This window comes from Symphalangus syndactylus, chromosome 21 (assembly GCF_028878055.3).
Source record: "Symphalangus syndactylus isolate Jambi chromosome 21, NHGRI_mSymSyn1-v2.1_pri, whole genome shotgun sequence".
Taxonomy (NCBI): Eukaryota; Metazoa; Chordata; class Mammalia; order Primates; family Hylobatidae; genus Symphalangus; species Symphalangus syndactylus.
The window spans coordinates 40,699,755-40,843,933 of NC_072443.2; the positions used below are offsets into that span (position 1 = coordinate 40,699,755).

General features: G+C 37.4%; 1 long non-coding RNA gene and 1 other non-coding gene across 2 annotated transcripts; both read right to left on the reverse strand.

Annotated features, from left to right (window-relative positions):
• Nucleotides 1–46,336: 46,336 nt before the first annotated feature.
• LOC129471043 (uncharacterized) lies at nt 46,337–93,831 on the reverse strand. Its single transcript, XR_008653474.2, has 2 exons — nt 93,670–93,831; nt 46,337–47,263 (listed from the first exon to the last, which is right to left on the reverse strand). It is a non-coding gene; the product is annotated as an uncharacterized lncRNA (long non-coding RNA).
• A 43,470-nt stretch (nt 93,832–137,301) lies between these two features.
• LOC129471791 (U5 spliceosomal RNA) lies at nt 137,302–137,416 on the reverse strand. The gene has a single exon (XR_008653739.1). It is a non-coding gene; the product is annotated as a U5 spliceosomal RNA (small nuclear RNA).
• Nucleotides 137,417–144,179: the final 6,763 nt, after the last annotated feature.

A 144,179-nucleotide genomic window follows, 5' to 3' on the forward strand; every position in this document is an offset into this window, starting at 1 on the left:
TTTCCAATCAACATTGTTACTTTCCTTCTGTTAATTCTGTTAGACCTGTGTCTCAGTAATTCATTAGTTTTCCATTATTGCACTGGGAAAAAAATGAACTTATTTGGCCTGATTTGTTTGCCTAAAACATATTTGGCTTTACTGTGATAGCAGATGGGTATAAAAATGTATGCATGTATATGCTTTGCCTCTCTTCTTGGCAAGTGAATTAGTCCACAACATTTTCTGTAGCCCATCTCACATTTAGTGTCACAGAAGGGATTCATCTCTTGGCAATGAACATTAGTAGCCTGAAGAAAAGGGGTCATAAATCCCATTTTCATTTTTTATTAAAATCATACTATGTCAGGGTGTAATTTTCTTTTCGTGATACAGTGTAATTTATTCACTGACCTTGGACCATGTTCCTTTGCTAATCTGAAAGGTTGAATCAGTGTACTAACGATTTCTGCAACTTGACACAGTTTCTTCTAATATAAAGCCTTCAAAAGCTCAGCTTTTAGCTGAATACTTAACAATGAAAGGAATAATATTGGTGAATTTTAATGAGAAAAGAAAAAGCCAGTGCAAATTTTTTGAAAATGAAACAAAATTTGAGTCACACAGAAAAATGTTTTATTTTCTAAGTCACACAGAAAAATGTTTTATTAAATATAAAATTTTTTTTTATATTTATATAAACCTTTTGTAAACCTACTATTTACAGACTGAAATGTCAATCTAACCAACCTCATTTACTATCTTTAGCCTCTTAGGTTTCAGTCTATCCATTATCGTGCTGTCCGTAATTCCTAAATAAATATGAAAAAAAAGAAAAAACATGAAGGGACTCTATGAATAAATAAAATGGCTAAACCTAAGTTTCCTATAATAATTTCAGTTTTCTTTTTAAATGAAAGTTTAGTCATTACTAATAACTTAAAAAAAAAGCCACATCTATTTATTGGCACTCTGATGTAAAAGTCTGAAAAGGTAAAGAACACGTGGTCATTTTGGTAGCTGAGAGTGATGGTTGCATAATGGCTCCAGACTGTGGCCAATGTAGTCTGTCTTCTGGTACAGGCTTGCTACCTGTAACACTTTCTACCACATGCAGCCCTGCTTCAATTCAAAGTTCAACCATTAGCTGTCAATTTCCTGCCTTGTTTTAGGTCAGTCTCATCTATTTGGCAAAACCCCAAACCCAGATTAATTTTTCAGCCTTCTTTCCCTTCTAATCCAAAGTAACCAATTCCTGGTGAGAATCATAATGCTATACCATATATTCATGGTCTTATTATAAATAATAAGACAACAACTCAGAATTGGATATTTGTGTAGCTATGTATATGTGAATCAAAAGCATGAGCAATATTTTTTAAACTATAGGTCAAACCATTAGTAAAGCAAGTTGTAAAATTAGTTTAGTAGTAGGGACAAGCATTTTTATTTTTTAGCTAAATATGAGAATAGACAATAAAAATAAGATTGCCTTGCTTGTAGTAAATAAAAAATATTGTTTCCTAAAACATATTTTAGTTATGAATGTGCATCATGGGTTATACTGTAAAATGAAATTCTTGCTCTGGTTTATGGTCAAAATAGCTTCCTGGTCTAGAACTATACAGGATATTGATAAGGATGCAGAACAATTGGAATGCTTAGGCACCGCTGGTGGAGATGTAAAATAGATTAATCACTACTTTAGAAAAAAACTACAGTTTCTCATAAAGTTAAAGATATACTTGCCATATGACCCAACAACTCCACTTCTAAGTATTTACACAAGATAAAAAATATATATGACCAAAAATATTTTGTCCATAGGTGCCTTATTCATGAGAGCCAAATAACACTGGAAATAACCCAAATATCCATCAACTGATGAACTGATAAACAATTTTGAGTACATCCATACAATGGATTACTTTTCAGCTATTAAATGTTCTATTTATACAGGCAATGAAAATCAATAAAATATTATGCTATATGCAAGAAGATAGCCAAAAATACAATATGTTATAGTTTTACATTTATATGAGCTTAGAAAAGTCAAAAACCATAGTGACAGAAAGGTCAGTAGTTGCCAGTAAGTAGGAATGAGGGAAGGGTTATGATTACAAAGGGTCATAAGGCAACTCTTGAGTAAATGGAAATGTTCTATATCATCATTGTGGTTGAGAATACACAGCTGTGTACACTGTTCAACATTCATCAAAATATACAGCAAAAATTAGTAAATATTATTGTGTGTAAAGTATCTATTAATAAAGCTGAATTTTAAACCACTAAGGAAAAGACATGTTTTTATAGGTCTTTTCATATGCCGGAAATGATAAATCTATTCTACGGTAACTACAGTATTGCTAGATATCTTTTTTACTTTTTAATAGTAAATGTAAGTAATGCATAGAAACTTTTCACTACACTTTATAATTTTCATCTATTTCAGCTAAATTCATCTTCTGTTCATGTAAATATAAGCATACTGCATTAGATTAAACCCTAACTACATCTGAATGTGGTAGATGGAGAGGATTGTAACTTTTCTCATAAGGTATATGTTACTTTGTGAAACCAAGAGAAGCATTGTTTTCCCTTTTATTGGAGTGAGGCTTGGTGGGCTTCTTTTTTCTTGTGTGAAAAAGTTGGACTAGACAATATGAGCCAATTTAAAAATTAGTCTTCTGGTTATTAAATAGATTTTCTATGACAGTGAGTTCAAAGGTTCATTTCCTAGTTATTGATCTTTTTCAGAAAGAATTTCTTTGTAATTATTCTCCTCTTTGCCCTCTGAAAATTGTTTCAACCTAGTCTTTAAAGAGTTTCTTCGAGTCTGTCCACCTTCCACCCACTCCTCTTCCCTTAACAACTGATCCCACTAAAATCTGAATAGCTGACTAAGCAATAGCTATCTTTTAACAGCAGAGACTCTCTAGGGGAAGATCAGATTGTACTGTGAATTGCACATTCAAATAAGTAGGCAAAACTGAGCAGCGTCACTCCCCTTGAATAAGAAAATTTCTATGAAAAGCAAAAGACTCATAACTACAGATGGCTTGGCAAAAATATGGTCATAATAAAATTAAATATCCTATCTGATGATTTTTATGTTTTCAAATTAAGTATAAAATATATGTGTACATTTTAGCTTTCCTTTATTTGATCTTTAGTGTGGAACCCCTTAGGCACAAACTGTGATGTTGACTGTAATTGTATGAAAGCTCATACACTATGGTGGTTCATCTGTCAGTCATGATAAAGATACCATACAACACTTTAGAGAGTTTGGATTAATATGTAGCTTATTTTCTTAATTGATGCTATTGCATAAAATTTTCAACGAATCTGTAAAAACACATATCTCCACAAAAACAGAAATTTTGTTTCTTCTAATTGTTTACATAAGCCTTAAAACACCAAATGTCCTAAAGTTATTGCGATATGATACTGCTAACAAATGATTCTGTTGGGATATCAATGTTCCCTAATGACAGATAGGTCATACTGGCTTATGGTCGCTGATACACATGCCTGAATCTGTCTAGATCCAAACTCTCTGTATACAATAGGATCACCTCTTTTGTGGGAATTAAGTTCTAAACGAGGCAGCCAAATTCTCTTAAACTTGAAATTAATCCATTCATAAGTACATACATAACTGGAGGAATACAACATGGTATCATCTTTCTTATTAAAGGAGGAAATAAAATTCTAGACATTTATACTACTTATGTCGGTAAGACAGCATCACAGCCCTAGAAATAGACAGTAGAGAGGCGCCTGAAGGTTTTACTGCATATTCTTTAAATATTATCCTTCCTAACTACAATACATTTTAATAAATATGTTTGTTGCTATAAGGAATAAGTGAAACACCAAGTGCCACTTCATAGAAAATTAGATTCTAAAGTCTGGACAAGCTGAAAAAAATGTACACATGGTTCTGCTTCATTGTTTTTCTCATTTTTTCAGCATTATTAAGGTATAATTGGAAAATAACAATTTTATATATTTATGGTGTATAACATGATGTTTTGATACATTGTAAAATGATTAAACCAAGCCAATTAACATATCCATCACCTCACATACTCATTTTTCTGTAGTGAGAACATTTAAGATGCACTCTTTTTGCAATTTTCAAGTATACAATGAATTTCTTTTGAATTATATGGAAGTTAAAGTAGTTTGCATAAGAATAAGAACATCAAAGGACATATATCTTATGCATTGTCAGTCATAAGTGCAGTCTTGATCACTCCGATCGAAAGATTAATAAGTGCAATACACAGGGATTTTTCCTACACCATCAAGACTCTCATATAGAATCAAAATATTTCAAAGACTTACTCAGAAGTACAATCTGGAATTAAGAATGTATCAATAGTTATAGTCAAAATAATCACAAACTACTTCTGGTACGGTATGCTCTATTGTAGGGTAGTAAGTATAAAAAACCTATTTGAATGATGATAGATTTTTTGCAATCTTGTTCAGATTTTATTTTTTAAAAACTCATTTGTGGGATGTGAGAAAGTAGATCCAACACTGCAGAAAAGTGTGCCCGAGTAAAGACAACATATGGCAATAGACAGGGTGATCAAAGCAGGGGGAAGAAATGCCAGAGTGATGGGCATACCACTTACCCGTTTCATCTGCCTGTTGTTGGACTTCATTTGTCCAAGAAGTGCTTACTTTTGCATACATACATAGTCAATCCATTCAATCATGGTGGCTTTAAACCTTAGCCCAGGCACTCAACATTTTAAACTGGCCCCATTTTAGCTTCGTAGGATATGGCTTAGAGAATTTCTTTCTCTGCTCCCAAAGGTGTATCTGAATACGCTGTGAGAGCAGCACTGACAGGCAGACTTAGAGAAGCAAGGTATTCCATCATCCATTTCCCAATTCCTATTATTCTCCTGCTTCCTTCCTGTGTATCTCCTAAAGGCTTTCTAAAATACCTCAATATCAATAATATTTAGAAATATTTTTAAAAGCACATGGCTTACATTCTTAGACATGTTCATATACCCTGAGTATTTTTTTGTATTGCACCAGAAGTTATTGTTTGTATGTGAATACATGAACATAAGTTATCAACACCTCGAACCATGTCTTCAACACATTTTGAACATGGAATGTATTCACCTGGCTAAATTTTTATATATAAAAAGTGATATTCTATAAAGTCACATTCCCACACCTGTCACTCATCCAACCTCTTCTCTGTCCCTATGATAGGTAAGCACCATTGTTAGTTTCTTGGGTATCCTGCCAGAATTTACCTAGGGAGATATGAGCACATTTGAATTTATTTTTAACCCTTCATTTAACACAAATTTAAAAACAGCATTCTCTTCCTTTCTGTTTCCATTGTTCTGTGCATCCCGCTTTTCTTTTTAAACAAGAGATCCTTCTGTATCAGTATATAATGAGCATAATTATTTTTGTCTAGCTGTACAGTATAACATTATATCGTTGTCTATTATTACATATGCTATTACATCATTTCATATGTGTGCACCCAAATTTGTTGAATATATTTTCAAAAATGGAATTGTTGAATTAACAAATATATAAATTTTTAATATTGATAAATATTGCCAAATTCCTTTTATAGAGGTTATGTCAATTTATACTTCCTCCAGCAACAGGTAAGAGAATTGTGCCTTTGCTTAACCACTGCCATCCTATTAAACATGGTATAGTAGAAAGAGTAATAGGTTTAGATTTTAACCAACTCTGCGATTTATAAGCTGTGTATTGGGCAAGTTGTTTTTTTAAATCTTAGTATTTTCATCTGTAAAATAAAGATGTGACCAGTCACTTTACAAAGTTATCATGAGTAGAGTTAGAGTAGTTCTACCAACATTTTTCATCCGTGAGAGTGCAAGTTATGTCTTCCATTCTTCCAATGTTCCTTTAAGATCTCAATATTCTATGAGACTGTTTTTGGTCTTATATACGTTCAAAGAGGTTTTAGTAAAAGTTTTTTTGTGTTTTTTTTGTTTGTTTTTTTTTGACACGGAGTCTCGCTCTGTCGCCCAGGCTGGAGTGCAGTGGCGGGATCTCGGCTCACTGCGAGCTCCGCCTCCCGGGTTCACGCCATTCTCCTGCCTCAGCCTCTCCGAGTAGCTGGGACTACAGGCGCCCGCCACCACGCCTGGCTAATTTTTTTTTGTATTTTTGGTAGAGACGGGGTTTCCCCGTGGTCTCGATCTCCTGACCTCGTGATCCGCCCGCCTCGGCCTCCCAAAGTGCTGGGATTACAAGCGTGAGCCACCGCGCCCGGCCTAGTAAAAATTGAAGAAGGGAAAATCCATGTTAATATTTTTTATGTAATACAGGAAACCTACTAATCACCTTACACAATAAGTGGTCACAAAACTGGACTGAATCAGATGACTAGAAGAACTAAATGGCTCCATAATGTCTACCCTGTTGGAATTTGATGCTATTCATATTTAATTAGCTATTCCATGCATCTGAGAGAAGGTGAGAAGAGAGTGTTGATGACATGGTAATAAATGTATACAGTCTATTCTTTACATTTTGTTCTGATAGGTATCATTGCCAAGTAATATAATCTACTCACTTTGATATTATTGGTTTCATTTTTAAAATTAAATCTTTTGTTTGCTTGCTTATTTTGTTATCGGTGATGAGGTCTGAGGTTTGGAGATTTTCACAGAGAAAGAAATAGTTCCCAGGGGGGGCAGTCTAGTTCAAGTAAAGTAAGAGAGATGAGGTCCATCTGTCCACAGCACAGCCTTCAGAATTAAGCTTACTTCCCCAGCTGTTAACGGCAAATCAGCCACAAGGACAGGCACAGGCAATGCAACAGCAGTTACTATGACTTGCTGTGATTTGCCATGGGACATTAATATGTTGAACAAATATTGATCCCTTGTGGTATACCTCATAGCAGCATCCAAAGATATGCATGATAATCCCCTGTTCATTTCACATATGAGAAAGAGAATACAATATATAATGACCAAGTTTTATAACAACCCAAGAGAAAAGTTGATAAGAGATCTGGAAGAGCTCCTGTTCACAAAATAACATCACATCATATGCACGCACTCAAGTCCTTCATTAGTTACATCTGTTAAAATTGCTTTCGATACACAGTATCTGGCATAAGATGGAAGAGAAAAAAGGCAACCAGCAGGAAATAGAAAGCCTTCCAATTTAATGACATTTTCCTTAAAAATAAAAAAGAGTTACAATAAGCAAACTTGAAAAAAATTATACAAACACAAAAAGCAATTTTCTTAGCTACTTATTTTCAGCCTCATCCCTGTTATTTTAGTACTGAGTTGGAAAACGGCTTCTTTCTTTACTCACTACATTTGTTTTGAGCTGGATACTAAAGTCAAGGTGTACTGATGTAGAGGAGAGGAGAACCTATTTTTATATGAAACAGCATGTGGCCCTAAGTACCTACTTTTTGATCACCAGGTTAAAAACAAGCTGAGAATGGAGTCCTATCTTTAAGACAATCTAGTCCTAGGGCTTCAATTTATAGGTGGTGAAATTGAGGTCTGGAAAAATTATGTGATTTGCTCATTAGTGTGCAGGCTAGATAAATACTGTACATCACATACATATCCCAAGCTATTGGAAATCAAACTAAAGAGTTATTTAAAGCCATATATCTGAAAAGGATGCAGGAACACAAAAATACATCATTTAGCCCTGTTCTGCCTCTGATAGTGGCCCAAAAGATACTTTCTGTAAATCTTGGTAGTCCTAACAGCCACTAACCTCAGAGAGCTATGTACTTTTCTTAAGCAACTACAGATAAATCAGCATATTTGGAACCTAATTAAATTTTTGACTTCTCCAACTATTGTGATAATCAAGTGTTTATAATTGGTTTTCTAAAACTAGAAGTTAAGTAAACAAAAGTGAGTAATTAATCCTCAAGGAGTTCCTCCTGCTATCTGAAAGACAGAGTGTTATAATCCAGTGAACTCTGGGAGTTGAAAAGAAAGCAGTCACATAACCTAAAGAGAGGGAGCAGATTCACAAAGCTGTACAACAGTCTTTTCCTTGTCTTAAATTTACCTTCTATGAACTTCAGGAAACTGGCTCTAGTGTTACACAGTTTGAACCTGCTTATGCTCTCCCTAGATAAAGCCCTCATTATTTACTAACATAAAATCATTTATTTTTATTCAATTTTCCTATTCTTTTTCATCAATTCTCACACATCTGAGGATGCTGATTCTAGGGAGGCAGAGCTTTCTTCTTAGAATGCTTGTCTGTTCTGTGACTGGGTCTTGGAGAGGTAAAGATAGGTTAAATCTCTTCCTATAAGAAAGAGCTGCATCCCTTTACAAGAGGAATGACAGAAATGTCTTTCCCTCACAAGTTTTCAGAGGCCCTTAATCACACCCTTAATAAATTGAAGGATTTTTAAAAAATGATATTGAAGATGAAGCTAAGATGTATATGTAAGACATATAATTATGTAAAAATTTGACTATATTTTAACCAGTCTTTTGAGTACCTGTTTGTCTTCTTTCACTGTACCCTCAGATTAAACCCCACAGTGAGGACAGTGACACAACACAGATTCCAAACATAGGTCCAGTATCTTAGATGTGCTCTACAGAAGAAGGGTAAAGAGCAAATGACAAGTTTCACACATGATTCTTTCAGATATTTAAATACTGAATGCAATATGATTGACATTCTGTCTAGTCTAGACTTTCAGTCTTAAATTCCAGTGCCTTTTACCAAAAAGAATCCATTCACGAGATGTTCAATGAGTTCTCAGAATGCCTGCAACTCTATCACAAAGCCCCATCTGCAGAAAGGTCACTACTATAGGCATCATGCAAAAATCTGCCTTTTGTTACTGGATTCAGTTTGAATTTTTAAAAACATCTTTTATAGAAATAAGTGAAACTCCCTGCTGATTGAGATTTCTTTCAACCAGAATGGCCTAAATGTTGCAGAGTGTTATTCCTCAGAATATTCTTTCATTGGCTTTTCTTTGGGAAAAAAAAATTACTAGCAGGTCAGTTGTGGCCTTTGTGTGTAAATGAATGCATGAGAGTTAAATGTGCAAAGCATTTTATATGCTTTTTCCTCATTTAATCCTCTAAGAAATATTATGAGATGAAGTGTTATTATCTCTACTTTACAGGTGAGGAAACTAGAGCTTAGGGAAGAGTAAGCAACTTGTGCTAGATCAGATATTCAATGATGAAGGAATAAGTTAAAGGAAGCAATCTGATTCCAAAGACTGCCTGTAATTTTTTCTGGCAGTCATGAAAATAAGGTAAAAAGCACTCTCTTTCCTCTAAATATTGTCACAAATGTATGATCATGAGTGATCAAAGGAAACTAGAAATCATTTTAATCAATGTCTTTATTCCACAGTTGACAAAATGTGGAAACTTCTTTTAAATGTCTCTCTTTATTTCTACTGACATAACATAAATTATAAGAATCTATGTGAGCTGGGTGTGGTGGCTCATACCTGTAATCCCAACACTTTGGAAGGCCAAGGCAGGTGGAACATTTGAGCCCAGGAGTTCGAGACCAGCCTGGGCAAAATGGTGAAAACCTATCTCTACAAAAAATATAAAAATTAGCCGGGCATGGTGGCACATGCCAGTAGTCCCAGCTACTTGGGAGGCTGAGGTGAGAGGACCGCTTGAGCCCATGAGGCAGAGGTTGCAGTAAGCTGTGATCAGACCACTGGGTGTGATTAGCCTGAGTGACAGAGTGAGACTCTGTCTCAAAAAATAAAAATAAAATAAAAGAATCTATGTGACTTTGAAGTTTACAGTTTATTTCAATAAATATTGTTTAAATACTCTTGCTTTAAAAACAAATTTAAATATGTAAAAAATATAATAGCTATGAAAACATTCATTTTATATTGCTTTGTGGCCACTTCCAAGCTTTATGTATAACAAATAATGTACACAATAGAGGTGATCATATCATCACAGTGTGTATTATTTTTCTCAAAGTATATAGCTTTCCACGTATCTTGACCGTCTGCGTATTCATCATTTCAATGGCTATGTAATATTCCATCAAACTGATGTACCATAAAACTAATTCACCATTTTAATAAAACATCTGACTTTATTTACTAAATGCAAACTAAGTTTGTGTGAGCATGTATTAAAAATTGCTAGACATATTTTCAATGAAAAAAAATCATTCTAGAAATAGGCAGATTATTATCTATGTTCCACAAACCAGATTTGAGAGCAATGCCTTAATGAAATGCATCTAGCCTTATTTATTCTGATTTGAAATTTTGAGGTCTATAATAGCAATTTTATATCTGTCATCTGTAACACAGATTATTGTTATTATAATTATATGTCAAGCTTTGTGGATGCACTCTGTACTTTATGAATATATCATAAAGTAGGTCTCTGCCCCCCAACATCTATGAACTCAAAGAAAAAAATGGGTAAATATAATTGTGCACATTGAACACAGATGCATTTTAGTAGATGAAGACCTCATAGAAAATGTAAGATTTGGAGAATAATTTTAAGTGGGGGAAGAAAAGATCCTAGATAAAGAATAAATTTATAGTGATAGCATGTCTAGGTTTATTTTTAACTGATGGACTTGATTGAGTGTTTCTCTCAAACACATGACTTAACTTCTGCAATTCTCTATTATCTGAGAGGAGCTTATCTGCCTGCTGTGAGAAATTTAACTCTTAGAAGTGTAGCTTTTCTATTTACTTATCCACAACGGACTTGATTCTACTGTCCCTGAGATATTAGCACCTGTGATACTGAAGTCAACTTTTATTTAATGTATATATAAGGAGTTAGTAATCCTCCACAAAAGAGGTTCTAATTTTCACTTGCTAAGACTCAAAAGGTCAAGGGAATGAGTGGGAAGAGGATGACACTGTCGCCCCTGAGATGGAATAATAAGGAAGAGTTTCATAAAGAAACTAACGCTGGATCTGAGTACTGAAGGATCTAGAAAAGCTATAAGAGAGGATAGAGCACCTCACACAGGCAAGCATGGAGCCAGGAAACATCATGAGTATTATACAAGGATCCATAATTTCTGGAAACATAGATGAATATAAATATAAATGTTTATAAATGGATTATTGATACTACATTAAAATATATGGCATGTTTAAAACATCACATGGTATCTTCAATGTGATACCCCTTATTAATGTTGCGTAGTTCAATGGGCTGTACAAAATTACAATGAATGCAGTGCATTGATAAGCCATTTCCATCAATCCTTGCACAAACATCTGTGATGCATTGCTTTAGAGAAATTGTACTTCTTATTTTCATTGAATGCACCTGGACATTTAACATCCCCATAAGAAATAAGCCAGGGTCTTCAAAATAAACATAAATAATAAAATACCATTATCTCTGTTTCCACACTTTATGGTAATATTACAGGATCCATGGAAGTTCAGTTTGACTAGAGGGAAGAATATACATTGAGGAGGGAAAGAACAAATGAAAAAAGGAAGAAAGGGAGGGAGAGGCAAAGGAGGGAGGATTTAAGGACAATATCACTAACCGTCTAGCCTGCCATCAAGACCTATCTGGGCTTCTTTCTTTTAGTGATGAAGAATTGCTAAAAGATCATAAGCAATATGAGTTACATAATACAATTAACAATATGGAAAGACCATTCCAGTATTAGAGTGGAAGAAGGGTTGGAGTGGTTGTGGGGAAAAGCAAAGGTAGGAGATGAAGAGATTTGAAATAGCATAGGTAAGAGATGATGAGAGGTTAAGTGTGAAGGTTTGGAGTGTGATGGAGTGGAGAAGAAGGAATAGAGTTGAGAATTATTTTGGAGCTCAGAGAAATCTGCTTGTTGATGTGGAGGAGGGGAGAGGGGCTGAGTGAAGACTAGACTATGATTCCTTTGCTTTAAATAGTGATATCGTTCGCTGAGAGTGGAATATTGGGAATGCAGATTTAGATGAGCAGGTGATATGGTAGATTGATTGCAGAATTGCAGAAGTTGCCACAATCCTTTACCCCTTCCTGTAGTCATACATTTTGCAATATGACTTTGACAGACTACCATTTCCCTGCCTCTTGAATCTGGGCTGCCTTTGCGATTTACTTTGGCCAGCAGAATATGGCAGAAGTGACATTGTGCCAGGTCCTAGCCTAGGCTTTGGGAGTCCTTGTGACTTTTTGTATTCTCTATCTTCTCACACCCCAACCTCCCTTGTCTGTCTGTCTGTCTCAGAACCCTTCCACTGTTAGGTGAACAAGCTCGGACTACTTGTATGCTGGAGGGATGTAAAGACAGGTATTTGGAAAGAGACCTCAGTCACTCCAGCCATTCCAGCTGTATTGGTGTCTTTTTGCTACTATAACAAATTACCACAAATATAAGTGGCTTAAAAATTTATTCTCTTACAATTTTGAAGGTCAGAAACCCAAAATCAAATTCACTAAGCTAAAATCAAAGATTCAGCAGGTATGGTTCTTCCTGTACACTCTAAGGGAAGAATTAATTTTCTGTTCTGTTCTTTTCTTTTTTTTTTTTTTTTTGAGTCAGAATTTCACTCTTGTTGCCCAGGCTGGAGTGCAGTGGCATGATCTTGGCTCACTGCAACTTCTGCCTCCTGGGTTCAAGCGATTCTCCTGCATCAGCCTCCCAAGTAGTTGAGGCTACAGGCACACACCACCATGCCCAGCTAATTTTTGTATTTTTAGTAGAGACAGGATATCACCATGTTGGCCAGGCTGGTCTTGAACTCCTGACTTCAGGTGATCCACCTACCTTGGCCTCCCAAAGTGCTGGGATTACAGCCATGAGCCATCACGCCCAGCCGAGAATTCATTTTCTTGCCCTTTTCAGCTTCTAGAGTCTGCCTGTATTCCTTAGCCTGTGGCCACTTACTCCATCTAGAAAGTTCATCACTCCAGTCTTTGCTTCTGTTATCATAATAGCCTTCTCCTCTTCTGTAGTACATTCTTCTCTGCCACTGTCTTGAGAGGACAGCTGTGATTACATTATTGGACCCACCTAGATAATCCAGGATAATCTTTCCATCTCTTCACCTTTGCTTTAATTATATCTGCAAAATCCCTTTTGCAATATAAGATAAGATATTCGCAGGTTCCAGGGACTAGGTTGTTGACATCTTCAGAGGTGGAGAAGGATATTATTCAGTCAAGCACACCAGCCAAGGTCATTCTAAACCAGTTATTTGCCAGGTGACTTCAGTTACATGAGGGAGGTCAGTCGAGCCCAGTTGATTGTTACTGCTCAATTAAACCCAAGCTAAATTACCAACTGGCAAAATATAGAGCTAAAATGATTTCAGTTTTATGCTACTACGTTTTGGAATGGTTTGTTATGCAGCAAAAGCTAACTGCTACAGGTAATAAAAAAATCAATTTTCAGAATTTCTATTTGAGAAAAATGTAGGGTTATCCAGGTGGCCAAATTGGCAGGTAAAATGAGATTTTGGCTTGAGCTAGAAATTTAAGGTGAAATAAATGAACCTTAAATTAATAAGCAAAAAGCTTGAATTTGATTCCTTAAATATGAGTTCACATTAGTAGCCCTACACTTACCACCACAGGAGAGGTCAAGAACATGGGACTTTGAGATTCTCCTATTGCTCAGCATTTAATAATACTTTCTCTATCACAAAAGGGTGAGGCTATACTTTCAGAAGAATGCATTGCTTCAAGATAGAGATTCTAGTTTCAGCCACTCTCTTCCAACTCAGAGCCTTACCTATAGGAGTTGTGATGATACAGTGAGAAACAGCATATGAAGAATTTACAATAGAGCCAGGCACAGAGTAAAACCCTCAGCGAGTGTTAACTGTTGCTGTTATTATTATCTCTTCACAGGGCTTGTACACAGTTGACGGCTCATCATTACCCAAAAATTCACAGGCTACTGCTGCATAAGCCTTTGGAGTATCAGGTGTACATGCCCATGATAGCACTACCTTCTTTGACTTTTTAAAACTAACGGTCTCTTTGTTTCCTATTTGCTGTAGGAGCTTCCCTGTATTGGGCTAATTCTGCAAAGAACAGGAAAGTTGAAAAAGAAATGAACTAGGCTTCAAATCTTAGACGTGCTGAAAATGAGCTTTGTAATGTTAAACAAGTCAACCTCACTGTGTCTCTTTCTATGGATTCTAACGTTTGTGTGTTCTGCTTCACAGAGTAACTGTAAGGATCAAATGAATCAGTTAACCAATCAAGCAGAATAAATTGAGCACTAACGATGGCTTTAGTAGTGTGCTGGTTATTCTCAAAACTTAGATGTAAGTTGTTGCCAGACCCATCTTCAGAAGCTATACCTTTGCTTGTGCACACACTAATGAACTTGTACTAGTCATGATGTTCTTGAGCTAGTAATAATGCTCTAGGAAAAATCAAATGTACTTTCCACATTCTGAGGGCATAACCCAAAGTAGCCTGCCATAAACACAGGCTACTTAAACACTTTTTTAAAGATTTGCTTTTAATATTCAAAATTCATGCTGAAGCATGATAAACAGAACACACATTTATAACTTTTCCTTCTTAAAATTTACAAAAATTAGAGTAAAGAAGTTAAAAGAAAAAAAATTATTCAATGCCTAAAGACAAGGAGAACTATAAACCAAAAATAAAATTCTAAGTCTCCTCAAGCATCTAAATGGACCCCTCCTCTCAGTCAAGGGCATTCCAGAGTTAACCTGAAAAACTAATACAGGCCATGATGGAAGAGGGGGTCAGACAAGCCTCATTATATCCTCCTCCCTTTTGGAATTCAGGAAAAGCCAATCAGCATTAACATCAACACAGACTTCAAGTGTGATAAGAAACGTTTGCATTCTTTTCTCTCTGAAGCCTGCTACTTAGAGGCTTCATCTGCATGATAAAACCTTGGTCTCCACAACCCCTTATTCTAACCCAGGCATTCCTTTCTATTTATAATAGCTCTTTCAACAAATTACCAATCAGAATATCTTTGAATCCAGTTATGATTTGGAATCCCCATCTCCACCTCACCCCCACTTCCAGCTGTCTCGCTCTTCCAGATTGAACCAGTGTAAATCTTACATATATTGCTTGATGTATGATGTCTCCTTAAAACGTATAAAGGCAAGTGTACTTCAACCACCTTGGGCACATGTCAGAACCTCCTGAGGCTGTGTCATGGGCATGTCCTTAACCTTGGCAAAGTAAACTTTCTAAATTGACTGAGACCTGTCTCAGATACTTTTTGGTTCACAGAAAAAACGAGAGAGGAAATAACTGCAGTTAAGATGCATCAAGAAAATTTTGGAAGCTGGAAGCAGACAGACAATTCCTAACTGAGTTTAAAGAGAAAAGAAGAGTAAAATTATTCATTATAGAAGCGAAGAAACCAGTTGATTTCCACCACAGAATTCAGGAAACCTTCTGGACTTATAGACAACAGATATAAAGATTCAACGGTGGTAAAGATGTAAAGATTGATTGAAAGCTGGTATGTGGTTAGAGTCCTGCATCAACTCCTGCATAGTATGATAACTGCACTCCTCTTCTGGTCTCCCTCATCCACAAATAGACACACACCAGAAGAGGACAAGCCTCTTATTCAACATTGGAGAGACTGAATAACAGGGATTACTTTAGAACAGTGGGTCTCAACCATGTTCAATTTTGTTTCCCAAGGGATATTTGGCAATATGCCATGAAGACATTTTTGGTTGTCCCAACTTGTGGTGGGGTGTTTCTGGCATCTAGTGGGTAGAAGTCCAAGAAGGATTCTTCTAACATCCTACAATGCAAACAACAGCCCCCACCACAAACAATTATCTGACCCCAAATATCAGTAATGCAAATGATGAGAAACCATGCTCTAGAACACCAGAAAAAGCTGAGGATGAGAATTAAATACTAAAAGCAGACGAATAAAGTGAATACTATACACTGAACTGTGAGATCTGCATCTTGAATTATGAGATCTTCCCCTTTCCTTTATTCACCTAGTTGTATCTCTGAGAAACCTGATAATTTGCCTTATATATTCCAGGCAATAGATCTGAGGCTTCCTTTTTGGGGGGAAATCACTGTTTAAAAGAAAAGACCTGTGGATGCCAACATCAGGGAGGTCTCTCTCCAGCTGACCACTCTACAGTGAAGCCTGCCATGCTAAGCCATCTCCAGTCAGAATTGTAGAATTGTGATAACTTGTTCCTAAATATAAATGCATAGCAAAGGATTAGCAGATATTGAGGAAGGCTTATAACATGAAAGATATACCCCTGATATGGTTCGAGTTTGTGTATCTGCCCAAATCTCATGTGAAATTGTAATCTCCAGTGTTGGAGGAGGGGGTCTAGTGGGAGGTGATTGGATCATGGGGCAGTTTCTAATGGTTTAGCAACATTTCCCTAGAGGTGTCTTGTGATAGAGTTCTCCTGCTTGTTAAAACATCTGTAGCACCTCCCCGCTATCTTCTTCCTCCTGCTGGCCATGTAAGATGTGCTTGCTACCCCTTTGCCTTCCACCATGATTGTAAGTTTCCTGAGGCCTCCCCAGAAGCAGAAGTCTGTACAGCCTGTAGAGCCATGAGCCAAACCTCTTTTCTTTATAAATTACCCAGTTTCAGGTATGTCTTTATAGAAGTGTGAGAAGAGACTAACACAATACCCAAACAGAGAAACCAAAAAAAAAAAAAAAAAGAGGAGAGAGAAACTCAAAATAACCATAGATAATATAAATGAAGTTTCTTAGGAAGATTAACTAAAAAATCATGAGGTTTTTAATAACTGCCATAAATATTCACCAGGGCTTACTTTTGTAGCTACTTTTTTCTTGTTATTTCCTACATAAATATTGTTTATATTAATTTATATCTCATTCTACAAAGAATTTCATCCAAGTATTTTGGTACAAGTAATTAGAGAAATATGTATGCAATATAGACGGGCACAAAAGGAAAATCAGTACAAAAAGAAAATAAAAATACCATGTTAACAAAGTCAACAGAGAAGTTATAATTTAACTTCAAATTGACTTCAGACATTCTATAATTTCTTCAATAATTTGTTAGAAATGGATGAAAAAGGGAGGTTGTGAATAACTGTAACATGGAATTTCAACTCTATCCATTCTCATTACATTAGCTTTAAAAAAAAACCAGAAATCTGAATTTTTATAGCTTTTTTTGGTGTAGGACTGAGTAACAAACTTTCCCAGGTTCTTTAAAATGTGATTGACTTTACACTATTCCACTTTCATGAAACTTTTCAATACAACTCTGACATACAACAAGCCACCCCTGTACCAAAGCATTTTATTTAAGCTGGTGATAGATATGCTTCTTACAAAGCTCTCATCAAGGGGTTAGGACACATACATATCTTGATTTGTCTGATTCTTTTATTAGATGAAGGCCATTTACTACTAACCTTAGGCATTCTCAAGGAGCCAATCTTTTCGAAGAAGACTGTGCTACGAAGGACTAGTTTTATTAATAATGAACTTGAGCTTTGTACTGTACTTCAATAATACTTTCATCTAAGGGTACTGAAATGCTTTGCAATTTAAATGAATTAAGCCCCATAATACCCTTTGAGCTACAGAATACTTGATTTTGAAATAGAAAATCCAAGGAAGAGAGATACGAAGTATGTTTTACATTTAAAAAGTGAAATTAAAATCCTCCTTTTCTCCACTTTCCCTCCTTTTCTATATTGTGTCCCACTTCACTCTCTACACTACTTATTTCCCTTGCTCTCCTTTCTTCTATTTTCTCTAGGATATTCTTCTTTTCCTATCCATCGATATTCTCTTTTTTCTGGAACTCCACCCATACATGACAGGAGTCTTTCTGTATAAATCAGGATAAATAAATGAATTAATGTGAGATAAAAATTAGGGGAGGGGCTCTCTTTTTCTTACAACTTTTGAGAAGGTTAAATTTTAATTATTTTCTTCTGCTAACCTCCCTCCTTCACCCACAGCCCCATTTGCTGAAGAAGAAAGCCATCTCCCTTATGAGTTCTGGCTTCCTCTTACCCCACACTGTCTCTGGTAAGGGATCACTGAGAATAGGAACTTTACACCCCTTCATATCCCCAGTCTGGGGATAACCAAACCCAATATCAGATCCCTCTAGTCACCCTGTTCTGGTCCTTAAGCCTTAGGTTTTGGTGTAGTAGAACTCAATGACTAGTTAATATTAAGTTAGGATCAGCATACCATTGATTTTGGGAAAAGGGATCTCCACTTACACTTCAGTTTAAGCACAAACAATTCTGCCTGCTGCTCAGGGATGGGCAAACTATAGCAAGTCAAATCTGGTTAAGGCTTTGCAGTGGTCAATTCTATGCGTTAATTTAGAAAGTGTTTTGGAAGAGATTTAAATTTAAATAAGTGGGCTGTCAGTAAAGCAGATTGCTTTCCATATCATGGTTGAGTCTCATGTATTGTTCTGAATAGGACGAAAGGCTAGCCTCTCTCAGGCAAAGGAAAAATTCTGCAGCAGACAACCTTCAGGCTTGAACTGCAGCATCAGCTCCTCCCTGGGTGTCCAGTCTGCTGTTCCCTGCTGCAGATTTCAGACTTTCCAGCCTCTATAATTGCAAGAGCCAAGCCAATTCCTTAAATCTCTCCATCTCTTTCTGTCTCTCTCTCTCTGCCCCGCTACACAAACACAAACACACACACACACACACCCTATTGGTTCTGTTTCTCTGGAGAACTCTGACAGGCCTATTTCTGTAGAGTTTTAGAGGAATATAGCCATGTCCATTTGTATGTGTATTGTCTATAACTGCTTTCTCACTCTGATGGCAGAGTTGAGAAGTTGCAACATAGATGATGTATGACACAAAGCAGAAAATATTTACTATCTGGCCATTTGCAGGAAAAGGTTGACAACTTCTGCTATGGCTTATTCCCTATCTCTCTTCCCACTGAGAAGATATTGTATGATTGGAAGCCTCCTCTGCCACCCTGGGCTGCTAACTTTCCCTTACTCACCTTACCTCAGTAACCTGAGCATGTCTTCCTCTATTTGAGCATTTAGGATGTAAGTATATTCATCTCTGTCTTTTGTTCATGAAAATGAGCTTTTTGAGGACAAGGACTGTCTTACTGTCTTATTTTTGTTGGAATTTTATTCATGTATGGAATTCAAAAAATATCTTTTGATGAAATAAATTACTGAAATAATAGCAGCTGAACTTTATGGAGTGAGCACCTGTGATGTGCCTGCCTCTGTGTTAAGCTATTTACATATATTATCTCATTAAATTCAGACAACAGCTCTGTAATTATCCCCATTTTGCACATGTAGAAACTGAGACTGAGGGAGGGTTGTGATTTACCAACTGTTACACAGCCAGTATAATGAAGAGATGAGATTTCAGCACAGAAATTTTGACTCCTCAGCCCACTCTCTGACTTAACCCCTCCTTCCTAAAACGAAGACATCTGTAGCTGAGAAAGAATGGGTCCACCTTAAACCTTATATCACATTGTTTCTATAATAATCAAAAGCTATTATTTAAGCAAAATCAGCATAAAATATATTTTTATTTGTTTCTCTTTGTTCTTTTTTAGAGACAGGGTCTTGCTCTGTCATCCAGGCTACAGACTAGTGGTACAATCGTGGCTCACTATAGCCTCAACCTCCTCTGCTCAAGTGATCCTCCTGCTTCAGCCCTCAAGTAGCTAGGACTACAGGCATGCACCACCACACCCAGAGATATAGTTTGGATGTTTGTCCCCTCCAAATCTCATGTCAAAATGTGATCCTCAATGTGAGAGGTGGGGTGTAGTGGATAGTGTTTGGGTCATGGCAGCAGATCTCTTATGAATGGGTTGGTGCCCTCCTCGTGATAATGAGTTCTTACCCTATTCATTCATGCAATATCTGTTTGTATAAAAGAGTTCGGCACCTCCTCCCTCTCTCTCTTGCTCCTTTTTGCAATGTGATATGCCAGCTCCCTCTTGGCCTTCAACCATGATTGCAAACTTCCTGAGGTCTCACTAAGAACAGATGCTGGCACCATGCTTCTTGTACAGCCTGCAGAACTGTGAGCCAAAATAAACCTCTTTTCTTTATAAATTGCCCAGCCTCTAATACTTATTGCAATGCAAACAGACTAACAGACCCAGCTAATTTTTCAAACATATTTTGTAGACAGGGTCCCATTACATGGCCCAGGCTGGTTCCAAATTCCAGGCCTCTAGTGATGCTCCCACCTTGGACTCCCAAATTTCTGGGATTACAGGTATGAGCCATCACACTTGGCCATAAAATATGTTTTCAAAAGTTAGGGTACCTGATTAGTCATATTAATATTTTATTGAAAAGAACCAACCTCTTAGCCTTCATTCTTACAAAAACTATAGTAAAAACATTTTTTTAAAGGAAACCAGAAACACATCTGCTTTGGTGTTGTTGCCAGGATCTCCTTATTATTATGCAGTGTAGCTTCTGTGCCCTGTGCTCTGAGGACTGCCTGTGTCTCTCAGGCATAGCTGATGATCACAGGTACCTCATGAATGGAAAAGACCCAGCACAATAAAAATTATCACAAGCCTCATTTCTTTTCTTTCTGCTTTATGACACCACAGTGTTACAAACAAAGCACAGGAAGAATTATTTACTTTTCAATTCAGGTAGTTCCAAGTTGTATTCATTTGATTTCAGCACATCAGAAAAATCTTCTGATCACCTGAGTCATCAAACATAGCAAAAAGCATTTACTGAACCATTTGAGCCTGCTGATAGTCTTGAAATTTCTAGGAATGCTTTTATGATAATAAGGAATTACTGGATCACATAAAAGCACTTATACCCATACATGTAAGGATTATAAAACAGCACGGTTTCTTTTATGTGGTCCTTGTTCTGTTACTGTTATTGTGGCAGGAGAAGGGGTTGTGTGGAGAAACATTGGATGGACCACTGGGAAAAATACACTCAAGCTCCTTAAAGTCTATGTAATGTGACCTCTAATGCCAATTCCCAATCATTTTTAGGGCTGGCTTTTAGAAGACAGCAGCAGCAACAGGATGATTTATACGACCTACTGCAGAAATAGCAGTAGTAACTACATTCTCCTGAGAACTCTAGGAAGTCCATATGACAGTCTCTAAACATATACTACTTCTCATCCCAGAGGATGAGAATCCTTCTTTCTAAAAAATTATATCATCCATTATACAAATGAGAAATTGAGGTGCAATGATTGAAAGATTTTTTTCTAAAGCCACACAGTTAATAAACAAAGGAGAAGAGATATGAATTCATCCTGTCTATTTTCTCAAGCTTGTACTCATTTTACCTATATAATACACCAGAAAGGACAGAATTGTCAAGCTCTGTTTCCCAGAAACATAAGACAGCATAACATTGATAAATGAATATGTTTGATGTCTTAGGATGATCTCTTCTCCATGCTTAGGGGCTTTGAAATAATAAAAAATATGTCTACTCTTCTGTATACTCAGAATATTCCAAGAAGCAAAAGGTTGCTACATGAACAGAGAATCAAGGACTTATCTTCTAACTTTTACTTCTGGTGACAGTCTATAGCTCAGACAAGGAGAAACTGTTCTTTGCCTAGACAGTGTAAAGGAAGAACTGAAGGTGTCCAATTTAGTGGTATAATTGTGAACATCCACAGAGGAAACAAAAAAATTTTGAATTGTCACCAGAAAAGCCCATAGTCCTATTTCCTTTGCTTACCGCGTGCCTCTAGAAACTTTAAACTCTCTGAGCCTTCATATTGTAGAATGAAAATGCAAATAATAATAATACTGGCTCACAAGATAGTTAATAAATGAGATGCAATAGTAAAACTCAATAGCTATAAAGTGCAGTAGAAATGTTAGTTACTGCTATTTTAATTTCAATACCATTTTTACTATATTATTATAACATCCATCTTATGACTAGGCATGAAAGTGTCAAAGAGACCATAGAAAATGGGAGTTGATGGAGAAAACATTGCTAGAAAGGAATATAAAATTTAAACTGATTTTAATAAAAACTTAAATAATACAATTAGTTTGTTTTTCCATCAAACAAATTGACATGGCAAATTTAGCATTTCACCAGGAAAATATCACTAAATTTCTTGGTCTGATACAGTGCCATAATTATTTAGTATTGCTGTGGTCTCTTGAGAAAGTATATTATTTGTGGAATGCTCTTTAAGCAGAGAAGAGTATCATTAATGTTTTTATAGCTAAGTTCCCTGCCCCTTTCAGAAGAGATGTGTATTCTTTAAAGTACATGTCAAGAAAATACCTCCAATGTAACTATAATTTTAGGTTTGTTTCTTTTCAATACCCCTTTCTAGTGTTCTCTCTCAAAAAGTTCTAAAAAGATGAGATGATCCTTTTAAGTTGAAAAAGATATTTCCTGAGAAGCAAAGCTTTGTCTAGTAAAGGCTTTTGTTTTACACTTGTAAAACTGTTGCTTTTCTAGGTAAGTTTTAGAAAGAGCTAAAGGACACATTCATTTGGGGACTGAACATATTTTTCAATATTTGAGGTCTCTGTCTCAGAATGTACTTTTGTATTGGCCTTGATCTACTAATTCTTAGATTCAGAGTGTCTCAGAATTTTAGAGTCTACTGCTCAAGAGATTTGGAGGCCACATTTTTCTTTCTCTCATCTGATATTTAAGTTCTCTTTACAGTATCTGATCTGTGGTTGGCAGATCTCTGCTCCAGCTCATCCACAAATAGAGCATTGGTCCATGCCTGTATGCATTCATTCATGTTAGAATCATCATTTGCTGTGCAACTAACATTAACTCGAGACCACAGGGAGTACAAAAAGAGGACAGGACACAGTCTTTTGACTATCAGTGGATGAAAGGGAACAAGGTCCGGTTTGCTTCTTCCAGTTCCATGCGGATAATTCAAAACGGCTCAATAAAAAAAAAAGCCCTTCAACTTCGTGTGATTTGAAGTTTACACCAACCATGGTCCTATCATTTGCTTTTGATTCAGCATACACTTAAACTTAATTGCCTACTACCGGCCCAAAACTATGCTTTAAGATCTCCTTAGGGGCCGGGCGCGGTGGCTCACGCTTGTAATCCCAGCACTTTGGGAGGCCGAGGCGGGCGGATCACGAGGTCAGGAGATCGAGACCACGGTGAAACCTCGTCTCTACTAAAAATACAAAAAAAAAATTAGCCGGGCGTGGTGGCGGGCGCCTGTAGTCCCAGCTACTCGGAGAGGCTGAGGCAGGAGAATGGCATGAACCCGGGAGGCGGAGCTTGCAGTGAGCCGAGATTGCGCCACTGCACTCCACCCTGGGCGACAGAGCAAGACTCCGTCTCAAAAAAATATTAAAAAAAAAAAAAACAAGATCTCCTTTTGCATTACCTCAATTAAGTGTACCTTTCATGTGGACTCGTTTTATCTGAATAACCACAGAGTCTTCTGTATCTTCTCTACTTTATTTCCAGAAAATTTCAATGCTTATATGGTTGATCATGTTATAATATTATCTCATGGCTTCTCCTGCTTTCACTTATTTCTGCTGGTCTCGCTCATCAAGGCATTAGCACAGCAGTATCATAAACATCTAGGGTCTTCAATCTGCTTCCTTGCTTACCTGCTGCCTCTCTCACTGATTTCTCATTCAGTGTTCTGAGGCCTTCAAATCCTTCCCAGCCAGAAAATGTTCCCTTGTTTCCTTCTACTTCATGGTTTGTGAAGCCTGTTCTCTCCTTTATACCATTCTCAAAGTTCTTGCCTTCCTACACTTATATGAAACTCAGATATCCATTCTCAAACTAGTCTCTCCTCAGTGTGGTCGGTCATCTTCAGTGTTAATGCGGAAGACCAGTTGCATCTCAAGGAATGAATCCCAGGTTGGTTCCAGCGGGAGGACCTTTAGTTATTTTGTCAGTGATATATTTCACATCAATTAAATCAGACTTCAGATATATTATCATTAACATCTTCAATCTCTCCTTTAAGTTGCCTATTTTTCCTTTTTTTAACACATACTACCCTCTTGTTTTCTGAAAAAGTCTTCCCTTGGACTGGCCCAGCCTTTTCTAAGATTTATTCAATTCTCTTTTACATGCTTGATTTTTTGCCATCATGGTGCAGTAGTTCTCCAGTATAACCTTATAGACAAATACAGTGGTTATGTCTCAATGCTTATCCTTGTTTTCTTCTGATATGCATTTTAAAGAGTTAATTACCCTTTCTTCTTAAAGATCTCCATTTGATTTCTAAAAGACATATTTTCTTTGTTTCTCATTTTAATTTCACTTTCATATCTTCTGTCGCTTAAGTAACAAACAGAAATAATAATGTGATTACAATAATAACCATAATGCATTCAGCTCTTTTAATTTGCATTACATTTTACACATATACATTATTTCATTTGATCTACATACAACTTCAACAATATGTAATATTATTTTCATTTATAGGTAACATTAAGTTTCAAAGAACGTAAGTAATTTGCCTAACATCTACTTCAAGGATTGGATGTATATTCTCTCTTCTACCTCTACACTTTCTTCCCTGTAGTTCCCACACATTAAGTACAATTCATATGTTGATGTACAACATATTATTATCTGTAGCTCATACCTCAACATTGAAGACAATGCTTGTATACCATCGGTCCACTTGACATTTCTATTTGATGTCTCAAGGAATCTCAACTATGTAATACTAAATTTTTGGTTTTTCTTTTCTGCCTCATCTCAACTTCTTTCACACACAAGAATACAACTTGTTTTCTTCTTCCATTTTCTCTGTTTTAGCTAATGGTCCCGCTATGTACCCACCTGTCTGCTCAAGCCAACAACACAGAAGTCATCGTGAGTCTTCTTTCTTCATTTCTGTATCCTCAATTATTATCAAGTTCTATTAGTGCTTCTTTCAAACTAAATCTCCAAATTATCTATTTTGCTTCATTTCCCATGCCTTTACCTTTGGCATATGTTCCCTGTATTTATCATTTGACCACGGGGGTGGATTTTTCACTGATCTACTCGTGTCCCCTCTAGTCTTCACCCTTTCATTCTCTGCACAAAAGCCAGAGTGAGGCTTCTCCGTGTATCTCTCCTTTATTTGAAGTCCTTAAATGGATACCAACATGACCTGGCCTCTGTGTACTTTTGCTTGACCTCCTGCCCTTCTTCCCAGAATCACTAAGATAAAAATATTTTGTTTTTATTGTTCCTAGCATACTCGAAGCTGTCATTCTTTTCTGGATTCACATAGGCTATCACTCCCTCGTCAACCTCCCAACCCTAAACTTCTTTGAATGGAAGACTCTTTCAGGTCTCAGCTTATAGGTTGCATCCTGAGAAAAGTCTTTCCTGATCTTATCTAAAGTGATCACTGGTCCTTATCACCAATTTTCTCTTGTAGCATATTCTTTATTTCCTGACACACTAAAATAAATAGTTTTATTTTATGTATTTATTGGTTTATAATCTAATGCTAGATTGTATATACTTGAGAGCAGGCACTATGTCTGCATTGCCCAGATCCCGGGCTCACTGCGACCTCCGCCTTCCAGTTTCAAGCGATTCTCGTGCCTCAGCCTCACAAGTAGCTGGGATTACAGGCGCCCGCCACCATGCCTGGCTAATTTTTGTATTTTTAGTAGAGATGGGGTTTCCCCACATTGGCCAGGCTGGTCTCGAATTCCTGACCTCATGTGATCCACCCGCCTCAGCCTCCCAAAGTCCTGTGATTACAGGCATGAGCCGCCATGCCTGGACTGTATCTTGTTCACTTCGATGTGCCTAGCTTTCAGCATGGTGCACAGCACATGTTTTGGTTTTCCAGGGCTGCTGTAACCTGGGTGGCTTAAACAACAGAAATTTATTTTCTTATAGCTCTGGAAGTTATAAACCAGAGATCAAGGCTTTGGCAGTGTTGGTTGCTTCTGAGAATTATCAAGAAGAACCTGTTCTGTGCCTCACACCCAGCTTCTGGTGTTGTTGTTGTTGTGGTTGTTGTTTTAACCAATCTGGCATTCCTGGGCTTGTTGAAGCATCACCTTGACCCCTGTCTTCATCTTCCCTTGGCACTTCCCATATGTGCATCTCTGTGTCCAAATTTCCTCTTTTCATACGGACTCCAGGCATATTGCATTAAGGCCATCCTAATAACCTCATCTTAATTAGCTAATTACATCTGCAATGACCCTATTTTCAAATAAGATCACCTTCTGAGGTACTGAGAGTTAAGACTTCAACGGATGAATTTATTTTTGAGTGGGGGGATACAATTCAACTCATAAACACCACCTGACAGCCAGGAAATGATGAAAGCAATACTGGGCCCATATCTATCAAACATCAAGGACTGTAGCTATAGAGACCCGGAGCTAGGACCAAGGGAAAATACAAGCTGCTGTTTATCAAGACTTACAAAGGGTCTGAGATTTTCCCCTACTTCTCAGTTAACAAATTAGTCTACCTCCATTTCCTGGATGCTCGCAAAATACACGAGAGTCTTGGGCAAGTGAAAAAGAACTTTATTACTGACAGCAGTAGCACTAACCAGAGTATCTGCATTTGTGCGGTTCCCTAAGCCCTGATTTCCACACGATGACTTGAAGAAAGCCAGGATACACTTGAATACATAGTAGGTTGCATTTTAAAGGGATAACTCAAAGCCTGGGAAATTTAAATATTCTATAATGGACAATAAGCCTGCCTGACCTTTGCCCTGGAAAGAGACATTATCTTTATTATAACATATACTACACAAACCTTCCCTTTGCTCTGGAAGGTGATACTATCACTATGTCTCAAACAAAGGCAGTCAGCACCTCTGTATACCACACTTGCAGAAATGTGATCTATACCCATGAATAATAGTCTTCCAATAGTGCCCCAGCCAGGAAGCAAGGAAAATGTGTTCCTGAAGTAGTGGTTTATGAACTGAGTCGGAAACATCTTCCTATTTTCAGAAATTTGCCTTCTGGAAATGTTATGGCAAAGGAATAAACATGTAAAAAAACATTTTTGTTTTACACCCAGTTTTCTTTGCCTTTCCCTAAGTAATTGTATGTTGGTTAATACATTTTCTGGAGTTTCAATACTTAGTGTGACTATGCGAGGATCTTGCTTAGTTACTGTGTTTTTTCAGCCCAATTTTTCTATTAGTGTATTTAGGTAATCAGAGGTATAGAAATTCTGAGATAAATACTACCTTCATTCTATAGCTCCAGAGATTGTGCCATCTGCATTTAAAAAGTGCTACATATGCATATGTTATAGAGAATAAGGTTGATGTGAAGAATATAACTAAACTGCAGAAAAGAACATAAATATCTATAATTTCATTTGTAACTAAGGATTTAAAGCACCCTCATTCCATTTCATAGATTAGGATAACGAAGCCCCAAAGCATTAAAAGGCTTAAATGAAGAAAGAACCCACTATTAACCCCTGATGTGTAAATTATACATAATTTCATGTTCTATGTATATAGCTGCCCTCTTTAAGAGAGTATAAAAAATAAATAAGAAAAAAAGATACTTTAAAATAAACAGTATCAGTCCTCTTTATTACAATGTTTCAGAATAGACCCTGATGTCTGGTTGAGGTTGGGGGAAAAATTAACTCCTGGTTTTCGTATTATGTACAAAATACTCTTTGAAGCCGTTCTCTGTGAATTCTGTATTGTCTCCAAGTGTTGATCATTCTAAATGGTACATCAGATTCATTTAATATGAAAAGCTCTATGTCTTAGTGTGATTTGCACCACTATCTCTTCCTGTTGATGTCTGTTGTAAATTTTCAACCCCCACCTAGCAATTTCTTTTCATAACGAACACATGCTTCATGAGTCAACTTCAACTATAAACATTTTATTATCTGAGCATTTCATAGGCACTGAAACATATGGTGTTTAGAATTCTAAGAATACTCGGGATGAAGGGTAAGAGAGAGAGAGTTGTGTTTTTCCCCCTGAAATTCAAAATGCTGAATATCTCTTTAAATATCTGGCACTGTAATTTAAGTAAGTGAATTTTCCCCCCAAAAAAGTTTTTAAAATCTGCTTTTGAAATTAATCTATAAATCACCAAATTCAGTCAGTACCAAAAAGAGTCCAGATGATTTAATAAAGGGTTAAATCTGCACAGTGCTATGCAGGAAGCAACTTGCCTTGATGCCAGAATGAAATCCTAGAGTACATGTCTATGAATGAAGTGTAAATTACAAAAGCACAGAATTGCCATGCAAAAAGGTAGAGACCCCTGACACATATCTTAACCTGTGTCATCATGTCAGTACCTTCCTAAATCCTCAGACTTGTGGTTGCCTTGGAAATGTGGCAATTCATAACCTTTCCACCCAGCCTTCCCCCGACTGCCAATGGAAAGAAAGAAGATGAATGATTCTAATTCTTGCTGCTGCCCTGCCCAATGCAGCTCTGCTGCCAGCTGGTTTTGCTGCAGCCCTGGTTATAGGAGGTTGGGTTCATGTGAATTTTTTACATGGAGATTACAGAACTAGAAGGAAGGACAGTGTGGAGAAGCAGTTGCTTCTCATGAGTTACATTAAGGTAGCACAGTAGGACAATAAACATGGGGGCATACAGTTGTACTTCTGAGTGTTCTACCACAAGAGCATGAGTGGGTTTATCCTTCCCCCAAACAGAAGCCTGATTAGATGCTACTTTTGAGTAAGTCAACACAAATACACAGCAGCCCATTAAAAGAAGAAAATAATGTGTGGCAAAGTGTGGAATGGCCTGATGGAAAGGATTATTCTGAACTTGATTTTTTTTTAAGGCTTTCTCGAGCTTTAGGAGGAGCAAGTGCTGAGCTAGCTTGGTGAGAAACTACAAAAACAGTATCCCTGGGGACAGGTGACAGAACCAAGGACAGTCACAGCAGGAGAAGAAGACAGGTCAGTGTAGGGAACAGCAACAGCCAAGTGACTAGAGTTACCTGAATTTTGTTCCTGACTCTGATAATTTGCCAGGTCTGGGAATTTGCCAGAACTTTGGAATGGAACTACTCAATCCTTCATAGTTGCCTGGAACAAACAGACACACACTCACAAATACATACAGTACGAGAAGCACAGATATGGACATTAGGGGATTGGAATATTAATTTGTTTACACTGGAGGAAGTGAAGAAAGGAAGAAAGCAAGACAAGAAAAAAGACAGCAACCCAGGAAAGAAAAGTCAGACAGTGATAAATTGTGAATCTGGTGTACGGTTGTTTCTGGTAAGGAAACACAATAGGAATCAAGACCTGGGCGCTTTCTTTCAGATGTAAACACATTTCCCTAAAGCAAACTGTTAAAGACTTTTAAACATAAAACTGTCACAGCAGAGGGTATCAGGGAGAAATAATGGTGTTCTCACACCTAGCTCAAAGTACTGTATAAAATTTGCTTTTTGACATCTTTGCAAAACACCTAGAGGCACAAGGGGGCATACTTCTGTGATCTTTGTAAAATCCTGAACACACGCACATGCAGCTTAGAATTCAGAACCCCAAAGTTCCTTTAGACAAGTTTAATAATAACTGAACTTAAGTACCTATCTTTGATTCATGTTATTATACAAATGAAAACTAATGAAGCACTAACGAACACTGTGTTCAAACCCAAGAAATGCAAATCAGAAAAAAAAAACAAAAACAGAAAAACACTTAAGCCTTGACCAAGAAATGCTGGTTCTAAGCAGTAAGGCTAGCCAACTTGCGGTGATGCATTCAGCCAAACGAGAGAAGAGAGAAAAGGAAAAAGATATTGAAAAGGTTTTTTTTGCTTTCAGTGACTCACATATTTATATTTTTGTGTCATCTATCTGCCTATACCATTTCCCCTCCTTCCCTTTCCTTCCATGTTTCTCTATGTTGCTAAATCCCTTCTGCCCCCACCACTCCCTCTCTTGCCAACTCTTCCATTCTTTGGTGATTTGCTGCTGACTCCCCTGCAGGTCCAGCTGCGTGGTTTTCATTGTTCTGTAGGTTGCCTCCCTCCTTCCCTTTTTTCCTCTCCATCTCTGAAGTGAAACACACGTGCATGCTCAGAAGACACACAAACACGCTGCTGTCCTAACTTCTCTCTGCCACTTTCCAGTGATGGACACTCCGAATGTTTAGCACAACACGCCGAAATGTTGATGTAACAATGAGAAGCTCTTCACCTGCAACGCTAATTAATCGTAAACACATTCCTTTCAAGGTAGGAGTTCTGGCACTGATGCCTGGAGGAGTAATTGGATTTTCTTTAGAAGGCAAACAAAAATCCCCTTCAGATGCTAGGTGGCAGTGTTAACTCACAAACAGGCACACATCTAAGACTTGCCAAGTCACACATGTAATTTGGTTTATGTGAGACGCACATAAAAGTGGAGAACTCATAGAGATGGGTTGATGCCAAAAAATAAGTTGCCGTGACTGTCCGTGAAGGAGTTCATAAACATGCAAAGTTGAGCGTTACTCTTTAAAAGGATTCCTCGCCAAAGACAGCTGATATTTTAAGAGTCTGCCTTTTTTTAATTTCAGCATCAAGATTTCAAAGCAATATTGTTTTTTAAAAATGACATTGGTACAGAGATACCCCAGATGTTTAATATTTTTCCTACTCCACCTGAATTTCCCATCTGAATAAATGTGATCAGTATTCATAGCAACTAGAAAAGAATCTGAACACCAAGCATTGCTCTTATTATAACAGGATCTCAGGGGCAGGTTGTCTTCCTCTTTTTCCAGGTGATCACTGCCACACAGTTCTTTCATTCCTAAATTTCCCAAAATAGAATCCTCAGGGACACCTTTTACTCTTTCTTCTCTTTTACATGCCAATCAATCACCTTGACTTGTGGATTCACTCATACAAATATTGCTGAAATCCACAGTCACCTTGTAAGGCCCATTGTTCGTGGTTTAGTTCAATTCCTTATTTTCCTTCCTTAGAAGATTGTGGTAGGCTATTAGGTGAACATCCTTCACTTCATGTCTTTCCTCACCATATATTAACCACAAACATGAAGAGTGGTCTTCTTGAACATGCATCTGAGCATATAACTCTTTTCCCTAAAAAACTGGGATGGATATGACTTATATACAGGATAAAGTGCACATGCACATACACATACCTTAATGAAACTTATAAGGCCCCTTTATGACCTGGCCTCATTTATCTCAACTTTTTCTTTTCTCAGGCTTCTTCCTTACACATTGTACAATCCAGCCACATATACTCCTGAGGGATTCTCTCTATAGGTCAAATTATATCACACCTCCAAGCCTTTCACATGCTGTTCTCTCTGCCAGAAATAATCTTCCTTCCTTTTCTCACCAGGTAAACACCTTATTCAATCACATATTTATTGTGCAAAACTCCAGGGCAAATGCCACCTCTCTGAGCTTCCTAAGTGAGGCTAACTGTCCTATGTGCTTATACTTATAGATACACATATAGATATAGCTATAGACACACATCTTTATGTAAAGGGTCTCTCAGTTTATTGTAACTATCTTTTTATATAAGTTCTCTTTCAATAAACTATGAACCCCTAAAAAGCAAAGTTGCTGCTGTAGTCACGTATGTAGCTCCAAAGATTACTTCAGAAGAACTGTACTGTATCAATGTTTCAATAAAGGATTAGAGAATGAATGGAAGATGGACTGTTTTTCAATACGTTTGTGTTCAAAGAAGCATCTTATTATTAGGTTGCCAAAAGAATTTTACTGAGTAAAGTGTAGTGAGTGACACTTCTGAGCATCAGCAGAGTGCATATTGGAGAACCAACTATTTTAATTCCTAAAAAAATTGCAATTTTAAACACTATTTCCCCAGACTACATTTATCCTGGTCCGTCAATATAAAAATCTAGCTATTTTAAATAAATTATTTTTGTATCTTGAAAATCCACTTCTTTACACAATCATACATTTTCTTTTTACATCTTTCAATTATTCCAACAAATCTTTCCTTTGTAAGACACAGAAAGTCATTTCAAACAAAGTTAAGCAAAAAGATAATTTGTTAGCTCATATTAATGGAAAAAATATTGGGATACTTCACAGAATCCATGCTTTCATTCACTTAATGAATATTTTTGAGGATTTATTGTACATTGGTCCTATAATAATCAACAATACAGATAGCCCCTTTTCTTGTTACATTAACTTGGGTTTAGACCAGTGATTCTCAACTGGGCATGGCTTTTCTCCCCAGGGACATTTGTCAACGAGTAGAGACATTTTCTGTTATCACAACTGGTTCTACAGGCATCTAGTGAGTAGAACAAGAGACTCGGCAAACGTCTCATGAGGCACAGGAAGGCCACCGTGACAAAGAATTATCCAGCCCAGGATGTGAATAGGGCACAGATTGAGAACCTTGTAAAGAAGCAGACTGTGTCATATGAAAGGACAGTAGATCCCAAGGCTGTGACAGGAACAGGTTTGGCATGTTTGAGAAAAAGGACATAGTCCTTTATGGTTGGGGCAGAGGAAATGAAGGCAAGAGTACAGGAGATAAAGTCAGATACAGAGCTGGAATAAGATCACAAAGGGCATCCTAAGTTGTATTAAGGGTTTTAACTTCTACTCTGAGCAAGATGGAAAGCTGTCAACAGGTTTTGCTCAGAGATATAATATGATGTGACTTAATTTTTAAAAGATCAATCTGTCTGCTACATGGAGAAAAAAAAAAAAAAAAAAAAAAAAAACAAAAAAAACAAGGAGAACAGCGGAGGAGAAACTAGGAATTTGGTCATTACAATAGTCCAGGAGAGAGAAGATGGTGATTTGTACCAGGATGGTAACAATGGCACAATAGAAAGAGGTTAGAATCTGGATATATTTTGAGGTAGAGAAAATAGGATTCGCTGGTGGTTTGAATGTGGGTGTGAAAGAGGAGCCAAGCTTGTTTCAGAGGTTTTGGTCTAAGCAACTGACACAATACGGTTAGCATGTACTTCAATGGAAAGACTGTGGAAGAATGAGGAGATACAGAGCTCAGAAAGTCCAAGACACAGAATTGTCCACTGGATAAACACACCTTGAATTTAGAGAAGAGTATTTTGAATATGTATTTCGAAGTATCAACTCTATAGATAAGGCCTAGATGAGGTCACTTAGGAAGTGAATTTAGATAAACCAGAAGTGTCCGAGCCCTAGGAATCTCCAACAGTTACAGAGGTTAGAGAAAAAAAAAAGAACGTCCCTCCAAAGGGACTGAGAAGGATCATTGAATAAGGTAGGTAGAAACCCAGATGAGGTTAAGTACAGAGGGGTTCCCCAGAGACCAAGAGAGATGCTCAAAGGAAAAGCAATTAACGAAACATGTCCAGTGCTCTTGATAGGACAAGATAATGATGGCTGAGAATTCGTGATTGGGTTTTGAAATGTGAAGATGGCTGGTGATCAGAACAAGGGCAGTATCAGTGAAAATGGAGAAAGCCCCAGTGGAGTAGCTCAAAGGAGGTAGTATGTTATTTATGGAAAAATATATATGTGGTAAAACTCTTAATAATTAAAAGGAAAGGAAATATATACTTAAAATGTAAGATAGCCATTATCTTATTTTATTTTATTTTATTATTATACTTTAAGTTTTAGGGTACATGTGCACAATGTGCAGGTTTGTTACATATGTATACCTGTGCCATGTTGGTGTGCTGCACCCATTAACTCATCATTTAGCATTAGGTATATCTCTTAATGCTATCCCTCCCCCCTCCCCCCACCAGTCCCCGGTGTGTGATGTTCCCCTTCCTGTGTCCATGTGTTCTCATTGTTCAATTCCCACCTATGAGTGAGAACATGCAGTGTTTGGTTTTTTGTCCTTGCAATAGTTTGCTGAGAATGATGGTTTCCAGTTTCATCCATGTCCCTACAAAGGACATGAACTCATCATTTCTTATGATAGCCGTTATCTTTTGTCTAAGGAAGGCAATGAAATGTATATAGAAAGTATATAGAAATGTATATAGAAAGGAACACAGAGGAAAGTAAAATAGAATTGGCAATATTATAATCCTTAAGTTGTGTTATTATGCTTCACAATGTAAAACATGTTACATATACTTTTCTGTGTGAACAAAAAATAACATAACTGAAACCTACAAAGTGGAAAGGGGATGTGCAGAATTGGAGTCAGTGATTGTAAGACTGACTACTCTTTTGCGAAGTTTGTAGACAAATGAGCTAATGATTAGAGATGCTATAAAATTATTTTTTGCCTTGGTTTTAAGATGAATGATATTAATATTTCTGCTAGTGGGAATGTCTCTATTGTAGTGGGAATGTAGAGGTAGGGAAGTGATGAAGCAGGATCCAGAAAGCTGGTAGAATAAGGGCTTCAGGTACTGGAACCCTGATACTGTGCTGTCAAGACTCACACCGCCTGCCTTTCAACTCTGCTTGTCTTTATTGAGCTTTATGCTGTTGTAGAAGGCTTTCTTTAGAGATGGCAACTATCAGTTACAGGTTCACATCCTCCCAATTTAGTAAACACAGTATATAGAGAGGAAAACTCCTTCTCTCAACATCTGTGTATCAATTCCAGAAGAAATTCTGACTGATCCTGCTTAAATAGTAGTCATTGATTGGTAAAGCCTAAGTTGCACATCTACACCTGGGCCTAGGCAATTGGCATCTATTAACAGAACCTACCATGTGCAGCACAGCCAGATATAATCAATTAACTCAGTCCACTACAATCACGAATGATTTCTAACACCAGAAAAAAAAAAAACCACAATTTACAACAATATTATGTTGGGGCTGGGCACGGTGGCTCATGACTGTAACCCCAGCACACTGGGAGGCCGAGGAGGGCAGATCACTTGAGGTCACGAGTTCAAGTCCAGCCTGGCCAACATGGTGAAACCCTGTCTCTACTAATATACAAAAGTTAGCTGGGCGTGGTGGTAGGTGCCTGTTACCCCAGCTACTCAGGAGCCTGAGGCATGAGAATCGTTTGAACCCAGGAGGCGGAGGTTGCAGTGAGCCAAGATCGTGCCACTGCATTCCAGACTGGGTGACAGAGTGAGACAGTCTAAAAAAATATATATATGTTGGAATAAAAGGTAGAGTTGGAAAAAGTAAGAAACGAATTAGAGTCTGTTCTTGATGATACATGGTATCTTCCACCTTCCAAAATATGTCTTTTGTTTTCTTTTTTTCTCACTAAGAGGAATAAAGGCTTAATGTTGAGATTCTTTTTTGATTAGAAAGTTTGGTTAATTTAAGAATGTGTCATATATTAAATCATGCTTTTCAAAGAACTATAGAGCAATTGGAGAGATATTTTGGAAACTGAATATTGATGAAAATGGCAAAGATGCTTTGAAAGAATCCAGAGCATTATTTTGGGCAAAGGAGAGAGAAGCAAGGTGATTCCAATAGTTATGGGAGGCAATCTCTCAGAAAGATAAGTTAATTGAGAAAGGAAAAGTTGTATATATGTGTGTGTGTGTGTGTGTGTGTGTATAATGAGAAAAGCATTTCATCTAGTATTATTTCTGATTTGAGATTTCTTAATACCATTTAAATTCTGATTCATTATTGGCAGAAGAGCATAAAAGATATTCCTTTTGAAACAGTTCAGATCTAAGCATATCAGAAAGTTCTCAGATTGTAGACCAACATGGTTTAAGATTAACATAGATTTATAAAGTTGGCACATAAAATGTGATTGATTTCCCTTTGTAAGCCTTACCTTCAGGTCTTAGATTCTACTTCCCAAATGCGTATAGAGTCTTGTTTTAATTATTTGGGTAGTCACAGAAACACCCACAATGGTTACTTCCTATCTTTACAATTTGCCAGTTTTGCAACGGCTAGGGACTGCCTGAAGATATCTTCTCCTCTGATACCCACCCTTTACCCCCTCTTTTCCTGCTTTCTCCTACCCCTTTTCCTCCCAACTTTACTTTCTCTGTAAGTTCATTCCCACTAACATGTTACAACTTATTCAAACTTGAGGAAGTTAAAACCTGCAGCAAGGGGCACTAAAATAGTGTGAGTGGAAACAAGCCTGCATCCATGGAAATTAAAATGATTTCGTATTGAAACCATAACCAAGTTTGGCCTCAAGAATGTGATATTCCACACAAATCCGAATTTTGAATTGCAAATAGAAATCACTAGGTTTATTCCAAGATCTATGAATTAGACAAATGACATTAATGATATAAACAGAAAATGGAGACAAGCATAAGATAAAATAGTCAAATGCTTTCTATTCCTGAAACATCTTGAAGCCTGGTACACACGTACTATAGATACTCTCTGAAAGTAAGCTGATGGCCCTGCAGCTTGCTTTGTAAACAATTATTAGAAAGTTGTATTTTAGTTTTCCTCAAGCCTTCATGTGGTTTTCTCTGTGAACACCTTCATTAAATGCCATAGGCTTTAAATTAATATATCTTCTTCCCATCCATTGCAAAATGCTTCTGTTTATTTTTCCAATGGCCTAGCTTTCAAAATAATACAAGACTATGAAATGTTGGGTGAGGGGGAGGAGAAATGAAATAAGAAAGAGAAAGGTCACAAATTTTAAGCCATGTGGGGTTTTATTGTTATTTTTGAAGTGTGTTTAGCACAGAGACAAATTGTACATTTACAGCAAGTCACCAGGACCTAACGAGCTCCTAATGTGTCCCATACTTCAAGGTTTTTCAGAACAGGCCAGTAACTTAGCAACCACAGCTAAACCTTGACAGGAATAATCATTATTTGTGTTGCAGCTTCAGGCTTCCGACTGTATGTTTCTTTTTTTCTTTTTTCCTTCCTGTTGTTTTTTTTAAAAGGACCCAAGAACAAGAAGGAACAGCTAAGTCTGAGAAAGGAGATTTTCCCTCCTGTTGCTTTAGGTCATAAATGGCATGACTGGAGCATAGGCATGGAGTTAAGAGTTACTTTCCCCTGAGACTCTAAGAAAAGTAATGGGGAAAGTCTAGCTGTGGTAATTTCAGGTGAATGCTAGGCAGGACATGTTTGGTACCTGCTCAAAATCAATAAATTCTTGTATTTTTGAATATTTGCAGTTTTGGCAATTCACAAACCAACATGAAATTCTTTGATGTATAAAATGTTTTAATATTGCTGCAATACAAGTTTGTGATGTAAACTGATCAATAGTAGCAAGTTGCATGGTTAGTGAATGAACCTAGCTGACTGCCCAGAATCTCTGTATTGCAGTCTACCTTAGTTTTTTTTTTTTTTTTTTTTTTTGCTTTAAGTTTTGGTATACATGTGCAGAATGTGCAGGTTTGTTACATAGGTATACATGTGCCATGGTGGTTTGCTGCACCCATCAACCCGTCATCTCCATTAGGAATTTCTCCTAATGCTATTCCTCCCCTAGCCCCCCATCCCCCGACAGGCCCCAGTGTGTGATGTTCCCCTCCCTGGATCCATGTGTTCTCATTGTTCAACTCCCACTTATGAGAACAAGCAGTTCATTTTAGTTTTCCACTGAAGTATTAAAAAGTCAATCACTTCATTAGGAAAGAATTGTTTCCCCTTCTCCAGTGCCTCAAAAAGCAAAACCAAGCCAGGCACACTGGTGCATGCTTGTAGTTCTAGCTACTCAAGAGGCTAAGGCAAGAGGATCACTTGAGCACAGGAGATCAAGGCCAGCCTGGGCTCGATAGGAAGACCCTGTCTCTGAAAAAAATTTAAAAAAGCAGCAAACAAACACAAACTTCTCAGGAAGATGATGGATGAAAAGGTAAGAATATTTAAGATAGTATTAACATCCAACCAGAAAGTAAAGTTTTTATTGTATAAACCATAACAAGTATGGAGATTCATAAAATATCCTGCAGGTGTTGCTCATAAACTTCAAGAACCTACCAGCGTTTTCACGGTTTCTGTAGAACTGAAGAAGTTACATCACCAGTAGGAAGCTTTAATAAATCATTATTATCAAAAAGATTATAATAATGGTGAGAAAATTTACTAAGTAGACCTATTCTAATTCCATAGGTTGATTCATGGCCCACACAAGTGCCAGTGAATAAAGCTCTTAAATCAGAAGAGGGAATATGATGTTATCACAAGTCTCCATTTAACTGAATTGGCAGGCCAAGAAACTAAAAGGAATATTTCTTAGTTTGCATCTATTTTGTAAAGGTAAATGATACAATATTGCGGGAATTCAGAATCACTGAACACTAGACCTCACTCTGCTGTGTGACTGTGGGTTATGGTTAACCACCATAGACAAAGGAATTTCCCTTAATTGTTGTAGGCCCAAATATTTCTTTTAGTGTTAATACTCTGTGATCTTCTTGAAAAGGCACAGTGAAGGGCAAGATAATGCAATGCAAAACACTATGAATAGTTCTGAATGAACCACTACAAAGATAAATGCTAGTTACTTTTTTCTCTTTTTTTCTGAAAAGAGAATGAAAAGAGAATAATTGTTTTCAGCACAAGCAGGTGCTCATGGGAACTTACTAGCTAACATATCTTAGTTCTCTATTAATCATTTAAAAAATAGATACTTTGTAAGTTTGATTAATAAAAATTGCTCCTGCAGATTCTTATGAGAAATAAGCTTTGGTGAATGCTAGCATCTGGTTTTCATATGTATATGTATTTGGAGCAATCATTTCAGTATCATGTAATTATTTATATGAGAAATGGTTAATAGCTGATAAGAAATACCTTTATCTCTTTCTAGGCATAATATACATTTGTATGTGTTGACAATAGTGGATGGAAGGTGAGCTCAAACAAGTTAGTAGAAGGCAGTGGACAGTTAGACAACAAGGCGGACTCTAGAAGAAGCTTAGAACTACCTACAAGGGGAAGATATACAACTTGGATGAAGCAGGAGAAAGAAGTCGGATGCAGTCAGAAAATGTAGACATTCTAAGATATCTGGTGAAAGGGATTTGGAACTACGCAAAATCTGGAAATTAGACACTGGTATGCAGACTGACGGATCTCTGCCAGAACTGTCCTGTAACCTCGGCAAAGCTTTAGTGTATCTTCCACACCCCACTTAATTGGCTGATAACATATTTTTTATATCCTTGCAAAAATGTCCTTTTGTACAACTATGCAGAGTGGTCACTGTCACTGTAATCCCTGTAAATGTCTATGCACTGCCTGACTCTGCAAGTGCCATTCACATAGACCATGATTTGGCTTGTGATTCCTGGAATGTGTAATATGAAGGACTAATAGACTCACTTTCTTTAGGCAAATATTACTGTCTCAGTATATAAATGGACTATTGTCACTATTTACTATGAGAAAGAGTTGGAGAGTCGGGTGTGCATATCTGATAGTGGGGAGTGAGTGGGAAAACTCATAGTTTTAAAGCCATGGAAAATAGATTGAGTTACTAGCTATCTGTCAATGACAGCAAGAATGATGTTTTGCTACCACATAGAAAGGAGGAAACTAACTAAGAGGATAGAGGAGAGTCTGATGGAAGGAAAAAGACTGGAAACTTTAAAATGGAGTTGCATAATGAACCTGGCGTGATTGTTTCTATACTCCAAACTACAATTTGGAAACAGAATTAGTAGCACTATATGGTGCCAGTGGTGAAAGAGAGAGAGGTAGTTGAAAGGAAGTCTTAAAAGATTTGAGTTTAATATACCCAGTTTTAGCCCACAGAAATACTGTGTAGAGTTCCACAGCTAAGATAATTAATGTTCTCCAATTTGGAATATTGTGGCCTGGTGGCATAAGAACACACGGAAAAACAGGGTATAGAATAAACTTTCATTTGTCTTCTTTTCTTTTCCTTTATCTGGGGCAAGTTCTAAAAAAATAGAAATATACTTTCTTGCTTTTTGTATTTACTGAGTAATATAACAAAACTGCCCAGAAAAAATGCTATAAATTTCTATGAGATGAAATAAATATATGTATCCTTGGTTCAAGAGGTTTTCTTTGGTTACCACCCTTAAATTATTGGGGGAGAAGGGGATTAATTTTAAATGTGATCCTTTAAGAACAATGTTCAAATTACATTTATTTAAGAACTTAAAAAGACGTAGGAGCCAAGATGGCCGAATAGGAACAGGTCCAGTCTACAGCTCCCAGCATGAGCGATGCAGAAGATGGGTGATTTCTGCATTTCCATCTGAGGTACCGGGTTCATCTCACTAGGGAGTGCCAAACAGTGGGTGCAGGACAGTCGGTGAAGCGCACTATACACGAGCCGAAGCAGGGCAAGGCATTGCCTCACTCGGGAAGCACAAGGGGTCAGGGAGTTCCCTTTCCTAGTCAAAGAAAGTGGTGACAGATGGCACCTGGAAAATCGGGTCACTCCCACTCCAATACTGTGCTTTTCCAACGGGCTTGGAGAACAGCACACCAGGAGATTGTGTCCTGCACCTGGCTCCGAGGGTCCTACGCCCACGGAGTCTGGCTGATTGATAGCACAGCAGTCTGAGATCAAACTGCAAGGTGGCAGCAAGGCTGGGGGAGGGACGCCATTGCCCAGGCTTGCTTAGGTAAACAAAGCAGCCAGGAAGCTCGAACTGGGTGGAGCCCACCACAGCTCAAGGAGGCCTGCCTGCCTCTGTAGGCTACACCTCTGGGGGCAAGGCACAGACAAACAAAAAGTCAGCAGTAACCTCTGCACACTTAAATGTCCCTCTCTGACAGCTTTGAAGAGAGTAGTGGTTCTCCCAGCACACAGCTGGAGATCTGAGAAAGGACAGACTGCCTCCTAAAGTGGGACCCAGACCCCTGAGCAGCCTGAGAAGCACCCCCCAGTAGGGACAGACTGACACCTCACTCGCCAGGTACTCCTCTAAGACAAAACTTCCAGAGGAACGATCAGACAGCTGAATTTGCGGTTCACGAAAATCCACTGTTCTACAGCCACCGCTGCTGACACCTAGCCAAACAGGGTCTGGAGTGGACGTCTAGCAAACTCCAACAGACCTGCAGCTGAGGGTCCTGTCTGGTAGAAGGAAGATTAACAAACAGAAAGGACATCCACACCAAAAACCCATCTGTACATCACCATCATCAAAGACCAAAAGTAGAAAAAACTACAAAGATGGGGAGAAAATAGAGCAGAAAAACTGGAAACTCTAAGAAGCAGAGCATCTCTCCTCCTCCAAAGGAATGCAGTTCCTCACCAGCAACGGAACAAAGCTGGATGGAGAATGACTTTGACGAGTTGAGAGAAGAAGGCTTCAGATGATCAAACTACTACGAGCTACAGGAGGAAATTCAAACCAATGGCAAAGAAGTTAAAAACTTTGAAATAAAATTAGACGAATGTTTAACTAAAATAACCAATGGAGAGAAGTGCTTAAAGGAGCTGACGGAGTTGAAAGCCAAGTTTTGAGAACTATGTGGAGACTGTAGAAGCCTCAGTAGCAGATGCGATCAACTGGAAGAAAGGGTATCAGTGATGGAAGATGAATGAAATGAAGCGAGAAGGGAAGTTTAAAGAAAAAAGAATAAAAAGAAACGAACAAAGCATCCAAGAAATATGGGACTATGTGAAAAGACCAAACCTACGTCTGTTTGGTGTACCTGAAAGTGACGGGGAGAATGGAACCAAGTTGGAAAACACACTGCAGGATATTATCCAGGAGAACTTCCCCAATCTAGCAAGGCAGGCCAACATTCAGATTCAGGAAATACAGAGAATGCCACAGAGATACTCCTCGAGAAGAGCAACTCCAAGACACATAATTGTCAGATTCACCAAAGTTGAAATGAAGGAAAAAATGTTAAGGGTGGCCAGAGAGAAAGGTTGAGTTACCCACAAAGGGAAGGCCATCAGACTAACAGCTGATCTCTCGGCAGAAACTCTACAAGCCAGAAGAGAGTGGGGGCCGATATTCAACATTCTTAAAGAAAAGAATTTTCAACCCAGAATTTCATATCCAGCCAAACTAAGCTTCATAAGTGAAGGAGAAATAAAATACTTTACAGACAAGCAAATGCTGAGTGATTTTGTCACCACCAGGCCTGCCCTAAAAGAGCTCCTGAAGGAAGCACTAAACACGGAAAGGAACAACCGGTACCAGCCGCTGCAAAAACATGCCAAATTGTAAAGAACACTGAGGCTAGGAAGAAACTGCATCAACTAATGAGCAAAATAACCAGCTAACATCATAATAACAGGATCAAATTCACACATAACAATATTAACGTTTAATGTAAATGGGCTAAATGCTCCAATTAAAAGACACAGACTGACAAATTGAATAAGGAGTCAAGACCCATCAGTGTGCTGTATTCAGGAAACCCATCTCACATGCAGAGACACACAGACTCAAAATAAAGGGATGCAGGAAGATCTACCAAGCAAATGGAAAACAAAAAAAGGCAGGAGTTGCAATCCTAGTCTCTGATAAAACAGACTTTAAACCAACAAAGATCACAAGAGACAAAGAAGGACATTACATAATGGTAAAGGGATCAATTCAACAAGAAAAGCTAACTATCCTAAATATATATGCACCCAACAGAGGAGCACCCAGATTCATAGAGCAAGTCCTGAGTGACCTACAAAGAGACTTAGACTCCCACACAATAATAATGGGAGATTTTAACACCCCACTGTCAACATTAGACAGACCAACGAGACAGAAAGTTAACAAGGATACCCAGGAATTGAACTCAGCTCTGCACCAAGTGGACCTAATAGACATCTACAGAACTCTCCACCTCAAATCAACAGAATATACATTTTTTTCAGCACCACACCACACCTATTCCAAAATTGACCACACAGTTGGAAGTAAAGCTCTCCTCAGCAAATGTAAAAGAACAGAAATTATAACACATTGTCTCTCAGACCACAGTGCAATCAAACTAGAACTCAGGATTAAGAAACTCACGGAAAACTGCTCAACTACATGGAAACTGAACAACCTGCTCCTGAATGACTACTGGGTACATAACAAAATGAAGGCAGAAATAAAGATGTTCTTTGAAACCAATGAGAACAAAGACACAACATACTAGAATCTCTGGGACACATTCAAAGCAGTGTGGAGAGGGAAATTTATAGCACTAAATGTCCACAAGAGAAAGCAGGAAAGATCCAAAATTGACACCCTAACATCACAATTAAAAGAACTAGAAAAGCAAGAGCAAACACATTCAAAAGCCAGCAGAAGGCAAGAAATAACTATAATCAGAGCAGAACTGAAGGAAATAGAGACACAAAAAACCCTTCAAAAAATTAATGAATCCAGGAGCTGGTTTTTTGAAAAGATCAACAAAATTCATAGACCGCTAGCAAGACTAATAAAGAAGAAAAGAGGGAAGAATCAAATAGATGCAATAAAAAATGATAAAGGGGATATCACCACCGATCCCACAGAAATACAATCTACCATCAGAGAATACTACAAACACTTCTATGCAAAGAAACTAGAAAATCTAGAAGAAATGGATAAATTTCTCGACACGTACACCCTCCCAAGACTAAACCAGGAAGAAGTTGAATCTCTGAATAGACCAATAACAGGTTCTCAAATTGTGGCAATAATCAATAGCTTACCAACCAAAAAGAGTCCAGGACCTGATGGATTCACAGCCGAATTCTACCAGAGGTACAAGGAGGAACGGGTACCTTTTCTTCTGAAACTATTCCAATCAATAGAAAAAGAGAGAATCCTCCCTAACACATTTTATGAGGCCAGCATCATCCTGATACCAAAGCCTGGCAGAGACACAACCAAAAAAGAGAATTTCAGACCAATATCCTTGATGAACATTGATGCAAAAATCCTCAATAAAATACTGGCAAACCGAATCTAGCAGCACATCAAAAAGCTTGTCCACCATGATCAAGTGGGCTTCATCCCTGGGATCCAAGGCTGGTTCAACATATGCAAATCAATAAATGTAATCCAGCATATAAACAGAACCAAAGACAAAAACCACATGATTATCCCAATAGATGCAGAAAAGGCCTTTGACAAAATTCAATAACCCTTCATGCTAAAAACTCTCAATAAATTAGATACTGATGGGATGTATCTCAAAATAATAAGAGCTATCTATGACAAACCCACAGCCAATATCATACTGAATGGGCAAAAACTGGAAGCATTCCCTTTGAAAACTGGCACAAGACAGGGATGCCCTCTCTCACCACTCCTATTCAACATAGTGCTGGAAGTTCTGGCCAGGGCAATCAGGCAAGAGATGGAAATAAAGGGTATTCAATTAGGAAAAGAGGAAGTCAATCTGTCCCTGTTTGCAGATGACATGATTGTATATCTAGAAAACCCCATCATCTCAGCCCAAAATCTCCTCAAGCTGATAAGCAACTTCAGCAAAGTCTCAGGATACAAAATCAATGTACAAAAATTACAAGCATTCTTGTACACCAATCACAGACAAACAGAGAGCCAAATCATGAGTGAACTCCCATTCGCAATTGCTTCAAAGAGAATAAAATACCTAGGAATCTAAGTTACAAGGGATGTGAAGGACCTCTTCAAGGAGAACTACAAACCACTGTTCAATGAAATAAAAGAGGATACAAACAAATGGAAGAACATTCCATGCTCATGGGTAGGAAGAATCAATATCATGAAAATAGCCATACTGCCCAAGGCAATTTATAGATTCAATGCCATCCCCAACAAGCTACCAATGACTTTCTTCACAGAATTAGAAAAAACTACTCTAAAGTTCATATGGAACCAAAAAAGAGCCCGCATCGCCAAGTCAATCCTAAGCCAAAAGAACAAAGCTGGAGGCATCACGCTATCTGACTTCAAACTATACTACAAGGCTACAGTAACCAAAACAGCATGGTACTAGTACCACAACAGAGACGTAGATCAATGGAACAGAACAGAGCACTCAGAAATAATGCCACATATTTACAACTATCTGATCTTTGACAAACCTGACAAAAACAAGCAATGGGGAAAGTATTCCCTATTTAATAAGTGGTGCTGGGGAAACTGGCTAGCCATATGTAGAAAGCTGAAACTGGATCCCTTCCTTACACCTTATACAAAAATTAATTCAAGATGGATTAAAGACTTACATGTTAGACCTAAAACCATAAAAACCCTAGAAGAAAACCTAGGCAATACCATTCAGGACATAGGCTTGGGCAAGGACTTCATGTCTAAAACATCAAAAGCAATGGCAACAAAAGCCAAAATTGACAAATGGGATCTAATTAAACTAAGGAGCTTCTGCACAGCAAAAGAAACTACCATCAGAATAAACAGGCAACCTACAAAATGGGAGAAAATTTTCACAACCTACTCATCTGACAAAGGACTAATATCCAGAATCTACAATGAACTCAAACAAATTTACAAGAAAAAAACAAACAACCCCATCAAACAGTGGGCGAAGCACATGAACAGACACTTCTCAAAAGAAGACATTTATGCAGCCAAAAAACACATGAAAAAATGCTCATCATCACTGGCCATCAGAGAAATGCAAATCAAAACCACAGTGAGATACGATCTCACACCAGTTAGAATGGCCATCATTCAAAAGTCAGGAAACAACAGGTGCTGGAGAGGATGTGGAGAAATAGGAACACTTTTACACTGTTGGTGGGACTGTAAACTAGTTCAACCATTGTGGAAGTCATTGTGGTGATTCCTCAGGGATCTAGAACTAGAAATACCATTTGACCCAGCCATCCCATTACTGGGTATATACCCAAAGGACTATAAATCATGCTCCTATAAAGGCACATGCACACATATGTTTATTGCGGGACTATTCACAATAGCAAAGACTTGGAACCAACCCAAATGTCCAACAACGATAGACTGGATTAAGAAAATGTGGCACATATACACCATGGAATACTATGCAGCCATAAAAAATGATGAGTTCATGTCCTTTGTAGGGACCTTGATGAAACTGGAAACCATCATTCTCAGTAAACTATCACAAGGACAAAAAACCAAACACCACATGTTCTCACTCATAGGTGGGAATTGAACAATGAGGACATATGGACACAGGAAGGGGAACATCACACTCCGGGGACTGTTGTGGGATGGGGGGAGGGGGGAGGGATAGCATTAGGAGATATACCTAATGCTAAATGACGAGTTAATGGGTGCAGCACACCAACATGGCACATGGATACATATGTGACAAACCTGCACATTGTGCACGTGTAGCCTAAAACTTAAAGTATAATAATAATAAAATAAAAAAGAATAAACGTAACAAAAAACTTTCAAAAAAAAGAATTTAAAAAATCTAAATGTTGTATACATGTGGTTTGTTTATGGATAGACTCTGTTTTATATTAATACATTTGATAGTCATTAGTTTTAGAGTAGGTATGTTTAAGCAAATCAGGTGGTAATTCAAAATAAGGTTAAGATAATTCTGTGTTTCCATTGAGTGCAAAAGAAAATTTAAAATATGTATAATAAATACAAAAAATGAGCAGTAATTCAGGGTAAAGAAGAGTTTAATATGATGACTTCACCAGGGATATTCTTTATGGTACTGTACTTGCAACACATCTCTGGGTCTTTGGAAACCTGTCATTTCTCTTTCACCATAATAACCTCAGTTCAATCAATTTACTTCAATTTTTTAAGTGTGTGTGGAGCACTTCAAGGTGAAATGGGAAGAGTACTGACCTTGGTCTCAAAATTCCTGAATTTGGTCCTGGTTCTGCTCTTTACCTGCTATTTGACTTTTACTAAATAAATTTACCTCTTTGGATCACAGTTTTATGACGTGTAAAATGAAAGTCTAAATGAGTAATGAGGCCATCTCAAGTATAACGACATGAATTCAAGCATCACATTTTACTGGGATTTAAGACAACTTAAAATAGATAATCTGAGAGTTTCTACCACTTAGATGGCAAGATGACACAGTCTGCCCTGGCCATTTACTTATTTACTCTTAGATCTATTAGTCGCTCTTTCTCGGCCCTGTTCCCCACATACTTCCTGAGCCCCTTGCTTTCTGGCTTTCTGGAAGTTTGGCTAATGAGGGGCTGGATGGCAGGAGAAGGAGACAAGCCAGAGTAATTCTTCATATCGCTCTCTGCTTTGGACGGTGTCCATGACGGCAGTTCTAGCTCTTGTTAGACAACCTCTTTGTCATTGGTCCAACTGCCATAGAACAGAGAGGGAGAACTTCCAGCTTCCACCAGGAGTTCCAGTTCTGGGTTCCTGTAATACCATCTCTCATCCAGCTCAAGAGTAGTAGCCACGTCTTCCTGTGTTACTTGCTGGGCAGCTTCATCATCTTCTGTTTGCCTTTTCAGCTCTTCTATTTCCAGCATAATCAGTACTCTGCATTTGAAATACTAGAGTGGTTCCTATTTTCTGATCCTGAATGTTATATGATGAACAGGCCATGGCTTTGTAGAAAGGAAAATAAAAAAGACTAGTTTGAATTCCAAATTTGCCCATTAACTAGCTAAGATTGTGAGAACGAGTTATTTTACCTTTTTAACTAAAATTATTGGAATAATAATATTTACATTGCAAGATGTTTCTAAAGATTAAATGAGAAAACACATGTGAAATGGTGTCTGGCACATGTTAAGTATCCAATAAACATATTTTCTTTTATTTTCATGAACTACTCAGGATGAAAAAACAAGCTATTCTTATAAGAATTATGAAACTATAAACAATATACAAGGAGATACTATGTAGAACGTAATCACCTGCTATAAGTATCTCACAGCTCTAAGTCAAATTGTAGAATCTTTTCTCTGCTATGAAACTTCCCATATTAGTCGGCTAGGGCTGTCAAAACAAATACCACAGACTGGGTGACTTAAACAATTTAAGTTTATTTCTTACAGTTCAGGAAGCTAGAAGTCCCTGATCAAGGTGCTAGCTAATTCAGTTTCTGAGGAGGGTCCTCTTTGTGGCTTGTAGATGGCCACCTTTTTGCTATGTTTTCACATGGTCTTTCTTGGGCATGTGAATGCATAGAGAGATAAAGGGAGAAAGCTCTCTGGTGTCTCTTCTTATAAAGACACTAATCCTACTAGATCTGGGCCCCATCCACATGTACTCATTCAACCTTAATTACTTTCTCTAACACCCCATCTCCAAATATAACCACACTGGGGTTAGGTATTCAAGATATGAATATGGAAGAAACACAACTATTCAGCCTATAATACTTCCTCTGTACACATTTATGGTATAAGGGACAGAGGCATCCTTCCCTATTTAAAACAATAACTAGATCTAGTTTGTAATATTATTTTGCCAATATTCTTTAACCCAAATTTTTCACTATTTCAGATTTTCAAATTTCACAAAACCAATGTGTTCTACCTTATAAATCTTGAAGGTTCAAGTTTATATCTATTACTTTAACTTCTCTCTAGTCTCTGGACTCATTTTGTGTCAGTGCTGCATTTAAGTTTGGAAAAGTAGACATAAAATTTAATTTGGTAATAGTTCAGATAGTTACTGAAATAGAGAAATTCAGGGATAAATGAACAGACCTAAAAATCAGCCACATAAACAAAATGCTGAGGTCTGGCAAAACTTAGTGCGTTTAGAGCAAGTCATTCATTCATGAAAAGCTCAGGTCCATATACCAAGAAATGAAGGGATATAAAACAATCCAATTTTTTAGGTATATCATATTATCGTGATTATTAAATTTGCAAAATACTTTCAAAATCTATTGTCTTTATAATAAAATATAAATATTGGACATTTGTGTTAACCTAACTGCTTATTTAATTTCTGATATATGAAATAGTCGGCATAACTTGGAAAATATCTGTTATTTTCCAAGCTCAAGTTTCCGATGAGGGTCAGAAAGAACATTGGGCAATGTTGACACAAATTATTGTTTATATTTATCCACAGACTGTAAAATTCTTGGTCAAATTTTTAATGGATACCTAAAGAAAAACCATATTTCTTATATATGACTATCTAAGAGATGATGTCAGTGGTTGCCCAGGAATGATAGGTTTCTCAGATGTTTGTTTAAAGTCTCATATTCGATTTCCACAGGTAATCTTGACAAAAACACGAGGAGCCTGGTCATTGAATCTCACTTCAAAAAGTCAGTGGGAAATAACTTTTTTAGGCTGAGTAGCATTGGAAGGCTTCATAGGACTCATTAATCTGGTCTGCTTCTAATGCTGTATTCATTACCACTATTCCATTTTCAGCAGAAAAAAAACAACAAAAAACAGTGCTCATAAAGTGCATCTTACAAAATGTATCAATGCCATAGAAAGTGCTATCAACTTTGATAAAATAAATCCACTTCCACAAATCCAACCAAAGGACCTACAGATTATAATTCATATATAAAGATGCTAATTACTCCATTATCTATAACGATAAAAAATTAGAAGTCCATAAATATCCTACAGAAGGAAAATTGTTTAATTAGGATATATCCATTTGTCTTAGCCCATTTGGGCAGCCAGAACAAAGTACTGTAGACTGGGTGGCTTATAAATAAGAGAAATTATTTCTTACAGTTCTGGATGCTGGGAATCTGAGATCTGGGTACCAGCAATGGTCAGGTTCTGGTAAGGGCCCTCTCCCTTGGTTGCAAACTGCCATCTTCTCTTTCTATCCTCAAATGGCAGAAGAGTTGAAGGCCTCTGTAGGCCCCTTTTAAAGGCATTGATGCATTCATGAGAACTTCACAATTATGACCTAATTTCCTCACAACTGCCCCACCTCCTAATATCATCACATTGGGAGTTGGGATTTCAACATGTAAATTTTGAGGGACATAAACATGCCGTCTATTGCACTATTCAATGGCAATTAAATCTATATTTAAAATAAAAATGGGGTAATTACAATTATATTTTATAAAGACAACAGAGGAGCAGATGTTCTCACTTTTTTATAAGAAGCATCTACTTTTCTTTCATTTTCTCTCATTTTATGACCTTTTCAACTGTGGCTATGAGATTACGCTGATGCAATTTACTGATACCACGAAATAACAACTTCTTATCTATTCCTATTTGCCACATGATGATTGCATGCCTCATAAGGAAATGGATAGAAACATCCTTCCCTGTAGACTGTAAGTATCAACATACTTCCAGTCTGTCCTTCTTCCAATGCTCCTATTTTCCTCACAAATGCTGAGGTGGCACCTACACTTTTAGATTGTGATGTTTTAAAAAAGGTTAAAACTGGCTGGGCGTGGTGGCTCATGCCTGTAATCCCAGCACTTTGGAAGGCCGAGGCAGGTGGATCACCTGAGGTCAGGAGGTCAAGATCAGCCTGGCCAACATGGCAAAACCCCGTCTCTACTAAAAATACAAAAAATTAGCTGGGCGTGGTGGTGGGCATCTGTAATCCCAGCTAGTTGGGAGGCTGAGGCAGGAGAATAGCTTGAATCTGGGAGGCAGAGGTTGCAGTGAGCTGAGATTGCACCATTGCACTCCAGCCTGGGTGGTGGTACAAAACTCTGTCCCCCCCCCAAAAAAAAAAAAAAGGTTAAAAACCTTTGCTTAACTTAGGCTTCTTGTTCTCCCAACTTTGAGATCAGAAAGTGCCTTCTCCAGATTAGGACTCATGGTTCTCTACAACAAAAGCCAGGGTGTAGAAAGTGGTTAAGTACATGAAATCCAGCTTCAGATGGCGTGGTTCGGCTCTCAACTCTGTCATCTACTTACCAGGAAAGACATTTAACCTCTCTGCTCAGTTTCATGTTCTGTAAACTGGGTTTACTGTGATGATTAAATGAATATATATGTCACTTAGAGCAGTATCTGGCATATAATACTCAATAAATGTTTACCATTATATCAGGGAACCTGCCCTCGATAGTCACATAGGTTCTTTTCTATTTTCCCTAAGCATTGGCCGGGTTGAAAAATAGAGGGACAGAGTACAAAAGAGAGAAATTTTAAAGCTGGGCATCCGGGGGAGACACCACATGTTGGCAGGTTCCGTGATGCCCCACAAGCTGCAAAACCAGCAAGTTTTTATTAGTGATTTTCAAAGGGGAGGGAGTGTACGAACAGGGTGTGGGTCACAGAGATCACGTGCTTCACAAGGTAATAGAATATCACAAGGCAAATGGAGGCAGGGCAAGATCACAGGACCACAGGACCAGGGCGAAATTAAAATTGCTAATGAAGTTTCGGGAACCATTGTCATTGATAACATCTTATCAGGAGACAGGGTTTCAGAGCAACCGGTCTGACCAAAATTTATTAGGCGGGAATTTCCTCGTCCTAATAAGCCTGGGAGCGTTAATAAGCCTAGGGCTTATTTCATCCCTACAGTTTTGACCATAGAAGATGGCCACACCCGAGGGGGCCATTTTAGAGGCCTACCCTCAGGGGCGCATTCTCTTTCTCAGGGATGTTCCTTGCTGAGAAAAAGAATTCAGCGATATTTCTCCCATTTGCTTTTGAAAGAAGAGAAATATGGCTCTGTTCCGCCTGGCTCACTGGCAGTCAGAGTTTAAGGTTCTCTCTCTTGTTCCCTGAACATTGCTGTTATCTTGTTCTTTTTTCAAGGTGCCCAGATTTCATATTGTTCAAACACACATGCTCTACAATTTGTGCAGTTAACGCAATCATCACAGGGTCCTGAGGCGACATACATCCTCCTCAGCTTATGAGATGACAGGATTAAGAGATTAAAGTAAAGACAGACATAGGAAATCACAAGGGTATTGATTGGGGAAGTGATAAGTGTCCATGAAATCTTCACAATTTATGTTTAGAGATTGCAGTAAAGACAGGCATAAGAAATTATAAAAGTGTTAATTTGGGGAACTAATAAATGTCCATGAAATCTTCACAATTTATATTCTTCCGCCATGGCTTCAGCCGGTCCCTCTGTTTGGGGTCCCTGACTTCCCGCAACACCATTACTATTATTATTATATGAAAGAGTGTCAGATCCTGTATTTACAGGTATTGAGTAATATTGTGGTAGTGTTTTGTGTATTGAGGGTTAATATTTTATTGCACTTTTGATAAGAAAAATAATGATTAATGAGTCAAGGAATATGATTTCATGAGTAGAAGAGAATTTAGAAAATACTTAACACAACTGCTATTTTTGAAAAGGTGTTCAGAGATTTCAACTTGAACAAGCTATACAGTCAGTTTTTAGCCACAACAATCAGGAATCCAGGCATCTCATGACTTCCTTCTTCCCCGAGGAGACACTAGACCCTCGTGATGGCAATACAGCCCCTGAAAAGGCTCTAAATTGCACTGAAGAGGAAGAGTAGGGAAACATTATGTGTTTTCCTAATAGATGAGGCAAAACTGGGAAAAGATTCTTAGCATATCACTCCAAAATTTGAGGTAAATGACACAATCTCCCTTTTAATTTAAAACTGTTGTCAGCTTCAACAAATAGAGCTGCTAGTCTAAGTGCAATGGACACCTGTTTCTCATTGAGAAAATATTTTAAACATCAGATGTAAATTAAAATGTTTCACATATTTCAAATATGATGTAATTCATAAACTGTTTACATGTTGCAATAAAGTACAATCTTAGCTTGGCATTTTTGATTTGTTATTTAACAAACATCTCTGAGTAAATCTGGCTCAGAGGTATAGCTCTACTCTTATTCTCAATCCCTACTCTTGGCTTTACACTGGAATGAACTGAGTTTTCGCTTTGTGTCTGGTCATCAGAATTCTTTTCTAGCAGTGTGTAGACAGTAATGTATACAATATGAGGGTCTGATGTTTTAGTGTGAAATCAAAATTCTAAACCTTAAATCATGAGGATGCTATGTGTTTGATTATTCATAATGTTTGTGAAGCCCTAAAATAGTTTAGGGAATTTTATTATGCATTTCAAACTGCATGTTTAATATTTCCACCCATGAAATTGTAATAGAGAGTTTATTCCCAAACTTACAAATGAAACTCAAGAAGGTTCAGGGAGGGCAGCACACTGGAGGATGGTATTTGAATTCAAATGACATTGTTAAATTGGAAAGGTAATCAGAAATCAACAAAATGAAGCTTTCCAGGGACCAATGGAAGTCATTTTGAGTAAAAAAAAAAAAAAAGAAAAAAAAAAGTGGCACAACTGCAGATATGGGAATTCCACAGAAAAATGCCCTGTACTCCATTCAGTAGATCACAATTTAAGTATAAAAAGAGCAAATACTAATTAGGCCTACTTTTTTCTACTTTTTATTTTATTTCATTCCTTAAATATACTATTAGAATGCAGGAATCATTGCCTATCAGGCTAACTTGGTTCTCTTTTTCTCTCACCTCTTTTCTTCCTTACCCTCCAGGTCCTCCTTCTTCTACCTTTGTTTTCTTCAACTTTTTTAGGTCTTTATGTTGCCTATGGTGGTCACTTCATTGGCTCTGATTCTTGTAGCAAAAGTGATAAAGGATGAGAGTCACCTTGAAATACAGCTAGAAATCAGCTGGGAGTAACTCTACCTCAAGTGTGAGAATTGTTACAGTTCTCAAATCCTTGAGTGGGTACAAGCTGAGCATATTTCAGCATGATTCTCTAGGTAGGGAGAAACGTCCCTTTCTCCACAATATTCACAGAGGCCCCAGGAATGTACAAAAAGAGAGGTACATTAATCAGCTTCTGGTAATAAAGATACAGCCAGGTTTATCTGTGGCCCTGAAAAGACCCAGGGTTGCCTAGATAACAATATAAGAGATAAGAATTAAAATTATAGGCTAGGATAGAAGTATATTTCTCTTTACAAGAAACAGCCAAACAGTTCTTAAAAATGGTTGTGCCATTTTTCACTCTCCCAGCACATACAAGATTAAAGTTACTACACATCCTCAACATCATTTTATGTTGTCTTTTTTTCTCCTTAATCTTAATTGTTCTAGTAGGTGTGAAATGGTGTCTCATAGTTGTTTCCATTTAGATTCTTCATTGGGTTTTCAACTTGTATTTTCAGGATGACATATGTTTACTGGCTGGTCATATAACTTCCTTTGTAAATTGTCTGTTCAATACTTTTGCTCATTTTTAATTAGATTGTTTATCTGTTTATTATTGATTTTTAGAAGTTCTTTCTATATTCTTGATACAATTGTCAGATATGCATTTTGAATAGGGCTTGCCTATTTATTTTCTTAATGTCTTTTGATAAGCAGATGTTTTTAATTTCTACAATCTCCAATTTGTTAGGTTTATTAGATTTTTATTTCCTATTATGGTTAGTCTTTTAAGAGTTCAATCTAAGATATCTTCATCTTCCACAAGATAACGAATTTATTCTCTTGTATTTTCTTCATGAGCCTTATAGTTCTAGGTTTCTTGTTTAAATGTGTGATCATTTTAATTTTAAAGTATGAAATAAGATAGAAATGGAAATCATTTTTCCCTATGTGTATATACAATTGTTCCAGAACCTTTTGTTAAAAACAATCAAAGCAAATCTTTCTCCCATTTAAAAAAATGCAATGGCTTTGTCAAAAATTACTTGACTAGAGTCAATATTAATATGACAGTTCTTCCCATACTGGTATATTGATTCAACATAATCCCAGTCACAATTCTAGCAGGACTTTTTAGTAAAAATTGGCAAGTTGATTTTGAAATCTATATGAAAATGCAAAGGATCAAGAATAACCAAAGCAGTTTTAAAAAGGAAGAACAAAGATTTACTCTTCTTGATACCAAGACTCACTAGAAAACCACAGTAATCAAAATAGTTTGGGTGTTTGAAACAAGATAGAGATAGATCAAAAGAACATAGAACAGAGTCCAGAAATAGGCAAAACATCTATAAATTGATTTCTGACAAAGATGTCAAAGGAATTTAATGAGAAAAGGAAAGACTTTTCAACAGATGATTAAATATATGGAAAATGTGAACATCTACCCTTATCTTATACTATACACAAAAATTCTTCTAAATTGCATTAAAGTTCTCAATGTAAAATTGAGAACTATAAAACTCCTAGGAGAAACCCTAGGATCGTGTGGTAAGCAAATTTCCTTAAAATACAATATTATGAGTCACATAAGAAAAAAACTGATAAATCAGACTTCTTCAAAATTAAAAGCTACTGCTCTCCAAAGACACCATTAAGTTAATAAGGCAAACACAGACTGCTAGAATATATTCACAACACATATATCAAAGAACTTGTATGCAGAATATATAAATAACTTTTAGAATTTAATTATAAGAAGGCAAACAACCCAATAAGAAGTTGGATAAAATATTTAATAATATATAAATGACCAATATGCACTTAAAATTAGCCATTGGGGAAATGAAAATTTAAAACAAGAATATACAACTGTATGCCTATTAGGATGACTACAAGTAAAAACAACAACCACCACCTGAACTCCTGGTCATTCTAAGTATCGGCAGAGGTGAACCCACAGCAACTCTCATGTGATTTTAATAAGACTGCTACAGCCATGTTGGAAAAAAATTTGGAAAGTTTTGATAAAAATTTGTTAGTGTCATGAAAACTTCAAAATGTGCCTGCCTTATAAGCCCAGTCATTTTACAACTAGGTATTTACCCAACAGATAAGAAATTGAATGTCCATACAAAGGCTTTTCTATAAATATTCATTGCAGCTTTATTCGTAATAGCCAAAAACTGGGAAAATAACCGACATATATTTATCAACAGGCAAAAAGATAAGCAAATGGTGGTTCGCCATACAATGGAATACTACTCATCAATAAAAAGAAATGACTTACTAATACACACAACGACATGGACCATTCTCAAATTTATTATGCTAAGTGAAAGAGGCAAGGCAAATTTGTAATTCCATTTATATAAAATTCTAGAAAATGCAAACTAATTCATACTGTCAGGAAGCGTAACAGTAGTTCTTAGGGATGAGGTGTTGAGGTATAACTGGATTAAGATTGTTACAGGATTCTTTTGGGAAGTAATGGATATGTTTATCTTGATTGTAGTTTTGGTTTCAAACTGATTAAATTGTGTACTTTAAGTATGTGAATTTTAGTATAATTTAGTTATACCTCAATAAAGGTGAAAGATCGATTCTTTGTAGGTCTAGAAGCTTCATTCTTAAGGATGTACCCAAGAAAAATTAAAACATATGTCCATGTAATACATTTGCAAAAGAATGTTCATAGCAACCTTCCTCATTATGGTCAAGAGCCAGAAGTAATCTAAATATCCACCAACTGGAGAATTTATAAACAAATTGTGGTATGTTCATAAAATGGAATAATATTCAGCAATAACAAAGAATGAGCCACTGATACACACAGCAACATGGATGACTCTGCAATATGTTGTGTTAAGCAAAAGTAACCAGATATCTACCTCCCACTGCTAAAAAATAAAAAATAAAACCCATACTGTATGATTTAATTCATATAAAGTCCAAAAAGAGGAAAAACTAATCTATGAAGATACAAATCATAAATCTGAAAGTTATTACCTCTTGGAGATGAGTGGAATTGACTAAAAAGCACCAGAAAACTCTCTGTGGTGATGTAAATGCTCTATATCATGTTTTAGATGAAAGCTACATGCGTACCTATAACTGTTAACATTTGTCAAGCTGCACACTTTAGAACTGTGAACTTTATTGCATGTAAGGAAAGAAGAAAGTCAACCCAAACAAAGGCTTCTCTGTAGAGCCTTTTTGGGTCCTCAGCCAGAGGCAGCATCTAAAATAGACAGACAGAAAGACAAAGAGATAAATAGACTACTATTCTGTCTATACTGCACAGTTCAACTGGCTTTTTTAAATTCCATAAATGAGAGTTTAAAATAGTTCAGTGCAATTCAGGGTAGCCAAATAGTTGATTGGGACTATTTTTATGAAAGAATTCTAGGTGGAAAATGGAATAATGTAATTTAAAATTACTATTTTATAACCCCTAACGAAATATTATTTATAGGCAACACTTTATCAGTGGATACTAAGATCACTAGGTAGAATATATGTATTTTCGAGTCTGTGGGGCTTGCATTTTATTTCTTCATGTCAAAATGCGGCTTCCTGCTTCTAAGAAAAGAAGCACAGAAAGGCTCATAAAGGCAGCCTCCAAGGGCTTCTTGGACCTCAGATTGCTCCTTGAAAACATGGGCTGATGAGTTCAGTGTAAATGCACTGGAGGCATGTGGGATCCATTTACCTTAAAATACACTTGGGCCTACAAATTAAAGGGAAAACAGCCCAGGACAAAGTGTGCACTGCAAGGCCAAGCCCAAAACATTTGGGAAACGGTTCTAGAGACTTCCAGAACCCCAAAAGCTACTTGCTTCACCCACCCCTTGGGAATCATCAAATGTTATTTTTTGCACAAGATTGAGTATGAGCCTGCTCTCTGATCCCAGTGCTGTGCTCCGCTGTGCGGTATTTTTTTCTTCTAAATAAAAAATAGGATACATGTGCAGAATGTGCCAGTTTGTTATGTAGGTAGACGTGTGCCATGGTGGTTTGCTGCACCTATTGACCCATCCTCTAAGTTCCCTCCTCTCACCCCGACCCCGCAACAGGCCCGGGTATGTGCTGGTCCCCTCTCTGTGTCCATGTGTTCTCAATGTTCAGCTCCCACTTATGAGTGAAAATATGCGGTGATTACTAGGTAGAATGTTAATGAGAAAGTTTATAATAGATGAGGCCAGGCTGACAGCACCTGAATCCATCCATCAATCTTAGCAACAGTAAAAGTCGGATGAGCAGATATTTGGTGCTTGTCTTCGAACATGTGTTGTAGATGTAACAAGCATTGCCTATAAAATATTCTTGAAAAAATAATTGATTCTGAATCTAATCAAGCTCCAACTAGGAGAAATCTGTTGACTAAAGGAACAATTTAAACAACAGCAAAAAGAAACCATCAGACAAATCCAGAATATGGGATGTTTCACAAGACAAATGGCCCAATTTCACAACAAATAAAAAGTTTAGAGGAGGAGGGCCATAATATAATGAGACTAAAGAGAGATTACAACCAAATCCAATGTTGGTTGGTTTTTCAGATCCTGATCTGAACAAATCAACTACAAAAAGTCAGACCTAAAATAATTAGGGAATTTGAATGAAGTCTGGGTATCAAATGTTATGAAAAAATGTCTAATTTTGTAATATGTGAAAATGACTTTGTAGTAATAGTTTTTAAAGTATGCCCTATCTGTTAATGACCTATACTAAAGTATTTATGGGTGAAATAATGTGATAGCTGGGATTTGCTTTATAGTATTCCAAAGAAATTGGAGGAGTGAGGGTTAGGTGAAACAACATAGGAAAAACTCTGACAATTGTCAAAGTTGGTGATGGGTATGTAAAAGTTCATTACACCAGTTTTAATAGTATTATGTATGTTTTAAAATGTTCATAATTGAAGCCTTAACTGACTACTAAAATTCCACATTTGATGTTTCTTTGTTGTCCTAACTTTTAAGTTAGCATTTAATGATATTTATGAATCTTAACCCCACCTCCTTTTCTGATGTTGTGAAATGCATTTATTTTCACCTCTTAACATTTTATGACGACTAAGCCTGTGTTAGAACATATTTACATCTTCAGAGACATACTAATGTCCTCAGAGTCCACTTTCTCATTCTTAAAACCCTCTTCGTTGGCCTATTATTTCATTTACTCTGAAAGAAAAAGCACAAAATACATGCAAAACTCAGTCTTCTGTCTGAATACTTCTTGTTTGCAAAGCCAGAGTATGTTCACATGTTTGCCTGCTATGGGCTGCTGACCACTGTTTAGTGTCAGTGGCCTAATGAGGCCCCAGCACACTCAGGAAGTCAAATGAAACAATGTGCTAGAATAAATTCTCAAACTCAAATCATATTTTAGCTTTTCTTCCTCTTTTAGTACTAAAGGAAATAACTTTTTAAACGACAGAGGTAAAATGCACTACTTTTATTTTATGCATCAAATCCTGGTACAAATGTATTATTCTCCACTTGCTGTCTGTACTTCAGACGAGATAAATGTATTGCTGTTTCCCGAACCTCCCAAACTCATTCTCACATTAGGACTTTTGCACTGGTCACTTCATATACCTTCAGGCTCAGCTCAAATACCATCTCCTGTGAGAGATCTTTCTGACCACCCGATCTAAAATAACTCTTATCTCTCCATCACTTTCTTTCACAGTTAGCCTATTTGTCATTTTCTAAGCACTTTTATTTTCACTTCCTTTTAATCTGTATTTATATGCACCACCATCCTCAACTAGAATACAAGTGCAGTAAGTTCAGGGATCTTGTCTAATTTATTGTCATATCCACAGTGATTCAAATCATAATTGATATAGATTAGGAATTCAATAGATATTTATGGCTTGAATAATTTTTTATGTTGATAGAAATGTATTATGTTATGACTTCATATTATAATACAATAGCAACACCACTACAAATGATACTATTACCAGATTATTTTTCAAAACATTCTGTATTGACATACATGACTGAAATTTGAGATGACAGTGTGATAGAGACAATCAGGATTCCAAAATTGAGCAAGAATGGTAATATACATATAATAATAATACTCACATACTATATTCCTATGTGAATTATTAACACTCTTTGGATCAACACCTTATTGTTATAATATACACAGGAGCTCTAAGAGGAAGAAGCTGGAGGAAGGTATTAAATAATTTCAACGAAACCATTTAGCATTTCTATGATGACATTCAAGCCTCCTAACCAAAACTCAATTTGCTCATTAATTAATTAATTCAATGAATATTTGCTGAGAATTTATTTTGTGTCAAACATAATGCTCAGCACTGTTATGAGCAGGTCAGACAAGAACCCTACCTTTGTAAGATATTTTTAAAGTCATCTTCTGCTTCTAACTACCTCTAAATTTACAGATGAAAAAAGCACCAATGCTTGTGAAGTTTTTCTACACAAAAAAATCCTATAGCTACTCAGGATAATAGCCTAAGGCATCCAAGCTGTATCCTTTCAAGCCAACCATTAGATGCTAATATTAGCAATGGCACTATTGATCATTCACATGCAATTTTCTACACAATGGACATTTACTTACAACTTCTGAATTAAATAATGTGTGTAAAAATATGATATCCCATTTCTGCTTCATTTGCTTCCCTTCTTGATCTTTCTTTAGAGAAACAGTTTTCAAATATGTGGCTTAAATTCTCTTGGAGGTGAAAAAGAATAATTTTATTTCTTCTTTTAAAACAAATTTTAGGTAAAAAAAATATATAGTTCCAAGTTGTAATTGTGCATGCTAAGAAGAGAAGTAGGCCAATTCTCCCAGAAGCTCCTATGTGTCCTGGTTCTAGTGACCGACTCAGCTGTGATTTGACATTCCAGGGAATTGGGATATATTTTTCACCAGAGAAATCCCAAACTGCCTGACAAAACCTGAAGCGTTTGACCTTTTCAGCCTTACCTCTTTCATTATTTAAAACGAAAAGAGAAAAAGAAAAATGAGAGAGCAAGCAGAACTATATAAAAATGTGCTTATCAGACTCCATCTTCAGCAGTGTCTTAAACGTTTTTGAAATGTGAGCACAGAATTGTTACCTTTGGGGAGAGATTGGGCCAAATTGAAAGGCCAACTCATATTTCAGAGAGTTATGGGCCTCTGGTAGAAGACTGGAACCCCAAACCCTAGATATGTATATATCTGTATATATGTGTGTATGTGTGTATGTGTGTATGTGTTACTGCTGTTGGTGGGAGAGGAGTACATTTTCACAGTTTTATAGCTTATTCTGTTCCTAAGGGGGAAAAAACAACAAATTATGCTCTTCCTGAAAAAAACTATGATACAACAAAATTAGCAATATGAAACTTTAAGAAATAAAAAATCTAACATATTACATCTGGCAGATTTTGTGATTCTGGGAAGATACAATAATGCTAAGTAGACTAAATCCAGTTGAAATATCACCTCTCTCTCTCCTCTTTCTCTCTCTCTCTCTCCCTCGATCTTTCTCTCACACATACACATATAATATAGAATACAATATACATTATATATACAGTCACGCATCACTTAAGGACAGAAATATGTTCTAAGAAATGTTTCATTAGGCAATTTCATGATGTGAACATCACAGAGTGTACATCACAAACCTAGATGCTATAGCCTACTACACACCTGGGCTGCAAACCTAGACAGCATGTTACTGTACTGATACTGGAGGCCATTGCAACACAATGTTAAGTATTTGTGTATCTAAACATATCTAAACATAGAAAGGTACCGTAAAAATATGGTATGATAATCTTATGGACCATTGTCATATATTTGTTCTATCATTGACTGAAATGTTGCTGTGTAGAGGATGATGGTATTATATATTTTGTATGTTATATATTATGTATTATATTATACGTAACATATAGACTTAATATTTGTATTCTATAATTATATTTATTTACATATAAGTATAAATATGTTTTATTTGTTATAGATCTAGAGATAGAGAGACATAGAAATTGAGATAGAGATATGAGAATAAAACAAACATTTGAAGTACTATATGGTGAATTATCTCAATTTTCTTTTCCTTGACAGCGAGACTAAACATCAGTCGTTACCTGGAATATTTATATTTATTTAGATGCATCATGGGAAGAGGCATAAAATCCATATATTAAAAATTATAATAATAATATTTTTAAGATATATTAAACCATATTTACTAAAATATTGAGTTTTAGTGTATTGCCCAAATGGAAAGAAAGGTAATAAGTTCTTCTTTCAGTGGTGGAGATCATTTTTCCATTAAGCATTCTCTGTACCAAGTGACTTGGAGAAATGTACATAATCGATCAACCAGACACACAGCACCTCTTTTTGAACAATAATGGCAATACTCAATCCTGTAGTTTAACTTGCTTTTTCTTTTGTTGAATACTCTGCTGCAAATTCATGAGGCCTATCTAGCCTTGAAGTAAGAATTGCTATTTTCTCATACAGCTTACCATCAAAAGATCCAGAAGAAAGAGGAGAAGAATGAAGAATGAAGAGAAGGGGGTTGGGGAAAGAGGAAGAGGAGGAAAAAAGAAAAAAAGCTGAAGAAGATGAAGAAGAGAGCATTGTACAAAAATTAATTGTAAAAATTGTCTGCTCTCACTAAATTGAAATCTTTATTCTCTTTTCCTTCCGTTCCTAATTCCTTGCACTTCCCCGTCGTTTTACCTGAGATTGTGTCATTTACTACTCAGGTAACATTCAATTTTTCATCTCTGCCTGTCAAATAATCTTATCTCTCAGATATCTGAATCTGAGCAAATCACTCCTATAGTCTCACCCTGTGCTTTCTCAATATCTGCATCCACTCTCACTGAACGTCGACACTCTACTTCAAAGTCATACATCTCACTGTCTTGCTTCAATAATATGCTCCTATTTTTATCTATCTCCTCTATTCTTCCTTAGCCTCATTAGATCTGCCATTTGATCTCACTGAGACCTCTAGTCCCTTGACATTGCAACTTTCTATCAGCTTTCTCCCAATGTCAATTCCTTTTACCACCTTCCTGGATCCATTTCTGCACCCTTTATATTCCATGCCCCTACTTTATTTGCTTCTCAGCTTATATCTTCATATAAATTCCCATATTTGTACTAATTCTACAAGTACATTTTCTTTTTCTTTTCTTTCCTTTCTTCTTTAAGATGAATTCTCACTCTGTCACCCAGGCTGGAGAGCAGTGGCAGGATCTTGGCTCACTGCAACCTCCGCCTCCCGGGTTCAAGTGATTCTCCTGTTTCAGCCTCCTGAGTAGCTGGGATTACAGGCGCCCACCACCACATCTGGCTAATTTTTTGTATTTTCAGTAGCGATGGGAGTTCACCATGTTGGCCAGGCTGGTCTCAAACTCCTGACCTCAGATGATCCACCCGCCTCGGCCTCCCAAAGTGCTGGGATTACAGGCATGAGCCACCGCACCCCGCTAATTCTACAAATACATTCTTTATTTCCACACCGGGCTTGCTAAGGCCTGCAGAAGAAAATTACATAGCCATATAGACATGTGCCACTATATGTTTCGGTTTGAAGTAGAAGCAATATCTTCATTGTCAATCCCTGATTTTACTATATAACTCTGGTTGACATCTTAGTACATTTTCTATGGTGTTTTCCCCCAAATTCTCATAGACTTTATCTATGAAAATCCAACTCCTACTTTTTTCAGCTCCGGCAAATAATCTACAAAAACAAATAAAATTGAGGTAATATTAGACGAAAGTTTCTTCAACTCATCTCATTTACATGTAAAATTGAGGTGTGGTTTTTGAGGAAAATGATTCGGCCCAGAGGTAAGGGAGACAGGAAGAGACAGTCTATACAATGACCGCATCTTCTGCTTTTGGGAACATTGAAGTATAAGTTAAGCTGTTTTGAATTACCAATGGGCTCACAAGATGCTTGCTACTGTCACTGTCTCTGTTATTATTACTGTTAACTACCACTACCACTAGTGCTGATGCACAACCTGTTTTCATATATGCTCTCCTAAATTGTGAAGTAATTGCATATGAAAAGCCTCTTATTAGTTTTATTATCAGAAGATTCAGGAAAATGCAAGGTGAAGAAAAGGTCTGCATATACAGCGCTGAATTTACACAGTAATAATAACTAGGATTTGTAAATGACAGTTCTTCTTTAATGTAAGTAAAGCATCACCTCAAAAATTTGGTTTTTACATTTTAATTACAAAAGCCATCTGTTTAATACTATATCTTTCAATATCCATCACTGTAGTAAGTAAGAAACAAGTAACCTAATTAGTTTCAATTATTGATAAGGGAAAATGCATATTTATTCTCAATTTTATTTTAGTTAAAAAATTCATTTTTTTGGAGGATATGTTTAAAGTCATTTATCTTCTTCATTGCTGAGGTGTTCTAAAAATTTTGTATCTGATTTGAACCTCAGAGAGAGAGTGTGGGTATAAACAATGGTACTTACCCCAGATACTTTCGTAAATAAAGTAAGATAAAGGAAAAGTGTTCCATTTGGGCTCAGACACCAATTGTAGATGACTTCGTTTAATAGAAAAAAATTCAAAAATAAAAACCCAACAAAGGGAAGTTGGCCCACTTAGATAAGTTGGCAGACAAGAAGCTGGCCTACCATGAGCCCACAGACTAATGTGACCGTCAAAAAATTCTGAAGGAAAGTGTGGGTGCCTCAGTGGAAGTAGTATGGTAGTATCTAGAAAAAGGCCATCAATAGCCCCACTTTATTCTGAACTATTCTGAATTATTTAGAATTTTAATATACAAATTCTAAGGGGACATAAACATTAAGTCCACTGTGTTTTACCCTCTCCCTTAAAATGCATGTCATTCTCATATACAAAATAGCTTCATTCCATTTCAATAGGCCCCAAAAGTCTTAACTATTCTAGCATCAACTCAAGAGTCTAAAGTCTCATCTAAATGTCATCTAAATCAAATATGCATGAGACTTAAGGTATAATTCATCCTGAGGCCAATTCTCCTCTAGCTGTGAGCCTGCAAAATCAAATGAGCTGTGTGCTTCCAAAATACAACGTTGGGACAGGCATTGGATAGACATTCCCATTCCAAAAGGGAGAAATAGAAAAGGAGAAAGGAGTGACAGGTCCTGAACACGTCCAATACCCAAACAGGGCAAACAACATTAAGCCTTAAGGCTTGAAAATAACCTTAACTTAATGCTTTGTCCTCTAGACCCACTGGGTCCACTGGGGCTGCAGTACTGCCTTCCAGAACCACTGGGTGGAAGTTCCACCTTGTGGACACACTGGGGTGGAGATCCCATCGCTGCAGCTTTGCTGGGCAGGTGTTCTGCCTGCAAGGCTCTAGGTGGCCCTGCTTCCATGGCTTTGGGTGGTGCTGACCCCAAGGTTTTCCTGGGCATAGCCCACACTGCAGCATTCGTGGTTAAACTTGTGTGCCTGCAGCTCTAATGGGCTGGTATTATATGCTGGTGGCTCTACCAGTCTGTAGTCTCGGGGGCTACACTGCCCTTACAGCTCTGTTGGGCACTGTCCTATTGGGAGCACTCTATGGTGATCCTATGCCCCTGGCGATTCTCTGCCTGGGTTGCACATTTATATTTCTGCCAACATTTTGTTCAGAATTACTTAGATCTTCTCTAAGAAAACTGACACTTTCTCTACAGCACTCCTCTTTTCCTTCTTTGCCCTCAGTGGAATCCCCTTCACGGTTCACTCTTGACAATTGTAGGCTTTTTCTACCATGCACCTCGAAACTCTATCAGCCTGTACACATTACCCAATGCCAAAGCTGTTTCCACATTTTTAGGTATTTGTTACAGTAGTAACCCTATTTTTTAGTGCCAAGTTTCTGGCTTAGTCCATTTGGGCTGCTATAACAAAACACGATAAATTATGTGTCTTATACACAATAAAATTTCTTAAAGTTCCAGAGGCTGGAAAGTCCAAGATTGAAGCACTGGCAGATATGGTGATATCTAACCTTACAGGTGAGGAGGTTCATGAGAGATAGCAGTGAAACCTTCAAATGTATGAGAGGCTGCCATGAAGAAGTACATTTTAATTTGCAATGCCTGCTGCCAAAGACCAGAAACAACATGACATAGGCATTTGAGGGCAGATTTTGTTTTTTAACATACTGATATTAACAGATACCTGCTATGTGAATAGCGACACATTATGTAACATCTCTGACTATCATTGACTTTTTTTTTTAAATGAGGGCTACTGCACAGATGAAATGAAGTTGAATATGTAAATAATAAGTCAAAACTAGAGGGCGATGAACCCCACTCCACAGAGATGTTCCAGTGTAGGCCCTGTGACCACTGAACAAAAACACTGCAGAGGGAATTTGATCCTTGGTTCCAACTGACCCCTCAAAACCAGGAGATATTAGCATTATAAAATAAGTGACCCAATTCTCACTTTCTAGCCCTGCCTAAAGTGCCTGTAACAGGATCTACCTCCTGAAAAGTATTTAAATTTTTCCCTTTATTCCTTATATAGAGCTCATTAATAAACTCTGAAACTAGAAAAAGATCAAACAAACAAACTAAATTTTCTTACAGTGACCTTTCTGAAACAAAGATGAACATGAATTATACCACGCACATCGATAAAGGATCAGTGAAATGCTATTAATAAATCAAGTTTTCAATCAAAGACAAATAAAATCTGAAATACTGCAGCCATGCCCTGGGGTACATATCTTGTTATAATGAATTCATTTCAAGCCTCTTTAATATGGGATCATTCTTTTAACAAGGTTCTTTTGGTATATTTTATAAGGAACTGAGTTCAACCTTATAAATAATTTTATTTAGTAATATGCCTCTGTATAACAAGTTCCATTCATGAAGTCCCTGAATCTAAATTTTATGCTCACCTGAAAATCTCAAAGAATCAAACGTTAATGATTCCAGAGGCTTTAATTAGCTTAAAAATAGCTAATTGTCAAAGAAAGGGAAATTTAAGTAAGCCTGAAACACTATATGGCATTTAATGAAGTATTCTTTTATTCTGTCACAACTTCCACTGTTGCCAATGTTGTGGTGAAAATGTACACTAACTTATTAATCTCTGCATTATATATTGGTAATTCATATATAAAGCAAAAGAAAAATATGTACCAAAAAAGCCTGAGGACAGTCATATCTTTTGACTCCGTGTGTTCACTCCTAGTATTTATTTTAAGAAAATAATTCAGCAGAAATCTAAAAATTATTATCGCAGTATTATGAAGAACATTGCAAAAACTCCCAACAACAATAGGAAACAATATATAAGCATTTTGCTTTACTGAATAGTGTAATAAATTATAACATGTTAATACAACAAAATGTTACATAGACAATAAACTAATCAATATTTAGATAAATGGCAAAATATTTATATTAGGTAAAAATTACAGAATAGATATTAATATTCACCCCATTGTGTATATAAATTATGCCTATGTATAAAATATAAAGGGAAATTTTAAAAAACAATTTATTAAATTTTCATAACTTACCCATTGTCATTTTAATAAAAAGTAATAAAAGACCCCAAATTGGCAGAAGATATAGATTAGATGGATGACATTGGCAATTAGGTGACACAGTTTTTCTTTACATTCCTACATAATGTGAAACTCCATAGTCTTTAACCCTTTATCCTCCCAAGTTCCAGTTTCCTTCTAAGTTTTTACACTTTGTTAAAAACAAAGTAGTGATGAAGAATATTTTTATTATAAAATTTAAAATTGTAAAGTACTTTGAAAATGAAAATACCTAATCAAATGCTGATTAACAAAAATATTAGCTGGAGAGCAATCAAAGATTTCCACGTAAGACAAAATTATCTCTTTTGCAGAATGTTAGATGATGCCTGTGCATTAAGAAGGAAGTGTTATTTTCCCCTGTGGTTCCCAACCTAAGTGAGACAAACGCCTTGCTTACAGTAGTTAATTAGAATTACCTGGTACTGTATATTGATGAATCTTTATCCAGTCCCTTGGTTCTTAACAAATAAAAAATCCATTTCCCAAAGCTGACCCATTAATTGAAGTCATTCTTTTGGTTTTGTTTTGCTTTTTTTTAAACATATGCAATTTTGTCACTGTAAATTTTAATTTCCCAGATGGCAAAACATTTCAGAGTATCTCTAAGGCTATTGCAACTCAGGCTTAGCCACAGAGGTATTGAGCATGTGGCCAAACTTCCCTCTGAAGTCAATCAAGGCCCTTCTAATTAGCCTTTTGCCACATGACATCCCACCAACTTCAAGAGATTTAGGGTTGTTAATTCCCCATTAGCAATTGCATTATTAAGATGATTGAGTTTGGAGACTGTGAATAAGTAAGGTAGACATTACAAGTCACTCTTTGGGTTCTGCTTAATGGAGAATCATTTGGACTATTTAGTGGATTATGCTAGAGTTAAAGAGTTGAACGTGTTAGACTTTGTTAGTCAACTTTGCTATATCTCTACTTCATAACTCACTTCTTCATTTTCTCCATTTGCAAAATAGTGTTAAAAACATATTGTGGTAGCAACTTCCTCCTAGGAATATTTGATGAGTAATAAGTTAAAGAAAGTGTTACATCATGCTGGGCAAAGGTAAAACACAAATACAGGTGAAGTCACATGTTCCATCCTTGAATCTCATTACTTTCCTACATCTTTTGTCTAACCAGATTGTGATTCATTTGCCATTGTCACAATCTGTGAACTATTTATTTCACTTGCAACTATTTATTTCATTGCAAATTATACACTAAGTACTATCTTTGATGCATACTAAACTGAGCATATGGCATAATAATAAAGTCCTGGTATATCCAAAGATCTTTAGAGATAGAAATTGATTATTTTTCTTTCTCAATGGAATACAGCCTTGTCTAGCCAAGGCCCAAATTATTCAGTGTTCTTGCAGTTTCACTGAAACTCAGCCAATATCTGATCTGAGAACATCTACCTTTGTTCGTATAAAACCTAAAATAAACAAGTTTTCTACGGTCCCCAGAAAATCAGTTACATTGCTCTTATTTTATTCCTTCAAAGGAATTTGAGATAGCCCTGGTTTTTCAAAATTCTCTATTTTTATTCCTATTCCTAAAAAAAATAAATAAGCCACTTTATTGGGAAAGTGAAATAGTATTTTCACGACAGAGTTATTGAATTGATATACTATGCATTTCCCATCTATTAGATTAATTTTGTTGTCAGTTCTACTACAGTAATGTTATATTTCCCATGGGTTCACATAAAATTTTGCTATTTTTTTTAGCTTCATTATTACCAGGTATTTCCTTCTTACCAGTTATTTATTTGAAGTTTTTACCATACCCATTTGATCTGAATAAATTGGTTATATATGTGTTTTCTCTTTATAACCAAGCTCAGCTTTTGATGGTATATTTACATCATATTTTTATATAATATCAAAGAAATCCATAATTTAGAAAATGACCTTGATTTGCTTTTTCTGATCTTTTGTAGCTAAAGTGGGCAGTAACAACAGGAACAATTGCAAACAATTTCTAATAGTCACTATCCTTCTTCAAATAAATTCTAAAATAAGGAGTTTTTTTTTTTTTAAAAAAAATAGGATGTAAGCCTACCTCACTACTAACTTAAAAACCGTAATTTCTGAATTACTGGATTTTACCACTTCGTGTGCAATTTGGAGATACAGAGAGCCAGAAGTTGAGCGACCTGTGTTAGGGACCTGAAGAATTTCTAAGTCTAGATAGAATCTTCTCTATAATGTGAAGCCTTCCCTTCACTATAATTGCAGACCACATTGCTTATTTGCATTTGGTAATCTTTCTTACAATGACCCCTTCTTGTGGGAGAATTATACATTCCCATTTTGTTGAAGTGAGTCATGACCATATAATTTGGTTTTCCCAAATGACGATGATTCAGATAGAAGCCATTCTATGAGCTGGAATCCTAAGATGAAGATGACACAGAACAGAAGCCAACTCATGTTACACATGTTGAATGAGTTGAAATTGTACTTATTACTATAAAAATTATGATGTAAGTAAGGGATCACTTGCTACTGCAGCATAACCTAATTTCTCATAATTGATTATAATTTTTAATGTTGAGAGACTTAGAGGAAATAGGCTGAAAGAGAAGCCATGTTCCTACAAACAGTAAGTGATACTACAGAACGTGCACAGGAAGCAAGAATCTCAGTCAATTGACTTTCCCCAGGTATTGGACTAACAGATTTATACAAAGAGCTAGATAGACCCATATCAATGTTATAACATCTAAATCCTGATAAAAGATCAAAGCAAATTCAAAGGGAACAATGCTCACATAGAGAAATACTGAGGCATAGAGTGCTAAAGGTTGGGCTAGACTGGAAGGAGTTTATAAACTATATTTAAGACAATGACCCTATAAGGAGGATATGTATGCCATCTAGGGAGGAAAGTAAGTGTCTATCTAGGGAAGCAATGCTGAAGTCTGAAGAATGGGAGAGACATAATAAAAGAATAAGTAATGAATCAAGAGATTGGAATGATCAGAGTTATGGAGAGAATCTGATTTCGAACCAGCTCGAAGTAAGGGATTCAGTTCTCTAACTATGACTCCTAAGAGGGTTAGAGCCTGGAAGGTGCTCTCAGTGCAGTACAGGAAATCTCCTCATGAATTGCATGGATGTGAGGAGTGCTCCCTGTCCCTGTCTTCTATGCTCAAGGCTCTGCATTGCTAGTGCCTACAACCTAAAGGTTTCCCCAGGCTGGATGCCTGGAGAGACATCCGGATCTTGAACATTATGTGACTGATGTTTATATTATACTATTGGCAAGAGCACATGATACACATTACCTGCAGTGGTCTCACATTCACAGATGACTCTGCCTTGCTGAGGAACGTCACTTTCAGTATTTGAATGTTTATGCTATGAAATTTTCAATCAAGCACATGGGAATAGAACATAAGTCTATGCATGACTCTTTAATTAGAGATCATAACAACAGAAAAGCCCAGTGAGTAAACCAGATCTGGTCACTTCAGTTCTAAGTATCTCATTCCACCTTCACAGCAACCAATCTAAGGAGGTACTGTTATTGTGCTTCTGCAAATGAGGAAACTGAAGCTCCAAGAGGTAAAGTAACTTACTAGTGATTATATAGCTAAAAATGGTAGGGACAAGTTCTGAATCAAATGATCTGGCTTCAGAGACTATGCTCTTTCATCAATAGCTAAACTGCAGTCCATGCTGCTGTTTAAATCTATTTAGTTATGGATTGTTTTTATGATTTAGCAAAATAGGAAAATATACTTCAGATATTTCTCATAGAGCCCAGCTGACCTTAGGATTGTCCTTTCACGCATTATTTGGCTATGGAATATGTGATCTGATTATTTAATGAATCATTTTCTTTCATGTGCAGCTTAGAATCCTTGTCCAGTGTTCAAAGTAAGCCAAAGTATATCTTAAATTTAATTGACATTATATAGAATTTTTACGCTGTATCTCTATGAAATAATTCAACACCAGAGAAGTTCACCTGAATAAGCTGGGGAAAAAAAATTTATTCTTTCTCCTTCCCTGATGTATCCAGTTAGCTGGCAGCAATTCAGTTGCTGTCCCTGAATAATTTGTGAAAATGTGCCCATTCTGATGTGGGCTGATGAGACCAGATCCTATTTGATCCTTATCTCATTATTCTGTGGCAGTGAACATCTCAGGTCTTCAGTCCACAGCAGTCTGAGGAGTAGGGGTGAATGTCTGCCCTGTTACCACTGATCAGCCTTTTACCAAAGACAGCTCACACTGAGAGGAGAGAACGAGACTCCAACTGGCTACAAAGTGGGTTTTGGATAAAAACTCGGTACTCTCCAAAATCCAGCACAAAGACCAGAGAGTTCTCCCGAGGAGGCTACAGTGAAGTTCACCTACTTATCAATTACACTGTGTCTTCCTTCCTCCTCTCTTTAATTTAATCTCTTAAATTCATCTTTTGAAATAATGACAGCTTGAATATTTTTGATCAGAAACAAAATCAACTATAGACTTTTAAGAAACAGAGGTAAAAGATAAACTGTCCTAGAGAAAGCTTCATTACAAAAAATTATCTCTGATGTGTAATCCATGAGCCTAGAGATTACCAGGAAAGGAAGATGAAAGCATGACACTGAGGTCTGTCCACAATCACGCCCCGCAGGGAGGCTCCATTATCTCACAAACCATACACGAGGTTCCAAATATGAATCTTTTTTTTTTTTTAAGTAAACATGTGGAACAGCCAGGCTGATGGGGAGAAAGGAAAGAGAAAGGACTTTATCTTTCTCCAGCCTGACACTAATCCTTTGTGATAGGGTGGGGAGCTGTGTGTAATTTTCATAACTGAAGAGTAGCTTTATCTTTCTTAGCAAAAGCAAAGCCCCTCTCTTCTGCCCTTTTAAGGTTGTTAGAGGAGTAGGACTATATAATCCCCCTAATAATTTCTGTGACCCTCACTTTTGCTAAATTTTCACAGCATATGCGAATCAATATTCCAAAATATTGAGAGTGGAAGCGTTTTCTGGGATCAGAAATTCAGAATCTTTCTCAAGGTTTTGGAAAAGCACATTTTCTCCCCTCAGAAATCATTACTCCAATGGCAACCTTTCAGCTCCAGAACCACCCTATCTAAGAGAAACAACCTGGCAGGACTGCCCCACTGGGTGGGCCTATTACAGAAATAAATCTCCATGGCACCAGCCAGGAGAGGAACTCAGGCCAGCCCTGTGCTATCTGATTAGTTCATGAAAGGAAAAGCTCTTACTGAAAGTACCTGCTAACCCCAGAATCTCTATAAGACTTCAGAGGCCTTTAGAAGTTTCCCAGAGTTCAGGGAAAAACTGGGGGCAGCTAAAAAAAAAAAAAAAGGAAAGGGAAAAAAAAAAGTTCATCTGGCTGCTTCTCCACAACTAAGAAAAATCTTTTAACTAGACCTGAATGCTCTGTTACCTGCCCATAGCAATTTAGATATACCCCAACAGGGAGGTTTTCACAATACAGAAAAAGAGACTGCTGAAGACTTGCTTTGTGGCTACTGAACATCTAGCACTGCAAGTTGACATGCTCTGCAAGTATATTCAGTGATGCGTTCGCTATGGATTTTGAGAATCCAAGAGTAGGAATGCAGCATTGGCACCAAGAAATTGAAGAGAACTTAGATAGACTTGGGAATGGGGGCCAGGTGTGGTGGCTCACACCTGTAAATCCCGGCACTCTGAGAGGCCAAGGTGGGTGGATCACCTGAGGTCAGAAGTTTGAGACCAGCCTGGCCAACATGGTGAAACCCTGTCTCTACTAATAATACAAAAATTAGCCTGGCATGGTGGTACGTGCCTGTAATCCCAGCGACCTGGGAGGCTGAGGCAGGAGAATCGCTTGAACCTGGTAGACAGAGGTTGCAGTAAGCCAAGATCATGCCTGCACTCCAGCCTGGGTGACAAGAGCGAGACTCTGTCAAAAATAAAAAAAAAAGAATTGGGAATGGGGACACTCTAGGTTTGATTTCTTTTTTGAGCTCTGTGCTAAAGGTAATTACAATATACACCAGTAGGCTGAAATATGGTTTGAACACATACATAGAAAACAGCAAACACTTTAATGTATGTGTGCAATATCGTCTATAGCCATATTATAGACATCTTGCAATGCATCCACTACATCCCTGACTGCTAAAAAGAAGAGTCGGAGGAAGCCTTTAGGCTATCTACGCCATAAGACCATTGAATAATTTTCAATTTCACATCTCTGAAGAACATATCTGAGTGGAGTATTCTTAAGACTTTTGAGAAAAACTTGAAAAGCAACCATTATCCAAATCAGAAAACAGATTTCATTGCATGTACAAGCCATGCCAAGATCCAGTCAAAAACGAAGAGACTTTAAGATGGCTAAGTAACGCACTTGGAAATATTTGTTGAAAGAAATTCAAAGATGGATGCTTTTAGTGACAACTGCTAAAAAAAAAGCAAGCCAAAATAAATATATCTGGAGTGCTCACACTACTATCTACCTTATGCTAGAGAGGCCCCTGTCCTCACAAAGACTCACTGTCCTTGTCCTTGCATAAAATGAGGATAATGACAATATTGGCCCAACTTATTTCATCGAGTTATCATGAGACTTGAAAAAGATGTGGCCTGCACCAGTTAATAAATCTATTTGGTGTTAAGTTACCTGGGAACATTTGTCATCTCTCAAAATGCAAGTTCTTGGAGGACAGATTGCCATTTTAGGTCATCTGTGAAGAACTTCAATTCAAGATTGCTACCCAAAGGGAAAGTAACAAGTGGTTTTGTAAATGATTTGAGTAATGATATGGCCATCAGAAGAGATCCTCTATTTCTTTCCTTCCTTGGTAACAAACTGAAAGTTTGTCAAAAAGCACTTACTCTTAACAAAATAAATAAAAGTACTTCTAAATTTTCCCATTTGCTTTGCCTTGTGGTCTTTCTCTGTCAAATCATACAATCTATGCATTATGAGTTGTTCAGTGTTTTCAAATTATTTTACAAGGCACTGGGCTATATCATATATATACACATACACACACACACACACACACACACATAGCGAGAGGGAGAGAGAGAGACAGACAGACAGACTATGGAATAGATAAAATAGAGAAGCAGAACCTCACATAAAAGAAGACAACATAACCATGTTTATCTTCTCCTTTTTCTGTTTTGTTGAGGCTACTGTCGCTTCCTTAGAGAATTCTAACCATTCTTTGAGACTCAAGTTCAGTACCATCCCTCCCTTGAGCCTTGTCTAATTTCTACCAAACAAGAATTGATCTGGTCTTTTTCTAAATTTCCTTGTCACTTTGTCTCCAACTCTCTCATGGCACTTAATTCAATCTAATATTTTATGTGCTTCTTTTGGAGTTGTGATTCTGATGTACTATCCTGTCTCTTGTCTGCACTGTGCAGGCCTCGGCTTAACACATAGTAGTTGTTCAATAATTATTGATTAATACGTTAAGTGAATATCTGAATAAAACTATAAATGGGTGTGTGCTTCCCTTTTATTATTACACAGGGAACCATGAGCTACTAGACATCAGGAGATAAGTAAACGATAAAAACCCCACATTAGGCTGGCTCTTTGCAGGCACGTAATAGCCAGCCCTCATTAAAGAGTCCAGACCCTGGGGGCTGCGAGCATCCAATCCCCACCACATTAAACTTCCAAGCTCTGAATATGTGTTTACTGAAAAAAATAGAAGGTTAACATGGTTCATGTGTAGCATTAAATTTCTGCTCTACTAGGCTCTCAGGCACCTTGAAAAGTCAAATATTTAGGTGTCTGGCATTCTTATTCACTGGGAACGTGATTTTGAGATTCCTTCCTCTCTTCTTTTTCTCTTGCATTTAGCCATAGTTCCATAAATGCTCCCCTTGTATTGTGCTGTGGCTGCTGCCTTTCTTAAAGACAACTTTTTGCTTTGATTAATTATTGAGCCCTCAGCACTGAAGATTCCCCACTCTCCAGTTCTCATTACCAAGGTCTCACAGCCTGCCTGCTCTGCTTGTCCTGATGCAGGGCTTGACGAATGCTCCAATGCTCCACCCTGAGAAAATTTCATGTGCTCATAACTGCTGTTTTCCAGTGTACTTTTTGAGTGATCATGGCCTAGACAGACATATTTACTAGAAACAGAAGCAACAAAACGTGTGTGTGTGTGTGTGTGTGTGTGTATGTGTGTGTGTGTGTGTGTTTAACCCAGAAGCAGGTCTGGTATAAATGCCCAGACTACACCAAAGCACACTAGACAGCAACACTGGAGCTGAAATTTCTTTGTTTTTGCTCGAATTTTTGTTTCCACTTTAATTATATATACCAAACTTCAGATTATTTCACCCTTGGAAGAGACAAGCTTTATTTTATTACTTTTTTATTTCATTTGCTATTTATTTTCTTGTTTATTCTTGCATACTTATCAACTGTTTGTACCCATCTATATGTTCTTTTGGATTTCCTCGAATTATCTAGCTATGCTATGCACCTCTTTTTTTTCTGTGGCTTTATGAAGTAAAATTCCCTTCCACGATTTTAAAATCACCTAATGTAACTCTGACTCATATTTACAATTACCCTTCTATACAATTCCATTGCATACTCTTACTCTTCTATACTCTTACTCTTCTATGCAATTCCATTGTTCCTTTTTTCTCTCTCAACCCTGACAGAGAGCTTCTGCATTCTGAGCAAGGTTTATTTCAGGGGAGGATGGAGCGAACCTGGTGAAACGATGTCAGGCATGACAATAATAACACGCACTGCCAGGTCATTTTTCCACTTTAACAAACTGGAAGCTGACGGTTTTGGCCAGGCCTTTTCTGAGATGGTTCTAAAAAACTTGATGATATCAGGCACTGGTGACAGCACTTTATTTTATTGAATAAGCCACTTACTTAAATGTTCTCCTTGGCTTTGTTTCTAAACAAACATGAATTCCCTAACTTATTTTCTCTTGCCTGGACCCTGCCATCCCTCTTTGGAAATCATACTGAATATGGGAGAGAATCACAAACCCCCAGTGCACCCAAGTATGCACAGTGACACCCTCTCTCCCTGGATTTTGGATTAGGGCTTCTGCCGAGCTCGACTCATACCCCTGAACTATTGTAAAATTCCACTGAGGTTTGGGGTTCTACCACTAATGAATTACAGGCTGCAGAGAGTTCTCTTTGCTTCTCTCAGTATCTATGAAACAAGAAAAATTAGTTTCCATTGTCCTCCCTCACAAGGATACCATGGAAATTAGTGACCTAAAATCTTCAATTTGCCTCACCCCTACGGCACAGAAGTATGAACACAGGACAAAGGATAACTGTGACCATTTTGTTTCTGAAGCCTAACATAAAAAATCATTCCACTATGGAAAACTAGCTAATTCTCCTGACATGGACTAGAGTACTTCTGTCTGCCATGGTCTGATTCATGCCAGAGACTGTTTCAGTGAAAAGAAATTGATCACAAACTTTTGTTCACACACAAACACTTCTTCTGGTTCCTCATATTCATTTTCTTTTTATCATGGTTATTACTGAAAAGACTAGAGAATTACATCCCACTCGGCTGTCTCAATTTAACCTTTTCCTCTTCAATATTCTCAAAACCCAGAGGTTTTGTGCTCCAGAGGGCACAGCTGAGAAGGGCAGGCCAGGCAAGTTGGCTGCGGAGCACACACTCACCAGATCCAGTGGTAGCAGAATTGTGGGTAATGGCAGGCCTGCACAGAGCAGGGATGTAATCATATCTGAGGTCAGACGGCATTCAATAGAACTATGTGAACTGGTAGCCAATAGGTTCAAGACTTATTCTGAGCAGCGTATAGATGCATCATTTCATGGGTTAGAAGCATAGAGAGTATGCTTCTAGCATTCATTTTTTCTTTTTTTTCGAATGTAGAGGCTACCATTTTGGAAGATTCTATTAAATGTGAAGCAACTCACAAAAGAACAACTGCAGCAGTTATGAGAATCAAGCATTTTGTTAATGAGAAAGATTAAAAAATGTTTAATGTATGCATCTTAGCTAGGTGTCAGCTGAGTCATAAATCAGAGATAATTCGAATTCAGCAATAATTGAAAGCAAAAATAGGAGTAGATGAATGTTTTATCAAGAATGCTGGGAGTAGTAGTATAATGAGGGTAGTTCAATCAGCAAAGTTGGCAAAAGATGCACATTTGGTTGGAAATGGTAGCCATCTTCTTGACTGGGAGCCCCAAAGAAATGCTCATGGAATAATTTTCCAAATGTTAACAAACAGCACTGACACCACAGTGAAAATTAGAGCTTTCAGAAATTAACTAAATTGAAAATTAACTAAATTAAGTTAGGAAATAACTGCCATTTTCTTTGTTATTATGTTGCATTAATGCCTGTTATTTGGTTTCCCATGGCTTCTAATGAGTTCCATGGAATCTAAGCTATGAGCAAAAAACATCATACATTTTTTGGCCTAAGGAAAAACTTATATTTTTTCAAAACTAATTATTTTTTAAAATAATGTTTGTAAAAAATAAATGCTAGAGGAATGGCCAGAATTAAATTATTAAATTATTTGGCTGGGTGAGCACTGCCTCTGTCAGAGAATGAATCACCTTCTTCAAATTTAGCAGGCAGATTTGTGGTTTGGAGAAGTTGTGAGTGTCAAGTGGTCAAGCCACTCCTAAAGCTTTCTCACCATTTGTTCATAGATTTGTTTGTTAAGGAGACAATGAGGTATCATGGACTCAGATAATTTCTTACTTATAACAACACAGTATGCTCAAGTACGTTTTCCTTACCCCTCAGGGTCCAGAGTAGTTAGGTGGAGCCATCCCAGGCAGGTGATAGACACTGAGTTTAGGAGTTAGGAAATGCCTGCTTTTAGAAGGAGCTGCTGGTAAACCTGGCCATCATTCCCTCTGAAGAGAGAGGTTTGGTTTGTTTTTTTTGTTTTGTTTTTTGAGACAGAGTCTTACTCTGTTGCTCAAGCTGGAGTGTAATGGTGCAATCACAGCTCACTTCAGCCTTGAACTACTAGGCTCAAGGGATCCTTCTACCCCAGCCTCCTGAGTAGCTGGGACTACAGGCATGTGGAATCACCCATGGCTAATTTAAAAAAAATTGTTTTGTGGAGGCAGGGTCTTGCTATATTGCCCAGGCAGCCATCGAACTCCTGGCCTCAAGTGATTCTCTCACCTCAGCTTCCCGAAGTGCTGGGGTTACAGGCTGAGCCACCATGTTTGGCTGAGATTAGGATTTTTTTACCCTGGAAATTAAGCAAAACTCCAAAACAAACAAACAAAAAAAGCAAGGGCAGAAGACTTTACCAGCTTGAAATATCTATCTGAAACTATCTTTAAAGAATCACTAACTCTAACTTCTAAAACTGTTTGTAATGCAAAAACCCTCTGGTGGGTGAGAAGACACATGATAATGCCAAGATTGTGGAGAATTATCTCCCAACACTCCGGCTTAACAGAATACATGCACTTCGAGGCAGAAAGATCTAGGTTCAAATCCCAACTCCAATATTTATTTCACTGCCTTTGGCAACTTACACAGACTGTCACAACACTAAGCTAAATACATGAATTGTTTCATTGTTGCACAACTCTCTAAAAGCTAAAACAAAGAACTTAGCTCAATGACTTGCATATATTAGATCACTAAATTTAATTACTTGCCTTCCTCAATCTCCCAAACTCATTCAGCTTCTGAGACAATTCATCAAATGTACACTTTGTGTTGCTTTAGATAATAAAGTTGGGTTAGCAAATAACATCTATATTAAACAAAAACTACTTTACACATGCAAGATTTTTGTCCTAGAAAATAGACAATTATTCACCAGCTTCCTAGGCTTCGGTAAGTTATTGGATCTATTTGGGTCTCAATTTTTTAATTTTAATATAAGATAATTACACTATGATCACTGATTGCTCTTTTAAATTCTAAGCTGTATTTTCTTATAAATATTTTTATCAGGTAAAGAGTAATGCCTTTTAATCTAATTTTTTATATTGCATTTTTATTGAACGGTGGGTTGTTTAAAACTATTGCGGTTTTGAAAAATTTCCTTCTGCCAACAATGCAGTACAAACATTCTCACAATCAAACTTTTATAACCACATTTGTTTAAAAAGCAGTCAAAAATATAGATATTTAGGATATATTCTCTCCTTTCCATATGATATCCTTACTATGTGCATGCTTATTACAAGATTAGAGTGGTTTCAAAAAAGAACCAATCTTCAAAGATTAGCATGAATGGGAAGACGAAGCAATGATTATAATCCAAAGCGACACAGTCCAAGTAACGGATATTTGGCATAGGATTTGTTTATATATTTGCTTTTGCATACAGGTGTCCTTTGTGTCCTAGGATAGCATTTCAAACAAAAAGTGTCACCACCTTAAAAGCTGCCCCAGAAAACAGGATGCTTTTCCCACCCAACATGGAAAAGACCATTCACTTTTCAGGCCATTTCACTCTTGAGAATAGGCCATATATCTTACCATGATTTGCTCTGACAAATTCCACCTCTCAGTTTTCCCCTAGGACTATGGTATTACTTTTATGTATAGATTTAGGAAGTATTTATTTATTATCATAAATTTGCATGTGATTATTAACCTATCTGATATCTAGCACAAAGTTGGACACTTTTTAAGGGCTGATTCACAGGAAATAAAGGTAAAAAAATTTCAAGGTAGATTTGCTAGAGAATAAGAGGTTAAATTAGAAGTTAAAAGAATATGAACTTCGGCCAGGTGCGGTGGCTCATGCCTGTAATCCTAGCACTTTGGGAGGCCAAGGCAGGCAGGTCACAAGGTTAAGAGATCGAGACCATCCTGGCCAACATGGTGAAACCCCATCTCTACTAAAAATACAAAAATTAGCTGGATGTGGTGGTACATGCCTGTAGTCCCTGCTACTTGGGAGGCTGAGGAAGGAGAATCACTTGAACCTGGGTGGCAGAGGTTGCAGTGAGCTGAGATCATCACGCAACTGCACTCCAGCCTAGCGACAGAGTGAGACTCTGTCTTAAAAAAGAAAAAAAAAGTATATGAACTTCATCTGGCCTTTTGATCTACTGGGAATTAGGAGATATATGTGGGTCAGATTGACAGAGAAGGAACTTCAGCATAGGCTGAAAGTAGGAAGTAATTAGAATGGGCAACATACAAACATGTCAAAAAACAGAGAAACATGATCCAGGCCATTAAAAAAATGTGCTCAAGGGTTAAGCATAAATTCAGAAGATATGTATTGTACTCCTATTATATGCAAAATACTATCCCAGCTATGTCTCTCTCAAAATGGGATCAGAGAGCTGAGAAAGCCACAATCTTGGCTCAATTTGACACAACTTCTAGCTTATGGTGAACTTCAATGCCACGTATTGAATTAATCCATATACTCTTGTACTTTTGTAGCTGTGCCTTCATAGCTTATTATTTATGTATAAAAAGTGATCTTGCCGTAAACACTATCTTGAGAACATGTTAATGTTCTCTCAATGTTAAGGATAGTGAGATTTTGACAGCAAGGATATTTTAAATCCTTGTTACACATACAAATATTTTAATCAAAATTATATCAACATTGTTGACTTTTTGTAAAGATAGTATTTTCTGAACAAAACTCTATTTACCAATTTCATTCTTGGATCAATATGCTATATGATCCTTTTAACCCATTTCCAACTTTTTCCATTTTCATTTTTGCTTTGCTAAAATTGTTTTACTGTGATCAATGATTTTTTTTCTGTGTACATTGTACAATGAATAATTGAAAGATCAAGGTCTTTTGTTCATATTGAATTTCATCAATTGTGGCTTCTGCATTTTACATGTAGAGTTTTTGTGCTTATATATGTGTTTATTAATTCTACAAAATCCAATTTTTGGACCATTTTTGCAGATCTAAATTTTGTCAAGAATATTTTATTTTTTCATCAATTTTTTAGTCAATAACATGTTATTTTATAGAGTTTTAGTTGTTCTCAATTATGTTTTGTTCCATTTGTTTCTACTATTTCTAGTTTACTTCAGGTCAATTTTTGCAGTTCTCAGTGTTCCCATGAGGTATTTTTCCTCAGTCAGTTTTCAACTATAACAAACTTTACTATGTGCACTTTTAGTTTACATGATTTCTGCAAGTCTAATTTTTCCTGGGTCAGTTGTTACACTTCTCGAATTTACTGACAAGTGTTTCTTATAAAACAGTCAAAAAATCAAATATATGGTGGAATCAAATTATCTTCAAGGTCGAAGCAAAGGGGTTAACCCTTTTTCTTTCATTTGAGGATATGAGTAGCAAATTGGATGACAGCAATAATTCTAAATATGATCTATTATATTCCAGTCTAGTAATAGGGGGTTAAGGCATATTTCAGGGTAAAGACAATTCCCAGTCCCAGGCCTAGACCTTGAAATTTTGGTCTATTGAAGGGTAAAGTGCTCAGTAGTTCCCAATTCATCCACGGCTTCTCAGAGGCTTCAGAACTAGTCAGTAGAATTGAATGTCTTTTCAAAAACTCATCTACATTATTTCTTCCTTGGCATCACTACAATTCAGGGAGACTCATACTGTATTGTAGCATAATACCATGGTTTTTGAAGAAAGATTGAGATTTAGGAGAGACCAGCTAAAGAATAAAATACACTTCTAATTAAAGATGGCAGGTTGCACCCAAATTTACCCCTGCTTCTTTCCCAATATTAACTAAACTGACAAAAGGGGGAAAGATATTTTAAAGGGATAAAAGCAAAAAAAAAAAAGGAAAGGGGAGGGATGAGTATAATAAAACTTTGGAAACTGTAAAACAAAACTGCTAGTAGTAATTGACATAGACAGCTGAGAACACCAAATTTGAAACTAGAAAGCTAAGAGACATCAAATTCACTCTGTAGAAACAACTTCCCTCTTCAAGGATTTGGTATTTGTAGCATCTGGGACCACTGTAAGTAAGGTAAAAGTAGAACTAAAACAGGAGATTTTTTTTTTTTTTTGAAAGTGTTTAAGAAGTAGCCAGTCTTTCCAGTTACCTCCCCACTTATGTTTAGAAAATGCCTATCCAGCCCTATCCTGCCTTTTGCCCCAAAAAGCAATGGGTAGTTTACCATCTGGAGAGGATAAAACAGAAGGTCTACATTGGGGAAATGCTGTATTGTCATAAGTCTTTCCTGTATTTCTGTGAGATGGGAATAGAAGCATGCATAAGGTTATACTATGTGCATTGTTTTTAAATCATTTCATGAGGATGCCAGACATGAACATGTGTTGTGCTAGCTGCAGGTATAGTCAAGTATGCTTGCACAGATGTGCAGGTACAAAGCTACTGCCTGACAACAGCGAGTACATGCAGTCAGGTATTCTTCTGCAACCATCCTTCATTCTGAAAGATGCCATTCATTTTAGATATAAATCAACAATCAACCCAAACAGACCTGTTGTTGCTATGATACTAACACTGCAAATTATTTACTACATTTTAGGGAATTTGTCACAGAAACAAAGTTGGAGGGAGAAAATGCATACAGAAACAAATATTCTCATATGTTAGGAAGCTACTGCTACACTTTTGTCTTTCATCCTCAAACACAATCTGCAACAGGCTAAGAACTAGGCAATGAGGCATGAAAGCACATACCGAAGCCACTTCTAATACCTAGAGTTTTTCATCTGCTTAGCCCAAAGAATTCAGAATGTAGTGTTCATTAGATATAGCTCAGGGCACAACTGAGAATCTGAAAGGTTTCTGAATCTACCATCTTCCAGGGAACTACTGAGCCAGCCATAATTTGCTCACACCTGTCTCTCCTACCTTCACCGCAGCATGTACAATGTAACCTAATGAGCTTTAACTTTGTCCCCAGATACTCTTATTTATTGTTACTAACTGCTGCAATACCTTCAGGTCAATATCTGGGACAATCCAATCTGATTTTGAATCTAGATACAATATCCTATCTCTCCTTTCCTCTCTTTTCCTTTCAGAAGCAGTGTAAATTACTGGCATTGGCAATGACAGCAAACAGAAATTCTCAATAGCAAAGGTAGATTTTGGTTGCAATAAGAAGTAGATGTAATTTTCTTATATGAGGTCTCTCATCATGAAACTCAATCTCTTCGTGTGTTAACGCTGGCACCAACACTTGGAGTATCTAACTTTCAGCATGATTGTCTCACAGGTATTGGACAATTCTTACTCTCTTCTATTAACTGGTTTCCGAAAGTATAATATGGACATAATATGGCCAACACTTATGTCTATCAACAGGCATGCCTTATTCCCTGAAAGTAAGTGTCACTTGGTGGCAAATAGGACAAATTGCATGTAACCTTGAAGTACATGTGCTTGAAGTCACAGTCAGATCCCAGGTCCACCACTTACTAGATAGAGCTCAAACAAGTCATATACATTTCCTTGGCTTTGGTTTCTTCAACTGGAAAATGAGAAAGGGCCATATTTACCTCATGGGGTTAGTGTGAAGAGTAAATGAGATCATGAAAGTACACGGATTGATAGATTATATATATTACTATATTATATATAGAAGATAATATAGAGAGATTATACTAGATATAATCTCAAAAGAAACTGATCGAGAAATACTTAGTAGGTGCTTAATACCTAGTACTTACTGTTTTAGAGAAAAGCTTTGCTGTTAGATTCTTTTATGTTGAGCTATTATTGCAGTATTACTAAGTTCAGCAAAAGGTACAGAAGTGCAAAATAATAAAGAAGTACTTTCTCCTTGAACTTGGAAACCAATAATAACAAAAAGAATAATATATTTAAAAAAAAAAACTTGTCCTCCTTCTTCCTAACTCCTTGGACAGAGAAATCTGGGTCCATTGGGAGAATGGCTCTCACTGGCCATGTTGCTAATATGAATTATTTTTTCTTGCCTGTTACAGAGAGAAATGAATCCTTTAAATGTGGCCTATCATCAGAAACTGTGCCAAGCCAGCGGCATCTCCCTGGCAGCAAGTATCTCACCAGCTCCATTTTCATCTTTCAATGTCAAGTTCACTTCAAGAATCAACCTTTGGAGAGTCTCCTGTGGCCACTTGCCACCTCCACTAAAGGCTGTCTTTGTAAAGTGTTTTTAAAAAACAAAAAGAATATATTAAGCAAACAAACAAAACCCAGAAAATTATTTTCATGTTCCCCTAGAGATATGACACTTTTGAAGTGACCTAAGACAGAGCCAGAGATTCAACGTGACATAGAACTTCTCTTCATCTGCTGCTACCCTTCTGGCCCCTTGAGTTTTGGCAAGAGAAACAAAAAGAGAATGAAGACATGATAAAGATAAATGAGGACCTCCTTTAAGGAATCAGGAATTGATTTTTTTTATTGTCTCCTAGAAAGCCATTATGAAATGTGAGGGCAGAGAGATTATGACTCCCTTTAATGGTGAGATGTTGGCCTCAGAACCATATCACTGAGGGCAGCAGTAGTAAGTTGAGCAGATTATTGCATAAAGCTAGGAGCCATGAATAGAGAAGTGGAACATGCCTTTACAGCTAAATGTATGCAAGAATACATACATTTGGCTGGAAAATGGGTAGGAATTCAAATATTTTGGAGGAATGAGAGAAGGTCCAAGAAAATAATATTTCTAGGGCTTAATTAGCTAATTACAGAGCAATCTATCACTGGATGGACCATACATGTGCAGTAGTTAACAGATAATAAGAGAATGCTCAGAAATGAACTTGTTCAGTATACTCAAGACTGGAAGCATCAAAAGTGTGAGATGGAAGATATTCATTCACCAATATTCAAGTTAATAGGCAAAATAAATGACTAGCTAGAGATTCCTATACTTTTTTTTCCCCACTTGACTTAGAGCAGAGTCTCTCCAACCACCATGTTTTTCTGTTTGGTCTAATGAGTTATATACAACAAGGTATTTTTGAAAGAAAAGCCCGCACCGTCCTGCCTGCCGTCCTTTGCACTTCCACAGTAGTCAAGCTCAGTACAGGTCATTAGCATAGTGCTCAGTCTGAGATGGCTTTGAGTGAAGTCCCCAAACAAATTTGATTGCTAAGGGAACGGGGTTAATTGCCAGCCTCAATGCTTACACACAGAGAGAGGTAAGCATGCCTCACCAGCTCACAAATAACGTGAAAATTAAATTACCCAGCTAACAGGCTGGATGTAGTTTGTTTTTTTTTTCCTCTTCCTTTTTCTAATGTACATCAACAGATGGAAGGGTTAAAAATGTGACGGTTGGCTTAGACTGAACGTGTCCTTTCTGATTCTGGAGTGTTTTTAGCTTCATCTTTGAAATTTGTTGTTTGTTTCACGTTCTTTCTTTGCAGGCTTGGGAAATTAGTCATTTCCTCAGAGAAAATCAGATAGTGGACATAAATCATTGAATCTCTAGGTCATTCATTTCAAACTACCTCAAAGTTCTTTTCACTTCCCAAAGTTCTTATCATATACTGACTGAGGAAAGAATGGATAGCTACATTTTTTTTGTAGATAGACAGTTGCTCACATAATTTAAAACCCTACCAGACAAGTAATTATACATCATCTCCCCCTTAGTGCTTTCTACCAAGAAGGCAGAGACAGAGGATGTGTTTCAGATGAGGTGGAGACAGGGGGTCAGTACCGTAGCAAGAAAGCTATGTCCTGCTGTCTTTATTACAAAGGAAAAATGTGCTTTCATCAGAGATTTTACCTAGCAAGTGGGTACTATATATGAAAGAAAGAAAGGGATGAATAATATACTCATTTCTCTTTAATAGGACTGATCTAAAACAAAGTAGCAAAAAGCATAAAACGGTGATAATATACATCAATCAGCTGGAAAATTAGAATAATTTAGATTGTCATAGCATGTACAAAAGTCACATAACCTCTTCATGACAAATATTAGCTGTGCAAGACGTTTAAAGTTTCTAAGCCTTACTAAAGTCCTTTTCATCTGTAGAGTGAGGAAAATAATCTGTCCTCCAAGTTTTTTGTTGGGGTAAGAGGTGGAGTAAAATAATATTAGCTCAGTGCCTGGAACACAGCAAGCACTTATTAAACATTAATAGTCATTGTCATCTCATTTTTGTAAAGTTTTGGACTAGATTATGGATTCCTAACCTGTTCATTACCAGGTATCTATTTTGTTATTTTTTTCAAGAGCATATGTTTGAGAATATTTTCATACCCAACATACTACAATAACCAAGTAATAATTAAATTGTTCTCCCATTTTAGCTGTTCCAAGACATAGAGTAGTCGATTAGCACTTCAGATGTTTGTAATAATAAGTATTACCATATTGAGTTCACATTCTAATATGAAGTAAAGAAGCTCACTCACATTTTAAGATGGCTGAATAGGAACAGCTCCGATCTGCAGCTTCCAGGGAGATCAACTCAGAAGACAGGTGATTTCTGCATTTCCAGCTGAAGTACCTGGCTCATCTCATTGGGGCTGGTTAGACAGTGGGTGCAGCCCATGGTGGGAGAGCCAAAGCAGGGTGGTGTGTCACCTCACCTGGGAAGCGCAAGGGGTCTGGAAACTCCCTCCCCTAGCCAAGGGAAGCCTTCAGGGACTGTGCCTTGAGGAACAGTACACTTCGGCCCAGATACTACACTTTTCCCATGGGCTTTGCAACCCACAGACCAGGAGATTCCCTCCAGTGCCTACACCACCAAGGCCCTGGGTTTCAAGCACAAAACTGGGCAGCTGTTTGGGCAGACACTGAGCTAGCTTCAGGAGTTTTTTTTTTTTTATACCCCAGTGGTGCCTGGAATGCCAGCAAGATAGAACTGTTCACTCCCCTGGAAAGGGGGCTGAAGCCAGGGAGCCAAGTGTTCTAGCTCAGCAGATCCCACCCCAACAGAGCCCAGAAAGCAAAGACCTATTGGATTGAAATTCTCCCTGCCAGCACAGCAGTCTGAAGTCGACCTGGGATGCTCCAGCTTGGTGGGGGGAGGGGCATCCACCATTACTGAGGTGGTTTTCCCCTCATAGGCTAAACAAAGCCACTAAGAAGTTCAGACTGGACAGAGCCCACCCCAGTTTGGCAAAGCTGCTGCAGCCAGACTGCCTCTCTAGAGTCGTCCTCTCTGAGCAGGGCATCTCTGAAAGGAAGGCAGCAACCCCAGTCAGGGGCTTACAGATACAACTCTCATCTCCCTGGGACAGAGCACCTGGGGGAAGGGGCAGCTGTGGGCACAGCTTCAGCAGACTTAAACTTTCCTGCCTACGAGCTCTGAAGAGAGCAGCTGATCTCCCAGCACAGTGCTCCAGCTCTGCTAAGGGACAGACTGCCTCCTCAAGTGGGTCCCTGATGCCCATGCCTCCTGACAGGGAGACACCTCCCAGCAGGGTTTGATAGACACCTCTCACAAGAGAGCTCTGGCTGGCATCTGGCACATGCCCCTCTGTGACAAAGCTTCCAGAGGAAGGAACAGGGAGCAATTTTTGCTGTTCTGCATCTTCCTCTGGTTATACCCAGGCAAACAAGATCTGGAGTAGACCTCGAGGAAACTCCAGCAGGCCTGCAGCAGAGGGGACTAACTGTTAGAAGGAAAACTAACAAACAGAAAGGAATAGCATCAACATCAACAAAAAGAATGTGCACACAGAAACCTCATCTGAAGGTCACCAACATCAAAGACCAAAGGTAGATAAGTCCACAAAGATGAGGAAAACACAGCGCAGAAAGGCTGAATATTCCAAAAACCAGAATGTCTCTTCTCCAAAGGATCACAACTCCTTGCCAGCAAGGGGCAAAAAACAGGACGGAGAAGGAGTTTGATGAATTGACAGAAGTAGGCTTTAGAAGGTGAGTAATAACAAACTCCACCCAGCTAAAGAAGCATGTTCTAACCCTTTGCAAGGAAGCTAAGAACCTTGAAAAAAGATTAGGGGAATTGCTAACTAGAATAACCAGTTTAGAGAAGAACATAAATGACCTGATGGAGCTGAAAAACACAGCGTGAGAACTTCATGAAGCATACACAAGAATCAATAGCCGAATCGATCAAGCAGAACGATATCAGAGATTGATGATCAACTTAATGAAATAAAGTGTGATGACAAGATTAGAGAAAAAATAACGAAAAGGAATGAACAAAGCCTCCAAGAAATATGGGACTATGTGAAAAGACCAAATCTACATTTGATTGGTGTACCTGAAAGTGATGGGAAGAATTGAACCAAGTTGGAAAACACTCTTCAGGATATTATCCAGGAAAACTTCCCCAACCTAGCAAGGTGGGCCAACATTCAAATTCAGAAAATAAAGAGAACACTTCGAGAAGAGCAACCCCAAGACACATAATTGTCAGATTCACCAAGGTTGAAATGAAGGAAAAAATGTTAAGGGCAGCCAGAGAGAAACGTCGGGTTACCCATAAAGGGAAGCCCATTAGACTAACAGCATATCTCTTGGCAGAAACCCTACAAACCAGAAGAGAGTGGGGGCCAATATTCAACATTCTTAAAGAAAACAATTTTCTTTTCTTTTTTTTGAGACAGAGTCTTGCTCTGTCACCCAGGCTGGCGTGCACTGGCGCAATCTCGGCTCACTGCAAGCTCCGCCTCTCGGGTTCACGCCATTCTCCTGCCTCAGCCTCTCCGAGTAGCTGGGACTACAGGTGCCCGCCACCACACCCGGCTAATTTTTTGTATTTTTAGTAGAGACGGGGTTTCACCATGGTCTTGATCTCCTGACCTCGTGATCTGCCCGCCTTGGCCTCCCAAAGTGCTGGGATTACAAGCGTGAGCCACCGCGCCTGGCCAAGAAAAGAATTTTCAAGCCAGAATTTCATATCCAGCCAAACTAAGCTTCATACATGAAGGAGAAATAAAATCCTTTACAGACAAGCAAATGCTGAGAGATTTTGTCACTACCAGACCTGCCTTAAAAGAGCTCCTGAAGGAAGCACTAAACATGGAAAGGAACAACCGGTACCAGCCACTGCAAAAAACATACCAAATTGTAAAGACCATCAGAACTATGAAGAAACTCTTCAACTAACAGGCAAAATAACCAGCTAGCATCATAATGACAGGATCAAATTCACACGTAACAATATTAACCTTAAATGTAAATGGGTTAAATGCCCCAATTAAAAGACACCAATTAGCAAACTGAATAGAGTCAAGACCCATCGGTGTGCTGTATTCAGGAGACCCATCTCACAAGCAAAGACACATATAGGCTCAAAATAAAGGGATGGAGGAATATGTACTAAGCAAATGGAAAGCAAAAAAAAAGCAGGGGTTGCGATCCTAGTCTCTGATAAAACAGACTTTAAACCAACAAAGATAAACAAACCAAAGAAGGGCATTACATAATGGTAAAGAGATCAATGCAACAAGAACAGCTAACTATCCTAAATATATATGCATCCAATACAGGAACACCCAGATTCATAAAGCAAGTTCTTAGAGACATACAAATAAACTTAGACTCCCACACAATAATAGTGGGAGACTTTAATACCCCACTGTCAATATTAGACAGATCAACGAGACAGAAAATTAACAAGGATATTCAGGACTTGAATTCAGCTCTGGACCAAGCAGACCTAACAGATATGTACAGAATTCTCCATCCCAAATCAACAGAATATACATTCTTTTCAGCACCACATAGCACTTATTCTAAAATCGACCACATAATTGGAAGTAAAACACTCCTCAGCAAATGCAAAACAATGGAAATAATAACAAACAGTCTCTCAGACTACAGTACAATTAAATTAGAACTCAGAATTAAGAAGCTCACTCAGAACTGCACAACTACATGGAAACTGAACAACCTGCTCCTGAATGACTACTGGGTAAATAACGAAATTAAGGCAAAAATAAATAAGTTCTTTGAAACCAACGAGAACAAAGACACAATGTACCAGAATCTCTGGGACACAGCTAAAGCAGTCTGTAGAGAGAAATTTATAGCACTAAATGCCCACAGAAGAGAGCAGGAAAGATCTAAAATTGATACCCTAACATCACAATTGCAAGAACTAGAGAGGCCAGGTGTGGTGGCTCATGCCTGTAATCCCAGCACTTTGGGAGGCTGAGGTGGATGGATCACCTGAAATTGGGAGTTTGAGACCAGCCTGATTTACACGGAGAAACCCAGTCTCTACTAAAAATACAAAATTAACTGGATGTGGTGGAGCAAGCCTGTAATCCTAGCTACTCAGGAGGCTGAGACAGGAGAATTGCTTGAACCTGAGAGGCGGAGGTTGTGGTGAGCTGAGATCGTGCCATTGCACTCCAGCCTGGGCAACAAGAGCAAAACTCCATCCTCCCCCCTCCTCCCCCCCCAAAAAAAAGAACTAAAGAAGCAAGAGCAAACAACTTCAAAAGCTAGTAAAAGACAAGAAATAACTAAGATCAGAGCAGAACTCAAGGAGATAGAGACATGAAAAACCCTTCAAAAAGTTAATGAACCCAAGAGCCGGTTTTTTGAAAAGATCGACAAAATAGGTAGACCACTAGCCAGACTAATGAAGAAGAAAAGAGAGAAGAATCAAATAGATACATAAAAATGATGAAGGCGATATCACCACTGATCCCCCAGAAATACAAACTACCATCAGGGAATACTATAAACACCTCTACGCAAATAAACTAGAAAATCTAGAAGAAATGGATAAATTCCTGGACACATACACCCTACCAAGACTAAACCAGGAAGAAGTCAAATCCCTAAATAGGGATTATCCCTTGTAACAAGCTATGAAATTGAGGCAGTAATTAATAGCCTAGCAACCAAAAAAAGCCCAGGACCAGACAGATTCACAGCCAAATTCTACCAGAGGTACAAAGAGGAGCTGGTACCATTCCTTCTGACATTCTTCCAAACAATAGAAAAAGAGGGACGCCTCCCTAACTCATTTTATGAGGCCAGCATCATCCTGATACCAAAATCTGGCAGGCACAACAAAAAAGGAAAATTTCAGGCCAATATCCCTGATGAAAATCAATGCAAAAATCCTCAATAAAATCTTGGCTGGTTCAACATAGGCAAATCAATAAATGTAATCCATCACATAAACAGAACCAATCAAAAAAACCACATGATTATCTTAACAGATGCAGAAAAGGCCTTCGATGAAATTCAACACCCCTTCATGCTAAAAATTCTCAATAAACTAGGTATTGATGGAACGTATCTCAAAATAGTAAGAGCTATTTATGACAAACCCACAACCAATATACTGAATGGGCAAAAGCTGGAAGCATTCCCTTTGAAAACTGGCACAAGACAAGGATGCCCTCTCTCACCACTCCTATTCAACACAGTATTGGAAGTTCTGGCAAGGGCAGTCACGCAAGAGAAAGAAATACAGGGTGTTCAAACAGCAAGAGAGAAAGTCAAATTGTCTCTGTTTGCAGATGGCATGATTGTATATTTAGAAAACCCCATCGTCCCAACCCAAAGTCTCCTTAAACTGATAAGCAACTGCAGCAAAGTCTCAGGATACAAAATCAATGTGCAAAAATCACAACATTCCTATATACCAATAATAGACAAACAGAGGGCCAAATCATGAGTGAACTCCCATTCACAATTGCTACAAAGAGAATAAAATACCTAGGAATCCAACTTACAAGGGATGTGAAGGACCTCTTCAAGGAGAACTACAGACCACTGCTCAAGGAAATAAGAAAGGACATAAACAAATGGAAAAACATTTCGTGCTCATGGATAGGAAAAATCAATATCGTGAAAATGGCCGTAGTTCCCAAAGTAATTTAAAAATTAAATGCTGTCCCATCAAGCTACCATTGACTTTCTTCACAGAATTAGAAAAAACTACTTTAAATTTCATGTGGAATCTAAAAAGAGCCTGTGTAGCCAAGACAATCCTAAGCAAAAAGAACAAAGCTGGAGGCATCATGCTACCTGACTTCAAACTATACTACAAGTCTACAGTAACCAAAACAGCATGGTGCTGGTACCAAAACAGATATATAGACAAATGGAATAGAACAGAGGCCTCGGAAATAACGCCATACATCTATAACCATCTGATCTTTGACAAACCTGACAAAAACAAGCAATGGGGAAAGGATCTCCTAATCAGTAAATGATGCTGGGGAAACTGGCTAGCCATATGCAGAAAAGTGAAACTGGACCCCTTCCTTACAACTTATACAAAAATTAACTCAAGATGGATTAAAGACTTAAATGTAAGACCTAAAACCATAAGAACCCTAGAAGTAAACCTAGGCAGTACCATTCAGAACACAGGCATGGGCAAAAACTTCATGACTAAAACACCAAAAGCAACGGCAACAAAAGCCAAAATAGACAAATGGGATCTAACTAAACTAAAGAGCTTCTGTGTGGCAAAAGAAACTATCATCAAAGTGAACAAGCAGCCTACAGAATGGGAGAAAAATTTTGCAATCTATCCATCTGACAAAGGGCTAATATCCAGAATCTACAAGGAGCTTAAATGAATTTACAAGAAAATAAACAACCCCATCAAAAAGTGGGCAAAGGATATGAACAGACACTTCTCAAAAGAAGATATTTATACAGCCAACAAACATGAAAAAAAGCTCATCACCACTGGTCATTAGAGAAATGCAAATCAAAACCACAATGAGATACCATCGCACGCCAGTTAGAATGGTGATCACTAGAAAGTCAGGAAACAATAGACGCTGGAGAGGATGTGGAGAACCAGGTATGCTTTTACACTGTTGGTGGGAGTGTAAGTTAGTTCAACCATTGTGGAAGACAGTGTGGTGATTCCTCAAGGATCTAGAACCAGAAATACCATTTGACCCAGCAATCCCATTACTGGGTATATACCCAAAAAATTATAAATCATTCTGTGAAGACACATGCACATGTATGTTTACTGCAGCATTGTTCACAACAGCAAAGACTTGGAACCAACCCAAATGCCCATCAATGATAGACTGGATAAAGCAAATGTGGCACATATACACCATGGAATACTATGCAGCCATAGAAAGAATGAGTTCATGTCCTTTGCAGGGTCATGGATGAAGCTGGAAACCATCATTCTCAGCAAACTAACACAAGAACAGAAAACCAAACGCTGCATGTTCTCACTTGCACGTGGGAGTTGAACAATGAGAACACATGGAGACAGGGAGGGGAACATCACACACCGGGGCCTGTTGTGGGATGGGGGGACTAGGGGAGGGATAGCATTAGGAAAAATACCTAAGGTAGATGATGGGTTGATGGGTGCAGCAAACCACCATGGCACATGTATACCTATGTAACAAAGCTGCACGTTCTGCATATGTATCCAAGAACTTAAAAGTATAATAAAAAAAGATCATATTTTAACTAAATCATGTTAAACTATTCAGATTTGTCTGGAATGAATATGAGCTGATTATTCAAAACATCTCAAGAATCTAGTTGTTCAGAGACCCTGGACAAGGACAGTCTGTAAAGTCGTTTCTATAACTAAAGTTCTATTATCCCGTGGTTGAAAATTCTTCAATGCCAGATAGAACCATTATGTGATTACAGGGACACTGGAAGTTATCTCCACCCCTTCCGAAATCCCATCAACTGAATGACACCTGCAGTTTAGCTTACAACTTCAGAAACTGGATCACAATGAATGCAAGAATCATAGGACTGCTGGGATCTCATTCAAAGCTGCTCAAAATACTTATTATACTTACTATGCTTTCTTAACCAAGAAATCAAAATCCAGAAAGTGAACACCAGCATACTCAAGGCAGTTAGTGCCATAGTCAGTGTATCATACAACCTTCCCAAGGTGAAGAGGGATGTGATCTCCCTCTGGCAAGAGGAATAGAACTATCAAATCTGAAATAAATAGAAATGATTTTACCTTTCACACATTTTCGTAATTTCCCCTGCTGCTTCAGCTAATTAATTATCAATGCTATTTGTGTTCAGACAGAAGGATTTGTCTCCTTCACAGCCCATCTGCTTCTTGGTAACCTTGCTGTGAAGTCATTGCAAAGCAGAGTTGCCGATAAAGCTATCATTTCCATGACAACCCGCTGCTATGTCACAAATGCAGGAGTGTGACCTCACTGCAGTTAAAAGGAGAAATCAAACTGGTGTCTGATGTGTGAGGCGATAAGAATTTTTAATTAGACACATAGTTTGTTCATTTTTCCCTAGAAATATGAGAAGGATCCTTATAGAGAAATATTACTACAATAACCTTACTGTTAATTATTAAATATTAAATGAACATTATAATATTAGTGGTACAATATACATGTGCAAGTGGTTATACTTGGGTGAAATGTCCTATGTAAATATTGTATTCATATCCTGAAAACACTCTATAATTGTTTTGTTATATATCTCCCAGCAAAGATGACTCATCTTCTGGTATGATATTTACCAAGCTTGAGAAAGTAAGCAGCTTCTTCCTCACTGATTGCCTCTATTTGTACAGCAGCCCATATACCAAAGGGGAATTATGACGTGTAGCCACTGTGTCTCTCCTAGAGAAGCAGCTAAACACACTGAGTGAGAAGGTGAATTCTGAAATCGACCCACAGGAACTGTTACCATAAGTTCTGATCAGCATGTTGTTTTCTTCTTTGGATGGTTGGTTAACTAGTTACTCAGTTGTAAGATGCGGGCAGTAAATATTACAGCCTGGAAGTGCTGCATCTCTCTAGCTGTCAGAGAGCTAAGGCAACATCATTCACTGGCCATTTGTTGTGTGTGCATGTGTTTAGAGGAAAAAAAACAGAAGAGGTGCACAGCCTGTACCCTGTAATTGTTTACCATGTTATGGGAGATTGGCAGGATCAACAGATACCTGAAAGCACAAGCGGATGTAGAATTGTCATATTTCAAGATCAATTTATATAGGTGCTAGTTGTAGAAATAAAAGAAAAAGACATCAGACAAACTTCACATTAGATGGAAATTTTCAAATTGATGATTAGAAAGTAAGAATATAAAACAGCATCTTCTAAGTGTTTACTATGTGTGAGGCACCATGCTAAGCGCTTTGCATTCTTCATATCATTTAATCCTTTCAACAACCCTAGGACATAGCTTTATGGTACATTTTATAGATGAGAGGATTATGGTATATTTTATAGTTTGGAGGTTAAGTAACTTGTCCAAATCAGTAGGCAGCAAATTGGCAAATTTCAGAACCTGTGTATTCCAGAACCTACAAATTTATGGCAAATTTATGCTGCCTGGGAAGATCAGATAGGAAAATTGCATAAACACAGTTCAGAGATGATAATAAGCAACATCCTGTTGAGGACCAGTCAAATCCCCTTTGTGCCACTCTTCTCATTTGAAGTGACCTAAGGCATCACCAGATGGACTGACTTCCCTACAGCATTACCTATAATCCTTTCAAATTCAAAAATGCCTTTTTCTTTCTTGTAACACTAAAGAAATATAGAAGCCAGCATATGTTACTTGAAAATACTTCCATTCTTGGAATCTTCCACGTTTGAACAGTCTTGATTTTTAAGAATTAACTGAACTGTGTGGGACGACTCAGCAGGATTAATATATTGATGGAAATGATGGATTCTACTTTTTCCTCACTTGCCTGCATACTTAAAACTGCAGTTATTTATACACTGTGGTTTAGGCATCTTCTCCATTATATAACATCCATTGATCTATAACACTCATATGCTTTTCGATATAAATACTTCATCCAATGTACCTGCGTGTATTGTGCTCTCATTTGTCCCTGGAAACATTAAAGAGGAAAAATACTTAGATGAGTTAAGAGACAACAGGGTATTCTTAAAGCTGAATAAGTTAGATTTGTGTAAATGGGGATGGGAATTTCTGGTTGGCCTCAAAGTTTAGGTTCTAAATTGGAGGCAACTGAATGGTACCAAACACTACTTATTGGGAATGTCGTATGAGCTAAAAGAAATGTTGTTTAGCTTTTCCTTGCCTATATAAACTCATACAAAATTTACATTTTTAAGAGGAAAACGCAGAAAAGAGATCAAACTGTTCCCAGTTACATAATTTGACTTTTTTTTTTTTACACAACAGTGTCACCAGGACATTAAGCACACATTATAAATAGGTATACTTCATTCATTTTAATCAGTGCGTAGTGACTTAATCTGTTTCTTTTTACAGATGAAGTTGTTTCCATGGTTTTTGTTTTTATTGTATGGTTTGTTTTATTTTGTTTTGCTATTATGAAGAATGTTGCAGTGAACCTCTTTATACACATATTTTGCAAAATTGGTGAATATCTCTGTAGGATAAGTTCTTAGAATTGTTTGGTCAAAGGAAATACGGATTACACATTTTTATGCATATTGCCAAAGGCTGTACAAAGTGCATCAATGTAAATGCCCACCAACAGTGTATCTAGTGTTTCAAAGTATTTCCCTTCAGCATTATGTAACATAAAAGTTTTAAATTTTTACAATTTTGATGTTTTGTTCTTCCATAAATTGTTTGTCCATGTTATTGTTCTTATTTTTTCTATTGAATAGTTTAAAATTTTATCCATGGCCAGGCACAGTGGCTTATGCCTATAATCCCAGGATTTTGGAAGGCTGAGGTGGGCACATCACCTGAGGTCGGGAATTTGAGACCAGCCTGGCCAACATGGTAAAACCCCATCTCTACAAAAAAAATACAAAAATTAGCTGGGCATGGTGGCACGTGCCTGTAGTCTCAGCTACTTGGGAGGCTGAGGCATGAGAATCCCTTTAGCCTGGGACGCAGAGGCTGCAGTGATCTGAGATTGTACCACTGCACGCCAGCCTGGGTGACAGTGTAAGACTCTGTCACCCACCTCCACCAAAATAAATACATAAAATAAAATTTGATTCATAAAATGATTTTAATATTGAACATATTAATCCTTAGACTAGCATATGGGATAGAAATAGCTTTCACAAATATCATTTTTCTTTTGACTTAGTTTATGATAAATTGGAAAGTGGCAGGAGTTTTAAAATTTTATACAAATTTATCAAATTTTTTTTATGGCTTCTTGGTTGTAATTTTCCCCTTCAGGTATTTTAGAAAAAAATTATACATTTCTCTTTCATCCTTATTGGTCTTTTTCTTTCTTTTTTTCTGTTTATATATTTTTTATTATTTTTTCTACTTGGACTTTATCTTCATGTATGATATAAGAGAGGGATCCAGCTACATTTTTTAAAATACTAGACTGATGTTGCAACAACATTATTTTGAAATCTACCTTTTACTCACCCTTATCAAATGTTAAATCCCCTTAAGTATTTATCTTTCCATATTATTTTCCTTGTTCATTGTCATTCTGAAAACCTGAGCCAGTATAAACTGTATAAAGTATTGTAGCTCAATATGTTTTCATATTTAGTAGTCTCAGTTTCCCTTATTTTATTTTATTTCATTTTTTGAGACAGGGTCTCAATGCACTGTGGTTGCCCAGGCTGGAGTGCAGTGGCACAATCTCGGCTCACTGCAGCCTTGACTTCCCAGGCTCAGGGAATTCTCCCACCTCAGCTTCCCAAGTAACTGGGACTTCAGGCGTGTGCCACCACACCTGGCTATTTTTTTTTTTTTTTTTTTTTTTGTGGTAGAGACAGGGTTTCATCATGTTGTCTAGGCTGGTCTCAACCTCCTGGACTCAGGCAATCTGCCAGCCTCAGCCTCCCAAAGTATTGGGATTATGGGTGAGCTATAGCATCCAACCCAGGCCACCACACCTGGCTGACTTTTCTTTTTTAAATTTTATTTTGTTTTTATCCTGACTTTTCTACGTGCTTTTTTTTCCATATAAAACTTGGATCATCTTGGTACTTCAACTAAGATTGTGCTAATTTTATAGATAAATGCTATCATTATAATATTGAATCTTTATCCTAGAATAACATGTTTTTCCATTTATTCATTTTTAGATCCACAGGGTAACTAAATATTAATATATTCCTTTCTTAGTTTTTATAATAACCTCTATAAATTCTGACATAAAATAATATTGATCATCAAACCTCTAAAATGTTTTTATTTTCATTGCTCATTCCATTTTCCTGATGTCATTGCTTTGTGTCTTCTCATTTAACCTTGGAAATTTAAAAATTCCACAGCAGTGAATTAGTCCTTCCAAAGTTTGGAGACCAGCCTTTTAGCTGTGAAAGGTTAGTCAACAGTATTTGAATAATGGCGAATATTACAAACAGAGTAGAGCAACTGCCTCTTATTGCCTTTTACTGGGTGTACAGTCATTACTGGTGCAGAACTGAGTGATTTGGATGAAGTTTGCTTAAGGATCACTGTCATTATATATTTATGAATAACAGCAAATACTATTTAGGATAAGCCATTCCCTGAGAATTGACATGCCACATCAGGGACTGGATGATAGAATTCCCAGGCCTGTGTTTATGGCACTAACAATCTGTTTTATAAGCCAGCCTCTGCAAGCTAATGATTACAGACACTAACCATTCTATTCTCATTTTAATAAAAATTTCAAAGAGGGAAAAAATTCAGGGAAAAAAGATGATGGATGTAATGTTTAGGCTACCTACCAAAGAGTAAAATTCATTTAACCATATTTGGAAGAATAACAGAAATAAACATGCACACTTCTAGTAGTATCGGCAAGACCCGCCATTTGTACTCATATTCTCCCTTGTATTCTAATCCCGTTTTTCTAGAAGAGTAATCAAATCCTCATATATTTTTTCTGTATTTTTGTTGTTGATGTGTCTTAACAGCTAATAATCATTGCATCTTTCTGAAGCTATTCAAATAATTGCTTAATGTTCTTTTCCAGATTTTATTTATTTTTTATTTTTTTTTTTGAGACAGAGTCTTGCTCTGTCGCCCAGGCTGGAGTGCAGTGGCGCAATCTCGGCTCACTGCAAGCTCCGCCTCCTGGGTTCACGCCATTCTCCTGCCTCAGCCTCTCCGAGTAGCTGGGACTACAGGGGCCCGCCACCACGCCCGGCTAATTTTCTGTATTTTTAGTAGAGACAGGGTTTCACCGTGGTCTTGATCTCCTGACCTCGTGATCCGCCAGCCTCGGCCTCCGAAAGTGCTGGGATTACAAGCGTGAGCCACCGCGCCCGGCCCAGATTTTATTTAATTAGAGAACAATTTCATCTAAAGGGGGAGGTATCTGATCTTGTGGGGAACGCAGAGGATTAACTTATCATTGACCAGGCTATATAGCTTTGTGGAGTTCAGAAGTCAACACACTACCTGCTGCCTGCCGCATCTCACTCTTCTTCAATATTATTTCCTGTTATTATGCCTGTTATTCTACTATCAAGTTCAGCATTGCCAATCTTGACAAGTCAACAAATGGGCTTAGTCACAGAGTAAGATGAATATATATTTTTTGAATATTCACTGGGTGTCTGATGTGTCTTAAGCCTATATATCTTCCACTAGCCAGATCTAGAGCTCCTAGTCTTGTAACATATTATCAGACAGCGAATGATGTTGTAACATTATCTACTAAAGGTTTCTGTTGGTGTTGCCTCAGGAAACTGGGACCGAGGAGACTGAAAGGATTAGTATCAAGCTATGTCCCACTCAGCCCTTCCTTCTCAGACTCAGGTGAAATCACCCCAGTGTCAGGATAACAGGTAGGTGAGGGCCAGGGATGCTGCATAAGATTCCCTAACACTACACAAGAACATGGGGCATTCTAATCTAGAAAGGACGTGGGCTTCCTGGTGTTCAATATTGTGGGAAATCATTTTTTGAATGGTGGCTACATGATACTGAGGTGCTATTTAGCATAAATGGGAATCTCTTATGGAAATTACATAGTTTCTCAGGAATAAAGAAGATGTGTGCATTTAATTGAACAAAAAAAGGGGAGAAAATATGGAACTATCACAAGGACCCAGGAAGAATGATCAGAATAATTTGGGTGCCCTCTCTTGGGCATATTGTCTAGTAGCTGGCAGGCTCATGAAAGAATTGCTCCTGGAGAACATACAGCTGTGTTGCCACTCATCTGGCAAAGCTGCAAGTCTACTCCCTGGGAATTCTGTGGGACCTAAGATTACCCTTCAGAAGTCTAAATTCATTTCGGTTACATAAATGATGGAGAATAACTTTCTATTGTCTCCCTGGTAGTCTTGACTAGTACTCTAGAAATAAAGCATTCAAGAAAAGTTAGGTTATCAGTCCAGAGCAGAATCCAGAATAACAATAAACCGATTACATCACTGTTGAATTCTCCCCATAATCTAACTCTGGAGAAATCTGCCTCACCTCTTTCCTTTCTCAAGTGAAAGGTGATTGACAAGTAAATAATCATGTTACTATGGTCTTATCCATGATTTTCCCTTGTTCTTAAAGATGAAATGTCAAAATTGATACAAAAGAATTTTGTGCAGTCAGGCCCCTACGAATATCTCCAATTTCATCTCTTATCAGGCTATTCTTTACTTCCTGGGATCCAGCCCTATCTGCCTTCTATAACTCCATATACTCATGTTCCTTGCTGCCATCACAGGGCAATTGCATGTGATATGCTCTCTACACAGATCCTTTCCTTCTCCTTTTTGCTCTTTAAGACACCCTTTAGATCTTTGATGAGTATTATTTTCTTAGGAAAGCTTCCTTGACTTCCCTGAGCAGGTCAAATAATACAGATTTTCAGAATACTATATACTTATCTTTGATGGCACTTACCACATTTGCATTTTCACATTTATCTATATGATTCGATCAATGTCTACCTCCCTCACTAGACTCTAAGCAATTTGAGAAGGGAAATCTAGCCTGTGTTGTTCACTGTTGTATCTCTAGTGCCTACAGGGGTTCCCAGTATATAGCATCTGTTAAAAAAAAAAAGTGTTGAATAATTGAAAGTTGACTTTAACTCCTTTCTGTATTGCCATCAAAAATCACTAGGATTTTGGATGGACAGAAAAACTTCAGCAGAAATGTTTCACTGGCTTGGCTGCAGAAAGAATATAGGATATTTGGGTTCTCCCCTGCCCTTAAAGAATATCATCAGCCGGGCTGAATAGAAGATGCTGAATTCAGCAGTGGTGACTCCGGATTAAGAAAAGCAATGTAATCTAATGGTTTCCAAGAGAATGCTTCAAAACCATCAAGAAAAGAGTGACTAAATAAATTTATCAAACAATCATGGAATGTTAAAGCTGGAAAGAATCCTTAACATTACATAGAAATAATCTTCCCCTTTTAAAAATAAGAAAGCAGAAGCCCTGCAGTGCAGAATTGAGACAATAATTCAAGGATCTCTACATGTAGTGCATGCTCTCTTTGCCACACCATTCTGCTTATAAAAAAAAATAACTGTCAGAGATACTTGGACTTTAAAAAGAAATTGTAAAAAATAAAGTAATTCAAATTCATATACTCTAAAAAGATAATCAGTAGCCTTGTTTTTCTTCTTGCCACATAAATAAAAAAAGACTGAATATTATCTCTGGAACATATTATGTAGAAAATGACATTATGGCAGTGACCCAAAAAAGCTTTTACTGTTTCTGGAGTATTGTTTGCATACATTAAAACAATTTTTTAATGTAAAAGGTAGTTCCTGTTCTTGCTCCATCCAAATGTGATATGATAAGTAAGAGAGGTAGGAATTATAGATTAGAACCTCATTCCAGGAGTTGGCCAATCATCTGGTCAGAGATTTCCTGGGCTTTAGGGAAAGTTTCTTTTTTTTAGCAATCCAGTTTGAAGGAGTTAACTTATGTCAAGATTTTCAGTATACGTATGTTAATATAGTTCTTCCATCTACAGCAATTTAATTTTCAAAATTCTAAAACTGTATTATTTCAGTGTTAAAACCAATATGTTAACATGGAGCTTGATTATAGAATGCCACCAAAAATAAACTGACACACATGTAAATAATAAAAAGAGAAAGAGAAGAAAGGTCAACCACCCAATCTTCTATAAGAATAAGGTGGCATCTGATAGAATGACTACATTGTGAATATAATTTGGATACTTTGGATTAAACACACACAAACACACTTATACACATACACTCAGACCTTTGTAAAAACCAGAAATATAATGGCATGATTCTGGTGGATATTTGCTGTATCCCTTTATTATTTAAATTCATTTTGAATTAAATGTACTGTATTTATAATTAAAATTACCTTTTTTTAGTGTCATTTAACATGACAAAATAAAATAGAAAACTAGAACCTCCTTCTCATATTAAATTTTCCCTTGCATGTCTACTAATTCAAGTTTGGCAGTGTTGTTTTTTTGCGAATTCCCAATTCAACCCAGAAGGTTATAGAAAGATATTATGGGAATGGTGCCCAAAGAAAGCATTCAGAAAGCAAAACATGTTCCTCATTGATAACTTTTGCAACAGAGGTGGATTTACTGTCAGGCTAATAAAGCATAAGCCCCTCATTTTCATGTGCCCCTTTCTAGACCTTGAGAAGGACTGTAGTAATGTTATATTTCTAATAATGAATTCTTAAAGGGTCCTCTCTCCCAATGTCTAAGTTTTATGTCACAAAAAATTTAGTCTGACTAAAATATTTTTAAAAGTTTTACTTCCATTTTCTTTTCATATTTTTTCCAGCTTTATTGAGGCATAACCAAAATAACCTTTGTGATATTTCATGTGTTCTTTATTATCTTTCTCTATGTTTCCGTTTTCTCATATCTCTTTGTGTCTCATACTAGAAGATTATTTTTGTTATAAAGAAAAACACCTGAATCTTCATTAAAGATGTAAACCCAGATTTGGGGGAGGGAGGATTCTAGAATGTCTCCTCAGAGGCCCCTTTCTCAGCTGTTGAGGATCGCTTTTTAATGTTATAAGAAAGGCATAGCCCTGAGATGTTTGACCAATATGGCCCTCAGTTGTGTGAGTTTAGAGAACCTCATGTTTTTCATGGGTGTCCAGTCTTTTGGCTTCCCGGGGCCATATTAGAAGAAAAACAATTGTCTTGGGCCACACCTAAAATACACTAACACTAACGATAGCTGATAAGCAAAAAACAAACAAACAAACAAAAACAAAACAAAACCTCAAAAAAGTCTCATAATGTTTTAAGAAAGTTTACGAATTTGTATTGGGCCACATTCAAGGCCGTCCAGGACTGCATGCAGTGCACGGGCCACGGGAAGGACAAGGTTGTTTTAGAGCTTTAATCCGCTTTCACCCACAGTTTTGATTACTGGACTGATAAGATTCTGAATTACTCTCTGCCTCTGTCCACCCCAAATCAGCACAGCTGTGAGGCATGTAAAGCCTTCCTACTCCAGATTTGGTCTACTCACCAGCAGCATCTCCATCGCCTAAGAGTTTTATTAGAAATGTGCAACGTCAAGCCCTACTCCAGACACACCGAATTAGAACCTGCATTTTAACAAGATCCCCAGTGACTCATATACAAACGAAAGACTGAGAAGCACAGGCCTAGAAAATGTCTTTGCCCATTGACAAAGGGCAAAGAAAGGAGGTGTCTCAAAACTTGGAGTAAAAAATACTCTCCTCTGGTGATAGAGAGAAAAAGTGTGGAGGGCGAAGAGGGGAGCCTGTGTATATATGTGTGTGTATGTGTGAGAGAGAGATAGAGAGATGAAATGAGGTAACAAGATTCACCTGCCAACCAGCCCTGCCTAAAAGTTTTCAGCACACTCTGGGTCTCAGCTGCTAGGACTTACTCTTAGTTGACTACTAGGCAGATTTAGTTTCTATATCCCGCCTGAGATGTTCACAAAATGTCCTAAGCAGCAGGAAAATAACCTGAATTTTTGTCCTTTATCCAAGCACTAGGTTTGACAGAGGTAGTCTTCCTGACATTGCCCTCACTGGCCAAGAGTAAGAAAGCTCACTAAACGTTCTCACGATTATTTGAAGCACGATTTCAGCCATGCTATTCTATCAAAAGCAGCACGGATCTCTCTTGATCATTTGGCATTCTTCATATTACATCATCACACATAAAATTGTTGATCCTCGGGTTAGAGGGAACAATTTTAAAAAGTACAATTTCTTACCTGATACTGGAATCCCTGCCATAATATAGCTAGTCATTGCCAAGCTACACTTGGAAAAAACAGATGAAAGAAAACTCAAAATTCATGCTCGTATGCTATTGAGCATTTAGTGACATTGCAGCTACCTTATTTGAGAAGACAGCATTCCACTGATAACATATATCACCCTCTAAGTATGGCATGCTCCTCTTAAAAACAGTTAAGCTTCAGAGCAGCAGTGCAGGAAGGAAAAAAGTCCCTTCATAAACAAATCCTTTTGCCTAAATGAAAGAATATACAGTACTCATAAAAATGGTGATTAGAGCCCAGCATGAGAAAGATACCCTCATAACAACACTAATAACATTAGCAATAAAAATACCCTCTGATATTTACTATTCCAGAGAAAATATTTGCTATTATTGTTATTATTATTATTATTGTATTACTGCGAATAATAATAATGGGTTACTTGCTAAGAGACTGGGCCTTTGCTGTAACTGAGTAAGCATACTTACAAAGTGCTCCCCTGAAGACATTTCTGCAATTAATAAAGAAGACTGACAGATCTTCTCACCGCCTACTGCCAGGTACCAAATGATTGCCTCCCTGTAATAACTGTTTACTTTGCTTTGCAGTACTAATCATGTTGTGCAAATTGTTGGCCTCTGCCATTTGGTGACAAGGCAGATGGTATTTCAATGGGCCCAGCTGAGCCGCCCACCAGCCCCACCTCCCACCCTTGGCCTTTTCCATTCTCCCTTCCCACCCACCCTGTTCGTTTCTCCTGTCTGTAACCCAGACACAGATCTGGGGCTACGTGTTCCTCTAGGAAGATGTTGAATAGCACATTGGCAATGAATGAGTAAATTGGTCAGACTTCTAGAGCAGCAGCTACAGGAAGAGGCATCCCTTTGCCATGTATCATGACCTCTCCCCTTGCTTAGAGAAAGGCTATAAGTTTACAGCATGAATTAGCATGGCCCCATCACAGATGCAGATTTAGAGTCATATAAGGCCAAAGTGGGTAACTTGGTGATTAAAAAAAAAGTCAAAGTCCCAAAAGCAGGGGAAACTGTATCAGGTTGCTGGAGAGGGAGGGGAATTGTCAGTAAATACGATGAATACACATGAATGGAAAAGAACCTTGATATATCATTAGGCATATCAGGGAACTCTAGAACACAGTCACAGTTGATGACTGAAGTATAGTTTCCCCAACCCTACCTCGTTACCCATAGCTCCTCTGACTTGTTTGGGGGTATGCTTAATTTTTGGCTTCTTGCATAGCTTTCATCTTTCTGCTTCACTGGATGAAAGGCCCACAAAGAATCAGGCATATACAGAGGCATGCATTGTAGTTGCAACCACTTACATTAAATTTCCCAAATGTACTTGGTACATTCATACCTCTGCATGTCTAGACATGCTATTCTGCCATCTTGGCAGAATGTCCTTCACATTCTGAATTATCAAGACTCATTTCAAAGACCCCAGTTCTTGCATTAAGCTTTCTATTCCTGTGCCCGTCTAAGGCAGTGCTTTTTTCACATTCACTTGTTGCTTAGCTAAGAGCAGACCCTTTAGTCCTTCACAAAACACCCTCCACGCTATAACCTAAACACAGTTTTCTGTTCCATCTTCTACTACCACTCCAGACTTATGCTATGGCCGTATTCCATATTTTACTGGACCACATACTTCCCTTCTGTCTGTGCCTTGTCTTTGCACTTTATTCTGTCAGAAATTTTCTTATAGAGTTCAGTAATCAAATATTCCATCTGTTAAAGACAATCACTAAAACCATTTCCTTTTTGAAAATGCTATTGGATGTGATATATCTCTCTATTAAAAGCTATATCACTTATATCATCTACATATATATCTAATTCTTTGGAGATATTAAAAATTACTTTGATGGAAGATACTTTAAGACTTTCTGATAAGCCCCCACAGAACTTTATTTCTCCTCATGGAACTCATAGTTTGCTTCATGTGATTAAGACCATTTCCAAAAACACTTTTTTTTAAAGGGTTTTACATAGAAAACTTTATAGCAATGTGAAATGTGAAAATTTTTTTTTAGCTTCAACTTTAAACAAAGTTACTTTCCACTGCAAGGCATTTAAAATTTATTTCAAATTTCCAAGGAATACAGGAGTGCTGATTTTATCTGTGGGAAATAGGCCAGCAAGGAGACCACAGATGCAGGACAAAATGCTCTCTTTAGGAGCACAGAGAGGTGTCATGCCATTCAATCATTTGTGCAACTGGTAAAGCAGACGGTATTGGAGAAATATAAGGCCTGAAGAAGAGCTTTGTTAAGAAAGATTTGGATCTTAAAGATCATAGTGTGAGAAGTACTTCTGAACCACAGCTCAATACCAAGCTACTACTGATTACCTAAATGAGATACAGTGAAAATGGAATGTTTGCAAAACTGAAGAGTACATACTTTATTTTTATTTTTTTGAGATGGAGTTTTTTGCTCTGTCACCCAGGCTAGAGAGCAGTGGCACAATCTTGGCTCACTGCAACCTCCACCTCCTGGGTTCACGCAATTCTCCTGCCTCAGCCTCCCTAGTAGCTGGGATTACAGGCACCCAGAACCATGCCCAGCTAATTTTTGTATTCTTAGTAAAAACGAGGGTTTCACCACGTTGGCTGGGCTGGTCTCGAACTCCTGACCTCAAGTGATCTGCCCACCTCAGTGTCCCAAAGTGCTGGGATTATAGACATGAGCCACCGTGCCTGGCCTAAAGAGTACATACTTCAGGATGCTTAGTTACTAAAACACAATTTTTCTTTGAAGTATCTGCTTGGAAAGCCAAATACCACAATACCACATGTTCTCACTTATAAGTAGGAGCTAAACAATGGACATAGAGTGGAATAATAGACATTGGAGACTACAAAAGGTAGGAGGGAAGTGAAGGTTGAAAGATTACTTATTGGGTACAATGTTCACTATTCTGACGTTCCAATGACTGATATACAAAAGCCCAAACTTCACCACTATGTAATATATGCATGTGAGAAATCTGCAGTTGCACTCCCTAAATATATATTTTAATAAATAAAATATAATCAAAACTTAAATTTAGTTTGAATAAAAAAAAATAAAAGGTGTCTGTTGAGTACCTGACATTGATATTGGGAGCAAGCAATTTTGGAGGTGGGAACTCTTTTCAGTGGAAAAGAAAATAAGAAAAAATACAGAAAAGAAGAAAAAATATTATACAACCCTGAAAAAGAATAATCAACCAACCAACCAACAAACAGAAATCAAAACCAAGAAAACCTAACCATACGACGACTACATAGAAGATGGGCAAAAAGTGTTCGCATTCCCCATGGCAGAAAATTCTACTCTCACTGCCACCATCCCAGTTTAGACTAGCTTTTCTTGCCAGGATCAATGCAGTCATCTACTAACATGTTTTCCCAACCCCTTCCTGGCTCTCTATAAGTACATCCTTCATATAGCCAGAACATTTTTATGAATGAAAAACCAGCTTATGTCATCACCATCCCCTATATCCTATCCTATTCCTTCAGTCTCCTAGCTTATCCATTTGCTCCCTGAAGACTTACTCAGCCTTTATAGGCACTATAGACACAGAAATAAAGCAGGATGAGTTACCCCTAACCCCCACCTCAACTCCAGGAGCTTATATATTAGGGATCAAATCCAAATTCCTCAACATGACATACCAGGCTCAGGCAATCTAGAAATGCTTCTCTATCCAACCTTCTGCCCCCTTCCCCTTGCTTTCTCCACTCCATTCTTTCTTTTACCAATACACTCATACTTACTTTTGTTTCTCTATTAGCACTCTCCACATTCTCTTTTGACTCCCATTTTTCTCATAAGAGGCTTTTTGTGCTAAAATACCTTTCCTCACCTATCTTCGCCTACATTCCCATGGCTAATCGCTACTTCTCTCCTATATTCCCTCTATCACTCTGTTTTCTTTGCGTGTGTCTCCTTCCTCCAATACACTGATAGCTCCCTCAGAGAAATCTAGTGTTATTCACTGGTAGGTAACTCATTACTCAGCAAGGTACCCGATTTATGATGGTGCTCAATTATCATCAACTGGGTGAACCAATTAAAGTTTTGACTTTGTGTGGCTGGTTTCTACTATACTAAGAGAAGTAGTTTCTGTATTGTGCCTGAGGTCAGGGACTTTGTTCGGTTCCTACCTCTCCCAACTGGATGAACACCAGGAATAAATATTCAAGAAATATTTATTGAATGAATAAAGGAAAGGATGAATTCAACCAAAACAAAACAAAACAAAGAAACCCAATATTAAAACTATGTCCAGGTCAGGCCACAGTGGTTCACACCTATAATCTCAACACTTTGGGAAGCTTAAATGGAAGGATTGCTTGAGGTCAGGAGTTTGAGGCCAGCCTGGGCAACATAGCAAAACCCCTCTCACTATTTAAAAATAAATAAATAAATAAATAAATAAATAAATAAATAAATAAAGCTGTGTCCACATAAATACAACTGTGATCAGAACTGAAACTGGACATCAAGCATTCTTTTGGCCAAATAGAAATATGGAACTTTCTCATAAGAACTTTCTAATGGCATTAGTTATCTTAGGAAAAAAATGATAATTTTTCTAGCCCCTTTGTGTATACTGCAATTTCCCTTCTCTTCACATGGCACAGTAAAGGCACTAGAGTTGAAACTGTGAGAACCTTTTCACTTTTACATCTGAATTATAAAATGTCACATCCACCTGCCTCTGCCAGACACAGGCAACACTAATACTAATCTTTAAAGAACCTTCACAATAGCAGTGGGATGATTTAAAGAGAAGAATAATCAAGGACTGCATCTTAGCAAATAAATCCAAGGTCCAATTTGTTTCGCCTTTCACCCGCATTTTTTTAAGGAAAATTAATATTCTTTTTAAAAAGCAAATCAATACAGACTCTGAACTGCTAACTTAGTAGATTTAAAACAGAAATGTTTTTTTCTTCCCCAACAGCCTGCTAGTTGATCTCCCTTTTTTCAGTCTCTCTCTATTCCATTCCAATAGAAAGAGACACAGGGATAACCTCAAAATATCACTCATGAAGCATATAGGAAGTTGTTGAGGCTGTGTGTGTGGTACCACATGTCTCTTGTGGGCACGCAGACCATAGGAGAGCCTGTCTTTGCCCTCAAGGGGGTTATAAACCAGATAAGGAGAGAAAACTCTCCTAGATCAAGGAATCCAAAGGACAATAACAAGAAACGTCCTCTAAGATACTGAAAAGAAACCATTTTCAACATATAATTTATACCCTTGCAAACGCCCCATGATGCTTTGTGAACTCCTTCCTCTCCCTAAAGAGGCATTAGACACTTCATGTACACAGGTAAAACATGCTCAATTAAAAAATAAAAAATCTGAAATGTTTCAACAACTGAATCTATTTGAACGACACCACCAGTGGAAAATTCCACACCTGACCTTATGTGACAGGTCATATATATTATTAAAAATATTGTATAAAATTACCTTTAGCCTATGTCTATAAAATGCACATGAAACATAAATGAGTTTTGTGTTTAGACTTAGTTCCCATCCCTAAGATAATTTATGGTTTATATGCAAGTATCCAAAAATTAAAAACAAATCTGAAATCTGAAACACCTCTGGTCCGAAGAATTTCAGATAAGGGGTACTCAGCTTGTATTATCTCATTTAATCTTACAACAACCTTCAGAAGTTTATAATATCAAGCCCATTTTACAGTTGAAGGAACTTACAACCTTCAGTTAAATGACCAATGCAAGATTCTGCGTTTGAGAAGTGATAAAACTAGTACTTAGAGTTCAGTTCTGCCTAACTGCAAACTTCTTTTCTTTTCACCAGCCTCTCTCTTCAGTATCACCCACTGTCTTTGGCATTGGTCTATGATTTTTTATTATTTCCTAACATCTCTACTCTGCCGAATCCAAGTTTATATACTTGGCATCTCTGGAAAAAATTTTGCTAAGGCATGTTTTCATGTCTTGTTCACCCACCATGATAAAAAAAACTTAGGTGTCAGTACAGCATATAGGTTCAAAGTGTAGTATCTGAAAGAACACAGGTTCATATTCTAATTCTGCCTTCAACTCTTCATAGATAGGAGTATGATCATTGACAAGCCACCTTCTCTATCTGTATTTCCTTATCTGTAAAATGGGAAAATAATAATAGAATCTACAAATGTCATTACAAATAATAGAATCTACAAATGTTTTGGTCACTAATGCTAGTTATCATATTTTCATCTGTGATTTATGAATGGACATCTAGCTATATGGGTCCTAGACAGTTATTGGGCTGAAAAAATAGTTTGAGGATAGGAATATTAAATGGCAAACTGTGTTGTCCATTAAAAAATAAGAATAATCTGATTGCATAGATGGAATAAAATTTATATGTATTTTAATATAATACTCCAATTTTACAGATGGGAAAATTGGAGTTCAAAAAGGTAAAATAAATTTTTCAAGTTTACACATCTAGTGAAAGAACTTTTCTAGAAGGTTATATTGTTGCTTTTGTCTCCTAAGCAGTTTCTGAAAGTGCTAATTCTTTTCACAAATATCCCTCCACCCTCTAATCACAAAAAGCAGGTTCTGAAGACCCCCATCTACTCACTTTCCCCATTTTTAGCTATCTCTCTATTGGCCAAAATACTGGTAGCTTGTAAAGCACAAGCTGAGCCTTGGGATTTACTCGTTTTAAATTATTTCAAAAATTATCATTTCAAAATGAAGGTTTTCTTCCTATGAAACATTTTAACTATGAGTGAAACATCTAGTTCAGCTCATCTCAATAAATATTTGAGTGTTAGTTTTGGTTCTGGCACCATATGCTAGATGTTGGGGAGAAGAAGGTGGGACAAACAGCATGGACTGCCATTTTAGGCTATCAGAACTTTAATTTTAAAGTTCAAGTTTCACGTATTACCTTGAGAATTCTCTTTTCTTTTGAAGTTTAAGTTAATAATGCCAAAAGAGAATTTTGTTCCAAGATGGGAGACTGGAGGCAGTGTTAGCATGCCTCTCCCACTTAGAAAGACAAACTAAAGTGTAGAGATTTAAACTGTGAGCTTTTTTCATTGAAGCAATGCAGAAACGTAACAGGAAAATGGAAAGAAAACATAGAAACTGTGAAAGAAGCATCAGGCTGCAGCCTACACCATGAGCCAGGTGAAAAATTGTAAGTCCCCAGAGTGTCAGATGGGGAGAGACTGCCTCCAGGATATCCACCCCCACTGGGGAACCTGACCATCCAGGCCATGGGGGAAGGCCTTAACTCTGTTCAGCAGTGGAGCTGATTTAGGGAACAGGAGTGTGAAGACCCTTGTGAGCATTCCCAGTCTCCGGCATGGACTCAGGGAAGCCATCCCTGATTCTATCTCACAGGAAACCTCATGGAATTCTGTTAGCTAATTCAGGCAGCAGTAGCAGGTTGACAGGAGCTCCCAACTGAAACTGGGAAATGAGTGGGAAACATGTGCTGCAGCCACAAGCACAGGACCTAGGATCCCTGGCTGTGTGGGCAGATAGGAAGAGGTGTGGCCCGAAAGCTATGGTTGCTGTCTCCCATGGGGAAGGCTTATAGCCTGGGGCAGTTTTGAGTTCTGAGCATAGACTGACTGGAACTAAGGCACTGAGGGTGTGAGACCTGCCTTGCCAAGTATGTGGGAGCTGGGTGGGGTTTACTGCTGCCTGCTATTCCCCACTGCCTGCATGAACTCTTTTCAGCAGCAAAGGCAGCTACACTTCTCCCTGGAACATTACCCCAGTGGCCAGAGACCTGACCCCCTGCAACTCCCACAGGGGCCACTGCTTTCTATGCACATGGAGAACCAGAGCACAGAACTACCTGACCCAGCCCCCACTTGGCTTTGCCCCTCCACCTGCCTTAGTAGCTTAATACAAAAGACAAAAACTTTTAGGAGGCTCTATAGCCCCACTCATCACCTGAGAACCCAGAGTAACTTCCTGGGTAACATAAAACAGGCACAAATCTCACCACTACTGTCAGAGCTAGGACTCCTTTGCAAGCACCACCTCCTGGCTGGAGGCCAACTGACACAATCCATTACATTTCCAGGTAGAATAACGTGACACCCAAGAAGGAGAAAACTTGTGTATAACCTCACCTATCACCATTGTTTGCATCAGCCTGGTTAACCAGAAGGTCCTGAGTCTCTCCATGTGAGTAGTTCATTACTACTACGACCAGCATTTGTGAAAGTCAGCATGCTAAGGCTGTTTATAACCGAGGAACCTCACAGAGTCTATGTCACTCCCCTGCCACCCCCATGAGAGCTGGTATTGGTACCCACTGCTGGGATACTTGAGGACAGGTCACTTCACATCAAGATTCCTTGCAGACATTCCCCAACACCAGCCTGGAGTGTGGCAGCCCCACTGGGCAGCTAGACCCAGAGGAGCAGCAGTATTCACAGTAATCTGGCACTGAGGGACTCCTAATCTTAGGGGAAGAGGGAGTGTACCATATCAAGGGAATACCCTGTGGGACAAAAGAATCCAGAAGGCAGGCTTGAGTCCCAGATCTTTTCTCTGGTGGGAAGTTTCTTTCAGCAGAGGCAGAGTTCCAGTGCTGGGCTCAGTAAGGAAATTCTGCAGCTCTATCCCAGCAGTCAGGCAGCCCTAGTCCTAATAAAGGACCTTGGAGAAGGGGATTTCTTTTCCCCCTCATCCACCACTGCAGACACAGCTGGGACTTCTCCCATGAGAGCTCATCATGATTATTAAGCTATTCCAGGAGATACCAGAGAAAGGTGAGAACCAACATAAAGAATTAAAAAAAAAAATTCAGGATATGCATGAAAAATTTTCTAAAGAGATGGCTATTTTAAAGAAAAATCAATCTGAACTTCTGGAAATAAAGACACATTTTGGGATTTACAAAATGCAGTGGGGAGTTTTAATGGACTAAAAACAAGTGGAAGAAAGAATGTCAGAGCTTGAAGACAAGGTTTTCAAATTAACACAGTCCAACAAAAATAGAAAAAGAATAAACAGAAATGAATAGTCTCCAAGCAATATAGGATTAGGTAAAATGACCAAACCTAAGACTAGTTGGTGTTCCTGAGGAAGAAGAAAAAGAAAAAAGTTTGAAAAACGTATTTGAGGAAATAATTGAGGAAAACTTCCCTGGCCTTGCTGGAGGTTTAGATATCCAAATACAAGAAGCTCAAATAACTCCTATGAGATACATTGCAATAAGGACATCATTAAGGCATATAGTCATCAAGCTACCTAAAGTCAACATGAAGGAAAGAATTATAAGAGCAGTGAGCCAAAAGCATCAGATAACCTAAAGAGGAAAACCTATCAGACTAACAGTAGACTTCTTAACAGAAACTTTATAAGCCAGAAGGAACTGGGGTTCTATCTTTAGCCTCCTTAAACAGAATAACTGCCAGTCAAAAATTTTGTATCCAGCAAAACAAAGTTTCATACATGATGGAGAAATGAAGTCATTTTCAGACAAACAACTGCTGAGGGAATTTGTCACTGCCAGATGAGCCCTACAAGAAATGCTAAAAGGAATTCTAAATCTTGAAACACAAGGTTGATATGCATCAGAATAGAGCCTCTTAAAAGCATAAAACTTATAGAGCCAATAAAATAATAACACAATAAAGAAAACAAAGTATCTAGGTAAAAATTAACACAATGCTTGGAACAGTGCCTTACACCTTAATATTAACATTAAACACAAATGGTCTAAATGCTCCACTTAAAAGTTACAGATTGGCAGAGTGGATGAAAAATTATAAACCAATTATCTGCTGTTTTCAAGAGATTCATTTAACATGTAAGGATTCATATAAACTCAAGATGAAAGCATGGAATATCTTGGAAACCAAAATGAGCAGGAGTAGCTATTCTTAGATAAAACAGAGTTTAAAGCAACAACAGTAAAAACAACAATAATAATAATAATACAAGGAATGTTATTATATAATGAGAAAATGATCAATCCAACAAGAGTATGTCACAATCCAAAATTTACATGCACCTAACACTGGAGCTCCCAGATTTATAAAGTAATTACTACTAGACCTAAGAAATGAGATAGCAACACAATAATAGTGGGGGACTTCAATACTCAACTAAAGGCATTAGACAGATCATTGAGAGAAAGTCAACAAAGAAACAATGGACTTACACTACACTCTAGAACAAATAGACCTAACAGATATTTACAAAACATTCTACTAAAGAACTGCAGAATATACATTATTCTCACCAGCACATAGAGCATTCTTCAAGATAGACCATAGGATAGGCCACAAAACAAGTCTTAATCAATGTTAAAAAAAAAATCAAAATCATGTCAAGTATCTGCTTAGACCACAGTGAAATAAAACTAGAAATCAACTCCAAAAGGAACTCTTGAAACTATACAAATACATGGAAATTAAATAATCTGCTTCTGGATGATTTGAGGTTTAACAATGACATTGAGATGAAAATTTTAAAAATTGACAATAGTGATACAAGTTATCAAACCCTCTGGGATACAGCAAAAGCAATGCTAACAGGAAAGTTTATAGCACTAAAAGCCTACATTTAAAAGTCTGAAAGATCAAAAATTGGCAACCTAATGTTACACCTCATGAAACTAGAGGAACAAACTAAACCAAAGCTAGCAGAAGAAAAGAAATAACAAAGATGAGAAGAGAGCTATCTGAAATTGAAAAAAATACAAACATCAGTCAAACAAAGTCAATTATTTGAAAAGATAAACAAAATGGATTGACCATTAGCTAGATTAACAAAGAAAAAAGGAGAGAGAAGATTCAAATAAACTTAATTAGAAATGAAGCTTACGACCAATACCACAAAAATAAAAAGATTATTCAAGACTATTATGAACACCTCTATGCACACAAACTAATGGAAATTCCTGGAAACATACAACCCTCCTAGATTAAATCAGGAAGAAATAGAAACCCAGAACAGACCAATAATAAGCAGTAAGATCAAATCAGTAATTAAAAAAAAAAAACTGCCAACCAAAAACGCCGAGGGCCAGATGAATTCACAGGTGAATTCTACCAGACATTCAAAGAAGAATTGGTACCAATATTACTGAAACTATTCCAGAAGATTGAGAAGGACAGAATCCTCCCTAATTCATTCTATGAAGCCAGTATTACTCTGATGCCAAAATCAGGAAAGGGCTTAACAAAAAAAGAAAACTGTAAGCCAATATCCCTAATAAACACAGATGCAAAAATCTTCAACAAAATACTAGCTAATCCAATCGAACAGCACCTCAAAAAGACAACAGAGTATGATTAAGTGCATTGTATTTCAGAGATGCAGGGATGGTTTAACATATGCAAGTCAATAAATGTGTCTATGATACATGACATAAAGAGAATTAAAAATAAAACCATATGATCATCCCAATAGACACAAAAAAAGCATTCAATAAAACCCAGAATCTTTTTATAATAAAAGTTCTCAATAAACTAGGAATAGAAGGGACTTAAATAATAAAAGCCATATATGACAAACCCACAGACAAAATTATGCTGAATGGAAAAGTTTAAAGCATTCCCCCTGAGAACTGGAACAAGACAAGGATGCCCGCTTTTATCATTTCTATTCAACATAGTGCTGGAAGTCCCAGCCAGAGCAATTAGGCAAGAGAAAGAAATAAAGAGCAACCAAACTGGAAAAGAGAAACTCAAACTATGACTACCCACCAATGATATGATTGTATACCTGGAAAATCCTAAAGAATGCTCCAAAAATACCCCTAGATTTGATAAACAAATTCAGTAAAGTCTTGGGTTACAAAATCAATGTATCACTAGCATTGCTAGTCACCAACAATAACCAAGCTGAGAATCAAATCAAGAACTCAATCCCTTTTACAACAGATACAAAAAAATAAATAAAATAACTAGGAATATACTTAAGGAGATGAAAGAGCTCTGCAAAGAGAACTACAAAGCACTACTAAAAACTTAATTTGTGCAGCAGCAATAGAAAAAAGAAAACACTACTAAAAGAAATTGTACAAGATACGAACAAATGAAACATATCCCATGTTCATGAATTGAAAGAATATCATGAAAATAACTTTACCACCAAAAGCAATTTACAAATTCAATGCAACTCCTCTCAAAATACGAACATCATTTTACACAGAAATGGAAAAAAAGGCAATCCTAAAATTTATATGGGACCAAAAAAGAGCCCCAAGTAGCCAAATCAATCTAAGCAAAAAGAAGAAATTTGGAGGCATCACATTAACTGGACTTCAAATTATACTACAAGGCTATAGTTACTAGAACAGCATGGTACTGGTATAAAAATAGACACATAGGCCAATGGAACAAAAACCAAAACCATAGGATCATCTCAATAGACACAGAACAAATATTCAATAAAATGGAACAGATTAGAGAACCTAGAAATAAAGCCAAATATCTACCACCAACTGATCCTCAACAAAGTATACAAAAACAAAAATTGGGAAAAGAAGACCCTATTTAATAAATGGTACTGGGAAAACTGGATAGCCACATGTAGAAGAATGAAACTGGATCCCTATCTCTTACCTTATACAAAAATCAACTCCACATAGATTTGAGGCTTAAATCTAAAACCTGAAACCATAAAAATTCTAGAAGATAACCTGGGAAAAACTCTTCTGGAAGTTGGCCTAGGCAAAGAATTTGTGACTATGACCCCAAAAACAAAAGCAACTAAAACAAAAATAAACAAATGAGACCTAATTAAATTAACAAGCCTCTGTACCACAAAAGAAATAATCATCAGAGTAAACAGAAAACCCACAGAATGCGAGAAAATATTTGCAAACTTCGCATTTGACAATGGACTAACATCCAGAATCTACAAGGAACTCAAAAAAATCAGCAAGAAAGAAACAAATAACCCCATCAAAACATAGGCAAATGACATGAATAGACATATCTCAAAAGAAAATGTACAAATGGCCAAAATCTACACGAAAGAATGCTGAATATCACTCATCATCAGGGAAATGCAAATAAAAATCACAATGAGGTACCATCTTACTCCTGCAAGAATGGCCATTATTAAAAAGTCAAAAAACAATAGATGTTGGCATGGATGTGGTGAAAAGGGAACACTTATAGATTGCTGGTGGGAATGTAAATTAGTAAGACCTCTATAGAAAACAGTATGGAGATTTCTTAAAAAACTAAAAGTAGATCTATCATTCAATTCAGCAATCCCACTATTGAGTACCTACTCAGAGGAAAAGAAGTCACTATATTAAAAAGACACCTCCATATGTATGTTTATTGCAGAACAATTTACAATTGCAAAGATATGGAACCAACCTAAATGCCCATCAAGCAATGAGTAAATAAAGAAAATGTGGTATATATAAACAATGGAATACTACCCAGCCATAAAAATACATGAAATAGGCTGGGCATGGTGGCTCACGCCTTTAATCCCAGAACTTTGGGAGACTGAGGCAGGTGGATCACGAAGTCAGGAGATCGAGACCATCCTAGCTTACACGGTGAAACCCCATCTCTACTAAAAATACAAAAAAAAAAAAATTAGCCAGGCATGGTGGTGGGCGCCTGTAGTCCCAGCTACTTGGGAGGCTGAGGCAGGAGAATGGCGTGAACCAGGGAGGTGGAGCTTGCAGTGAGCCGAGATCGCATCACTGCACTCCAGCCTGGGTGACAGAGCGAGACTACGTCTCAAAAAAAAAAAAAAAAAAAGAAATAATGTCTTTTGCAGCAACATGGACGGAGCTGGTGGCCATTATTCTAAGTGAAGAAAACTAAATACTGTATGTTCTCACTTATAAGTGAGAGCTAAACTATCAGTACACAAAGGCATACACAGTGGTATGGAGACTCATAAAGGGAGTTTCATGAGGGACAAAAATCAAAATATTGGGTACAATGTACACCACCTGGGTGACAGGTGCACTAAAATCTCAGACTTCACCACTATATAATTCATCCATATAACCAAAAACCACTTGTACCCCAACAGCTATTGAAATAAAAAAAATTAAAATAACTTTAGTGTAGCCTAAAAAAATACCAAAAGAATCATTTACTGCTTCAGTATTAATATATTCCTTGGTCCAATTATAATTAGAAATAGTGAAGTAAAACTTCAGTAATTTAGGTTTTCCTTGTTTCTAGGAGCTCCTTTTGGGACCATCAGTTATTCATAAATTTAAGCCTTTCCTTTCTACATCCTTTTTTTTTTTCTCTTCAAATACAATCCTTGGCTGGGTGTGGTGGCTCACGCCTGTAATCCCAGCCCTTTGGGAGGTGGAGGAAGGAGGATTGCTTGAGCCCAGGAGTTTAGGAGGAACCTGTGCAACACGGCGAGACCCCATCTCTAATTAACAAAAATTTTAAAAATTCTTCCATTGAATATTAACCAAGGTTGTGAGACAATGCCTCAACTTGTACAAGCTACAGGAAACACACAAACACAATCATACACACATACTCTAAAGCATATTGTTAATTTTTATCTCAGAATGGATATTAATATAATTGACAGCACTTTGTTTAGTTTTTACATATTTCATGCTATTATAAGAACTGCATATGCATTATCCTGTGTAATCTTACACATAAACAGGGATTACTGTTCCCATTTTACAGACTAGGCAACTGAGGATTAGGTTATATAAACTTGCCCAAAGTCATGTGGGTATACAGGTAGGACTACAATTTGAACCCAGGGATGCCTGACCAAGTATTAAGCATTTTTCTAGTTTCCAGGAGTTTTTTTTTTTTCCCCACAAAGTAAGTGTCCAAAAGATCCTTGTTGAACCACTGAATGCTGAAGCAGAAGAAAAGCAACAAAAATGCTATATTGTGAAATAAACTCCTAGAAAAGCTTAGCAACCAGACTTTGAAAGAGCTATTACAACAGAATCCCTTGTGATTAGGCCTATATAGGTTTGTGAAAGACCCTGAAGCAGCTTTGCAGAAACTGCACCAAACATGCAGCAGTGAATTCTGAAGAGGTTTTGAACACATTTTTATTGCCACAGAAAACGAAATGGAATTTTTAGTCATAATTCATCTAATAAAGCAATCCAAGGTTTTGCTCTATAGAGACTTTAGGGGGAAAGAAGAGTAATAAAAGTGTCACAGATGCCACCTGTACAAAACTTCTAGGCTTTGACCAAAATGTAATGCCATTGTTTAGTAAGAGGCACTGGGGTACCAAATTCCAAGGACTATGTGTACAATTCTCTCAAGCTAGTTTATGCTTTCAAAAGGCATCTGGATCACGATTTTAGTATTCCTATCACCATCACTAGCTTAACACACACATGCACTTCTACCTGGAAATTTTCAAAACTATATAAATAAATGTACTGTTAGTCCTGTACCTTTGCTCTTCAAGATGTGTTCCACAGACTGGAAGTATTCACATCATCTGGGAGATTGTGAGAAATGCAGATTCTCAGGCCTTGCCCCCAAACTACTGAATCAGAATCTGCATTTTAACATGAGTCCCCAGTAATTCATGTGGACAGTCAAGCTTGGGAAACACTGGTCTGTAGAAGGATCTAACAAAGGCTTTTCCTGCAGGTGCTAAAGCACAGAGTAATGAGCTGCCAAGAGGAACATCTACAGTCATTTCAGCCTTGTGTTGATTTCACTAATGGTTAGCAATTCAGTTTCATGTGAGACTGAACCAGGGTCCCACAACCTTCTTTCATGCACTGTGACAATGCAGTGCCCAAGCAAACTTTGGGTATTCAGTCATGGTGGGTTCACTTACAGTGCATAAGTCCTTGATTTGCATCATTAAAACACACCCATTGCATTCTTTAAGATGCCTACCTTCTCTAGGAAGATATTTCTGTCCCGTTCTGAAGACTTCACATATGTGCATCAAAGTACTAATTGATTTAAGTCGTAGTGCTGCATTTTGCTTATATAGCTTAAATTGCTTTGTATTTATCTCCTCAATTTGATTAGATCCTTTGAAATCGGGCTTTGTAATCTACCATTGTTTAAGAGGGAGAGGGGAGGGCTGGAGAAAAATAACTATTGGATGGAATTTAGAATCAAGTCTACTTTGGCCTTCATTTCTTATTTTGTGTTTTTAATTTTTTCCTGAAGAAAAACTATGCTTGGATTTCCCCTAATTACATGAGGATTCCAAACCTTTGTTCCTGATGGAAAATCAAACTGTGGGAGCTGGAGTCATATTTGAAAATTAAAAATAAGCAAATCCTCCTCCACTGTGAGCGGGAGCTGGCCCAGCAGATGTGCAATCAGTCCTCATCTCAGGACTTCAGTCAGGTTTGTGAACACTACCACAGCTGTGCAAACCTTGGGGTAGAGAAAGAAGGACCAAGCACTTTGTTTGCCTCCTGTGGCCTTTGTTTCATTTAGGTTCCTACCCTGTAAGCGTCACTTCGCAACACCAAGGGTAGGGAAAAGACATTCAAAGTGGAATTTGCTTAGAACCACAGCATTTCTCCTCATTTTTAGGTCACAATTGAAATTAGGTTTTAATGTGAAATTTGCCTTAGGCTCAGCAGATGGTTCTCAAAAATCACAAGCAACAGTTTGCCTTCTGTACACTGATGTGGCTATAACTAAGTATAAAATTTCAAGGGGACACATGTTGTGTCCTAACCTGCCCTTTCTGTCTCTTGTTCCCCTCATTTTTTTTTCTATTTATATTATTTGGTGCTGCAACATACTTCGCTGCGTTCAGCCCATACCAATCATACCTGACTACGACAGGTGAGTGTGGCTGGAAGAAAAGAGGGAAACATCTATGCTATACTTAGTGGGCTCAGATCATATGCTGATTTTTCTCTTTCTTTAAAAATAAATTTCCTTTAAAATTTGGGGTGAAAAGGTAAGTAAATTGTATAGTGGATTTATTTACTTGAGTGACGTTCCTAATACTTCTCATCTTTAAATCTTCCTGTAGCTGCGCTCCCAACCTTTCTGGACATCAATATTAATGTTCCGGGCTCCTGGCAGTAGCTAGTGGAGGTGGCATTTCATAATTCAGATGTAAAAATTAAAAGCCAAGTGCTAGAGGGGGTATACAGTAGCAGAGTACATCCATCCAACTGCTGATTGAAAGCCCTTCAGAACATCAGCCTTTCCCAGCCCTCCCTTAGCAAGGAAATGCAACATTACCAGGTAAATATTGGCGGCCCCCAAATTCACTCTCCTTCCTTATTTGAAAAAAAAGTAACTAAGAAGGGCATAGTAAGTTTCCAGAAATATTTCAGAGCTGTAATGACTCAAGCTCTGAGAATCTTCAATCAGATCTTCAGTCGTTACACATGGGGATAGGGCTTTGACAAATTCTACCTGAAAACAAAGTTTGACCAACAGATGCATGAGATTAGGTGTGCTTTAGGCAGCAGGGAGTTAACGTCACCAGATAGTCCAGCAGTTTGCCTCTGATTCCTATTGGTAGATAACTCCACGGAGAAAAAGTCTCACAATCCCCCTCACTCGTCATCTGTGCTAAGGTCTTAAAGCTTTTGTGAAAAATCTGTCCGTTAATGTTATATGTTATAGGGAACCCAGATCCTCAATTCTCTGCAGAGAGAAAGACTACCTCGTCATTATTCTCTTCATATTATTCTTTTCTTCCTGGAAAATGAAGTAGACACTTGTGTTTGAGAGATGCAGGAACTTGGAGAGAGCATAAGAGTAACTTTAACTAATTAAAATGAAAACAAATGCTTATTAAATAAAAATAATTTAAAAAGACAATCCATTATAAATTCAACTCTGAGTCTATGCAGTGAAAGAAAGAAAACCACACCCAATGTTATCAGCATGTCTTACTAGAGTTACTGCCTTTCACCAGTGATCTGATATTATTTTAGGGTAGAAACAACATTAAAAGAAAGTAGAAAAAAAGTATTCTGTCATTAACTTCCTTATTTCTCCTAGCATTTTTTGTCTGTTGCTTGTTTGGATGTTACAGTTGTTTTATTTTAATATTTGCTTGTCTCTTTTAAAGATGAGAAAGTGGGCTCTTTTTAATTCTAGCCAAGGTTCTATTTCTTGGCCACTTCTTGACATGATTTAAGATGAAAGTCTTAAGTCTCCTTCAAAAACATAGTTGCTTTCTACAGAAACTTTTGGCTAATGGCTACATCCAAATATTTATTAGAGAACTGATTGTGTAAGGAATTTTCCATAGTTACTTAAAAACCTTTATTTTAAATGAGGCCTTTTTTTTTTTTTTTTTTTTGCTAAAAAAGGATATGCCATAACAGGTGTTCTACAATGTTTTTTTCATTACTCCTAAAAATAGGTAAGCACCTCTTGCTTGCTATTCACTTGATTCTGGTAATTTCTGTCCTAGTCATTGCTAAAGTGATTTTTCTAAAGAACCAAAGAATGAGTTGCTTTTTGTCTTTGTCTTCTGTTTTATTTTCTTTTTAAAAATGTTGCAAATGTGGTTTTATTTCCTATGACTCCAAGGCCTTAAGCAACTTGTTTGTGAGGCCAAACAATTTATGAGGGACAGCATATAGACAAATTTTCACAAGTTACAATAATTCCGAAGCTTGAAAAAAAATAAAATGTAAAAGAAAGATGTAAACAGCCTGCTCATTAGCCTGTTTCACGTCTGGATGGAGACTGTCATTAAATTTTAGTTGCACAATATTTTGTAGGGCAGGTCTCTCAGTTAAAAGAACAAACACTTTCTAACCTGTCTTTTCAGCCTCTCATGAGTAAGAATCCAGGGACCTAGGAAGCTTATAATCACTGCAGGCAGTGTTTGTGCTAACCAAAGTATGGCAAGGAGGCCAATTCAGTGAAGCACTGCAAATACTTGTGCGTCTCGAAGAAGAAAGGGAATGTCCCTGGTTGGGAGCAGGTCTGTAAAACAAGGTGGACAAAAGACCGTACAAAGCTTAGGGAAATAAAATGGAAGACGAGTAGGTGAAGGGGAAGACACGAAGAGTTTGAATTCCAACTTGGAATTAGATTTTATGTGAAGACAGTTCAATATGCATTCAGAGATGAAACCCTTTCATGATTTTTGCAAAGGACAATAAAATAACTTTAGACTTCAAACATCTTGAGAGATGCTCCTACTCATGTCAGATTCTGGCCTCCTTCCACCACTTACCCTGTCCTATCTGATGTAGCTTCATAGTCTTCAAGCACCACAACAGATTGCTCACCACCCACATACGCTTCCATATGTGAAGGCAGAGAAGAGAAATTTTGGTGACTTTTGTAGAAATGAAGAGGAGAGTAAAACAATAAGGCTATACTTACTGGGATTATGCTTACTGAGATTAATCTGTATAGCTATACAATTTATTTTTTATTCATTTAATGTTTGAGTGTGATGCTTTTAAATAATAAAACGCACAATTCACATTATTTGATTAGTTCAATAAAATTTGCCCTGATTTTAGAGTAAGTATCAACATGGAATCTAAAGGGCAGTATCTAGTTTTTATTTGGCTCCAGTGAGCTTGTTTGTCTTCCACAATGAAATAAGGCAATGGTAATGTACTGGTCTCGAGTTCACTTGTTTAAATAATTTCCCCTCACCTTCCCATGAAAGGCATCAAAGAGCACAACAGGCAGCTGCCACTTTGGGGACCTCTTTAGTATTGCTGCCATTTCTCTTCAGTATGCACAGCCATCTTTCCCTCGACCTCCTGAAGGTGCACTCAATGTTATTACAGTCCTGCCACAATAGTAGTCTAAGTGTTTGCTGTGGTTCAGTGAAATCTGGGGACATTTCATCATCCATGTAAATATCAGGGAGACTGGCAAAAACATGCCATAGATTTCTTGGCTGTAAAAGATTAAATAAAAGTAGACTCCAGTGATACAGCTGGCTTTCCAAAATAATGGGGACTATGTTCTTTGCCAAACAGTCTGATTTCAAGGTCCATAAAGAAATGTATCTGAATTTGCATTATAGCCCCATGGAAACAGCTTGGGGTTCCAGAAAGAGAGTGTGTTAGGTCAGAGAATAAGTAAGCAACAATTGGCTTACCAAAATACAAGTCTTTCCCCATGGTCAGGATAATGTAGAATAAGTTTTCCTTGTGATAAAGTACTAGATGTGCTTTCACTGTTGTTTGGCATAGTTATAATTCCAAGCATGCCTCAAGTCAAAATCGAACATTGTAAATTCTTCAAAAATTATGCTGTAACTCCAAGCAGGCCAGCTATTGAGCATTAGGGTTCTAGAGCCAGGAAGACTTGACCTCAAGTCCCAGCCTTAACATTTACAAATTTGGTGACATCGGACAAGTTAATAGACCTCTCTTGGTGTCAGTTTTCTCTTATATAAATGGAAATAATTGTAATTCCTGTCAATGTTGTTGTGAGGATCAAATAATATCATGCCTAACACAACATTTCATGGTTCCTTGACATTTAGTAATTGCTGAGATAAACAGTAGCAGGAATTAGCTAGAAAAGTCTTATATTTTCTAGTATTTATCTGAAATCCCTAAAAGCTATAGCTAAAAATCTGCCTTAAGCCCTATTACTTTACTTCAATATTGAACAAATAATGAAGAGGCAGAAAACCATGTCAGTAATAATTATCTTAAAAAGATATTTGTTCATCTTTGAACTTGATACTTGATGATTTTCATCATAGAACAATGAATTCACTTCAACCATCTATCCAACAAATCTGTACTAAGAACTTCCTGTTTACAAGACAAACCAATAGGATCCCTTTCCTGTGTGTTCCATGCTTAGTATCTGACCTATCACATATGAAATAGATTCCACATCCAAAAAAACCTCCATGTGCACTAGACTAAAGCTATCTGAAAGCAGTCATTTCATTTTGATTCCTAGGATGTCCAGGAAATAAAATATGTGTATTTTCATGAAATGAATAACCTTGGAAATATCAAGTATTTCCAGTGACAAAATAGACACTTATATGAGTCAAATGATAAAGGTCATGTAACAGTAAATCCTATACAACATTCTCTGTTTACTATAGTTTGAAGAACTCTGCAAAAGGTAGAATCATTAATACAGTAATTTTTACACTGGGCTTTCTGGAGCACTAGAATTTCAATAGGGGGTGACTTGGGAATTGGAGTTGAGCAGGGGACGCTCTGGGTCCCTTATCCCCACTTCATTCAAAGCAGCTCATCCTCATAACTGTTTTATATACTAGGTTCTATTTTTTTTCTTTTAAAAAAGTTCAGCTGCTTAAAAAAATAAAAAATAAAGTTTGAAAACCACATAAAGTTCAATTCAGTGACTTTTTTTCTTTAACTTTGTCAAAGCCTACCTGTCACACAAAATTTACAACAGCTTAAAATTTCAGCATTGTGTCAAAGCCTGCTCTAAAGTTAACATTAAAGCCTAACCACTGTATAACATTCATCTTGTCTCCTTGTTCTGCCCAGGAATCTTTGTCTTTACATATTCTGGGTGAGGGCGAGGAACTGCCCATCTTACAGAGGCATGCACTGTACTTGAAAACAAATCCACTAACCACATTAGTGTGTGTGTGTGTGTTTACACCATTGGAAGAAAGACAGTGGAATGCAGATATAAAACATTATATATATTTTAAAGGTTTCTTTTTTGCTTCAAATTTTTTAGCTTAATTAGATCTTCATAATGACTTTATAAAAAATACCTATAAATACCTATAAAAATCCCTAATACTGTTGTGAAGATATAAGCACAACTTCTTCATTACCTCTCTCTAGGCTTTATTCATTCATTCATTCATTCATTCATTCACTCATTATCCACATAATAACCTTTGCAGAGTTCCTATCACATTCCGGAGACTGTGGAATAAAGAAATGAATAGGCAACATGTAGAAATAGATAGAGCACAGGCTTTGGGGTAAGACCAGTGATTGTGGGAGTCTCATTTCAGCAATTATAAATTATGTGCACTTGAATATGTGACTTATTCTCACCAAATTTGTTTCCTCATCTGAAATAGGGTTTCAGAATACTGTCCTCATAGAGTTTTGATTATTAGATGTACAAATCTATGTTCAGTAATATATGTCCATTACTTAGCACAAAATAATAACTAGTAAGGATTATTTGTTCTTTGAAAGGCAGTTTAAAGCCATGAAATACAACCACATCTCTGCTCTAACCCATGAAGGAATACCCAGGTGGCAGTGCATTTGTGAAACTACATATTTGGAAAAAGGCCTGAAAGCAGTCTCCATTGCTTTCAACTTCTTAGGGAAAATTTTGCTGTCTCCAAGCACTTAGTAAATTAATAAAACTCTAACATGGTTTAGAAACATACTTAGTATAAGTTGGCCTTTATTATGGAAACGAGTGCCACGTGAACCCAGGTGTAAAGCAGAGATGGTTCCAAAATGCTCTACAAACATGCTTTCTAAAAGTGATAATATGAAAGATTAATCCAAATTGATACTTTCCCCGGTACAGGAGCAATTCCCTGGGAGTGACTTAAGAGATTTAGGCCATCATCATCAGGATAAGAGCTAACACACTGAAGCAATAATGACTAAATGGTATCCTGAGTTATTAATGCAATTTCTAAAAGGGCCTAGCTCATTATGAGGATATGGCTATCAAACAAGGGAAATTTGGCTCCATGATACTTTGCACATATTGCATATTTTTAATGTTTGGAGCCCAAAAAGCTGTGAATGCATTTGGCTTAGTTTTGGGCTTGTTTGGTGTTTGTTTTCTATTGCTGCAACTTCTATTCTGCTAACAAGTTACTAGAAACTTAGTAGTTTAAAACAATACATATTATCTTAGAGTTCTGTAGGAAAGAAATCTAATATGGGGCGTCACTGTGCCAAACTCAAGGTATTGACCGAGCTGCATTTCTTTCTGGAAACTCTGGGGGAGAATGTTGTCCTCCCTTCTTGGCTCTTGCCTCCTTGCTGCACCTTCAAGACCAGCGATGTTGCCTATCTCTGGTCCTTCTTCCTTTGTCACATTTTTCTCTGACTGCATCCAGAAAAAATTTTCTACTTTTAGAGATGCATGTAATCAGATCAGGCCTACCAGTATAACCCAGGGGGGTTTGAACCATAATCACATCTGCAAAATCTCGTTTGCCATCTAAGGTAACATGTTTATGGATTCTGGGATATAGGACATGCATGTCTTTGGAGGGTCATTGTTCTGCCTACCACATATGGCACTGGGGAAATTGGGTTATTATAGAAAGTATTAAATGACATATGGCTACAGGCCTTCTGAATGTCCCATTGCATACATCCCTTAAGGAAGATGTGAATTTTTCAGAAAGCTCTCCCACTCAGCATATCTTGTTAAATTTTCCTCCATCTATAAATGAACCAGTTAGACTAAATGATCACTAGATACTCTTCTAGCTTCAAAGGCTGGGGTCCCCTAAGTCTGTACAGACAAAACTTCATGCACTGTTCCATGACAAATTTTGATGATTCAGATTTCAAGGCAAATTAAAGCCTCACAAAAAGCCTATTCCTCCAAAATAGGAAAAGAACAGAAAAAGTACTATTTAGATTACATGGATTATCCAGTCTTATGTTCTATGTACCTGCCAGTCTCTACATGCAGTACTGTGCTCCTTTGGCACTGCCACTTTTTAAAGCAGCTGCTGACACACTGGAATGAGCCTAGAGGATAGCAGTCAGGATTTTATTACCATCTCTTTGATTTGAGATATAGTGGAAGGAACAACAAAAGTTAACTGAGAGAACTGACATTGGAAAGTAGAATAAAGAAGAGGATGTGGTAACTTTCTTGAAATAATTGTGCTTATTGAAGAAAAGTAAATTTTATTCTGTGATGCTCTAGAAAGCCAAGGTTGGATCAGTGGGTGCAAGGTGCAAGAAGGTTCAATATAAGATGAAACTTTCAAATAGTAAGACTTGGAGCAAAATGAAAGCAGCTGTTTGTGGGGCAGCCATAAATTAGACCATGTATGATTAGACCATGTGACGCTGGGCTAGAAATACTGAAGAAGCAATTCCTCCACTGGTGCGAGCTTTATATAGTAGTCTTCAAGGCAGTCCCCTACCACCAAATTGCTAGAAATTTTATGAATCTGATTACTATAGAGACATTATTTCCATTTCAATAAAAAGTAGATTAAGAAGATAATTATGCAAGATGTTTGATTGACATTATACATAAGGAAGCCATTTCTACTAAGCAAGGGTAGACAGATTTGGAAATACACAGAGTTCCTGGAAGAAACAGTTGGCATTATATCATTCTTAAGGAGGTAGACTACAGCCAAGATTTCTAAACTACATCAGTGGAGTCCTAGGGTCTTTCTGAGTGCATCTGGAGCCCCTAGGTATGGCAGAATGAGAAGGAGAAAGAAAAAGTAGGGATGAACAGATGCAGAGGTGTTAGGGCCTACCATTCCCTCCATTCTGCCTTCAACCACAGAAACTCCACTTCAGGGATCCTCATAAAGTTCTCTTTGAAGAAAAAAAAAGAAAGCTCAAATACTTAAAAAAAAAGGGGGTGGGGGCTGGAATCTACTAGCGTAGAGTAATAATGAGACACAAAAATAGAAAACTGGAAATGAAAGAAATGTAAAATCTTTTCCCATAGTTCAGAGCTTTATTTACTAGATGGGTAGTTTTTTAACTTGTATGCATTTCTACATATATTTATGTCTTGTCATGCCATCCTTGGGTACAGCTTTCTGGCATGGCCTGGTGGAGATGGAAAACATGCATGTTTAACATTTAACTTGTAACCATACTGTATTTCAAGAAACTCCATAGACATGTCTTGTGGAAGCCTGAGGCTTCCTGCAACTCAGATAAAAACTTGCTGCTCCAGAAAATACTGCCTTTAGCTAAGTTCATTTTAGCAATTCCTACGCGAATGGTACCCAGTAACTACAAACTTTGGCAACTTTTTAAAATAAAAAGTTCACAAAAGAAAAACGACAAACTGGCAGAAGGGGAAAATAAAACGTTAATCTTTTGAATAAATACAGGACTCTAAGACATTGATTTTCAAAGGCTTACAACCCAATTTTTTAAAAAATGGGCAAAGGCCACATATACAGGCAATTAATAAAAGGAAAACACAAATCACATTTAAATATGTGAAGATGCCAAATCTTACCTCCCTTAAACCTATCAAATTGGCAAAATCCAAAAATGTGGTAACAGTATAGGTGAATTTGTAGGAATAGACATTCTCATACATTCTTATATGCTCTTTTATTGAAGACTCTTTGATAATATCTATCAAAATTACAAATAAATATTCTTTGATGAAGTAATCTTAATTTAGAGAATGTATCCTACAGATAAACATACATATACAAAAAGACTTATGCATAAGGTTACTCACTGCACTCATTTATAACACAAGACTGTAAACAAACTAAACAGACTTGCTAAATACATATGGAAATCCATATAATGAAATGGCAGCATTTCACCCACTGATATAAGATCTCCAGAAAATCTTTCAGATTAAAAAAATGAGATGCAAATCATTATGCAGAACATTCTACTTTTTATGTAAAATGTATGAAATGATATGTATTCATGTTTGTTTTTATATACATCAAGAAAATTTGAAAGTATACATACAAATGAATAAAAATGAGTATTCATGATTGAGTAGATGGTGGTAGGGATGGAGAGACAGTTATTTTACTGTATCACATTTTAAACCACATGAATCCATTACCTTTTCAAAAATAAAATTTTTAAAATAATTAAATTGACAACTTCTGACAAGCTGAGGAGATTCAATAACTATTTACTTTTTAAAATTAGCCTGTTCTTTAAAACAGAAAAGGTTGAGACCAATGAGAATAAGATTGTATTAAAAATAATGAAAACATAAATTCATGTTGGTGAATGAGAAGTATGTCATCCTCCCCAATTAATATGGATTAAGTAATTTTTAAATTCAATTCTGTATTTTCAGATAAGCATAAAAAAAGAAAAAATACCAAGTTATATAATTCTTATGATCTGATAAAACACAGCCTACCATATTTCTCATAATGAATTAAAATTTCCATTAAAATTTCTACTATATTTTCAAATACTATATAAAGCTCGCACCAGTGGAGGAATTGCTTCTTCAGTATTTCTAGCTCAGCATCACATGATCTAATCATACATGGTCTAATTTGTGGCTGCCCCACAAACAGCTGCTTTCATTTTGCTCCAAGTCTTACTATATTTCCATTAAAATTTCTACTATATTTTCTAGAGATGGAAACAAAAACACAACTTTCATAAAATTTTAAGAAAGTTTTTCTTTATCTTTGAAATACGCAGTAATTTCAACAGTCTACAGATTATGCAGAAGCAAGAGTCATATAAAATAAATATTAGCTATTTGTACTTCCTAAAATGGGCCATTTTAAGTAGTAAAAATAGCTAATATTTAATTAATTCTCACCATAAGCTAGGCAGTGTTAAGTGTGTTTCCTAAATGTGTGTGTTACCTGCACAGCAACCATAAGAGCCAGTCATTTAATATCCCCTTATACAAATGAGGAAACTGAGGCTTAACAGGTAACTTGATCAAATGTACACACTTTTAAGTGAATAAGATGAAGGCAAGCCCACAGGCAGCCTCCAGAGGCAAGGCTATCCTAGCCACCACACGATGCTGATGCTACTCACCCAGCAATAAACAAGTGGGCAGTATATTTATTGCATAACTTAAGAATGTCTGGATTAGAAGCAACAGAGGTTAAGGTGAGAAACTTTCTCATAAACCAGTATAAGCTTGGAATCTGTATTTTAACAAGTTCTCTGTATATTCTGATATAGCTGGTGTAAAGTCCAATGTTGAGAATGATTGCCTTAGACTTCCTTCTATGAACATATCACTCAACTGGAGTTCTGAAAGGAGCCAATTAGCAGTCACTTCGAGGACACATTGTCACAAGAGCCTGGTGTGCTGCTATTTTCTGCTGTTGAGGAAAGAATGACCCATATGCTTTGGCTACCACACTCTGAGTTGGCAAGGTCAACATTCTATTTTTAAAAGTTTTGAAGGCTGACTTCATTCAGCTGGAGGGTCATCTCAACAACTGTTTTCCTTTGTTGACCTTGCACTGTGATAGATTTGTGCAGCATAGTGAAGACACAATCTTTGTCCTTGAGAAGGTAGAGAGTTGTCAACTTGGGCAGATGAGATTTACATACTTTGAAACAATTGAAGAACAACAAAAGACTGCATAATGAAGGGCCAGATTGAGTGGTATGGCTCAGTTAGTTACGAGAACTCAGGGAAGGAATATGATGAAGCCTAGCAAGAGAAGGCTTTGCAAAGCTCAGTTTGCCCTGAATGTTAACAGAGGAAGAAGAAGATAAGATTGAGGAAATAAAATAACTTCAGAAAAGGTTGAGAGAAAAAAATGTTATTTTCAGCAGATTCAAGGAGTCAACAGAGTGTTCATATTAGTTTATTCAGGCATTATTTTATTCTTGTTTCGGTAGCCCACTACACGCATATACTCTTCTAAGAATCCAGAATACAAAGAGGAGTAAGATAGGATCCTTATTGTCTGAAGATGAAGAGTTTACTTTGAGCTGGGATAGGATTTGTATATGTTGAGAATGGGGATGATGTTTATGGTAGAGGAATAATGGGAGCAAAGGCAGTAAAGCTCACAGAGCAGACAACGAATGGTGATTGTGGATTAAAACGCAAAAGGGGTCTGATAAAAGAAACTGCAGAAATGAGACTACATAGGTGTTTTGTTTCATGGTGTGAAGAGTCACAAAGACCATAATTCAACATTATTATGAATATTAAGAAATATAATGAGGGCAAAGGAGAGAGAGGGAATGTCAGTTGAAGTAATTTGGAAATAATCCTTTGGAGTGTGGAAATAACTAAAGGAACAATATAAAAGCAACATTCTTAAAGATTAAACTGGAGAATGTAAGTACAAGGAACAAAACATAGGATAGAGTGCAGCCTGGGAAGATGTCCAGGAGGCATCAGAGAAAGCCAGGACTAATGTAGCAAGGAGACTAAAGTTAAAAGAATTGAGAAGAGATCCTTTGGGATGAATAATCTATGAGATTTGTGAGTGATTTGATAAACATTAAAAATTGAATTGACTCAAGTTCATTCCCAGGTACTCAAGTCTAGTTTTTATTCAACTTTCTGTGTAGGACAAAAATAAAGAAGTCTTTCTGAAAGTAAAATGGTGAATTCAATCTTATACATCAAGGGCACACGAACACGGGGTGAGATTCCATCTTCAGTGTTAATATTTGTCTATATCTGTATTAATTACCTATGAAAGCTACATCTCACACTTGCACTTAGTTTTCCATTTTCTAAATCTCATGGTTCACCAGATTACAATTTAATCTTTAAAGTAAAATTGAAAGTAAAATTCTTTGTTATTTTGTTAACGTTCTAAACTACAATGAGTCAAATCCAGGAGGGGGGTTTAAGTGGGTTGGATGAAAGAACCTCCAAAAGTGATCACAGCTAGAAGCATTTCTCAGGAAAGAGCAAAGACCTCACGGATGGTCCAACCATTTGTGCAAGGTCCGAAATAAGAAGCACATGTTAACTATTTAAAGTGCCTGGGAATGTGATTCTTAATAACAAGACCAGGTGACTGCTAACAAGCCCAGGTGAGAAAAGTAAACAAGCTATGAATCAAACCCAGTTTACCTATTGAATTATGAACTTGCTTCCGAAGAACCAGACAGAGAGTCCTAAATGGGTCAAAAGCAAAGCAGGAATTTTAGACACTTTGAGATTACCTCACAATATAAATGCTGGTATCACAGTGAATTCCATTTTCCAAAGACTAAAGAAAGCACTATGGGCCAGAAAGTGCTGTTCCCTTCTCCTTCCAAACCAGGACCCACAGGAGCCGCTAGAAGTGAACGTAGAAAGTGAAACAAGTGGAAGAATAGCATTAATTTTTTGAGTTAATGGAGAACATTCAAAATCCCCATGGGTCCCGGCGATCATTCCGGTTCTAACACAGAGACAAGACAAAAGAACTTAAAGCTTAAGTCTGTGTAGTTTGGTCAGACAAAAGCTTCAGTGCAGACAGAAGCTTGGCTTCCTGTGCCCAGGCCACTGCCAGCCAGTCTGGGGTAAACTTTAAAACTTAAAAGAGGTATTATCTGAAAACGTGTCTGTTTCTTTATGTTTGTCCTCTCACTTGGGGCTTTGTTTTGTTTTCCTTTTACTTTTCTAATAAACTTACCCTTGAAAATGTTCCACCTTGTGATTAGAAAGCTGGAGGGCACAGGCAGGGTGGTGGCAGCTGCCATCTCAGCTGGATAACATTCCCTCCCCTTCTTTTTCCCTAGCAGCTGATGAGGCTGAGGCTGAAACACACAAGAGGTGAAACCCCCGGAGGAGAGACAGACAGCTGTGATCACTGGTTTCTTCGTGCCTGAGGTGTTCTCTCACTGTAAGGCAACAGTACCTATTTAATGTTAGGTATAATACATATAATATTTTGTATTAAAGACTAAGAAACTGTGCAGTATCCACTGATAATTTCACTACTGATGAATACTGCACAGTTTCTTAGTTTTAACACAAAACAACTATTGCCTTTGAACTTGTATTCAAATAATCTACACCTAAAATAGTGATATTACATATAAACTACATATAAACGATATTGCTAGAATAACGTGTTCTAACATAACATTTTGCCTCAAGCAAATTGCATTCCAGCATATTTATTTCCAATTTCAAGTCATGCTGGGAAGGAATATACATCCCTGGGCACTCTATAACCCCAAGTACAACGCATACAGAGAAAACCCTGAAAGTAGTACTCAGTTTCTTCCATTCGTCTGTTGTGCAGTGTTGTTATGTGCCTTTATGAAAATCAGGAGTAGCTAGATTTTAGTGTTAGCACAGAGATTATAGGTAAAGTTATTTCTGCATGTTGGTTGGATGGGGTTTTAGTTGAGCCAACTTTCCCCTGATCTCAATGCAAGTGTTGCCTGAGAGAAGGTGCTAGAATTAAGCCTCATAGTTTACAAAACACTCGGACTGTTTTTTTAACATCAAATATATTCACGTTCTATTTCATACTGCTGTGACTCTTCCATGCACTAAACTATTATTGACTTTGGAGGTAATGTGGGACATGGAAAAGATGGGGAAAATCCGAAGCAAATTGAAGATCTAGCCAATATCATTATGCGTGAAAGAGCAAATGCTAATGCCTTTTTTTAAGAGCAGAGTCTAATGCATGTCTTGACTATTTGCTCCACTGAGAAATTGAATATTGAGAAATCAATCTTGTAGCTTTACATGAGCTGAGGTTTATGGAATGGGACTGAGCCAAGCTGATATTGCCTGATTTATTTTGCATATAACCTTTTTAATCCTACAAATATGAAACGCAACATTGAAAGTATTCACTGTACAATAAAGACTTCTATTGCTTAGAGAAATAGTCAACAAACATCATATCCTTTCTGAGGCAAGATATTATCATTAAAGCCTCTTGAGACTCAGGCTGCCCACACAACCTTTTGGCGTAGCTTCTTACAATAATCACAAAATGCCTAATAATAAAAATTAGACAATATATCAATACAATCAATAAAAATGCCATGTCATTTTATATGTCATTCCCTTGCTGGAGGAGGGGACATTAGCATGATTTTTTGGATGGTATAAATGGTAAAGGGGTTCAAGGAAGAATATAAGGACGTGTCATCTGAAAATGAAATCAGCATCTTCTTTGGGGCTCAGCAAGAGAAATGGGGTTTTGTGATACCACATATATCCTTCTTAAGAGGGAACATTACAAAAACACCAAATGGCTTGACAATTATGAGGGATAGCTCTGCTGTTCAGAAAACTGTATAGAGCCCTCCATAAAAGGTGTAACTAACTCATAAACGTGACCCTTCTCTGGGAGCTTCATGTCTATAGGAGAGCCGGACAACTCAAGTGACACCACATACCACATAGAGTGTTTTCTTGGCTTTCAGGATATGTGGCTATAATTAGAGCTAAGCCCAAGCATATACCAACATATGCAGTGTAATTGCAACAATTACTGAAGAAACTATCATTAACCGAAAGTTTTTGTGAAAGCTATGTGTTCTAGATAGAGTTCTGAATGAAAAGAACCATAGCTCACAATAAAGAGAACATGTCAGACTACAGGAATTAAACGTGAAAGTTCAAAGTCAAGGATGATAAATTCAGAGTTGGAGAACAGCTAATAGATGGGAGACGAAAACTAAAAGAGGTAAGAAGGAGAAATTAGTAGGGGCCTGCCTGGAAGCTTAATTAGACTAACAAATCACTAAGAATAGTTACTCTAAATATTTGTTAAATAATTATCAAATACACCTTATATTCTATCATATTAATAAAAATAGTTCTCATTTATTGGATCCATGTCATTTCTCAAGCAATGTGTAAATTGTTTTGCACATCTTATCTCTTTTGACCATTTCAACACTGAAATAATATTATTTTTATTTACAGAATAGCAAACTGTATTCAGGGAAATTAAATAACTTCCCAAGGCATCTTGGTTTGATTAAAATAAACGATGAAGAAATGTAAAAGCTATTACTAGAGAGTAACAACAATTCAAAGACGCTAGAGGAAGATGCCCTGTTGTTACATTTGGGCTAGATCAGAGGAGAGCAAGAGGCTTGAGAAAAGAATCTTCTAGTAGTTCAAACATGAAGTCAATGTTGTGCACTGTACCTGGAAAGGCATGATCTGAGAGACTGCAGGGCAAAAACAGCAAGGACATTGAACCACTCATCTAAGCAACAGTTAAAGCTTATAAACGGGTTCATAACTCACCATACAGAATGTTCACTCTAAAAATCTTATAGCATAATGGTTCAAGGCACAGGTTCAGAAGTAAGCTTTCCTAGGCTTGAGTTTTGTTTCTTCCCAATGCATACTTTGACATTTTTGGCAAGTTATTGGGTTTCTCTAATTCTTAGTTTTCTCCTCATAAAATATTTATTATCATTAATAGCCCTATCTCATGGTACTGTTGTAAAAATTAAATTAGATCTTTCATGTAAAATGCAGAACACAGGGCTGATTCAGATAAAATGTATTGATAAATGTCAGATATTATTGATATACTATAACCTCAAATCCTCCTCTCCTTTCTATATGTTGGTGCCTAGGAAAACACAGTGTCCATTCTTCCCTCCCTCTCTAAATTCAGTGTCTTTCACAAGTTTTTGTATATGTACCTACTCTGGTGTGCAAAAAAAAAAAGTATAAAAAACATTTTGTAAATCACAAGAAAAAACTTATACCATGATCATGTGTGAGTACATGTGCCCACACATACACATGCATGCACATACACATTTCATGAAAATACATTTAATGCCATAAGAATTGGTATTCTATTCTAATCCATTCTCTTTTACTCTTTTCAAAAATAATGGTTGTGACTCACCAAACTGACTTTATGACTCACCCATGGGTGTCAATCACAGTCTGAAAAATACTTCTAAATCTCTCCTTGGGTTAAGCAAGATTATTAGAGAGTTGTGAATCTGCATCTCACTGTCTAGCCCCTCATCGATTTTTTTTTTAATTTTACTTAGTCATTATGCTATTATACTACTTTGAGGGGCATTATAAAAATCAGTCTCATCACAAGAAATAGCTAGTGTTGCTGAAGATATGGAAAAAGGGAACCCTTGTACACTATCGATGACAATGTAAATTGGTATAGCCATTATGGAAAACAATATGAAGTTCCTCAAAAAACTTAAACATAGAGCTACCAGATGATCCAAGAGTTTCACTTCCAGGTATAGATCTAAAGGAATTAAGTTACTATTTTGAAGAGGTATCTGCACACGCCCATGTTCATTGTAGTATTGTTCACAATAGACAAGATGTAGGAACGATCTTAGTGTCCATCAATGAATGAATTTTTAAATGTAGTATAATTACATGGTAAAATATTATTCAAACAGGTTCATCCATGCTGCCATTTGCAACAACATGGATGAACCTGGAAAGAATTATGCTAAGTAAAATAACTCAAAAAGAGAAAGAAAAACTATGACACCACTTTTATGTGGAATCTTAAAAAAAGAAAGTCAAACTCGCAGAAACAGAGTAAAATGCTGGTTACTAATGGTTGGTGCATGGGGGACAAGAGAAGTTAGTCAAAGAGTCCAAATTCAGTTTCTGAGGATCTCATGTTTAATATGGTGGCTATAGTTAACACCACAGTTAACCATCAAACAACAGAAATTTGAACTGTGTGGGTTCATTTATGCATGGAATTTTTTTTTTTTTTTTTTTTTGCGATGGAGTCTCCCTCTGTCACCCAGGCTGGAGTGCAGTGGTGCGATCTCAGCTCACTGTAACCTCCACCTCCTGGGCTCAAGCGATTCTCCTGCCTCACCCTCCCGAGTAGCTGAGACTACAGGCACCTGCCACCACGCCCGGCTAGTGTTTTATATTTTTATTAGCGATGGGTTTTCATCATGTTGGACAGGCTGGTCTAATTTTTAACACTCATAATTTAGCTTTGTGAAACATGAGGCCTCAGAAATTGGATAAAGACTCATAACTGTTCCTCCCCATGGAAATCTTTAGTAAAAGGTGAAAGATTTATATGATATGAAGAGAAACCAGAGTTATGCATGGATTTTTTAAAATAAATATACCAATTTTTTTGGAGATTTACAACAGTTTGAAAAAACTTGCAGGGTAACCATGACCCCTGATACAGTAAGACTAACCCCTGTTCTTCTTCCTCCTCCCCAGCCTACTCAATATGAAGACAATGAGGATGAAGATCCTCATGATGATCAACTTCCACTTAGTGAATAATAAATATATATATATATAATATATTATCTTTCTTATGGTTTTCTTAATAACATTTCCTTTTCTCTAACTTACTTTATGTAAGAATATGGCAAAATATTCAAATAACCAAAATACATATAACAATACATATAAGAAAAGAATACATGCCAGAAAAAAATATGTGTGAACTGACTGTTTACATTATCTGTAAATCTTCTGGTCAACAGTTGCCTATTAGTAGTTAAGTTGTGGGGGAGTCAAATGTTATATACAGATTTTGATTTGTGAGTTCCCCTAACCCCTAAGTTGCTCAAGAGTCCACTGTACTGTGTTGTATACTGGTATATCTCACAGATATGCGGATTTGTATTCAGATTACAACAATAAAGAGTATATCATTTAAAGCAAGTCACATGAATTTTTTGGTTTTGCAGTGCATATAGAAGGTATGTTTACATTATATTGTAGTTTATTAAGTGTACAATATAATTATGTGTGAAATGAAAATGTATGTATATATCTTAATTAAAAATACTTTGTTGCTAAAAATGCTAATAATCATCTGAGCCTTCAGTGAGTCATAATCTTTGCTGGTGGAGGGTCTTGCCTCAATGTTTGATGGCTGCTGACTCATCAGAGAGGTGGTAGCTGAAGATTGAGGTGGCTGTGGCAATTTCTTAAAATAAATAACAATGAAGGTTGCCATATCAATTGACTTTTCCTTTCACAAAATATTTCTCTGAAGCATTCATGCTGTTTGGGAGCATTTTGTCCACAGTAGAACTTCTTTCAACATTGAAGTCAATTCTCTCAAAGCCTACCACTGCTTTATCAACTAAGTTTATGTAATATCCTAAATCCTTTGTTGTCATTTCAACAATGTTCACAGCATCTTCATCCAGGAGTAAATTCTGTCTCAGAAAGTAAAAACCACTTTCTCTGCTGACCCACATGAAGCAACTCCTCATTTGCTTAAGTTTCATCATAAGGTAATTATCATTAATTCAGTCGCATCATCAGATTCCACTTCTAATGCCAGTTCTCTTGCTCTTTACACCACATCTGCAGAGACTTCCTCCACTGAAGTCTTGAGCCCCTCAAAGTCATCCATGAAAATTAAAATCAACTTCTTTCGAACTTGTTTATGTTGATATTTTGACCTCCTTCAATGAGTCATGAATGTTCTTTATGATATCTAGAATGGTGAATCCTTTTCAGATCCATCAGAGGAATCATTATCTATGACAGTTATAGCCTTACCAACTTTATTACCTAAATAATAAGGCTTGCAAGTCGAAATTACTCCTTGATGCTCAGACTGCAGAATAGATGTTGCATTAGCAGGGATAAAAACAACATTAATCTCCTTGTACATCTCTCTCAGAGCTCTTGGATGACTAGGTGAATTCTTGATGAGCAATAATATTTAAAAAGAAATATTTTTGTCTGAGCAGTAGATCTAAATAGTGGGCTTAACGTATTCAGTAAACCATGCTGCAAATAGATGTGCTGTCATCCAGGCTTTGTTGTTCTATTTATAAATCACAGACAGAGTATACTTGGCACAATTCTTAAGGGGCCTAGGATTTTCAGAATGGTAAATGAGTACTGGGTTCCACTGAATGTCACCAGCTGCATTAGCCCTTAACAAGAGAGTCAGCCTGTTCTTTGAAGCTTTGAAACCAGGCATTGACTTCTCCTCTATAGCTATAGAAGTCTTAGATGGCATCTTCTCCCAATATAAGGCCATGTCGTCTTCATTGAAAATCTGGTATTTGGTGTAGCTACCTTCATCAATCATCTTAGCTGGATCTTATGGATAACCTGCAGCAGTGTCTACATCAGAACTTGTTCCTTCCCTTGTATTTGTCTTAAACCTCATAAACCAACCTTTGCTAGCTTCAAACTTTCCTTCTGTAACTTCCTCGCCTCTCTCAGCCTTCACAGAATTGAAGAGAGTTAGGGAATTGCTCTGGATTAGGCTTTGGCTTAAAGAAGGGCTGTGGCTGGTCTGAGTTTCTATGAGGACCTCTAATATTCTCATATCTGTCAGAAGGCTGTTCTGCTTTCTTATAATTTGTGTGTTCACTGGAGTAGCACCTTCAATTTCCTTCAAGAACTTTTCCTTTGTATTTACAACTTGGCTATTTGGCATAAGAGGTCTAGCTTTTCATCTGCCTTGGCCTTCAACATACCTTCTTTACTAAACTTAGTCCTTTCTATATTTTGATTTAAGAAAATTTGAGATATGTGAGTTTTCGTTTCGCTTCAACACTCAGAGGCCACTGTAGGGTTGTTAATTGACCTAATTTCAATATTATTGTGTCTCAGGAAATGGAGAGGTCTGAGAAGGAGCAAGATGGAGAAAGGCTAGTTGGTGGAGCAGTCAAAACACACACAACATTTATCAACTAAGTTCACCATTTTATATGGCTGGGGTTCATGGCATCCCAAAACAATTTTGATAGTAACATCAAAAACCACCAAGATCAAAGATCACTGATCACAGATCACCCTAACAAATATAATGATAATAAAAAAATTTGAAATATTGTAAGAATTGCCAAAATGTGACACACAGACATGAAGCAAGCACACGCTATTGGGAAAATGGTGCAAATAAAGTTGCTCAATGCAGAGTTGTCACAAACCAGTTTGTAATGGAAGTGCAATATCTGCAGAGCAAAATAAAGTGACATGCAATAAAATGAGGTATGCCAGTATAAGAAAAAACCTTCAAAACAAGACATAAAACTTCCAAGCTGTAAACAATTTTCAATGCATTGTACTGCCCTCAAATTAGAAACACCATACAGAAAGTTGAAAATAAGCCGTAGACTTTGAGAACGTTTTTCCATTTATGCATAACTACAGAAGATCAATTGCCAGACTACATAAATAAATCATACAAATCACTAAGAAAGAGGTAAATAAATCCAGTTAAAAAATGAGTAAATGTTATGATTAGGGGCTTTTGGAAAGAGGACACTCAATTTTTGTTGTTGTTGTTGTTGTTGGTGGTGGTGGTGGTGGTGGTAGAGACAAGGTCTCACTATGTTGTCCAGGCTAGTCTCGAACTCATGAGCTCAAGCAATTCTCCCGCCTCAGCCTCCCAAAATGCTGGGATTACAGGTGTGAGCCACCACACCAGGCCTAGAATGTTTTACTAAACATAAAAAGATGCCCAAACGTAATTGTAATTGGAGAAACACAAAGTAAAATATTGAGATACTTACACACAGACTAGAAAATAATTTATAAGTCTAACAATACCAAGTGTTGATGAGAATGTAAAGAAGCAAATACAACATATTGCAGAGAGTTTTTGTTTTAACCACATGTGATAACAATTTGACAATCTGACAAGATGTTAAACCAGCATGTATCTACATCTTGTAGATTGGAGAAATGTGCTTCCAGATATAGCTGTATAGGTAGAGTAACACTCTCAAGTGTGCACACAGAAACATATAGATCATGTTCCATTTGACATTGCTTATTTTAGCAGAAAATTTTGACTGACCTAAATGTCCATCAGAGAGGGACTGGATAAATCAGTTGTGGCATATGCATACAGTGGAATCCTGTGCAATGGTTAAGTGAAGTACAGCAAAATGTATCAACATAGAAAAAAATAAAAACCAATTGCTGAACAATTTGAAGGGGGTTTTATTAGTTTTCAAGGACTGCCATAACAAAGTACAACGGATTGAATGGTTTAAACAACAGAAATTTATTTTCTCATAGTTCCGTGTGCTAGAAGTACAAGGTCAATGTGTGATAGGGTTTGACTCTGTGTTTCCACCCAAATCTCATCTTGTAGCTCCCATGATTTCCACATGTTGTGGGAGGGACCCCGTGAGAGATGACTGAATCATGGGGGTGGGTCTTGCCCGTGCTGTTCTCACGATAGGGAATTAGTCTCTTGAGATCTGACGGCTTTAAAAACAGGAGTTTCTGTGCACAAGCTTTTTTTTTTTTTTTTATTTTTTGTCTGCTGCCATCCACGTAACATGTGACTTGCTCCTCCTTGTCTTCCACCATGATTGTGAGGCCTCCCCAGCCATGAAGAAGTGTAAGCCCAATAAACCTCTTTCGTTTGTAAATTGCCCAGTCTTTGGTAACTCTTTATCAGCAGTGTGAAAACAGACTAATACAGTAAATTGGTACCAGTAGAGTGGGGCGTCACTGAAAAGATGCCCAAAAATGTGGAAGCAACTTTGAAACTGGGTAACAGGCAGAGATTAGAACAGTTTGGAGGGCTCAGAAGAAGAGAGAACATGTGGGAAACTTTGGAACTCTCTAGAGACTTGTTGAATGGCTTTGACTAAAATGCTGATAATGATATGGACAATGAAATCCAGGATAAGGTGGTCTCAGATGGAGATAAGGAACTTGTTGGGAACTGGAGCAAAGGTAACTCTTGTTATCTTTCGGCAAAAAGACTGGCAGAATTTTTCCCCTGCCCTAGAGATCTGTGAAACTTTTAACTTGAGAAAGTTTAGGGTAGCTTGTGGAAGGAATTTCTAAGCAGCAAAGCATACAAGAGGTGACTTGGGTGATGTCAAAGTTATTCAATTTCATAAGGGAAACAGTATAAAAGTTTGGAAAATTTGCAGCCTGACAATGCAATAGAAAAGAAAACCCCATTTTCTGAGGAGAAATTTAAGCCGGCTGCAGAAATTTACATAAGTAATGAGGAGCTGAATGTTAATCACCAAGACACTGAGAGAGTGCCTCCAGGGCATGTCAGAGACCTTTGCAGCAGCCCTTCCGTAGAACTGGAGGCCTAGGAGGAAAAAGTGGTTTTGTTGCCAGGGCCTATGGTCCCCATGCTGTGTGCAGCCTAGGGACTTGGTGCCTTGTGTTCCAGCCACTCCAGCCATGGCTAAAAAGGGCCAATGTAGAACTTGGGCTATGGCTTCAGAGGGTGCAAGCCTCAAGCCTTGGCAGCTTCCACATGGTGTTGAGCCTGCAGGTGCACAGAAGTTAAGAACTGAGGTTTGGGAACCTCTGCCCAGATTTCAGAGGATGTATGGAAACACCTGGATGCCCAGGCAGAAGTTTGCTGCAGGGGCAGATCCTCATGGAGAACTCCTGCTAGGGCAGTGCAGAAGGGAAATGTGGGGTTGGAGCCCCCGCCACAGTCCTTACTGGGGCACCTCCTAGTGGAGTTGTGAGAAGAGGGCCACCATTTTCCAGACCCCAGCATGGTAGATCCATTGATCTACCATCAAGCAGGTACAGCTTGCACCATGCACCTGGAAAAACCGTAAACACTCAGTGCAAGCCTGTGAAGGCAGCTGGGAGGGAGGCTGTACCCTCTAAAGCCACAGGGGCAGAGCTGCCCAAGACTGTGGGAACCTACCTCTTGCATCAGTGTGACCTGGATGTGAGACATAAAGTCAAAGTAGATCATTTTGAAGCTTTGACTGCCCCTCTGGATTTTGGACTTGCATGGGGCCCATAGCCCCTTTGTTTTAGCCAATTTCTGCCATTTGGAATGGCTGTATTCACCCAATGCCTGTACCGCCATTGTATCTAGGAAGTAACTAACTTGCTTTTGATTTTCAGGCTCACAGGTGGAAGGGATTTGCTTTGTCTCTGATGAGACTTTGGACTGTGGACTTTTGAGTTAATGCTGAAACAAATTGAGACTTTGGAGGACTCTTGGAAAGACATGATTAGTTTTGAAATGTGAAGATATGATATTTGGGAGGGGCCAGGGGCAGAATGATACGGTTAGGCTCTGTGTCCTCACCCAAATCTCATCTTGTACCTCCCATAATTCCCACGTGTTGTGGGAGGGAGCTGGTGGGAGATGATTGAATCATGGGGGGGTCTTTCCTGTGCTGATAGTGAATGGTTCCCACAAGATCTTATGGTTTTATAAATGGGATTTTCCTTGCACAAGCTCTTTTTTTTTTTTTTTTTTTGCCTGCTGTCATCCAGGTAATATGTGACTTGCTTCTCCTTGCCTTCTGCCATGATCGTGAGGCCTCCCAGCCATGTGGAATTGTAAGTCCATAAACCTCTTTCTTTTGTAAATTGCCCAGTGTTGGATATGTCTTTATCAGCAGCATGAAAACTGACTAATACAACATGTTGCAGGCTTGGTTTTTTTTTTTCAAGGCCTTTCTCCTTGGCTGGCAGACAGCCCTGCCCTCCTTGATGTATCTGCACATGGTCTTTCCAATGTATGCGCACATCTTTGGCGTCTCTTTCTGTGTCCAAATTTCCTTTCCTTTCCTTTGATTTTTTAGAGGCAAAGTCTCGCTCTGTCACCTAGGCTGGAGTGCAGTGGCAGGATCATAGCTCACTGTAACCTAGAACTCTTAGGCTCAAGCAATCCTCTTGCCTCAGCCTCCTGAGTAGCTGGGACTACAGGTGCATGCCACCAACCCTGGCTAATTTTTAATTTTTTTTGTAGAGACAGGGTCTCTCTGTGTTGCCCACGCTAGTCTTGAACTTGTGTTCTCAAGCAATTCTCCTGCCTCAGCCTTCCAAAGTGATGAGATTACAGGCGAGAGCCATTGCACTCAAATTTCCTTTGCTTATAAGGACACCAGTCAGCTTAGATTAGGGCCTAAC